General features: G+C 46.1%; 3 protein-coding genes and 1 long non-coding RNA gene across 5 annotated transcripts; 2 read left to right on the forward strand and 2 right to left on the reverse strand.

The window, feature by feature from the left end:
- Positions 1-6,929: 6,929 nt before the first annotated feature.
- SPINT1 (serine peptidase inhibitor, Kunitz type 1) lies at positions 6,930-25,650 on the forward strand. 2 transcript variants are annotated; one of them, XM_063398516.1, is made up of 11 exons: positions 6,930-7,062; positions 7,275-7,747; positions 15,294-15,445; positions 16,842-16,980; positions 18,057-18,227; positions 18,912-18,938; positions 19,860-19,985; positions 20,893-20,943; positions 21,741-21,911; positions 22,580-22,636; positions 23,691-25,650. In XM_063398516.1, the coding sequence occupies exons 2-11, from the start codon at positions 7,318-7,320 to the stop codon at positions 23,885-23,887; spliced, it is 1,521 nt and encodes a 506-aa protein (XP_063254586.1). In that variant the 5' UTR covers positions 6,930-7,062; positions 7,275-7,317; the 3' UTR covers positions 23,888-25,650. The 2 variants fall into 2 exon arrangements, with proteins under 2 accessions (XP_063254586.1, XP_063254587.1); XM_063398517.1 differs by having other exon boundaries at positions 6,935-7,092.
- LOC134551206 (uncharacterized) lies at positions 10,189-32,554 on the reverse strand. The gene is made up of 2 exons (XR_010080540.1): positions 32,267-32,554; positions 10,189-13,650 (listed from the first exon to the last, which is right to left on the reverse strand). It is a non-coding gene; the product is annotated as an uncharacterized LOC134551206 (long non-coding RNA).
- Positions 32,555-43,886: 11,332 nt separating this feature from the next.
- RHOV (ras homolog family member V) lies at positions 43,887-50,796 on the reverse strand. The gene is made up of 3 exons (XM_063398518.1): positions 50,405-50,796; positions 47,027-47,085; positions 43,887-46,704 (listed from the first exon to the last, which is right to left on the reverse strand). The coding sequence occupies exons 1-3, from the start codon at positions 50,598-50,600 to the stop codon at positions 46,264-46,266; spliced, it is 696 nt and encodes a 231-aa protein (XP_063254588.1). The 5' UTR covers positions 50,601-50,796; the 3' UTR covers positions 43,887-46,263.
- An 8,999-nt stretch (positions 50,797-59,795) lies between these two features.
- VPS18 (VPS18 core subunit of CORVET and HOPS complexes) lies at positions 59,796-68,511 on the forward strand. Its single transcript, XM_063398519.1, has 5 exons — positions 59,796-59,953; positions 62,787-62,928; positions 63,116-63,207; positions 63,905-65,775; positions 66,491-68,511. Exons 1-5 carry the CDS (start codon positions 59,863-59,865, stop codon positions 67,217-67,219), a joined length of 2,925 nt encoding a protein of 974 aa, XP_063254589.1. The 5' UTR covers positions 59,796-59,862; the 3' UTR covers positions 67,220-68,511.
- The last annotated feature ends 74,065 nt before the right edge of the window (positions 68,512-142,576 follow it).

The following is a 142,576-nucleotide window of genomic DNA, read 5'->3' on the forward strand; positions in this document are numbered from 1 at the left end:
GGACAAACCAACTGAGACCCTCCATCCTGAAGCAGATCAAACACCTCCAGTCTCATGATTCATGTGGAAAAAGCAAGTAAAGCTCTGCTGTCAGGAGCCAAGGTGTTTCCAGTTCGGAGGCCAAGAGCTAGATAAACCAAAGGAAAAGCAACCCACCCTTCTCCCACTGGAAGGTGCTGCCAGGCAGCATGAGGCAGTCTGCAGAGGGGCCAGTCCCCCTGGCACAGTCCTGTCCCCAGAGGGATGGTGGTACAGCCAGCCAGCAAAATCTTGTACACAGGGTGGTAGAAAAAGGGACAGGGTGATTACAGCCCTTCTTTTCATCCTTAATGTGAGGAAAAAAAACCCAATCCTTTTCAGATGGGAAATTCTGTAATTTGCTTTCACATATATGAAGAATAAAGTATTAAAGTATACCTGAACTGATATTATCTCCTCTGTTTTTCTGACAGGCTAAAACTTCTATTCAGAAGACAACTGTTTGCTATTTAATTTTAGCAGCTTTACCCATTTTTCCTCACTGCTTGGCTGTATCCCCCCTCTAATCCCACTCCTAAAACTTCCTTATTTAGATCAAAGTTACACAGAAAAATCCGTGTTGAGAGGCTCGTAGCATACTTAGTGAGTGCAGATTCTTCAGAGATTATTAATAATGGAAACCTTGTAAAACTGTTGAAGAACTTATAATGCCTTTACAACTATTGATTTTTCAAAGGTTAATATGGCCCAAAATGGGCAGATATTCACAAGGTAAGTCTGGACCAAAGGACACACATTCAGATGATAAATTCCTGTCTCGAAATAAAAGTGCTCTATTTTGATGTTCAAGGACTGACATATTTGAAAGGGGAAAAGAGGGGGAAATCTGTACTTCTTTGGTCCCAAGAATCTCCAGAGAGGCTGGCATTGAGAGCAGAGAAAGAGGACCAAACTTAAGTGAGAAGATACTTGTTATCCCTGAGTCACTCCAAATATCTGCAGCGGCTGAAGGGCTGGCAGGGAAGCTCCTTTCTTCCATGCCCTGTGCTAACTCCGATGCTCTTGAGCAGTTTAGTTAGTCTCTACATGAAAGGTAGGGTTTGCCCTGTTGATATTCTGCCAGAGTGGTTGAATTTATGAAGCAGAGGATCTAGAAGTCACAGGAAAGCTGTGGAAATGAGGAAAAAGGGGACATAAGCTACTCTAGTGGCTCTTCAAATAGCTTGAACCACTGCTGAGTTGTAACCTCACTTGATCTGAGATGCCACATCTGAAAAGGTCCGCAGGCCTGTTGTGTGAATGACAAACTCACCCCACAGCCTGTACTCTGTCAACAAAGTAACAAACAAAGAGCACAAGCCCTCCTGCTGCTCCATCAGTGCCGCCCTACAGCTGAACAAGACCGTCAGAGGATGATGTCAGGGGCTCTCTCAGGAAAGCTGTAATCCAAAATGAGCCAGATTACAGGATGTTCATCATACTGCTTTGGTTTATTTCAGCTTAGTCATGAATTTGTTGTAATAAGAAGGTGGCAATATAGAAACAAATGTTTACTGATAAGGTAGACCTCCTCCAGTAATAAACTGTTTTAATCTATGATTAAAGCAAGAAGAAGATGCCAAACCAGTGCGAGATCAGTCCTTGAGGGTGTGGTAGAAGTTCCTGCAGGCACAGAACTGGGTGCCTCAATTAAGGTGGGGGATACTGTACCCTTGAATGAGGCAGCATCTCCTATGGGTGCACCAGCCCCCTGCCAGTGCTGGTAAATGCCAGCAAAAAAGAAGCAGCTTCAAGACTTCCTTCACACCCCATCCTGTCCTTTGCTTGCATCACAGCAGAATCACATGGCCAAAGGGACAGAAAGACATTCACCTTTTTTTTTTGGGCAGAAACTCAGAGATCTCAGGCATGGCTGGGAGATGGAATCTTATTTTCAATCTCGTTGTCTCTCCCTATAGCCTCGGGCATACAACCTGGACCAAAATTTCTGGAGTGAGCACACATACTTGGGCAACTAAGTAATCTAATCAGAAAACCTGTTTTTTCACAAGAGCTATGCATACGTAAGCTCCCATGGACCTCCTGCTGCAGTTGCTTGTCCTCTGCAAATCTGCATATCATTTATGTCGGTGAGGGCAGGGAGTTTAAACACAGCAAACACATTTGATTTGTTAGACTGAAAGAAACACTATGCCTCAGTTTCTGTGTGTGTCACCTGGGGTTGCTGATCCCCTAGGCCTCCCCTAAAAGTCAGGTGCCTCTGAAAGGAGGGGAGGATTAAGTACTGTGGAGTTGGACTTTTATGACTGTCTATGGTGCCAGAGAGGGCCACCAAACCAAGCTGAGCATAGGCATTGTAGTACCAAACAGCTGTGACATTGATCCAGGCAGCAGAGCATCCAAGGGCATGAGTCAGATCCAGTTACAGACCTCTGTTCCTGAAGCTAGTAATCTCCATCCCACACCTGTGACCTAAGCTAGTGCTTCTCTTTCTTCCGGAGCCGATGACTGTGGTGTGTGCTTAATAATTCAGCAGGGCTGCAGCTCATCTTTCCACAGAACCAGGCTGACCCCTTTCCCTTGAGTCCCAGCCCAGTGAGGAACATTTCCCTTCAAGACAGCAGAAGCCACTCTCCACCTGCTTTAGAAAATAATCACTTTCCCTGTGGTTCCAAATGTGATAGTTAGCACAAATTAAACCAGAGAAGCCAGCAGAGGTGACTGTATCAATACTACAGTGACACCACAAGGTAAAGAGGTTCTACTCCTTCCTGGGAACAGGAATAGGCACAGAAAAAATGTTGTGCAATAAGACAGTGTAGCCAGGACTAGAGATTTAAAAAATCCAGAGCCCTAAGTGAGCAACCCCAGTACACCCAGCATCTTGAAGTCCATCATCCACTTTCTTTATTTTTCAGTGTCTCCACGGGAGCCATGGAAACCAAAAAGGCTGCACCATTGCCCCAGAGTTCTAGTGAGTAGAGGGAGAATGCATCATCTCTCACCCTCATCTTCTGGAGACATAGGGAGGCAGACTGGGATATCCACCTCATAGAGCTCCCAGCTTCACCTGAAAAGTAGTAGCACCTTCCCATCAGCACAGGCTGAGAATCCTCTGCATTCTTCAGCCAGGTGACAGCCTTATTCCTTTCTCCTGACAGGCTCACCTTTCACAAGGCACTGAAAGGGCACTGGGAAGGAATAATGACAAGTGCCAGAGGAAAACATTTCCCACTTTGACTATCAACCCAAAATTGCACTATTTGGCACAGTCTCAGAGAATAGAGAGGTGTCAGCAATAAAGAGGTCTTTATTGAGCTGGTTTGCCCACCTGCCCTTCCTCTGGCCTCTGTTACTGGCAGTCAAGTGAAGCATAAAGCCTAATGTCTCATTAGCAGTTCAGAAGGGTAAATGAGAAATCGTTGTACCTACTCCTTTGGCACACCAGTTTTCCTTGTCTGTGTCCATCCACAGACATCCTGGAGGCAGCAGGCTGAGTAGGCATCTCCACTGAGGAGGAAGACCCCCCTTCCCACTGAATACTTAGGTGAAGCTGACAGCATGAATTAGGTGCCAAAATAATTGTTTGGAGATCTTTGAAAACCTGCCCGTGTTGTTTGTTGCTCTCCCTTTTTGTTTGTTGCTCTCCCTCTTTACTCTGCTGTTTCCCTAGAGGAGGAAATCTGAGGCACTGATAGCATGATCAATGTTTTCATGTAGCACAGAAGTTTCAGCAAGTCTTTGAATGCTGGAGTTGGAGACAAGAAAAGCACTGGCTGAATAGCTGAAAGGGATCTTCCTTGTTTTCCAGCCTGCTTTCAACATTTCAGACTTGCAGAGGCTGTACAGCTCTTGCACCAAGAAGTTTGTTATGACCCAGTCCCCTTGCAAGGGTACTGTTCCATTTTCAGGGACTCTGCTGTTCACACCTGCAGGGAAATTGGCATCTGCAAGCAGAGGGGAGAGCAGGCTTCCACAGGAGGCACCAGGAAAAGATTTCTGGGGATGTGTTTGCTGTAGGAAGTAATGGAAGAGAGTAAATAGGAAACCCTATGGCCAGTCCTGTTCCACTCACAGGTGCTAAGAAGAACAGATCAAGGTGTCCATGGGAAATCTAAGTTTACTCTGGTTCCTGCAAATTGGAGGTTCTTTGCTTCACATTTCCATACCCATCTCCCTGCAGATACCTAGCATAGACAGGACAAAAATGCAAATCCTTTCTTGGTATAACCAGTCTAGACACTGTTTCCATCTCTTCCTTTCCCAGTGCTCCTGCCCTTATGGGTTTACCTTGACCAGCAACATTAAAATAAAAACCACTGCCATGAAACAGCAGACAAGAACATCCCCAAAGAAACAATATACCTTCATTGTAACTCCCTTCCCCAAAGCTACCTCCATGCAATGGGAATGGCTCTCAGGAGGACTCAGCAGCCTGTCATCCTTTCTCCTGCTGTGTTCCACAGGACCAGTGGTTAGTCATAGCCTGACGAGATCCCTTCCTGTCTCCTTCCTTTGCCACATCTTTGTGCCGTCACTTGCATCCGGGTCTCACCCCTAAACTACACCAGGAGGTTTAACCTGAGGCAAATGCAACAAAACAAACAAGGGAACCTGTCTCCCAAGTGTTAATTACACATGGAGCTGTTCCCAGGTAAAACACAGCAGAATGGATTTGCCTGCAGCAGCCGGTGGGACAAGCTGCTGTGAGGAAGTCATTGTGGATGGTGATGCCAAGGAGCTGGGCTGCACAGCAGGGCAAAGGGGAACCTGAATCAAGCCTTCCTTATTCTTCTGCCTGTTAGAGTCACTTCCTCCTGCAGGGTGAGCATCCAGCTGCCAAAGGTGCTGTGGACTCAAGAGCAGTCACACAGAAAGAAGGCAGGTGATGGAGGTTCCTGCACTGCATTTGTTCCAAGGCATGTGTGCCTAAGACCTCTTTTAATCTTAGTCAAATATTAAACTATGGTGTGGTTTGCCCCCTGAGTCATCATTGGAATAGTTATTTCCAGACTGAGAGCAGACACTTCAAAGACAGACAAAAGTTAACAATGACTCACTGTCTCAGGACCCCTTGAAAACACTCCCAAGTTATAAAATCACACATCCTACTTTCTCTTCACGCTAAACATGAATAATACTTGTCTCAGCTGAAGCCACGAGAATTTATTCATTTTACAGAAGATGAGGGCTGTAATGGGATTTTGAGGTTAGCAGAGCAAAAACTGAGTTACTGATTTGGAAGAAGAGCTGCTGCCACAGAGAGGAGTTCCTAGTAAAAGTCCTCAATCTTGGGCTCAATCTGAATTAAAATTATAATTACTGAATTCCTCTGGAATAAACTGGGCATATTTAGAAACTGTGCTACTGTTACTGAATATACTGAATAAAACTAAGTATAAAGTGACTATAAAGACAGTTAGGGTGAGCAGCAGAAAACCTTGCAGCAGAATTTAGCACAGCCTTCTGCTAAAAGTAAAAGCCAATAAAAACACCTATTCTGAAAGCTAGGCTTCAGCCTCTTATAAAGGGCCTCATCCTTTCATAAATATTATTTTTAAAGTGGGGGAAGACACTAGAAATGCCAATCAATGAATCCTCCCAGCTCTGTGTTTGTAGGAATTACATTACTCCTATATTGTTTGGCACGAGCAGAAGAGACATCATGTCCTTCAGGTTTGCAGGAAATCTGTGACAGATTTTATAACACAACACTGCTGCTGAGGTAGATTAAATTACAGATGTCAGTACTATACAAATGTCAACATCAGGCCATAGAAAGTCATGAGAGGTATAAAAAAATAGTATACCCACAATATTATCTTCCAGTGGCGCTTATGACAGCCAGGAGGCAGGAAACATGTCTCTAAGGATTCTCAAGAAATCCTGTGAGGATACACAAGGCTGGATCAGAGGTACAGAAAGAAACAGCAAGAATTGAAATGCTGGACACCAGAATGGTCTCCCAAACCACAAAGCCACCTGCTACTTGATACATAGCTGCTGCCCACCACCTCTTTCCGAAGACCTACCATGAAATAACATGTCAGATTTGCTGTTATTTTAAGTGATGAAATATTTCATTATAAATAATGTCCAAGCAAATTTCCAGCTTTCCTAAGGACAATGACAGAGAGATAAGAGCACGTTGTGCAGAGGTTTTAGGACTGTTTACAGACAGAGGAGGTGGATGATACAGGTGTATGTGTTGAACAGAGGAATTTGATCATGGAAAGTAGCAGCACAAAGGGGGAAAATACATGGACAGGCAGCATTTGCTCTCCTGTGGGCCCAAACAGCACTGTCCTGCAAGGCAAGGGCACTAAAATTGGACCACAGCTAACCTATACAAGATTGAGAACAACGAAATGCTGCTTATGAGGGGAGGGTGATTACTTAAAATTTTCAAGTATTATATATATATACCATACCATATATATATACACCACCTGCTGTGGTAGCAGGGGTCCTGCCACTCAGGCAGCCTCCAAGTATGATCCCAAGGGCTTTCACTGAAAAAAAATATTGTGTTCCAAGAGCAGGGAATTCCTAATTTTGGGATGCCTGCACTGAGCACAAAACCTCTTGCGGCAGCAGCGGCGGAGGGCACTGCAGACAGGCTCAAGGCTGACTCATTTGGGTTAGCGAGACACGGGCTAATGATGCTCCGTGCCGGTGACCACACCGCAGCACAAGGGCGACTGCCACAGGACACAGATCGTCTGCTCCTCGGCTTTCAGTCCCTTTGGAGCATCCTTAGCACGGGATGCAGCTAGCACCCAGCAGGTGGGATGCTCGTCTGGAGTGGCTGCCCTCGCACCCGCGGGAGCGAGAGAATCGCTCCCGGCTCCGCGCCAAGCGGAGTAGAAGATCGTATCAGTTTGTCTCTCCTCCCCTTCCTCTTACGCAATTCAGCATGCAAGGGAGTGACTTGATTTTTTTTCCCCCACTCTCTCAGGGAGTTGGTTTTCACTTCCTGTGCTCGCCGAGCCTTTGTCTGGGCCGGACGCACCTGAGGGTGGAGGCGCAGCGGGCGGCGGGGACCCCCCGCTCCCGGCAGCAGCTCCGGCCGAGAGCGCGCAGGTGGGGCCGAGAGCACCTGCCCGGGAGGAGGTGCGGCTCAGGGGACACCGCGGCTCAGGGGACACCGCGGCTCAGGGGACACCGCGGCTGCCTCGGGGCGAGCCGGGAGCCAGAGCGCAGTCTCGGCCATGCTCCGGCCCCCTCTCGCCCCGGGTTGGCGTGCGCTTCAACACCGTCCCTCTTAGCTTCATATGTCTTCTCCCTTCCTTTAGGAAAGGCTTGAAGTCCCGAGACAGTGAGAATCGGGGCGCCAAGATGTCCAGAAGGAGTCCGGGTCCGTGGTTTGCGCTCTGGGTCTGCCTGGTGCTGGCGCTGGACTTGGGCGAAGGGCAGAAGGAAAAACCCTTCGGTGAAATGTGCCTGGAGGACTTCACGGCAGGGCTGCCGGATTGGGTGCTGGACACGGACGCCTCCGTCCAGAATGGAGCCACCTTCTTGTCGTCCCCCATGGTGCATCGGAGCAGGGACTGCATGAGAGCCTGCTGTAAGGACCCCGCCTGTAACCTGGCTCTCGTGGAGCAGGGCCCGGGCTCGGAGGAAGACCACATCCAGGGCTGCTTCCTCCTCAACTGCCTCTATGAGAAGGCTTTCGTCTGCAGGTTTGCCAGGAAGAGCGGCTTTCTCAATTTCTTGAAGAAGGACGTGTACGACTCCTACCTGGCAATGCAGAATCACAGACCTAGTGGTAAGGTGCCCATAAAGGATCCCTGCAAACCATGTCTGGAACAGCATTACTTGGGGCCAGCTCCTCCGGCCATTATATGAGCAGCAGTGCTGCCAAACACTCCGGGTAGAGTGATGCTAAAGATGGTGTTTCTGTGTTTTCTTCTGCCACAAAGGTTTCCCCAAACCCCAAGACTAATTTTTAAGATCTGTGCCTTAGTTTACCTGTTCCTAAATGAATAGGTGATCTCTCTTTAACCTGTTTGAAGCAGGTAGAATGTGTGATTACCAAAGTCAGAGTTCTTGTTACTTGACAATGTAGAGAAAAAGGTATTGCTTTTCTTCTCCCTTCCCCTGGGCCTTTGAGGCTGAAAAGTGAAATCCTCTAAAAATCTACACATCACCAGGTTTTAAAGGGCTGCATTAATCTCTTAATTGCCCCGGGACTGGAGGCAGGATGCAATCCAGTTACCTTTATTTAACAGCAGCCTGGATGGTTAGGTGTGTCAGTATTGCTCTGCTTGTTGGGGCTGGTCACTGCTGCTGGGGGAGGCTGGTTATAAAATTTCCCCTTTGGAGGTGGGTTTCGCCTCCCCAGTCCCTGTTTCCCTGCTCTAAAAGATTAGATTGCACTCGGACACAGAGAGCCAGGTGGAAAATGAAATAATCTGAAGCTGGCCACCTGCCTTCTCCAAAGAACTGCAGTGTGCTCAGGAACACCAAAAACACAGCAGCTCCTCCTTTTGCCTCCTCCTTCTGTGTTTGGGTTGAAGCCTAAGAAGGTTGGCATGTTTCTAACCTGGCTGAGTCTTTGGCAGCCATAACAACCATAACCAGTTTATCATTTGTTGATCCCTGGGCAGGGCTGTTTGGGGATATCTCTGTGGATAATCCTCCTCATACCCCCTCCCAGCCCACCTGTGGGAAGGAAAGGATCTGTGAAGATGGCAAGGGGAGAGTCCAGGTGGGTGCAAGGGCTTGATGATGTGAGCTGAATAGATCTTGGATCTTCTGCTGGGATGTGCCAACCTGAGGCCTTGTGGGTGCTGGAGGTGGGAAATGGCCCCAGACTCCACAATGACCACTTCTCCATCCTGAGAAGCAGTGTGAGGGTTTTGGAGCAAGACACGTCTTCTCTGCAGCAGCCCTTGGGTATTGCTGGTTTGAACAGGAGTGTGGCAGAAATGGTCCTCCTAGTCCTCTGTCCCTGCTCGTGGCTTCCTACTGGATTTTAGGGCCTTTTGGTAAAAGTGTCTCACTGTTTCAGTAGCATCTCTGTTCCAGGCTCAAAATCCTTTTCATAGGAGCTGCAGTTAGGGAGGAACTGAAGGCCACATCACCAAGACTGGAGGTGGCATGCTGGCAGCTATCTAAACTCCTATATGCTTTATTGTAGGAGGAAAAGGGAATGCATCATCTCCAGTACATCCTCATTTCACAAGATTAGATTAAAATACAATGTACTGTTGAGTAATTCAGCCTCTTTACTTCTATGGAGCAGTGCCTCATACAAGAAGACTGCAAGCCCCTCGTCCCTTGGCTGCTCCCAGGGTCTGGCATTTCATGTGTGCGGATCTTTAGGAAGTGTCCCAGGGTCACCGACCTCTCTGTGTGGCAGCAGTGACATGTTTGCTAAATATAGCACCGAGCTGCAGCACCCCAGCCACCAATACGCAGTTGCTGTCCTGCAGTCCATCCCTAGTGCTCCTTTCACCAGTCCTGGGATGGCTGCGGTAGACCCAGGAGGGCTCTCAGCGAGAAGGGAAATGCACTCCAGAAATGCAGCTCGGGTTATCTGCCCGCAGGCGGCCGCGCCTCTCCTCACTCACGTGGGGCTTGTGCCTCGGGCTGCTGTGGGTGTAGGAAGGGCTCGGTCTCTTCTGCAGCCGTGTTTGGCCTTGGGAGGGTGCTGGGTGCGGGCAGGTCTCCAGCTGCAGTGACAGACACTGAGCTGGGCAGTCACCGCTGTGGATTTGGATCAGGCTGTGATGTTCGTGCTGTGCTTTGATGGGAAATGCCTTCCCCTCCTCTCTGAAATTTTTAGGTGTTGCCTTTGATACCAAAAGCTTTCTGAAACACCTTGAATGACACTGGAGGGCTAGCAGGGGAAAGAGACTGAGGGAGTTATCTTACTGGAGAAGTAGCTGAGTCCTCCGCCCCACAGCAGATGATGAGACACTTAAGAATGCAAATGTCCATTTTGATTCAGGTACAAATCAAAAAAATCCAAAGCAAAACCCCAAGGCCCTCCAGCCATGATGCTGGAATTGGGTCTATGCAGGACATGTCTGGACAGGAAAGTGGATGCCTGGCTGTCACCGAAGGGGAAAAGAGGAAGGGCACAGTGGGACAGGTGTAGGAGGCCAGATGAAGGAGCCTCTGGGCACTGAGCATGTTCACCTGGCAAAATAAGGAAGCTCTACAGCATTTTTTCTTCGGGACCTTTTAGGGATGCCTGAAAAGGCCAGGTGAAACAAGTGTTAAAGGAAGCCATTTTCGGCAAGTCAGGTCTTCCTCCCAAAATCTTGGCCCAGGTTTTGGACTGGAGACAAAACTGTGTAGTTTTCCTGCTGTTCTGCTGTATCACTTCTAAAATGTGAAGTTTTGTGACTGCTCTGAATCCCAGGCTACTGCCAGTCCCCTGATTCTGGCTGAAAGGGTCTGCAGGAAGCTTATCTGCTCCTTTATCATGCATTCCTTTCCTGTGTGTGCTGCTGTCAGGTGTCCTAGGATCCTTTACCTGTATCGCTTTTCCAACACCTTCTGCAATGATAAGAATTAAATGCATGTTTTTTCTAGTGAATAATGAAATATCGAGTTAGTGATCTCAGTGGGTGACATTAAACAAAAATTAACACGTTATAAGAACCACACTACTCCTGCAACTGCAAGGGAGCAGGCCTGTTGAATTAAGAGGTTTATGTATGTTTAGGAGGAGACTAGGTAGCACTTGAAAGAGAACACACATCTAGGGGCTGCTGAATGGGCAAATTTAATCTCGGAGTGTTTCCTGGAGCCTGATGGAGGTAGCTGAAAGCTGGGAGAGCATATTCTTGCAATGCTCTTGCTCTTGTTCAGGCATCCAGAGTGAGACTGCAAGCAGCTGAACACAGGGACAGAGGTACCTACTCTAATCCACTGTGGCCACTCTTACAGTGTTATGACTTCAGAAAAACCTGTGGGTACAGGCAACAATGACTACAGATGAAATCTGGGTTCTGCACATCTTCTGAATATATTTTTGGTATTTTGCAGAACAAGAGCTTCTGAGTTCTTTGTAAGCTGGTGATGACACCTTGGCTGTCTCTTGCCTGTTTCATCTAACATACAGCCTGAAGTCTCTGCTGTTACTGTTAAAAGGCATGATCTTCTTAAATGATTCCTCAGCCTGAACTTTGGTGCGAGTTTTCTGCCTGGCTCATCCGGGAGGGGCAGGCTCACCTTGCACTTTATTGGTTATAATGGAGCCCAGTGTTTAAGTAACTAGCCCAGCTTATTCTGGTCTAGGCAAACCAGTTTTGGGTGTGAAACTGGAAAATAACCTCCCTGAACCTTTGTCCATTTCTTGAACTGAACGTTTTGTGGTTGTTGTGAAATGCTCAGTGACACTCTCCTCCTGCTGTTGAATCTGGGGCTTGTGATTGGGAGATGGGAAGTGCTTGGGTCCTGATCAGATATGTCTGCTCCTAACTCACCATGGAGGGTGATTTGCAGGCTAAAACTTTGGTTATACATTCCAAAAGGAGAGCTCCCCAAGAGTGAAGCTCATCCCTCTCCAAATGTTTGGTCCCATACTGATCTCCATTCTGTGGGCAACTAAAATGAGCAGCACTGGTACCACGGCTGGGGCTGGGAGAGATCCCCCTTTGGCTGATGCTGTTGAGCCCTGAGCCAGCTGCTCATCCTTAAGCTTGGGCTAGGAGATGGAAAATTGCACAGTCAGTACCCACAGCACAGATTCAGAGGATAATTTGTACTGGAAGGGTCCTGCAAGGCCAGCTGGTGCAGCTCCCTGCTCAGAGTGGGTGATGAAGGGCTTCCACTCTGCTTGCTGTGGAAATCAGTGTCATGCGGCATCTCCTGAAGTGGCTACATCATGTCCTGTCTCCGGAGCTCCAGTCTCCTCAAAGAGACTGGAAGTACTAAAATGGCATAAGCACCTGTGGGAGAGTCTTTGCCTGCTAAAGCAAACAGGACTGGTCTCCCACACTCCGAGGAAGGATGGAGGGAACCTAGTGGTAGCAGCATCTTAGATTATTCTGAAAATATAATCCATTCAGTCATACTGTATTGTTTGAGAGAGGTTAAGTTGACCTGCTGTGTGCACCACTTACAAACCACTGCAAAAACCTCTAGAAAATAACGCTGAGAACTGCTTGGCTGTGCACGAATTGTTAGAAAACTGCTTTATCATGACTGTATTTACTGCCCAGACAGGATGAAGCCCTAAAGTAAGAGCCTGTATTTCTCTTTCTCCAGGCACTGCATTGTGTTGCCTTGTTCCCTTCTCTCTGTCCACCTCAGGCAAATTAATACTGTGGCAGCATCCTTCATTACCTCTGCCCATGGAAATGGAGAGTTTTCTAGCGTGGATGGGTGAGGAACCTGTTCACTTTTGAATGACTTCCCTGGAAGCAATGCAGGAGCAGAACTTTGGCATTTGTGGGAGGAGCCACACTGCTGCCCACCTGCTTTTGCAGCAGACAGGTTCCACAGGCTTCTGACTCTTGAAATCTCCAAGGTCCTCTGTCTCATGGATGCTGGAATTTGGGTGGCCTCATTTTTGCTCCTGTCTTTGCTCCTGGCCTGGTCAGTGGCTTTGAGCACTGGCTTTTGTCCCTGGTGAGGTCTTTCCCTTCCTGGTGCCTCAGTGTGCTGAGTGAAAGCCACACTTGTCTTGTTTGCAAGTTGTTTCTGCAAAGGCAGTCAGCAGTGGGCAGTAAGGACCCCTCAGTCACCACAAGAAAGCTTTCCAGCTCTTTCTAGTGACAACCTCAAATCATTCTGAGGTATTTTTAAGCATTGCTTTGTAGTCAAAAAGCTCAGCTTTTTGAGTTCTGAGTACACTCAGCTACTCAGAGTGTATCTGCATGAGCTCTGGAATAGAGGAAATCTGGTTTTCTATAGATCTCAAGGGCAAAAGCTAATATCCGAGTTCCATAAGAGAAAAACCTCCATAAGTTCCATGAGAAAAAAGAGAAAATATGAGCTTTGCAAATACATCCTGCCATGGGATTTCAATGGTGTCTGCAGGTTTGCATACCAAGGTCCCTAGTGGGGTCTCTCCCCCCACTTAGATGCTTACTTTTGAAGCCCTTGTAGAAATTTATTATCTTTTAAATTCCTGTTCCCCCATCAATTTTGGTTCAAGTTAACTCATTAGAGGTAAAGCCAGACAAGTCACTGACTGCATGAGCTTTTAAACAGGAAGAATTTTTTTTTAAAAGTGAAAATCAGGGTCTCAGATGTGAATAGAGTGTGGGTAATAAAACTTTTTTAAGCAATTTGGATTTCCTCTATGAAGTTTTCCTCTGGAATCATAAAGAAAAGATTTCTGATGCGTTCTCTAAATGGGAGTGGAAATTGTCACTCATGATGTGACTCCAGAGGTATGTTTCACAGTAAAGAGCATGCCACAGACAGCATCATAAAGCTTTAACCTCCCTGTTAATTACAGAGTTTTACAGCAGAAACTTTCCATGGTCAAAAGAGCATTATAGCGAAGGTAACTTTCATTTTTCCTACAGACTTTCAGAGCAAAACAGAGTGGAGTCTCCATTGTACAAGCAGTTTGCTGATACTCACTCTGGCTCAGTCAGTCACCTTGGTTCTGAAGCTCAGGTGGAAAACAGGCACGTTGCCAGGGAAGGCTTCACACAGTCAGTGTGGCAGAAATACTCCAAAGTCACTGAAATTTCAGGCATCCTAAGGAGAAAAGGGATAGACTTGAAAAACAAGTCCTTAATTTCTAGTGAGCATTACTCCTTGGCAGTCACCACAAATAAAGAAATACTCCTGACTCTTCTAGATGTGAGGAGAGACAGTAAATTTGGCTTATCAAGATGGGAACTGGAGAAGTTGCTGACCCATTGAGTAGAACTGAGCTTTTACTTGATCATGCAACCCACAACCCAAAGTAACTGGTGTTTGGCCTGTAATTTTTTGTTTAAAGTGTACAAGCTTAAAAATATCAAGGAAAAACATGATTTGGAGTCACGAGTTGGAAGATCAGCCTCTGTGTTGTTGAAAAACTGGTCTTTTCCTTGTGCAATTGCACCCACCTACTGGGCTCACCCCGGCAGGATGGTGGCAGGGAGTAGGCTGCCTTTCCTCCTGCCAGGCTCCTGTTGTTTACCTAGCAGGAATGGCAGGAACGTGTCCCCTTTCCAGAGCTCGAAGTGGTGTGTACAAGGTGCCAAAAGAACTAAGTGGCCTGTTTTAATGTCAGGTTTGTTTGTACATATGCCTTGTATTAAATGTCCCTTCAGTTGGCTGCAAGAGTCAGCAGCTGGGATCTGAATCCAGATACACACGATTCAAACAGGAAATTAGGAGCAAGTCTGCAACAGTGAAAATAATCAGCTAATGGAATAATTTTCTAAGGGGTTTGGGCACTAATCCTCTCCTTCAGTCACAGTCGATGTAACAGTGTAATGGCAGAGTGGTTTCTATCTAGCTTATAACTGATGGTTGGTGCCTTTACAAAAGGCTCAGGCTGAGCTGGAACACTGAGTCTTGGACTTGGTACAGGTGCTGCCAGGTGGAGTTTTATAGGCTGAGCTATGCACAAAGCCTGTGATCAGAGACATTCAGGCCAGGAGTTATGAGTCAGGCTCAGTGGTGTCATTGTATAGGCTGTTCTTGCTGGCATAGGCAGGGATCAGTTTTCATCTCTTGTACTTACAGCCTGGAAAAACAGTTATTGGATTGTGGAAGTTGCTGGTAAGCTAATCTGTGGAACGTTACAAAAACAACAATCTCATGAATGGTGTTTTTGTGCTGTTTTAAAGGCATGTGTGTCAGAGTGTGGGGTGGAAGGTGAGCTGGAAGAGAAATATTTCCCATCCAGATCCCACATTGTGTAGCTGTGGCTAAGTGCACTAACATAGTGCTTAGAGATAGTGGTAGGAGTGATGAGAGTCCATTCCACATTCTCCAACACCCACATCAGGCCGTCTCCCTAAGTGAAGGGCAGACATAGCTCTGTGCTGTTCTGCAAGGATGTGGTCCCACTCTCACACAAGCACAATGGCTGTAGCCACAGGGCCACCTTCTTATGGTGGTTCCTGTGGACAGAAGTGCCCAGGGAGCCAACGGGCTCAAAAAGACTGCCAGCAGTGGATTGTGGACTTACTAAATTAGTGAAGGCAGTAATAATGGTACTGATTTCCTGTTGCTTGCTCAGCCTGCAAGGAGCACATCTGTATAAAAGTGTTTTCCTTTCAGCAGTTGAAGTCTGGATTGATTTATCCTGGAACAATCTCCTTCCCTTGTCCTCCTGTAACAAAAAAACAAGGACTGGACCCTTCAGCCTCTTACCCAAGCCTTGTTCTACATTTTTTCTGTAGATGACCACCCTCCAATAGCCCGTGCTGTCAAGGACATGAGGGTACAGCCGGGGGAGCCAGTGATGTTGAGAGGCGCAGAGAGCACGGATGACCATGGGATAGTCAACTATGAATGGAAACAGATCCTTGGCGACCCCTCTGTGGAGATGAAGGTAGGGAGCTGCAGGAAATAAGCAGCTTGCTCAGTGGCACCTCTGATCTGCACTAGGTTGGTCAGTCAGACCCCTGACTTAAAGGTCAATTTGTCCTTCCCTCTTCAAGCCAGTCCATGCAGGACCTGTTCCCAAAAACTGTGGAGCACTCCTTGTGGTTGCCCTCCCTCTCTCACACACGACTTAGAAGTGTCATTTTTGGCCTCATTAGGTCTCAGGGTCCCTGCACAGGATGCTGTCACAAGCCTTCCTGAGCAACACCTGACCAGCCTGGGTGGGAGCAGCTGAGAGGGCAAGAGCTTCCATGCAAGAGCTGTCTGTGGTCCCATGATCCTATAGTTCAGTGAAGGGCCTTCTCTTTGTTTTACTCTGTCCACTTCAGTGCATTTCCTCTTCTGTCTCTGAACAATCCAGTGTCAGGCCCTGCTTCTGTTCTCTGGGGCTTTTCCTGGTCTTTGCCTTTCTTTAAAGCATTAAGTTCTTCCTCCTATTTTATCTGAGCTGGAGCAGAACTCATGACTCCTGTCTGGATCCAAGATTTCTGTGGTGTGAACACTGCCTATTTGCTAGATGTTAAAAGTGGAATTGTGGCTTTAGAAGGGCAAATTATTTCTTTTAAACTTCTGCAAAATGCTTTGGAAAGCCATGGAGTTGATACAGAGTTCTTGTGGCACCTTTTGAAAGAATTAGCAATTGAGTACATCACGCTCACAACTGATTTTGAATATCAGCAGTGACAGACTCTAGAGTGCCAAAGGGTCTGTGTAATTCAGCAAGTGCCCCTTTCCTTTTCCCTTTGCCCTAGCCCAACCAAAGCAACTTCTGTGGAGGGGGGGAGGTCCCCTTATATTATGCTGTATGAACTACATAAAAATTATATATGGCAAGGCTGTGTTCTTTTGAAACCTAATCAAAACCAGAGACAGCATGGAAATGAAGGTCCATTTCTGTTGTAAATATAGAAGAAAAGTTTGTGTCAATAATATTGTAGCTTTCTCTTCTGACAAAACAATTAAATACAGCTACCTTATTCTCTATGTACTAAGCAAATGATTCATAATGGGTTTTAAGTTTTAAAAAGTAAAGTAAAAACTACAGGTATTTCTGTCCTCTCCAATGCGTTTTATGTTTCCCTTGTGCTTTCACAATGCCCCAAAACATGAAATATCTAATCGTGCCTTTGGTACTTGTTTCCTCTCTATTCTAGCTGGGTACCAGTCCATGGGTTTGGGGGGATTGTCTAGCACTGAGATATTTTTCATGTCAGACATCTGCTTGAAGGTTTCCATCCAAGTTCCTTTCTCCCTAATGCAGGAACATGGACCTTGCATAGCTGCATTCACTCCTTCCTTAGAAGGACTTTTCTCCTACGTAAGCCTCTCTTTTGTGTTCTCAGAAGCACGAAGAAGATCAGGTAGAAATCTCCAACCTCCAGGTGGGGACTTACGTCTTCCAGCTCACTGTCACAGACACTGCACAACAGCAAGACTTCACCAACATCACCATTGTGGTATTGAGCTCTGAGCAGACAGAAGGTGAGCCTGAGCCCACACGTATTTACCTGGAGTCCTCGAGCCTCGGTGCTGTTCTAGCATTATTGGTGCTCTTCTCAGAGGGGTAGATGGGAGAAGAGCACAACCAAGAGCCTGGACTTGCATGTCAGCTTTTCCCAGTAATAGCCTGCACCAGTAGTGCAAGGTCTCTGCATTCACAGTGATCCATTTTGGGGTTTTCACATACCCTTGCAGGAGATGGTGCCTGCAATAACCCCATCTGCTCTGCCTGTCATTGCTCTCTGCTGGGTGATACCAGAGTGGGTGAAGCTTGGGGTTGCAAAACAGGAGAACGTGAAAGGTCTGTGGTTTTGTGGTGAAGGCCCTTAGGTTGCAGGGTAGGTGGAGTCATCTGCAAGACATTCAATGTATAGCTGGATTTTTTTTTCTTTAATGGATTTGTTCAATGATGAAATGTTCAGCATTACAAGTGTATTAGGAGTAAGGAGTTCTTGGACAAATGGTTGACTGGCAGCTAAGCAGGGGATGTCTTCTCCTACCTCAGGTACCATAAACATGTAAGAGTAGCCATGTCAAGTGATGCTAAAGGTCTGACCAAGCTCCAATACACTGCATTCAACAGTGTGCAGAGGTTGATACTTTGGAAAGAGTGCAAGAACGTGACATGCTATCGGTAAATCTCTACTGTGCTTGACTAATTTTGTCAAGGATTTTGCAGCTGGGAGATTTTTTTTTTAGCAGAGGATGGTGTCTTTATGTTTAATAACCATGTATGAATCCCTTTTTGACCTCATGTAATCTTTGAAAAGCAGCAACCTCCTGAAGCAAGGAGTTTCACAGCTTAACTATGTGCTGTGTGGAGATGCAACTCCTTTTGTTTTATGGATGCGGCACCTTCTAATTTGGTTTTGTGACCCTCCCTTTCATATAAAAAAATTCATTCCATGATTCCCTGGTCTCCTTCTCCAAGATCAAGATTTTGTAAACCTTTCAGACATGTCCTTTAGAAGATTTTGTTTGCCTTCACATATACAAAACAGAAAGTGTTCCGAAGGGCTTACCTAACCCAGACACTTTTCTGTTGACTTTCTTGATAGAGCACTGTTTGACTCCAAAGAAGGTGGGTTGGTGTCGGGGATCTTTTCCACGTTGGTTTTACAACCCAAGCCTTCAGCAGTGTGAGGAGTTCATTTTTGGTGGCTGCAAAGCCAACAAGAATAACTACTTACGGGAAGAGGAATGTGAACTCGCCTGCAAGAATGTCAGAGGTGAGTGCTTCAAAAATCCAGCCCCCTCTTTCTCATAGGATTGGGATGACCCTATGGACAAGTACTGCAGGCTCTTGGATGATGCCTGGTCAGAGCCCAGTAAGCTGAGGAGACTGGGCTAATTATGGATGAGCAGTCATTGTCTTAAGCTGCCAGCGTATCTGACCCAGCTCCTAAAGCACTGGACAGTGTCCTTGGTATTTCTCTGGCTGCAGAGGCCCTCACCAAATCTTTGTGTCACATCTGAAACCTAAATTCAGAGGGCAGCATTGTGCAGTTGGGGGCCAGAAGTGCTTCACTCACAAAATGAAATTAATATCCCTCCTTGGCACCCTCAACCCACTGAGAACGATTTAATGCTGCTCAGATAAATGGGCTGAGCCTCTGCCAGGCCCATTGCAGTGCACAACTTAAGAAGGAGATTAAATCCTTGGAAAAGAAAGACAATTTGGAAATGGTCTAGCTTGTGATGGGAAGTTCCCCTGTGCTCCTCCAGGCCTGCCTCATGTGGGTACAATTCATGTGGATCTCTGAGTGGTGGGCATCCACATTTCACCTCTGTAATCCAGGGCCTTCTTCCAGAAAATACGCTCTTATGTGATACATGAAGGCAATATAAAGCTGATCTTAACCTGACAAAATGCTGATGGTAAATTTATTTTATTCTTCCTCTTGTTTCTTCAGGTTCTGTTGGTGGACGACAACAGCCAGGTGAGTCTCCCATAGGACAGTGTAATCTTACTGCAAGCTTGGGCTGAGTGTCTCATGTCCATTCCTGTGGCTTTTGATTAGGACTCAGTGTGGAAAGTGAGGCACTGGAGACTAATTTCTTTACTAAGCCTTTCACTTTCATGTCATAGGATAATTTAGGTTGGGGATGACCTCTAGAGGTCATCTGATCCAACCCACTACTGAAAGCAGGTCCAGCTTTGAGTCACACTAGGTTGCTCAGCTCTGTATCCAGTTCAGTTTTGAGTATCTCTGAAAAAGGAGATTTTACACTTTGTCTGGTCAAACTGTGCCAGTGTTTGATGACCCTCACTGTAAATTTTCCCCTTATATTGAAGTGCTGTCCCTTGTTGCAACTCCTGTCTGTTGCTGCTCATCTGATTACTGTTCTCCAAAATGAATGTCTCTTCTATAATCTCTGTCTTCTCCTCACGCTAGGTCTTGTGCTCCAGGCTCTTGCTGAGATTTACCCTAGTATGCCTATGTTTTTAGTCACTGGGAAGCTCAGAACTGGGCACAGTACTCAGCACTTGGGACCAGCTCTAGAGCAAAGAGGTTTGAAGCTCTTGCAGCCCAGTGTGCAGATTTCAGTTTGGCTTTCCTAATTTAATCCCCCATGCTTGGGCAATGTCTCCATATTCTTCCTGAGTAGCTCATTCTTGTTTCCACCTGCTATGTACTTCTTTCTGAGAGGAAACATAGCAATTTCCAGAGCAATGTTTCCTTTATAGACAGGACTTACGGGGTTTTTTTGAGTCTAGGGTGGCACTGAGGAGAGACCTTTACCAATCTGCCATGTTTCTTGTTTGCCAGCCCTATCAGCAGCTTTTAAGTGCTTTGTAAAGCATCCGGCAGGGAGAAACCATGAATTTTAATGAGCTATCTGAACTGTTTCTGATGCAGTATGCAATGGGAACTGTCAGGCCCCCTTCTTCAGATGCAAGGATGGTTGCTGCATTGATGCCTATCTGGAGTGTGATGAAACTCCCGACTGTGCTGATGAATCGGATGAGATGTACTGTGAACAATGTAAGTACTTTAAATTCTGGCTCAGACACCTTTACCATCTGCCCAGCAATGGGTCCAATGTAACTTACAGGTGCTGATTCAATATGTTTTGGTGTTTTATGTTCTTATCTCCTGACCCTGCTTTATCTCTTTCCACAGTCTTTTGTTTGCAGGTTCTCCCATATCCTGTATCTCTGCTGACTGCAAGAGATGACCTTCTTTCTGTGATGTTTCCTGCCTTTTAAATACGCTTTGACTCTCCTCTCTGCACCTATTTGTAAGAATTCAGGCCTGTCTTTCTGTCCCCTTTCAATATTTTTCTCACTGAATCACCTCACCTTCTCTCTTAGAGTTGGGAAATGGGGAAGGAAACCACTATTTCTCCAAGTCTGTCCAGTGGCACAGTCCCCTTATTATCCTCTTATGCTAATGTAAATGCACCGTGGTGAGATGCCCAAATCCACCCCATCTCCTCCCTTCTTCCATCCCTCCTCACCCCTTCTGAATTCCCATAATCTCTTTCCTATGTGTGGATGTTTTATTGTCTTTTTAGATTTGCAAGCTATGATTCATGTCTCTTGCCCTCTCTTATATTCTGCACTAGTGCTCTTTTATATTTTTTAAAACCTGGAGTAACTTTACTTCTTGATAGAAAACAAAAATAAGAAAGCCCCTTTGTTTTCCTTAGTTTTGTCTCTGTATCTGTGGATTGGAAATTGGGAAGAGTTTCTTGTTACTACATTTTATTTTTCCTATGTTCCTCTCACATCTTTGAGATACATAAGAACATCAAATGACATCTCACTTCCTCTGGTTTCTGATATCAAAGGAATGTGCAGGAAAGCCCTGTCTGCCCATGTCTGCATGGACAGAGGCATTTCTTTTCAACTGGTGAGAGAAGTTTTAACATGAAACATTTCCCTTGCAGATGCTCGTGAGTTCAATCGACTGCAGAAAATCAATGTCACACATAAGCAAGGTATGTACTATCCAGAGCACCTAGGCTGACCTCTGCCAGCTTTTGGCTTTTTCTTCAGTTTGTTGTTCCATGGTAAAACTGCTTCCCTCTATAAATCCAAAACCAGGTGTAGCATCTGGATAGTCCCTGTACTGAAAATGAGCAAGGGCCTGTTCTCTTACCTTGAGCACAGCTGTTGACAGCAGACTTTCACTCTCCTGACTAAACTTTTTCCATCCAGGTAGGTCTCATACATGTTGCTTTCTGGGCACAGTACCTGGCCTGTCCAAAACCCTGCAGCATGGTTTGTTGTTGTTTTTTTTTAAATAGTGCAAACTGAAGCAGTGTGGGGGACACAGCAATGTCTGTGCTTAGTCCCATATCTTTGTTTGTTAAACTGTAGACAGTGGACCTATCTCTGGGCTAAAAGAGTATATTCCAAGTCACTTAAATGCAACTCGGTTGTAGAGGAGACCTGAGCTGATCTGTGGTTTCTGTGTGTCCAGGCTCTTCATGCTCCCTTCTGCCTGCCAGGGAGGACATGTCATTTCCACAGGGGAGTGAATCCAGGGTTTACCATGACTGCACACTCTGGTTTTCCTTTTTCTGCTTGCTAGTTGGATTTATGGCAGGTGCCAGCTCACCTTGGCAGTGCCAAATTGACCAGCTGGCAACTGAGCAGTGGGGACCTGAGGGCCACTGTTCTGGCTATGGATTTCCTCTGCCATGGTGCTTGTGCTCTTTTGTTGCAAGCAGAAAATTTTGCTCTACTTCAAGCCCACTGCTTGAGCTAAAGCACCTGTGCCTTGCTTTGCCAGGCCACTGTGTGGACTTGCCTGATACTGGACAGTGCACCGAGAGCATCCCCCGCTGGTACTACAACCCATTCCTGGAGAAATGTGACCCCTTCACCTATGGTGGCTGTGGTGGCAACAGCAACAACTTTGAACAAGAGGAAGAGTGTATGAAATCATGTTCAGGCATCACAAGTAAGCATACATAGTGAGGGCTGGAGTTTTACTGATCAAACTGGGAAAACCACTTCAGATTCAGTTCTGTGGTCCCAAAGAGGCAGTGCCTTGGGAGCTTTCAGTCAAAGCTGCTAGGCTGTCAAACCCTGGCCATGACCCACAGTATGGCATATAGGGTATGGTGGCTCTACAGCATCTTTCTGCAAAGCAGCCTGTCATTTCACAGAGCTGGAAAGCATTTTGGGTGCTGATGTTGAAAAAAAGACAAAGGAGGATGACAAAACTAATCAGAGATATGTTTGCTTTGAAGAGAATCTAACCCCCTAGCTTGGCTCCAGGTATCCCCAAGTGAGAGAGGAGAAATTGAGAAAATCCTCAAATAAAACATACTAGCCTGAAGTCTTAAACAAAAAAGGGAAAGGGCTACACTGCACACTTGGTATGTATTACTTTGGAGGCCAACAGGAAGAATTCTGCCAGACTGTATCTGTTAAGAGGCATACTACCTCCTCAGCTACACTGAGCCTCACAGCCTGCCCTGAGAGCTCAGTACCACGGCTGTCGAGAAGGGATGCTGTGTGTGTTCAGTCACTTCAGGGCACTGGAAATATGCTCCTCAGAAACTTATCTATTGTTCCCAATCTTCTTTGTAAAACTTTTTTTTCCCCTCTGTGTTCCCAATTCAGAAGCAGATGTCATTGGCCGAAGATGGGAATCATTTGAGTCCCAAACTGCTATGTTAAGTGAGTAACAATTTTCCCAATCAATTTTCTTGTTGCTTTTCCTTGTTCTGAAAATTACGTTGTCTTTCCTTGCAAAGAATAGCCTTCTCTCCCACACTCTTTGAAGCTGAGGGAGTAGTGTGGGATTCCGGGGATGCTAGCAGCAGCAAGAAAGAGGTGCTTCTGTGCACTGTACAGCTGTGGTCCATTTTTTCCTGTGTCTGTGTCTCAGTAGTTCATACAGAGACTCCTGTTTTTCTTTCCACCAACTTGCATGAATGTTCCACTGTTCAACATCAAAAAATGGGAAGTAACACTCTTCCTAAGGGCCAATTTCACGTAAGGACTACTAACTTTTTCAAGAAAGAAAGCTCAAGTGGATATGAATAATATCCAGTACTAGACCGTGAGTACTAGACTAGAAATGTGATGACCCTACGCAGCCTCTCCACAACACTTAGAACGCCCAATGCTATTGAAATACAAATTCTTTAAAAAATGTCACATGAAGGTTATTGTTATTAAATCCTAGAGATAGATTTAATCTTTAAATTCACACCCCCTCTCAAATGCACCATGTTTGACTGTCTCCACTGATGATGCAGGGGTTTGGTTGGTTGGAGAACAAGTGCTCACACCCCTGCCAAGAGTACTTTCCCACAAACTCAGCCTGTCCTCCGTAGCTCACTCCCTCAGTGTTGTCCCAGTCAGGAGGTGCCTTCTGTGACCACCCTTTAGTGGCCTCCCTGCTGAGGTATGACACAAGGCTGCTGTTGCAGAAGGATGTGATATTCCTAGGGTTGGCAAATGGCCAAGCCTGCCCAAGTCACGGAACAGCCTTTAGAGGGCGTGGTGCATCTGGGAAATGATGGGAAATACCATTTGGGAGAGACAGGCTGGGGCTGTGCCATGCATTTGCCATCTTTCTTCTTTGCTGCTTGTGCAGTGACCACCCTGCCGACGTGCCAGCTGTTGCCTCTTCTCTTTGCCAGCACAATGCTTGCTTCGTCCTGGCCACTCCTGCTGCATCAGCGTTTGTGGAGCATCCCTTCTAACATGTCACGTATTCCTGCAGGTGCCTTTGAGGTAGTGATTGCTGTGCTCCTTGGGATCTGCATCATGGTAGTCCTGGTGTTCATTGGCTACTTCTTCCTGAAGAAAAGGAAGAAGAACAGCCGCCGCCGTCAGCCCCCCACTGCTACCAACTCAACCCTCTCCACCACAGAGGACACTGAGCATCTGTTCTACAGCAGTGCCACCAAACCAGTCTGACCTACAGCCTCTCTCTCCAGCTCAGCACTGGGGCACTCCCCAGAATTCTGGAGCTCTGTTTTTAGACACAGGTCTGTGCCTGAAGGACTCGTTCTCTATGAAGACATGGAGCGTCAGGCCAAGATTTAACTGTGATTTGGCAGTACTAGTATTTGTGATTGTCTAGGCTAAATGGCTGCTCTGGAAAGTGTGGAACTGGGAGCATTCTGTTGCTCTCTGCCATCCATCTGTTCCTAATCTCAAACAATCCAGTGAAACTCTGAATTACATCTTTCTTCCTGCTCAAACCTGGAGCACAACTTTGCTCAACTTCCTGAAGGAGCCTGGAACTGGATTTGTGTAGCATTCATGTTGGTCAATGGTGCAAGGTCACCAGAGCCAGCAATTTGTTTTCAGTGTCACTTTCTGCCACTTAACCTTGTATTTTCCTCCCCTTCTCCCTGTCCTCTGCAAGGTGCCCTGCCTTGCAGCAGTCTGCCTCATTGTGGAGCATCCCTTGAGGTCTGTGGGATTCACATAATCATTCAGACCTGATCCAAGACACTCTCCAGCAGATCCTGTTTTCAACATGGATGGAAACAGAAATACCTGCTTAAGTCACTAGGCTTTGGTTTTTAGCAGAAAAGCACACCTTGACTTTTTGCTGGCTGGCTGCTGTGTTTCAGTCTCCTGTGTACAGTACGTGTTCACAATTTTTCTCTCTGAAAGTTGCCCTGTTTGCTTTCCCAGTGTTCAGTCTGAACCCAAACACGTTGAGAAAATATCTATTTATTCTCCCATGAAGTAAACGTCCATACTTTTCCTGCTGATTGTGCAGGAAAGCTGCAGCTTTGATTTTACTGCATGTTCCTCTGAGCACACAGCCTGACCTGAGTCCCTGGCATCTCCCAGGGCACAGGAGTGGGCTGAATACCACCAGCTAATGTCCCCAGTCTTCCTTGCTCCTGCTGGCTCATCCCTCCTGATGCAAGATCAGCCCAGCCCAGCTCCAGGAGGTCCAGAGCTCATCTCTGGCCCCAAGGCATCAAGTGAAATCCCCACTTTGGCAATGTCCTGGTCCTAGTCCTGGTCCTGTATGTTCCCCTGCTGTCCCTGTGCAATGAGATCCTTCTGAGCTCTGTCGTGCAGCGTCTGCTGGTCCAGGCTTGTACCTCAGTGAGCTGAGGATTTCTGTTGAGGCAGAAGAAGCTATTTGTGAAGGGCCTGATGCGCTGCTAGCTGTGGGGCTGGCACCAATCCGTAAATTTCCAGTGTCTGCTGCTCTTGGAAAACTGCTGTGAAGAGAGAGGAAACCACTGCATGCATGAGTATGTGTGTGTGTGTGTGTGTGTGTGTGTGTGTGTATGTGTGTGTAAGAAGCATAAATCTATGTACAGACTTCATTTAAATGCATGGATTCTTTCAAGGCACAGTGGTTCTGGAACACTGGTGAAGCCATTCCCAGCTCAGGACATGGCTCAGGTCCTTTTTCCTTTTGAGTGCAGTGGCAGGAGAGCTGCCTCCTTGGGCTAATGCCTGGGCCGAAAGGAAAGCAACTGCTTCCCCGAGTGCTGGCAGTCTGACTGCTTGCCTATCCCCATCACAGGCATTTGCCTCAGCCAGCGTTCCTGGGTCAGATTCCTCCTTTCCGTGATCTGTCTCATATAATTTCTTCCATCTCTTAGTTTTTCCCACAGTCTATCGTGGCCTATGCAATAAACCTAATGTCTTGATTTATTTTTTTGTGTGCTCACTCTGATAATAAAAAGGAGATGTTTGTCTTATCTGGCTTGGGAGTGGTGTCTGAGGAGCAATGACCCGCAGAGGGGGCAGGTACCGTTCCCATGGCTGCTATCTCACACCCTTTCATCTGCCCGACTGCGGTATCTCGACTGTGCTATCTCGGGAGAGCTGCTGCAGCAGCGGTCCCATGGCGTGGGGAGGGCTGGAAGCAGGGGATGCAACATCTGTGGCTACCTGAAGAGGAAACTACTGCATGAGGTGTTCTGGGAGAAAGATTATTACCCACTAAGTCACCCAGAGAGCAGGGCAGGGTGTAACCTGAAACTGGGTTCCAGCTGGTCAGACTGGTTTGGGTCTGAAACCAAAAGCAGACACTATTCTTCAAACGAGTTGCTCTAACTGTCTCTTCAGGCTGGTGATCACTCAAGAGCTGCGATGTAAAGTCAGCTAAATGTAATTGGCTGATTGGCAGTGGGTTTGTACAGCAACAGGCGGGCCTGAGCTGGCCGCCCTGGCTGGGCCTGCGTGCTGCTCGCAGCAGGAACGCGTTCTCCCCGCATTCTGCTCTGGGCTGTGGCCTTTGCTCTGTCCTGACCGTGCAGCTACAGCAGCTCTGCAGACATTATCCCTCCCATCCCCTGAAGCGCTGCTCCAGGAGCAGCTCTGCTGAGCCCAGCTCAGCTCGGCCGATGGGGTCACTGCTCCCCTCAGGTAACTCCCTGGCCTGGGAGTGCCACCTAAACCCAGGACTGCTTCTCTCGACAGTCTCCAGAGGGAGAAGGGTACGTGCTTTGCAGTCTCTTTCACTTACACCACACCTTTGTGTCCCCTGGTGTTGGACACAGCCCTGCTGGAGGCGGCAGGTCTGGCCTGAGCCCTCCCCTATGTGGACCCACACCCCCCGAGTCCCACCTCACACAGGGCCTCCTGCTTCCCAGGAAACCTCAGCCCTCGGAAATTGTCAGATGGGAACAGGAGCCCAGAGTTTGAAACTTTGCAAAATAAGAATGCCACTCCTCAGGGGCTAGCGGTGAGGGGAGGCTGCCTCACTGCCATACTGCCCAAGCAAGAACAATATTTGATGACGGCTGAGCTGCCCCTTTGCACTGGCTGTGCCGGACAGGGAGCACGTCCTCCATGTTCCCCAGCTGCAGGAGCATGCAGCTGTGTGAAGCTGCTGGCTGGTTCAGGGCAGAGCTGCTCCTCCTGGTGAGGAGCTCCTGACGCGTTCCCCACAGCTGCTCTGCTGCGCAGGACGCTCCGAGGTCTGCACCTGTCCCTTGTCCTTGCAGTGTCCGCAGACAATGCCTTCCCCAGTGAGGTCACTGTTTAACAAAGGGCTGTTTGCAAGCCTTGAGTCGCCAGGCTCCTGCCAGGCCCCAGGAGCTGCTGCCTCGCTGAGGGGAAGCTGCCCCTTCGCGTTGTCCAGTCTGCCTGTTGGTGGTGTCCACCTCTGCAGAAGGAGAACCGCAGAACCTCTTTGCCTTTCCTGCCAGCAAAGCTGTTTAGTCACCTTGCTTCGACTGCCAGGAAGGAGGATTTGCCTGAGCTTTTGGCTGAGATTATCCCAGCAGGCTGGAGGGGACCTCGCAGGGTTTGTGTGGCTTACTGGCCTGGATGCAGGAAGCATTAGCTCACAGTTAAACATCGTGTGTCTCTGGCTTCCTCGGGGCACAATGGCTCTGCAAACAAATGCAGCAGCTGCCCTGATACAACAAGGGATGGCTCCACAGTGGCAGGCCGGAATACTGTTCCACACACAAAAGCCGCAGTGGGGTGAAACTTTCTGATAAGTTACTTTAGCCCTCAGGCCTAATTTATTGCCTAGGGAAGAAAATATTTTGGTTTTGAGACCAAATTGTTCATTCTGGTTAAAAAGAAGAGCTTTAAAGCTGAGGGAAAGAAGCAACAGTTTTGTGTGCAAGCACTGCATAATGTAAAGACAGATCTTGAATCTCATTTCTGCCCACCTTACTTCAAGCATAAGGAATGACCAGACTTGCTCCTCCTGCAGTGTGCTTTGAAATCCTAAATGGCACATGCAGATTTGAAGTCTAGTCCACCACATGGTAAGCAAACCTTGCTCACTAAAATAGTGCCTGTGTGAGAAACAGCCTGTGAAAACTTCCCAGACAGTTGTAGGGGTTTTTTTATATTTTTCTCCTTGGAAAAATGGAGAAATAGGAAATGCTCTCCCTTGGTTATCAAGCACAGAACTGCATGTTATTGTAATAGCTTGTAGTCACAGAGAAATACAGTCACCTCTAGAAATTCTAGCAGCTCTGATCTCTTCTGCAGCACCTAACAGGGCATGGAGGATCCTTTCTGCAAAGCAACCTGGCTGACCAGTAAGCATTTCCTGGGCAAGGTGCCACATGAGGCGTGACAGAGATTGTGTGGCCCTCATTCGGTAGCTGCCTCTCCAAGATGTCCTCATCTCCAGCTGTGTCAGGAGTTTTGAAACTAACCATCAGTTCCTGTGACAGCTTTGGAAGATTTTGCAGAGGCCACCCAACGTTTAATTACCATCTTCAAGTTGCCCAGAGCCAGCCTACATGAGAGGATGTAGGACACAAAATGACAGCAAGCAGCTGACAGGAGATGCAGAGGAGCAGGAGCCTTGCTGGAGCCAGCCAGGCGCTCTGATAGGAAGGGATTTTTTCCACAAGTCTCAGTGCATACAAAGAGCCTGTGTCTTTGTTCTCTGCCCTGACACACCTGACCCACATGACGGCTGCTTCAGGATTGTTAAAAAATATTTGTGAGCAGTTGAAGCAAAACATTAGTCCAGAAATTTGAGCTGCTGCGACTCCCCCAGCCAGAAATTCTTCTTTAAATGAAATGATAGTGCCCCTCTCATGTAGGCATTGTCGGGAGCCCTTCTCTCCTTCAGCTGCATCCCCAGGGGCCCCAAGACTCCTGCCTCCACCATGGGCTCCAGGCTGCAGTGCTGCATTTTTTATTCAGTATGTGGTATTGTTCAGCCAGAGCAGCTGCCCAGGGTGGTTTGCCAGCTCCATTTGAGTTGTCCACAAGAGGGGGCAGCAATATCTTAATAATCCCTCTTGGTGTTCCTTGGACACTGTACTGTCCAAGCAGCAGGGACATGCTGCACTGCTGGAGTTGGTGCTGAGGTGTGAGATGTGAGTATCTGTGAGCTCCATAAGATGCAAGGTCCTGTTTCCTTCCCCCCATCTATATTATGGTCTAATGTTATGGTCTGTATTACCATACTCCCCCAGGTCTCAAAGCATCATATCCACCTGCAAGACAGAGGAGAGGTGGTAAAACCTTCAGAAGAACAGAGGATTGACTTAGGGTCTCCCACACCTCTTGTGGGTGTTCTGTGCCCTGGGTTTACTTCCCTTTCGTTTTGTATGGGTTACACAGAGGAAGTCCCAGATACTGGGGTAGCCAGTCCAGTGCCAAAAACTTGTCAGTGAGACTTTAAAAAAACCCCACATGGGTGTTTCCCTTTCTTTAGCTATTTGGATCAGTTTCCCCAGATTTATTTTGCTGATTTCTACTGCTCTCCCCAGCATACACACTATATTTTGAAAGAAATGGGACTTCTTTTCCCAGTAATCAGAGGACTCCAGGCTGTAGAACCTTTATTAAAACCAAAGCAAGCCAAAACAGTTCTTTTAATAGACTGTCATCAAATTTGGAAGCTGGTAGCTCTGTGTCCCAAGCTTCACCAAAGAACCCTTCTCTGCAAATCTACATTAGAGGATGAAAGGGCATTTGTGACGCACTTGAGGAGGCTCAACAGCTCTGGGGAGCTGTGGGGTCATTGCATGGACCATGCAGCTCTGCAGGTGAGCAGACAGGAGCTGCCGGCAAGGATGCAACGATCTTATTCTAATGTCCTTGCTAGAGCTTTTTGGTGCATGGAGTTTCTGTTAAACCAGTTTGAACTGGTTCTCTCTCATATTTAGAAACTATCCCTGCTTATGCTGTAGAATTACACCCTGTCAACAAATTTTCCTTTCCATCTCCTCCTAGTATTTTGGGATGGGGGACCTCTTCTTCCCTTTATCCCAAAGCCTGGGCTAATCTGTCTTAAATGGAAAGTGGATTTCCCCAGGAATTGCCTCTTGCTTGCCATGTCTTCTGCTAGCTGATCCATCCACCACTCCTCTGCTTCTCAGCCATGCAATTTCCATCCTACTTCCATTTATCTCCCCATTCAGCAATGAAGGGACTGGCCAGAGACAGAATCTGTACAGATAACCCCTCCGATAAAGGGAAGAGCTGGCACAGTGTTTATGTGCCCAATACCATTCTTGCCATCACCCTGTTTATGCACATTCTCAGCCAGGGAGGCTTTATCTACTCTCTTTTCTCTTGCATTCCCATCACATTACCATCTTAAATATTCAAGGCTGTAAAACCCATGCAAATATCCGGCCATCACAAAATGAGTAAGCATCTGGAGGGCTCTGCTTGGAAACAGTCAATGTACCAGACACTGCCATTTGAATATTAAAATGTTGTGTACTGGGGGAACTTCCACTGTTGGCAAACCCTGGGGCAGGTGGGTGAGGTCCAGAAGGAAGTCCAAGTACCAAGAAAATAGCTATTTGTTTTCATCAGTACTTTTCTACCACTAGGCTCCTCTTTCTCCACAAGGCCCTGGATTCAAGGAACTGATCTAAGATCTCACATGCTGTACCTCACAGCTGATGTTTCACAATCCACTGCAGCTTCTTCCAGGACATGTTTGTGCACTGGAGGTGAGCTGTGCTCCACCAGATGGGCATGGTCTTTGTACTGCCAAGTGCCAGGCAGGTCCATTTGGTGGAAGAGATTGGAAGGGACATTCTCTGTCGGGTGAGCTTTCTGCTGGGCTGTCCTGGCCCTCTGTGTGGTGGGAGCCTCTAGCCAAGGGTGCAAGGCAGGGTAGGATCCCTGAGTGAGAAGTGGCCTGCAGAGCTGATAATGAAAATTGGGCCCAAAGGAGCAGCTCAGCATTACAAATCAGTCTGTCCTACAGCTAGTCTCTGCTGAAGGAGTAGTTCTACACTCATTTAGCTTTCCTCACATTTGCACTGCTTCCCATGAAACATCCCAGAAAAAAGCAATTCACTTTTCAGGGATCTGTTTTCTGCAAGTATGGCTCCTTGAACCAACAGCCCAGGGCACCAGCTGAGTACCAGCACTGGCAGAAGAGAACCTGCAGGAGCATGGCTTGGAGAGCATCTCTGAGGGACGCTACCCAGCAACATCAACCCATACCAGTCAGTCCTGACATCTCCCCTAGCCCCATATGCTCTGGCTCTACAGTGCTGGCCTGAGGCTCTAGAAATATGCATCCAGGTTCTGTCTGTTGTCCTGCAAGTCATGTTGCTCTTGGGCCTCCCCGTGGCTCAGGGGGCTTTCCCCTGCACCATTTGTAGCAAGACTGGTGTTTGGGCAGGCAGTTTCCCTGCTGTTCTGCTTTGACCCACAGTGCTGAAGCTAAGGAAGCCCAAGTGCTGCCCTAAACTGCCCTCATCTGCCCTTTCACATGGACCTGAAACCTCATGAAAGACTCCTGCTTCCCCCATGCCTCCAGGCTTTTTGCAAATTGCCTCATCCAGCTGCTGAGAAAAGGGGGCTTTCCCAGCTTTCCTTTTTTCCCCAGTACATTCAGGTTTATGCTAATAGTGTGTGATTAGCCAGCTGTGAGCTGGAAACTCCTCTGACAGTCTTTCAGTCTTTTCCAAGGAAGCCATGAGGAAAGAGCCAGGAAACAGTGGTGGTGGAGCCTGCATATAAAACTGCAAAAGCTTCTCCCTTAAGCCTGGATTTCTGCAGCAGGAGGAGCAGGCTACAAATACCCAGAAGTGCAGTGTCAAGTAGAACCTGTCTTTGGGAGAAAAGCGACCACTTATTTTGCATAAGTCACCTGAGCCAACAGGCCAAATATTTCCTGGCAGGGTTGTGTGTGTGACCATCAGTAGGTCAGGAGAAAAGCCTTTTTGTTTATTTCAACAGTGCTGAAGAGCTCGGCAGGTTTCTAGGCTGGAGGGAACCAAGCCCTTTGTCCCTGCTCTCCTTCCTGTACTCAAGAAAATTCCTGCAGAAGATTTGTGGCTAAGGTGATCACAAGTATCAGAAAACCTGCAGACTGGGAACTTAAGCCCTCCCTTTACTTGCTGTCTATAGCAAAAGCAAAGCAGAAATGCACAGTGGTTGTCTCCAAACCTTGAGAAGAAACTGAGGAAATGAGGATAGCAGAGAGCACAGGATGCTTGTCCTTCCCTGAGAGATAACTGTATTTCCTGACTCTGTCTACCTTATGCCCTTTCTTTCTACTTCATAGCTCCTAATGAGCTTTCCTTCTGAGATGGTCTAATTGATATGTAATTAATGAAATCCAGAACACTTAATCTCAGTTTGTAATTGGCTTTGGAGTATGGTGTTTCTGTTTCAAAATTGAGAAGGGCTTATGTGCCCATCTGTTTGCTGTTTTATTTGAGTGCTGCCTCTTCTTACCAAGCTCAGAGCTTGGTTGGACCATACAAAAATCATCCTTTTTGGACGTCCTTGTATGGTTGGACCATACAAAAATCCCCTGTAGGGCAGGGGAAAGGCAAATGCTCTGGATAGGGAGTGTCATTTCTCTTCTGGAAAGAGAGGATCATGTCAAACTGCAATGACTTGTGAATATACCTGGTCCTGTAGCCAAGGCGTCCTCTGCCATCCCTTTCAGCAAGCAGATGCACCTTGAGGTGCACTGCAGGGATCACAGAATCCTCCTCTGTCACTATCCACTTGTTCCCAACTCCTGCAATGGAGATGTCGCAGGTGGATCAGTGTTTCCTCTCCAGAGCCACTTCTGGTTCCTGCACATGAACCTGCGGCAAGGGCTGCCGGCTGACTGGCACACTCATTGCAACGTGTCTCGGCCACCTCTCCTCCCCAGGAACACCAACAGCAAACAAACCCATGCTCTGTGCTGCTCAGCACCCCAGTTCCCACTGCAGTCACTGGGCAGACTGGGCTGTGGTCAGGCAGCAGACAGGTAGAACCAGTACATGAGGCATGTCTGGGCTTGTTCAAAGTCTTAATTTCCTATTGCTCCTTTGCCCCTCTCCTGTTCACTTTCCCATAAACTCTACCTTTGTTTGACTCTCAGCACACCCTCCTTTCCTGTCTTTCTGTTTTTTCCCCAGAGACTTCTGACATGCATTGCAAGATGTCTGGAACTGCCAGACCATGTGGCACAATCCAAATATCACAGCATCAGGCAGGAGATAGTATCTTTCTCCAGTTGCACCATGTCGCTCTGTATGTTCCTGGACACTGTAAACCTTTTGCACCAAATGTAAGGGTGTCAGGAAAGGAAGTGGTAATAATTTTTCCCAGTTTGAACCACTAAGGAGATTTTTGGCACTGTACAAAACACTCCAATAGTGTCTGGGTGGGACACTTGCAGACTTTGCAGAAAGCTCCACAGAAACTCCAATGACTGAAAATAGACTTATCTGTAAAAAAAAAAAAGAGTGACTCTGATTCAAAGAAAGACAGCTTCAGTTGAGTAAACAGCGAAATTCAAGATAAGGAAATGTTCACCCCAGTATATCCACACTCCAGCTCCTATCTGTGGGTGACGTCCGGCAATTGTGTGAAGGTGAAAACCACCTGGCTGTTCTATCACCCAGCTTAATGGAGCTTTTCAGCAAATATGAACCAAACTGTCCTCTCCAGAATGCCTTTAACTTCTTAGAACAGAAGACAAAACAACTCCTCCTTAAAATGTTCAGAGCTTGACTAGCCACCTCCTTGTGATCAGGCTGCTGCTTATGTGACATGGGTTTGGGGCTGTCTGCTGAGATGTTGTGCTCCTGGGGTCTTGGGTAGATTTTTGTGAGTCCAGACCTGTGGGGGGCAGAGTTCTTGTCCCAGCTGAAGCAGTAAAGAAATCAGCTCTCTGCCCAGTTTTCCCTGGGAAAAAGTGAAGATCAGGAGCCCAGGCTCCTTATTAAGGACACTATTATAAGGGAAAAGATGATGCATGGTGCATCTTAAAAGTGGCCACTGAACGCAATGAGACAAACCATGCTTGGTTCCTAACCAAGTCAATGCTTGTTTGTGCTGCAATTAGAGTGGAGTAATACACGTTGCACATAATACAGTCCAAGTTTCTCATAGAGATGAGTGTTGTGGACCTGCGACAAGCTCAGGAGCCAGCCCCAGTGTGACTGTAATTGTGAGGCATGGCAGTCCTTTGAAATTGTTTTTGAATGCAGGGCTGCAAAGAGCTTCCTGACTCATGTCCACTTACCTTCTATTTTAGATAACTTTGTCATCTAGTAGTTTTCACAAACCAGGCATGCTAAGGGAAGGGATTGTCCTTACAGTGTTCCATCTGCAAACCTCTCCAGAACCTCCAGGCTTTGTGATTTAAAAAATCTGCTTTCTAACCTGTCCTGAATTTTGTCCAGCTCACACCCACTTAATTTTGTTTAAAATATTGCTTTTTTTTTTGTTTAAAAAGCTTCTTTTCTACCCCTAGCAAGAGCAAGCAGAGAATCTCATGAAGAGGCTAGCCAGCGTCTCTGCCTCAGCTTCTCCTTGCAGTTGGTCCCAAACTGCAGTGTGTGATGGTTGGAGCATTGGACCTCCTAGCTCCATAGGACTAGCAGTAAATCTCACAAAATAAGAGAGATTTCAGAAATTCTTGGGGTGTCTGAAGAAGCTAAAACTGATGATCCTCTCAAGGATAAATTAGAGGAACTACCCTGCTGTCCCAGCACCCCCGTTCCTCTCAGGCAAGGGTAAATACCAAAGAGGATTCTGCCATGGCCAGTGACTCTTTCTAAGTCACTTGTTTGCCAGCCATACTTGGCCAAAGTTTTGATGGGGCGAAAGGAAAGCAAACCTCCGTGTTTTCATGACAAAATATATTTTAACATAACAAGATCTGTTTTCTCATTTAGTTTAAATGCCTCCCCAAACTCTCAGAAAGCATCCTTCCCCTTTACAATGCCTCTCTAGTCCCCAAGCATTAAAGCCCTGGAGTTGTCATTGCTGAACTGAGGCAGCCATTTAAATCAGGGATGGGGACTCCACTGATGCTCTTTGCTTCACAGATACAAAAGAAGGAGATCAACCCAGCTCTGAGGAGTTTATTAGCTGATGCAAGCATGACCCCATGCCATCTAAACCTCCAGGAAGCAAGTCAGATTGATGCTCCACTGATAAACATATCAGCAGCTGAGGAGCTGTGCACAGTGCAGCTCCCATAATTACTAACTCTGGTTCAGAGGCTTCTATGCAAAGGAACAATGGGCACCAAAACAGTTTTGTAGCCTGTTATGCACCACAGTGTTTTGCTGTGAAGGAAAGGCTTGCCCTGACAGAGAAGCCTGCTTTTCATGTCCCTGTCCTCTTCACAGTACTGAGGTAATTCCTGCTGGTAAGGAGGCTATTGTCCACCTTTTAAGAACAGAAGCCAGGGATGTACATGCTAGCTAAGGAGATGAAAAAAAGGGTTTAGTAAAAAGGGAAGTGCCAAGCAAAAAAAATGTTCCTCTCGTTGCAAATCTGTCCCTATTATCAAAGGATTTCCCTGTCACCAGCAGTGCCTGAGATGGAAGTGACAGCTCATTTGTTTTGCCTTCGCTGCCAGCAGTGAAGCACATCTGTGCATGTCATTAAGTAGCGTGCAGAAGACATCTACATTTTTTCCTCATCTGTTTTTCTTCTTTGCCCACCAAGTTGAGGTTCTGCCTTTGAAAATAAGTTTGTGCTCAGCAGCATTTGGAAAACTGTGGGATGTGAGCTGCTGCCCAGCCAGACCCTGCCATCTCAGGGTGCTCACTGAGCTGCTCTCACCTACGTCAGAACCAGCTTCTTCTTGTGCAACTCTGCAATCAGCCATGGATATTATGACTGGGCAGCTTCCTTACACCCAGAGCAGTATTTACTTTGCAGGGGAATGCTTTGTGTAAAGCACTCATGCCCTGCTCACTCAGCAGTGCTGAGGCAGGACTCTCTGGGCAGCACCTCACATATGCAGTGAGTCCCTCCAAGGTGATTTCCAGCCCTTATGAAAGGCAGGCCTTTTTCCAGTTCCCTGGGTTTCTTAGAACTCTGACCCTTCCACACAAAATTAGATTATTCCTTAGTCTCTCATCTCTTTACTGGGATGTGGTTTATTTTCAATCAGTTTCTTTCCTTCCTGCTCATTTTTCCTTCTTGACCTAGAACAGCAAAGCAGTGTATTTGCACAGCAGCCAGAGCTACAGAAAGTACATCCATGTTATTGCAGAAGAGCAGAATTCTGTCCTAGATGATGGACTGCTTGGAGGGCAAGGGGAGAGGTAAAAGGGCAGTGATCCTCATGGAGTTATCCCAGCAGGCTCCTAACACTCGCACTTTTCCAACCTCATTTCATAGCATGGCAGGTGTGATATGAAATGCTCTGCTTCCTGACCAGCCAGAGAGGTTGTGCTGGAAGTTGTCATGGAAGTGCAATTTTAAACCATCAGACTTCTTTTGCTCTCCTCCAAATGTTTGCTTGGATGTCTGGAGGTACAGGCAGGCTGGTAGGCCAGGGTCACCTGAGTGTTTATTCACAGTCAGGATCTCTGACACGGGCTTCAACAGTAAGGATGCCTACAGACAACATTCAAGAGTGTGTGTTGGCAGGCTGAGCTGAATAACAAAACCATGAATTAGTTAGTGACAGTAACATAGTATCTAGTTCATATTGTGCATAATACTAATTTTCGTTTTTCTTCCAGGTGCTGCAGCTTGCTGGAACTCCATTTCTTTTCTAGGGCATATATTTATACTGCTTTGGAATATTTCTGGCAAATATTCCAATGTAGATTTTTAGTTATGACCTACACTGAACCCCAGGATTTCTGTAGGACAGAAAACTTTCCCTCTAGGAAACCGTTAATTCTTTCTCTCATAAATGAAAGATGCAGCATGGTGTCTTCACCTCTGAGAGATCTCTTTTCCCACAGACACAAGGGATTTTGAAAGGGATATCCTTCCAGCCAGGGCTCTTATGGTATCAGAGCTGCAAAGGCTGAAGGTGCAACTTGTTTCTTTTCAGCAGGAAGGCAGGAATCCTGAAGATGACTAAATCAGGCACGGTCAGTGTGGTTGGGTTTCCCCAGGGTTCATAAAGACTCATTGCTGAGAAAAAGCCTGTGGTCCTGGTGGCATTGCAGTGGGTTATCAACAAAATGGGGTTGTTCTATTGAAAAAAAATCTATCAAAATCCAAAGTGTTGGCTAGATAATTTCTGGCCAGCACCAGCCTGTAACCCTTTTATCAGTTACACTGTGTAAGATGAAAAGACAGGTAGGCAGAGTACATGAGGCTGTGTAGTAGTTGAGGCTTGCTCCCTGCCAGGAGAGTTTCCCAGGAGTAGAATGACCAAAGGCAACAGCTGAGATCTCCAGTCAAAGGAGATGTCTGGAAGAACCTTGTAGGGGGAAGCGATCTTGCAATGAGTCACCCTAGGTCTGATAGCCCTGCCTAAAGAGGCAAAGGTAATTGCCTTTGATTAATGCTGGCAAACTTCTGTGAACTCCAGTGAGGATATGAAAGGACTGACATGCCTCTTTGAGATGGGGGTAAGATAGAGTACAGCCAAGTGTGGGAAGAAAATTAAGCTGAGATGTAGTTTTTAATTACCAATAGAGCCATGCTCTAGAATAGAGGGTTGAGAGCACAACTTGGTCTCTTCCTAATCTTTTGTGATCCTTGATGTATAGAAAGGAGTTTAGGGAAGAGCAGCCCAGGATTGCTGTATAGTCCCATTTGTAGCATTTTAATGCTTATGCTGCCCCCTCACCCTTCCTTGCTCACTGGCTGTAATTACCTAGACCACAGATGTAGCCAGAGATTTCCATGGATGCCAATAAAACATGGAAGGGCAGCATCAGTGAAGTTAGCACTGATACTTAGCAGAAGAAAAACTCCATCTTCACTGGCTATTTATGCGGATGAGGCAGGAAGAAGGCTGTACCCCAGAGTGTGCTGTTTCCTCTCGATGAACATCCCAGGAGCTCAGCAGCCCCGCTCTGGTCTCACCTCTGGAAAAGGGGGAAGGGAATGGTCCAAGCCATGCCTGACAGCAAGTGGCAACAGGAGGCCTTCATGCTGCTTGGATGCATCTGTTTGCATGTCTGGAGGCCTGGTGAGCTCGCTTTGTCCAGCCACGTCAAGTATTGTGACAGCAGCACAAGCTTCAGCCTGGGTTTGGACATGACTGCCTGGGCCACCAGCTTACCCAGAAACCCTGGCCTTCTTGGGAGCCTGTGCTACTCATCAGCTGCTCTTGTGTACTAAAGTCTGCAGAGGTGTCTCAGTATGCAGACTGCCTCATCCTCCTCTGCCTATCCCAAAAATGATAGACTCAGACTGGGGTGCTGTTTCTCCACCCATAATTAAAGCTAGTTCAGACTTTTGTTCTGGAAGAGTTCCTGCTGCTGCTGCTGCTAGGCTCCGGACTTCCTATATGGTATCCTCTCATCCCCGTGGGCTGTGGCTATGCTCACATAGTTCTGCCTGTGCTACAGGCATCACGTGGAAGCAGCAGAACAGACATGAATGTCCCACATTCTGCTCTTGGGTCCATCTCTTTATTTTATCTGGGGACTTGATAGCTGTGTGAAGACACCACGTTTCAGTCTTTCTCCTCTCCCACTACACCACCAAGGTGGCATATGCACTATTTAAGTAGCAATAGGCATAGAGCTTCCTTTTAATCATCTCCTAACTTTGCAGACTGTAGGATTCATGTTTCCTTCAACAGCACTAAAGTTTGCTCTTAATGCGTACTGTTTCTCCCTTAATTACCTGAACCCCAGAGCTGTAGGTATAACCAAGAGAGTTTGATTATTCCGTTCTCTCTGGAAACTCACAGAAGACAATAATGGGGACTGGTATCTGTACACACTTCAGACTTTTATCCCATTTTGAGGACCATAAGAAGAAGCATTGTGATGTTGCTGGCAATAATCCTTACCCTGCTATGGCACCCTGTGAGTACCAGTTAATAAATGTTTATCATACCCTATGGAGAGGAAGGAATTCCATTTTGCAAATGGAAAGGGGAAGTAATTCACCCAAAACTGCACAAGGAAATTATGTTAAAGCCTGGGATAGCATTTCCAGGTTTCTGATGACCTAAATTATATTTAGACTTGCCTTCTCTCTCAACACCTAACGCAGTATCTTTATTATCCAAAAAGAGATGTTTGGAGATAGTGAATAAGTGCAGTGCATGTAAAGCTAGGATACTGCTGCTACTGGTACTCACAAGGCAGGCAGGCACTGCAGGAAGTATTCTTCCTCCCAAAGTATGGTTGTATTTTGTTATTTAGCACATAGTCCCTGTACTTCATGTTTAGCATCTTTTGACAGGAGTTTTGTACATGTAAGACTTTACTGTTAGATACTAATAACTTACTATTCTGCAAATCTATTTGGCTTACAAGAAAGAAATCAAATCATCCTGCAGAAGATATCACAACATTAGATATCCTCTCCTACCCTCCCTTCAAATTATACACTGCTGCCCTGGTCATATTCTAGGGTGGCTGACATCTTTCATCTGCTGTACATTATTAAAACCCCTTAGCAAGCGGAATGAAAATTCTCCTGTGCTATGTATAGCACCATGTGTACAACTATCCCCGCCTGGGAGTACAGCCTGGGTACCCACACTTGGATCTTTCTGGTTGGGGTTTTGCAAGCCTTTTTTTCCTCCGTGCCCGCCAAGCCTCTGGCTGGCCGATGGCATTGGCACTCTGCAAGAAGCCTGCTGCTCTCCTTCCCTGGCAGAGGTTTCACAGGGTTTCAAAGTCTCCCTCCACTGCGGTTATTAAAGGCTTTTGTTTATCTTGTGAAATCTGCCCCGTGAATGCTGACACTGACTGAAGTGCTGGGAGAGTTTCCCTGACTCTTCCTCTCTCTGTCTCTCACGGGTCTATTCCCATGAAAATGATCTCAGGTGTGCTGTGCGTCATCAGTCTGCCCCGGGCGCTCCCTGCCTCGCTGGCAGGGAAGATGAATGCGCTGTTTCTGAAGCTCTGCCCGTAGCTGGGCGCTCCTCCGGCTCTGCGCTGTCAGGAGCCACCCCAGCGGCTCCGGCCACGGCGGGCTCCGCTGTCCCCAGGCACACGCCGCTCCCCAGCCGCTCGGCCCAGCAAAGGGCTCGCTGCGGGAGAGCAGCTGGGGCTCTGCAACACCACCCGAAACCCATGTGCGCTGTTTGGGCTGCATTTTCCCAGCCTCTCTCCCATTCAGCCCTGCAGGGATGCAGCCTCTGACGGGAAAACTGAATCCTCCCACGATGAGCTCTCCTTCAGCACGTGATGCTGACTTTCCCTTTTGGATGAGAAAGGATCTCAAGTCTGTAGGGCTGAGGTGTTGACGCACCTTCCAAGGGAGATCCCAGCTAGATCCCTGTGTCCCTGCTGCCACTTTAGCAATGTAACCAGGTGTTTAACCCTCTGGACAAGCAGAGGGTTAAGCTCGGTGGCAGGGTAAGATGCTTAAGAGGACGGTGGAGGAAGGGGCAAGTCCACAGCTTCAGTGCCCTGAGCTCACTGCAAAGTTTAACATTTGTGGTGGCACCACCAGCACAAGTGTTCACATGCAGGTAATTGCTTAGGAATCACCAGTGCTGACCCCACCAGGAAATTCCACCATGCCACCAACACAATGATCGGCAGCGCAGCCACAAGAAGGGAGCTTTGCTGTCTGTGATTGATTCGCTAAACTGTCCTCTCTTCCACAGGAGGTCAAGCTCTCCCACCCTCACCACCAGCAGAGCCAGGTCCCATGGGTGGGCTCCCGTTGCCAGCTGGGGGAGCAGCAGGCACCAGGCCTGGCTCTGAGGCTGCCACTGTAGTGCTTCCTTCTGCGCTGAAAGCCTGGGGAAGGTTTCAGCAGGGCCTGGCTCGCTTTCTGAGAAAACAAGGAAAGAGAGCTTTACCCTAGACCCTGGGAAGCCCGTGTATTTTCATTGTATTTTAATTTTAAGAGATTGTCTGCCCCGCCCAAGATTATCTCATGGGAAAGAAAAGCCTGGCTCAGTGACTCGTGGTGAAACTTGTCCCCGAGCCAAATTTCTTTGCACCTGATGTTCCTCCATAGGAGCAGAAACCAGAGTATTTCAGTTCACAACAGTGCCCCAGGGGTAGTGCTGGGGATAAGGGGTTGGAGGGGGAGGATGGGACCCACATCTCCTCCTGCTTCTCCAGAACAAGTCCTGCAAGTTTGGATGCCGGGCAGCTCAGTCTGGGAGCTGGAAAGGGCATGGTGTCACCCTGGGAACGAGGATCACGTGGGCCTGCAGCAGAGGGAACCTGTCTCAGGGATAAGTTGAGACATACCCTGCCCTCTTGTGCAATAGGTCTTTGCAAGTACAATGCTGTATTTATATGGTGGGAACTGGAGCCCAGGGCTGGACTCTGCAGAGGCATGAGTAAGCAGCTTCCAGGAGGCCCAGGTGCCAGCTGGGCCAGCTCTTTGATTCCTTTTCTGGGAGCAGATGCAGACTAAGTGCTGGGTCTCAATCAGCATTCTCCAGTACAGGAAGGACAGTCTTAGAGCCATATTGTAAAGTTCAAGTGGTTTATTTGGATAAATGCTTTATCTCCCAGGCTCACTACAGAGTGATTTAGCATGGTTGAAGAGAGGCAATGATGTAAAGCAGAGCCAAGATGTACAAGCAGACCATCTGACCGAGGACAGCATCCTGGGCAAAAAGGACTCTCAGCAGAATGGAAGAGCAGCAGTTCAATTAGCACACAGGCTGTGGGAGGGCAAACATTTCTTGTGGTGACAGCATCTGTTTGAGCAGTGCCTCTGCTCCCTTATGCTCTTCTGGTGTTCTCATGCTGGTCTCTTTGAGCATGTTCCCATCCTCTCTTTGAGAGACTGCAGAAAGGACCAGGGGAAAGGACCAATCTAGACAAAATTAGGGGTAGAAAGGCATTAAGAGCAAAGTTGAAGCAGATTACTTAGCTGCCACTACAGCTGAGAAAAGTCAAACCAGACTCTGATTCCAAGCTGGGCCTAATTGATAAATAATGTTAAACTTGGAGCAATCTGAAGGAAAAAGCCATTTAGCACCTGAGGATTAAATTGGGGGAGTGTTAAGAAAGTGATAAGGTTGTTAATGCAATCCCACCCCTCTCAGGAAATGGGGGGAGGATGCCATTCCGAGGTAATTGCATTTCAGCAGGGTTCCTCCTGCTTGGCTCCTGTTAGGTCCTGACCTGGTAATAGTTCAGCCTGTCCCTTCAAAGTAAAAAGGATGTAACCTATAGGGCATAATGATCTCCAGAAGGACTTTCAGTCTTGCCCTTTTGGTGCTGGAAGGAGGATGTACTGAGTCAGATGAAACCTGGTATTACTTTGAGGTTTAACTCCCAGTCAGGGTTCAGCAGAAGCTGAGGAAAGTGTTGCTAGCTGGAAACCTTTTTGGCACAGTTAAGCCCATTTAGGGTGCGATAACTACAAAAAATGAAAACTAGAGGGTCCTTTCCATACTGTGTCCCTAATGTTGCTGACATCCAAGCTCAGGTCTTTTGGAGATGGTGGCAGCTCCAAGTGGCAGTAAACACACTGGCTTCATGTGGATTTACAAAACATGGTGTGTACCTGTACTGAAGTACATGTACTGTTACGTATGCTGGGTCACAACCAGCATGCTCCAGTACAGGAAGGACAGTCTTCCTTATCAGTTACTCTGCTGGATGCAAGGATTTGCAGGAGTCTGCTACCCAGGATCCAAGTCAGAGCCCTGAGCAAGAAAGAAGGTACTAGAGAGTTTCTACCCTGTAGGAATGTTGGCACTTTTAGCATTTGATGCTGAGCTTTGTGCCATGGAGCAAGTCAGATCAACTAATCATAAGGATCCTTTTTTGCAGGAAAGTAAGCAATGCTTGTGAGGAATTGTGCTGGCCTAGCAATGGACTGGGCTAGCTTCACCCAGCCTGGTGGGGTGGTTTGTGTTAGCAACAGTCTCCCAGGAACTCCTCTGTGCTCTCAGCAGCATCTGAAAATACAGGTTGGTCAAGCAGCACTGCAAGGCAGAAACAAGCCCAGACTCTACCAAAGCCAAGTAGTAGCACAGATTCAGTACTGCACCATGAGAGGATGAGAGCAAGGCTTTAAAGACACCTTAGGTGGCTTTGGTAGGAAATTCCACATAATGAGATAGATTCACACCCCCACGCCCAGGAGTTCAGCTTTGTTCACGGATTTCAGGGAGTTTTAGAGTGCTTATTGTGCATATGACAGGATATGGCTCAATGGAATGACTCACTCTCTGTAAGGTTAATTCACACTTTGCTGCTATTTCCATTCACAGGTGCTTCTGTAAGATTTAGTGCCAGGAAGCTACAAAGTTGGGAGCCAACTTCAAATAATCCCACAGGTTACTTCACATCTAGTAAACAGCGGTCTGCAGAAGGACAGTGTGATGTTGGTAAATAACCATGCCTCCTCCCCCCCAAAAAAGTCCTAAAAACCTCAACAACCTTCTCACCCAAAACACAAGCTCTCAAGTAATGTTTTATTTGCAATAATTTCCTATTCCCGTCTGATTTCTGAATTTGCTCATTACCTCTGCTACACTGGGTTTTTGTCCATTTTCTTTCCTAGCTCTCTGCTGAACCACTACACTCCTCCCTCAGTAAACTCACTTTCCAGCCCTCTCACTCTGGAGCAGCTGTGGGGCCCCACATCTGGACAGGCAGGAGCCCTGACCGATCTGTAATACTGGAGATAGAGCTAAAAAGGTTAGTCCTGTGAGCTGTCTTGGATAGAGCCTTTGCATCCTATGTGGCACAGGCAAAATTTTTCAGTACTTGAGCACTGTTGAACTACCAAAGTTAAGTGAAGCTGGTTGCTAAATTACCCATCAGTCAAATGACAGAGCAGCATGCTGTCATTAAATGCAAGTCCTACATGGGCTTGGCTTAGTGAGTGCTGGGAGGGCCTCCTGAGTGGTCCCTGCATGGCAGCTCCTGGGGAGAGGCATTGAAAGCCTTGAATGTTTGCTACTCCATTCCCCTCAGCAGCCTCCATGCTGAGTGGCTGCTGAGGTAGAAAAAGATTAACTGAGGTGACAGAAGGAACCTGGAATGTTTCAGCTTTGAGGGGATTTTTACCATTGCTAATGGGAGTTAGGACACGGCGTGAGAAGTGGGGCTATTTCCCTGTTATGCTTATTGTCAGTAAAATGGAGTAACTCCTTCTCCATATTAAAACCCAACTTATTTTGCACTGAAAAAATTACAAACACAAATTGTGGATATTAAAAAAATTTATTTGAACAAATTTTAGACACAATCACATAGGGAGAAAGTAGCTCTTAGTACAGTTTCTTTTTCAGAATGAAATAAACCTGCTTCATACCAAGCTACAGCAGGACAACCCTTGCCCTCCTCAGCAGGAAGGAGGCTGGTGTTCTTTCCACCTGGGAATTGCTCCACAGGGATATGGCATGCTCTTTGGCAGGTCACACCACAGCCCTTGGTCTCACAGGCTAAAGAAATGTGTAAAGACCCAACAGACAAACTGAACTAGTGATACAGCAAAGGTGCCTGGACAGGTAGAATATACATACAAGGATGCATTGCTGAGTGAGAGCTTTGTCAGGAAGTGGTGTCCTACTAGACCAGTCAGACATGTCACTTCTAGCTACTGTCTCTGTGCTCACCATCTCTTAGGACTCCTCACTGGACTCAAATGGCATTTCAGTTGGAGGAGTCCTTTCAACATTCAGCTCATTTTGCTGCACCATCCTTTTCAGGTCTCTGAGCCTTACCCTAGACGCAGCTTCAAGGCCACTTCCCTTCACAGAAAGATTTCTCCACCTCTTTCATCCTGCAATACTGCCCAGGCAGACAGCAGTCTTGTTTCACATCCTGGGAACCACATAAGCTGCACTACAAAACCAGTCGGCTGTGAGAGATGTTCGCAGGCATTTGTTTGGAGCCAGACTGCATTACTCACATTTGCCTTGCTACAGGCTCATTAGCTCACCTATGCTTGCTTTTGGTCCAGGGAAAACCATCCACAGCTATTTCTCTTTCTGTCACATTACTCCGGAGTGTCCCCAAAGTGATGGGCCGTGGCCAGAAGCAGAGAACCCCCTGAGTATCAAAAGCATTTCTTGACAGACTTGTCACGCTCTCTGCTACATAAACCAAAATGAAATGTCTCTGCAAAGGATTTGGAAATTGATGCAAGTTCTGTAATAAAATATAAAAAATGTGAATAGACTGTTTGGGATATTAATCCCCTGAGAAACAGGTGAGAGGGGAAGGGAATGCAACATAAGGAATGATTTTCTCCAACATAAACTTCATGGATTTCCTTTGCTTTTGACTTCAACAGATCAAGCAATGACTTTAAAGAAAGGGAAGCAAAACAGAAAGAAGCCCTGAGTCCTCTGTTCCTGTTCTGCAGCCTCAGGAAGAACAGTACAAGGTGAATTCCATTCTTCTGTTTAGAACTGAAATGGAGGATTTTACTAATGAAGTGGAACTCTCTCTCGCTACAACCCACTCCTTTTGATTCAGAACTGAATGTATGGACAATATTACTTTGAAATTCATATCACTAGCAAAATTTTCAGGTCCCTAAAAGTTTCCCTGCATATTAGCATCTCAACTAAGTAGAATCACAACTTTCATTTAACGACATTCATTCTTCTTTCCTTCTGCATCTACCTTTCTTCATTCCATCTTTCTCCTTTCTGCTTGCTTTCTTCCTTCTCTCTCCATCCACATTTAACCCCTTGGTAGTGTTATAAACACTTTGCTGATGTTTTTTTTCTCTGCTAGACAGAGCCACTCCTCACTGTTCCTCACCTCTTTTTTCTTTCGAAACACCACACACACAAAAAGCCTTTTAAACCTGGTGCCCAAGTCCACAACTATCTCTTAGGATAGGACTGTCACACTGGCACCCAGTGGACTAGAAAATCCTCTCAGAGAAGGTTTTGCTCAAAGTATTATTGTAGGTCCCAGTGCATTTTCTCCTCAGCTTGCTAACGGCCTTTATTTAGGAAATACCTTCTCAAGCGTACTCCTAGTACAGGGCCTTTAAGAAAGACAGCTGCTTTTTCACAGCCAAGTGAATTCTACCTATTTTGGCAAATGGAATCAGAGGGGGAACCCAAGTCTCATGTTACAAGCTCTGCACCCCATGCCTGACCACATTGCAGCTGCATGTAACTGCCCCTGCCCTACTCTCTGCCACGCCTGTAAATCAGCCAAAACACAGGCTGATTTCAGAAGTCCCTCATGTTTATTACGTTGCATCAGAGCTCTGAAAGTGTGTGAGCTTCAACCAGAAAACTGGTCATTCTGAACAATTTAAGGAACCTGCCTGTTCTGGGATACGGAGTCTTGATGTACTAAAGGCTCACATTCGTCTGGGACACTACAGACATGTCCAGCAGGTATTATAGCTGCCTGGACCATTCCACATCTCAGCACAATGGGAATCTAGTTCATGTCTCCTAGGCATCTGATACTGTACCCAGCAAGAGACAGGTTTCCAAGCCCAGCAGCTTATCATACCCTCCTTGCTCGGGCAATAGGAGCAGTCACTCCAAGAAAGTGCAGAGCCAATACTGGCATTGGGTGTTTCCTTTCCCCTCCCTCAAAGCAGCTTCAGACAAAGCAGAAGAACTTTTTCCAGCGGCACTTAGAGAGAGTCTTGATGCCTTTGGCAGTCATCTTCTTTTCCTGACGTGCCTTGTGCTCAACACCGCTGACAATGGCCATGTCAAAAACTTCTTTAAGGTTCTTCTGGGTCAGTGCCGAGCATTCCAGGTAGGCTTCAGCCCGGATTTTGTCAGCTAGACCTTCTGCCTGAGGCCGGGGCACCGGCTTCACGTGGTAGCGATCCAGGCTGATGAGGACATTGACATCATCCCGCAAGTCTGCCTGCGTCCCCACTAGCAGCACTGGTGCCCGGGGGTTGTGAGTTCGTATCTCAGGGATCCATTTCTCTGTAATGTTTTGGAAGGAGCTTGGGTTTACCACACTGAAGCAGACAAGGAAGACGTCGGTGTCAGGGTAACAAAGAGAGCGCAAACAGTCAAAGTCCTCCTGTAGAAAAGGGAGGGGAAAAAAATCTTCACTGGACTGCTCTTCTAACAGCATGATGCTGCAGTAACTTTTCTAAAAGTTAACTAGGATAGAAACAGAGACAGGGCATTGTACTGACTTTGTGGCCATGCCACATTTCAGGCAAAAGTTTCAGAGGTGAGGGCATCTGTCATTCTCTTATCTGCGACTGCCATACCAGCAAACAGCTGGTGCTGGACCAGTGCATTTCCTTTCTTCCCAGTTAAACACTGCCTTTCTCAAAGCCTGAAAACAATCCCTGTCCCACAGGACCAGAGTTGACAGGTGCTTTGATAGAGCTTACCTGTCCAGCAGTGTCCCACAGCTGAATCCGGACTGGGGCTCCATCCACGAGGACCTGCACTGTAGCAGAAGGAGAATAAGGATGAGTCTAAAGCAGCTGGCCATCACACACACATATGCTCATACAGGCCTTGCCTGCACTCTGGTTCATACCCTGCTGAACAGACTCACTGAAGTCCCTCACATCTCCTAGCTGAGGATCCTCACAAACCTCAGTAAGACTACTGAAGCTTGCCCTGGAAACATTAAGAGAACTGCAGCAGACCTGATTTTGTTAGCTCTCAGGCATTTTGTGTTCTCCAGAATTTTGAGAGAATAGCTCCACATTTATGGACAACTGCTCCTCTAGACAAGAATACCACTTAGTGAAACAGTTCCCTGAGAACCACTTGTTCTTTTTCCACAACCCAAGAAAAAAGATAAAGATAAAACCAGAGAACTTCAGCAACTTGCTCCTATCTTCCTGGCCAAGCAAATTCAAATCAGTCTCCATCAAACAAGCTATGGGAGATTTTTCCCACCCAGACCAGAAATTTAGCCTTTAAAAAAATGTTACATGAGTGTCCTAGCTAAGGAAAACCCCACCTTTGTAATGAAGAAGCTATTAAGGAAACAGTGATGAGTAAAATCCCTTTCAGAGACTATCCACATGCTGAAAAACTGCTGAGTTACACATGTAAGGTTTGCTCCCATTTCACTCCCTAATCACAGTAAGCCTTCATGTGGTATCAGCTGACTCAGACTGAGGGCTGGCAGGACCTCTGATGGCAATCAGGAATGAAACTGTTAGATGTTTAAGTGCATAGACACCACAGGGATTGGCTAGGAATTGAGGAGAGAGAAGGGGTTGTGGGGCTGGAAATCACTTGAAAGTCCCGACAAGGTGGATGGGGCTCTGCTTGGGTGAATAGAGGCAGCCACCATGGCTAGGGTGGCAATGGCTGGCATTTGCCATGAACTACCAAAACTCCACTGCTGGATGCAGGGAGGAGGCTGTATTATCCTTTTTGTTTAAAAAGAAAAAAACAAAACCAAACCAAAAAGCCTCCCAAAACCCATAAATAAACAAAAATATCCCAACCAGAATCAGGATCAATCTTTTGTGATTCTTGAAGTCATTAGTCAGGAGAGAAGTGATAAAAACAAGAGAGTTTAACACAAGTTTTGAAAGGGAGCACTCTTCCCTGAAAGCAGTCTCGGGAAAATAAAAGGGACACACAGACAAAAAGATGACTGAAGTTTGGTGGGAGACCAAGACTGGAAGAAAAATGAAGGGGTGGGTGCGTCCACCACAGTGCCACTCCTCGCGGCGTAGCTCAAAGTCATTGCTTCCGTGTGACTGGGAAACACTTGGGTAGTTACCATATCTGCCCCAGAGGAGGAAGAGAAACCTGTTCCTGATCAAAGAACCTGCGAGATCCTGACTTGATCTTCAAGGCAGCAGGCATTTGACTTTCTAGTATCTGGTTTTCTCTGTCTCACAAATGCATTGAGAGAAGGAATTAGCATCTCTGAAACGTCTTGCCATCTTCAGAAGAAACTCACCACATATATTACCTACTGCTCCAGCATTTGCACGAAGTTTCATCCCATCTGCTGCTAGCTTGAGCTATGCTAGCAGCTCTGCAATAACCCTCCAAATCCCGCCCTCACAACGGTCCACACCCTCAGGATGAGGATGGATCATGGTACAGTAGCGAAGGGGCTGGCTGAACAGGATAGCCTGGTGCAGAAAGGTCATCAGGTACACATTTCACTCAAGGCTGCTCTACCTGGCAGCGACACCCAGCAGGAGGTAGCAGCCAGACAGATACATGTGGCTGGGTCACTGTCCCAGAGAAGTTCCCCTGATAATGCAATACCTTCTCCTATCTTGTTATTAGCATCACAGTCCCATGACCAGGATTAAGGTTAGAATTTAAACTACTCAGTTCTGCCTGCAATTTCAATGGCAGGTATTCCCCTAAAGTGGAAGGAATTGGGTTGAAATTTCTGAGCTGGATCCTGAACCATAATGTGTGACTCCAGGAAGGGACTTTCTTCAGGTTTATCCAGGGTAAGAGTAGAGGTGGGAAGGGAAATTTGTCTGTTTTTCCATTTCTTTCCAATAAGCAGAAAGTGAACTTCACACGACATGTTTTTAATGTTTTTGATTTCTATCAGTTACAAATTCTATGAACCTCGGAAGTCAGACTTAGTACTGGGACATCCAGACTGGGACTAAACCCATGTGCAGCTATCTTCAAATTACCTGCTGTTAATCAGGGAGTCTCTGCACTCATCTTGCCTTCACTTTTCTGGACAATTATATTATGGATTTGCCCTTCCAAAAATGTGCAGTCTAATAACTACAGTAATTTTAAGCCTCTCTTAGTCCAATCCATACACATGACTAAAGAGAGCAGAGGGAGAAGTAACCTTTCCCTTGGAGGACTCATGATTCCTTACATATGTCGACAAAGGGCTTGTGGACCATGAACAGCAGCATGTTCCCAGTTCAGTTCTTCCAAGTGACAGTGAAATAGCTTGGAGAAGGTCAAGGTAAATCAACAGCTCAGAGTGAGCAACTGAGGGGGGACATTGAGACAAACAAAACACTCCCTCTAAACACCCCTAAGACTATGACACATAAGCTGTCTCATTCCTGGTCTGACTTGAGCACATCTCTAATCTACCAATCTACGTTGTCAAGTAGTGCTGTGTTTCTTCCTATCAAATGAAGATAAGAAATCTTTCAAAGGGCTTTGTATTCTCCTGGGGTTTATATTAGAAGTTGGAGCCCAAAGGAAGAGGCGTGTAGAACAAGAACAAAGATAGCATTGACAAAAGTGGAAACTAATGAGAGCTCATCACCTTGCAATTCTAGCCGACTTATAAAGCTTGTCAACTTTTTGACAACCTCTGTTCAATGCTAACTTCACCAGAAATGGAGGGAAAAGGATGGTTTCCTGAGTACCAGCTGAAGCTAAAACCACAGTGTTACACTGTAGGTTATTTCTGAAGCTAAGACCACCACAAACAATAAAAATACCCAAGCCCCCTTCTATTTAGTCATAACAACACTACAAAACCTGGAAGGTGACCAAGTTCATAGAACTTGCAAATCAACTCGACACGGTTGCAGAACGGGGGATCTCCACCTGCTAAACCTCGCAAAACGTCGGAGGGACTCGGTCCGAGTCGCAGAGATCCCCTGGAGCTGTGTGCCCGCAGAGCCCCCGGTCCGCAGCCCCGCACGGGCCAGCCCGTGGCCCGGGAGCGCTCGCCTCCCTCCGCCCCGGGACCCCGCTCCTCCCGACGCCGCGTCCCGAGGTTTCTGTGCTCCGGACTGGATCCTCCCGGCCGCCCCATGCCCCGCGCAGCCCGGGTGGGCACCTACCGGAGAAGGTGTCGAGGGCGGTGGGCTGGTACTCGTCGGGGTACCCGTTGGTGGTGTAGCTGACCACCAGGCTGGTCTTGCCCACGGCGCCATCGCCCACCAGCACGCACTTGATTCCCAGCTCCGGGCCGCTGCCCCGGGGCGGGCTGTGTCTCCGCAGGGCGGGCGCGTAATCCAGGAGCTCCTGGGGAGGCATGGCAATGGCACTGACGGTGGCACCGCGGACTCGACAGGGCTCAGCGTGGGGAGCGGCGCGGCGGGGCCGCTGCCATGCTAATGAGAGCGGGCTGCTGTCGGGGCTGCCGTGCGGGGCCACCCTCTCCAGCCCGCCGAGCTTCGCTACTCGTCATTACACCTGCCACCTTGCGCACAAAAGCAGCCCCTATTTCCCTAGTCCCGCCCTGTCCCGCCCCGCCGGGAGGTGGCCGAGCCCAGCCCAGCCCTGTCCTGCCCGGCCCGGCCCGGCCCGGCCGCCTCCTCCCGCCGCCGCCCCGCGGACGAGGGTCCCGCTGCTGCTCCCCCGTGCCCCGCGGTGCCCCGAGCGGCGCCTGCCCTCGGAATCTCGGCAGGGGCCACGCCGTGCTCTGGGTCGCGCACACGCGGGAAAGCCGCGCTCCATCCAAGTCGACCCCGCTTCCTTTTTGAAAGAAGCAGCTCCACTGTCCCATTTGGGGCATCTGTGATTTCTGCCGTGAAATCAGGACAGAAACAAAACCAACAGTGCTGGTCAATGTTGTGAAGGACAATATAAAACAAATGGCCAAAAGTCATCACATCTGTTAACTATGTGATTGCCATTACTGGCCTCCTGGTCCAGCCAAGCTGTTGCTACCCTCTGGCAAAAGCTACAAAGTGTATTTTCCCAGCTGCAAGGACAAGGGCAGGAGTTCCCAGTCTGCTGTCTGTTTTTCATATTCACCTCTGGTAGCTCACACACCACATTGTGCCCTTAGCAGCTAAGCAGACGGCTCCATCCCTGCCCTCAGGAGCTCACTTCTAAAGAAGTTTGACTAAACAAACAGAGGAGTGGGAACTCCTCTGCACTTAAAAGGAGAGATACAACCACACTATCAGCCATCACTGCACACCAGTGTAGCACCTCCAAGTGATTGGAAATACTGGAGGGAAAGTATTAATGCATGCAATACCCAATATGGCAACATTAGCTTTGAATGTGGAGCTGCTTCCTAAGGGAGGAGCTAAACTCAGGCTGTCAATGATCAACATTCAGTTACCGTGATGTCCTTCATGGTCCTCTCAGCAAGGCAGACCTGTTTGCACCAGGCAGGTTTGTGCTGCAAGCAGCTGCTGATTAGCAGTTCATGAGTTTGTCTTGCTGTAGTTCGCATCCATGCCGAGAAGATACAAAAGTGTTTCACTACACTAATGTTGAACTTGAGAAGAAATCTTTAAGTCAGGCACAGTCTAGAGTGCTTTTCCCTGTGGTTGGCAGAAAGTCAGAAGCACTGCAACTCTTCAGGTTCAGTGGACAAAGCATGTCCACTCTTCGGAGACAGCCAAGAAGTTTCCTGGGAACTGCAAGAAAGCTTTTCCTCTGCAGTTTTCTCTAGCAGTTTGCTTTAATCAACCCCTTATGTGTTTTTACGCATAGCACAGCCTCAAATTTCTACAGCTACAAAAAAAAAAAGAGGATAGTATTAGAAACTAGGCTGCTGCTAAAACATGTGCCAGATAGTTTAGCTACAGCGAGTGGCTGCTATCTCAAGGGACTGGCTTGCATTAGACTGGCTTTTTCCAGTGCCATGCTCTTCAGTGCTAGTTCAGAGCCAGGTGACAGCTGAACTGCTCCAGAAAAGGCAGCAAGCGCTGGGGCGGGCGATACTCTGCAGTGTGTGAGGTGTGGCAGTGCCTCCAATGGGATCAGCAAGGACATGCTACACTGCAGCTGGTACAGGCAGAACAGCAAGTGAGGATCATGCAAAGCTTTCCCAGTGCGTTTCAGACACTGGCTTACTTTCTGTGAACGATGACATGTCCCTTTAATCAGAAGAAATGAATGTAAATGAGGGATTATTCACTAAATTGTTCACTGTTAGCAGGGTCAAGAGATGAAGAGTTGACAGTTCAAGCTCCCTATTTGCTGTTTATTTGGGAATGGATCTCCATTAAGAAGATACACTGTTGTCCCACTCCAAGGATTCGGCCCTTTTTCTGACTCCTTTCTAAAATCTCTTCCTTCTGGGACTATGCTCCTTTTTCCTTGCAGTTTCTGACAACCGTTGGTTGACACACACTCAACTTGTCAATGAGCTTAAGTGATTTTTAATCTGTATTTAAACTAAGTGATTAAGGAAAACAAACAGGACCTCTCCCACGGATTTTTCTCAGGTCTTGCCTTGGTCCTGACAGTTAACAGAGGATGCAGGTTTAGTTTCACAATGCAGAGAGCAGACAGATATTTTGGGTTTGCTAGATTTTTTTTTTCTAGTGGAAGTGTGTCCCATTTCCTGAGCTGCTGAACCAGCAGCTCTGGGGACTGGCTGTGCCTGTGTAGGTAGCAGGTACATTAGGAGAGCCCTATTGCGTGCTGCTTGCCTGGCATGCTCCTCTGCCAAAATCAGCTGTGCCTGAGTGGGAAATACACAGTCTGCAAGGCTGTATTTGGCCTCACTCCCAGGAGTTATAATTAGTACAAATTATGATGGTATTTCTCATGATGTGAATTCCTATCCACCAAGAATTAAGTGCAGAAGATCAAACTCTTTCCAGGCAGATCAAATACAGATTTCAGGTACTGTTAGTGTTTAGTCATTACTCAGCTGGGCTGCAGTATCTGAGCTGCACAGAAGAGCTTCTCCATTAAAGTGATTCATAGTGGAAATAGATTTCTATATTTAGGCAGTGTGTGATTGTCGCCACCAAACAAACCTTGGACATCTGTCCAAAGTCCTGTTATTTAAACACCTTTTTATTTAGAGGAAGACACTTCCTTTCCCCCCATTTCTATTAATTATAATAATTCATCTCACCACTGCTGTGGCAGGAGAAGTCCACCTATGGACAGTACATAAGACAATTTGGATGAAGAGGACACATAGGCTTGTCCCTTGTGGGGATGAAACTACAAATCAGCTCAAACTATTCCATATAATTTCCCTTCTGAAATGCAGTGTTGTAATACTGAGAAATGGTGAGGCTGGGCTTTTTTGCAGATAGTGGTCCTGACTTTCAATGGCTCCTAAGCAATGCTTGCCCTCCAAAAACCTTGTATTCTATTCCTCTGACAACATTGTATATTCTGCCTCCCTGGCTAGGATTCTGCTTCCTAGTCTTGTCTGAAAGTCACAGAGTGCAAGTCATTATCATTTTTGCAAAGCCTAGCAAACTACTCATGTTGCCTCAGAAAAAGCATGGTATGTTACGGGAGGTGGCAGTTTTAAAAACAGCATGGCTCCCTTCTCACCAAGGGAAAGGAAAAAACAATTATCAGCCCCTCCTGACATTGTAGTGAGCAAGCACATTCTTCAACATTACCTGCATTTGTACAAGTGGGCTGCGTATGTAGATATGGTTCCTTTGCCAATGGTGCACTGGGATCACATTTCTGAGTCTGTTCACAGTGCTGCACGAGAGAAACTCTAAACAACGAGAAATGGGGGCACATGAGAACAGGCGACAATGCCATCACACACACGGCAGCTGGGTGGGGATCTAGACTGAGAGAGGGGCTGAACTGGGGTGCAGGTGCCAGAGCAAACTGGATGCCGTCATGTCAAGAGACGCTGAAGAAATCGAGTACAGCCGCTGCCCAGCTGGTCAAATTCGTAATTGCAAGCAATGACACAACCAGTTCTGAGTAATCCAGGGTTTGTCATGCACCTGAGTGTGCATCCTCCCTGGGAAAAAAATCAAGCCTAACTATAATTACCATTTAAAAGGAGTGACAGACAAAAGGATGAAGACAAGAGCCCGAGTCTGGTTTTCCCTGGTGGTGTGCCTTGTGTGTAACCTTCAGGAAGTGATGTCAAACGCTTCTTTGTATCATTTTCTATCAACATCGCAGAGGCAGAAACAGACACAACACAAAGTCAGCGAAACACCAGTCTGTAACCATTCACAGAAAAAAATTATGACAGGAGAAATCCAAGGAAGAAATATTCTAGTACTTGCTTTCCAATATAGAGATTCTGATTGATAGGAACGCCATAGTTTCTGAGTCTACAGCAATAAAAATGCTTTACAATTCTATAGCAGCTAATGGATACTTCTGGTGTGAACTGGAGATGTGTGCTTTTGAAATGCCTTTGGGGTGAAAAAGAAAAAAAGGAGAGAGAAACTCCCTAGAGAGAGAGATAGCTCCTACTATCCTGGCCTCTGAACTAGTTCATTGCTCTTTGGAAATAAAAGCAATGCCTGGCAGATGCACAGAGATGTTCTGGTTCATCTGTTCACTGCCACTCTTGTTAAATGTGGAGGCAAACAGCCACAACAACAATATTATACTACATCTTCAAATTAGAGAATAATAAGCTTAAATGAAATAACAATGCCACTAGCTTCAGAAATATTTTCTTAAACCTTCCAAAGAAAGACAAGCACTGTATTATACTAGGCCCCTTTCTCAAACTCAACTTCATCTCCTTTCTGACTGGCTTAGGAAACAGTCCTATTTCTCAGACATGGTATGAATAATTTAGAAGTGTGTTGCCATCTGCTGGAGAAAGTACATCTTTTAATACATCAACTGATGAATATGAAACAACAGGCAAGGTTTAAGGCATTCAAAGACTTTCTTTAAGTCTGAAAGAGAAAAGGCAAATTTCATACTAAAGACAGGTTGGAAGACAATGGTCTGAGCTTAATTTAATTATGTCACTCAATCGGACACTACATAAAAAAGAGGCGCTAACGTTTAACAGGGATGGGTGAGGGAATTAGCAAGAGAAAGGTGATAAAGTTCATATCCCCCCTGTGAAACAAGGAAAGGCAGGCAGTTAACACTCAACAGTGAAGGGCTGGGTTAAAGAGGGATCGGAAACCATAAAATGCTGTAAGATCACTGTCTCTGCCAAGTTATCAGTTTCAGTTCTCAAGCTTATCATTTATGGATCTTCCTTGAAGATCAAAACTGATGGATTAGCCACAGGGTGCTGGTGATGGGAAAAAGGTTTTCTCACTGTAAAACTATGTTCCTGTCCTGCTTTTTGCGCATCCCAGGACAGATGGGCTACGCCCTAGGGTTTCCATGGGGGCACTCGGTGGATTTACAAAGGGCAGCCTGCTCTGGAATGCACATGTAGCATCAACAGTCATTGGTAGTTCACTTGTGGGAAAACGAAGTGTCAGGGGAACCGTGGTCTGCAGGTCTGCAATTGCTGCTCCGGCATGATACAGTTCCACCCAGTGCTAACTGATCTGCAGGAGTCTGCTTCTGACAATGCATTTGAAGAGCTTGGGAGGTTGGTTAATGGTTAGGAGGCGGGCTCTGGCAAGATTTTGAGCTTTGATCTCTTCCAGGGTAAGTTATAATTGTTGTATGGCTCCCCGTGTAGGTTCCAGTTCAGGTTCTCATGGGTAATTTTGATACCCAAGGTACATAGCCACTGTAATTCTGTTTTACTGCATTAAATTTGTACACAGCATTCAAAAGGCCATTCAGAAAAGCTCTCCCTTCTCTCAGGACAAGGTCTCTTGATTGAGTGGGAGACACAGGTAACTGCAGCACTCTCCTCAAAGCAGGTACAGGAGTGTCTCATAGCCTGTAAGTATATTACACCTTTGTTGGTATCTTATGGAGGCTGGTGCATTTAGGGAGTTACACCTATTTGCCTATGGCTTTTAAGAATATAGGGTATTTTTTTATGCTGATCACTGTGAAGGAATATTCTATACACAGTGAGGTGGAGTGATGATCAGTACTGTCTGTAGTGGAAATCTGTGAGGAAGTCCAGGGTTTAATTCAAATTTTAATTATATCACTAGATTGTGCCCTTACTTCTTTCCACAGCCACATCTCCCTCTCCTCTGCACCGGCACTGATGTTTAGATCATGGATCACAGAGTCATCTGCTGCAGGGCAATGAACTGCCTCACTCTGCAATCATACATGCACGATGTGCACCATGTCGGGGTTGGACAGGGCAGCCAGGATGACACAGACAGCACTGAGGAAGCCCAGATTTAGACAGGGTTAATCTGCTGGGAGTTTGGACCTTGGACACATTATATGTTTGTCAATGTCGTTATCTAGAATTACCTGTTCCTCTAGGCATCTGAAGAGAATAACATGCCATGCAACACCTAGATGTTGATAGCTGTGTCCACACACAGAGGAAATGTTAAGTATTTAAGTAAAAATTACTGCAAATTGCTGCAAATGTGACCACAGCCATACCAAAGCAAGACAAGGATTTAGGTTTCCAATCCAAACATAACACCAAAATCTCCTAAATTCTCTCACACAAGTCCCTCTTACAGAATTACAGCGCTGCTACACACAAAATGTAACCTGATTCTCCACGCATTCCTGGTGAATCAAAGAGCTGATAAATCTTTCGTCTGAAACCCTTGTTCTTCCCCTCTTTTAAGAATATTAAATCTGTGAATGTAGTACTGGGATATAATTATTGCACACGTTTGTAAATTAGATAATCACAGCAGATGATACTGCAGATGGATGGAGCAAGCTTGTGGGCATGGGTTAGCTTTAGGCTGATGTTTTATTTCCAAATAAGGTGAAAATCTGGCTTCCAATTTAACCACATTAAAATCAGACACAGGTTTCTCATGAGCCCTAACAGGTAATAATATCTGCCAGAATGAGAACAGAAATCCGTTTCATTTCTAGATCTGACCAAGAAAAAAAAGAAAAACAAACCAACTTTTAAGACATGGCCTTACTTTGAGTGGAAACAGCCCACAGAGCTGCACACTGAGAAATTTGTGCACAAATGTCAATTTAGCCTAATACCCAGATACATTTCAAGATGATTTAGTTCCCTCTTACCAAATAACCCTTCAGTGTTCTACTACTAAAATATGACTAAAAAGAGAAAAATTAGAAGCATCATTGTTGAAGACAACAGAGGGAAACCTTATCTCAAATGAGAAGTCAAACTACGTTCACCTCTCTGATATAAACATGAGCTGAAGCTGCAACCAATGTAGAGAATTACAGGATGCTCTAATGAACTAATCATCTCCTCTTTTTAAGAGCAGTCAAGAACTTCTTGGTTTGATAAATCCTGACTTTGGTACATCTGAATGAAGGCTGTGATTGGTGATGGTTTTTTGCAGAGGAAATGAAAGCTCTAAAATGTCCTGTACACTAAAGGTCAGTGTTTGAACAAGAACAAAAAGATTCAAACTAGCCACAGCTTATATTAGACTGGAAATCAGAGCTCAGAATCATGGGAGTGTTTGGAACACTAGGTATGAGCTAGGGCAGTCAGGAGAACAAATACCCACAGTATCAGACAGAGCTTGACAGGAATAGAGTAAGGACTATATGATGTGGTATCTACAAGAGTGGGAGAATGGATCTGATAGTCCAAGAAGTCTCTTCCTACCTCATTACCCTAAACCTAATGTAATTTGTTTGCACCTTTCGAGATGCTGAAAGAGAACAGTTGCTGCTTATGAAGATCAGGATGATTAGACAGCAAAAGAATGTGGTTTTGCTATTTTGGCTTAGAGCTGACACACAAAGAGGGTAAACAGCAGAGGCTGGGACTGCTGCTTGCAGGCAGGCTAAGTCAGCAAAAGCCATGTTCTGTTTTTAGCAAAGCAGGCAGAGGTGACCCTGTGGAGGCGTGCCATGGGAGCCTCCAGGAACCCAGCTAGCGTGGGACCTGCATGTCTGGCTCAGCACTGGGGAGAGAGCCTGGGGCTGAGTGATACACACCACAGCCCTAGTTTATGAGGGTGCGGTGTCCAGTAAAAGAGCAGAGAAAAAGGAGGTGTAACTTTGTTTGTGAGAAGCCAACCACATGCAACTGCTGCTTGTGGTGCCTCACTGCCACCTGATGTGCAAACTAAGTTTGGGAAGACCTCTTGTGTCTTGTAATGGATCCCTCCGTGTTGCAAGCTGTCCTGTACCCTGAGAGACATTTCTCCATTGCTTCCAGAAGGTACTATGCAGTACATAGTATACTCACAGTATAGTATCTAGCACACATACAGTGTACACATATATATCTCTATTCATTTTATATGGGATGAAACCCAAAGGGTTGTGTCAGGGACTAGTCTTTTTGTTAATGCTGTTTTATAAATTCTGCTAGTTTAAACTAGAGGGTAAAATTGCAAATTGCAATTGTTGGCACACCAGAACAAAAGAAAACTCCAGTTTATAAATACTGTTTAGCGACACAGGAGCTGGGTCCAACACAGAAACCTGGGATAAACTTGCAGAGCAAGTCTAGTACAATTAAAGGACAGCCTTGTGCTGGATCCCCTTACGCTGTGCCTCAACGATCCTTCTAGTGATAAAGCCAAGGTGCTGCCACCCAATGCTACACCAGAGCCACAACACAGGAGTTTTTGCAGAGTGCTTTAAACCAGACTATTCCTAGCTGCAGTCAGTAGAACTGCTGTGGCAATCAGGACTGATTCTAGTAAGGCACACTGCTGCGTTAATGAGGTGATTTCTCGAGCATGTAGCTGCGCACAACAGGACAGTGTCACTGAAAACCGGGAAAGAAACCCTTCAAACCAGAGTCACAGTCAGAAAGCCGACTGTACTCTGTTACAGTGCCAGGTAAATGGGGGGTGTCTCTCTGCCCATCATGCACACCAAGAGTCACACTCCTATTACTTACATACAATTTATTATATGAATATGTATTTACATTCCAGGAAGTTTACACGTATTTCCAAGCAGGCTAATAATGTCTATACATATGCTAATTAATTAACATGCTCATGTATTAGGGAAGGGGTGTCTAGGGGTCGTGTGGGATGATTCCCCAACTCTTTTTAGCTCTCTTTGGTGGCAAATCAGAGTTTTGGTGTTTGCCATGGTTCTATCTTTTTATAATCGGCAACACAACCAGAGTGTAGAACCCACCTACACGAACTTCTGGTTATTACTGGCATACAAAAAATGCTGACTCTGTTTATTCGAGTGGGCCCTTTCTTATTTCAACATAAGCCTTTCGGTACCGGCGGCAGTGAGCCGAAGCGGCGGGCACCAGCGCGGACCCCAAAGCCTGGCAAGAAGGGCACAGGGGGGCTGGCCACGTCCGGGGTAGCAGCGGGCACAGGGGCCCAGGGCGGGGCGGACCCAGGGGTGGACAGGCTCGGTGTGAGACGGGCCCGGGACGGAACGGACCCGGGGCAGAACTGACCCCAATCCTCCCCGGCCACTCCAGCGCCAGCGCCATTGCTGGCACGGAGCGGCCCCGCCCCGGCCCCGCCCCGCCCCGGGCCGGGCGCGCATGCGCAGACGCACGTGAGGCGGGTCAGCTGAGCGCGCCGCGCTCGGGCCGCGCCGGGCCATGGCGTCCATCCTGGATGAGTACGAGGACTCCCTGCACCGCTCCGTGTCCGTGCAGCAGAGCCGCGCCAGCGTGGGCATCCCGCACTCCGGTACGTGTGCGCCACGGCCTCCCGCGGGCCGCGTCCCTGCGGAGAGGGGGAGGCCAGGCGGCAGCTCCGGGTGCCGTGCTGCCTGGAAGAGGTGTGTCACCGTGTGTGGGACACGGCTGCGGCTGGTTTTTGCCACGGCTTGCTGTGGGAAGTGTTTCGAGACAGGGAGCGCTCGATTCCTGGCTCAGCAGGGTGGTGATGCGGGTCAGCCCAGCGAAACTGCGATGCTGTTCGCGTGTGGGAGGCTGTGGCCTGAGGTGCTGCGTGAAGTCGCATGTGCCTGTGTGGTCACGAGTTATAAGCAGCCACGCCTCAGCCCTCAGCTGTGGAGCGGGCTGGGAACGCCTCGTCACTTCGCTTCTTTTTTCTGTTCCTCTCTGAGGAACCCATGCTCTACCGTGTTGTGGATGCGTGCACAGCTGTTCCTGCACGGAGTTCCTTTCCTAACCCAGGCACAGTTTACCAAAGACTTCCTTTCTCTAGAGTGGTTCCTTTACGCTGACTACACGATGGCAAGGTGACCAACAAAGCAGTCTGTATCACAACTACACTCTTCTGTCAAGGGATGCATCCTGCACTGCTCAGGGAGGTGTTCCATCAGTGAAAAGCAGTGCTGTTATGACTAGTCCGTTTTTTCTTTCGTGTCAGAGAAATTTATTCCATTATTATTCCATGATAAATTCAAGCTTTATTAGGCTCAATAACCATTTCCTACTAGATGTTGCCTCTCAATATTTTTGAGTGTGGCAGGGAAATGTAGGTTATGAGAGAATTCTATTCTACCTGGTATTGTCATGGTAGTACCAGCTGCTGTGCAGAGGTGGCGTTTTTGATTTACAAATTTGGAAATACATTCTTCTGAGTTTTTTTCCTTGTATAGTGTTGCCCACTGGTAACCTTTGGGGAAATCAGGTTATGAGGTTCATATGCGTGCTAAGAATTGATAAATTCTGTCATGCTATGTATATTGTGGAGTATAAATACACTGATGGAGTTACTCTGAGTCTAGGTACTGAAGTGGGTATGTTCCTCTTGTTTGTTTTGACATGCATGGTTTTTCGTTGTGTGATGCTAAACAATAAGTGGCCTGAATAGGTGTAGTGCAGAACAGTGTTGGGACAAGCTGTGTCACTGAAAAGAAATTTTCCAGGACTCAGCTTTTCTTCTTGACTGCTCAACACTGTCCTCAGTCCTGGCTTTCTTAGTGTTGAGAAATCTGCCTGTTTGCTGACAGTTGATATTGGCAGAGGAAGTTTGGGAAACTGCTTAATTGCACAGGCACAGCCTAATCAGGATTTCAGTTATTCTTAAATCAGGCCACACAGGCGATTTTTCATAAAATAAAGTTGTGGGCAATCTGAAGTTTAAGTAAATTTATTTTGTAAAAAGATACAATAGCTAACTTCCTGAAAGCAGTCCTTAGGGTTAGCTTTGCAATTTTGGAAAGCACTGAAACTTATTTCTCAGTTTCAGGGAGTTGTTTCCTATGCTTGTTAAACCGCAGGTACGGTTTCTCAAAGTTGTAGGTAAGCAAGCAGTGGCTCTGTGTCCAACCTAAGGTCCTGCTGCATTGTGAACTTCAAGTACTGTAGCTCCAGCTTTGAAAAGCCTACTTTGGTCCACTGGACTTGACCATACTGATGATCTTAGATCTTTGGACAGATTAAAAGGTCTGAGGAGATATGTAGCTTTGCCCAGAAATCAGGGAGGGAAATGCTGCAGTAGCATCTTGCCTAAACAGAAGAGGGACACTGGGGACAAGATGAGGGAGGAGGCTATTTGAAAGGAATGAATGTTATAAAACAGACATCTCCTTTGTATAGAGAACTGTATATTAAGCTCATCCTTCTCCTATTAAGGACAATAGCTAAAATCCTCATGTTAATGGTGATGATCCTATAGGTATTATAAATGTAATCGATACAGGCCTAAAAAGTCCAGAATGCTGAAATCCAATACCTTGGCTTGAACTATGACTGAATTAAACCATAAATAGCTTCTCCTTAACACCAAACCCTTACCTCTGTATAGCTGCTATTTGTTCCCCTCCTGCATTTAAGTTTCCTTGCTGAGTCAGCCTTGCTTTGCCAGGTGACAGTCTGAAAAAAATTTGAGATTACCTGGATGAATGTGACTTGATGATCTGATAACATGTAGGTTTTTCAGAGCAATCCTTCCCTTTCATATATAAAAAAATATATGTATTTATTGGTTAGCTGTGATATCATGTGACTCTGCACCTTGGGAGCTTTTTGTACATGTTTTGAACTGCAGTTCCATTCCAGAGCGGTTCTGAAGCGGTTCCGGAGCGGTTCCAGAGCAGAAGAACATCAGTTCTACTTAACTGGAAATAAAGGAATATTGTATAAATGGGTAGTGTTTAAGGTAGGGATCATTGTGTAAGAAAAAAGCATGTGATGAGCAGAAGGCTGCCTACTCAGGTTGTGGTTGCTTTGTCTCTTCCTGCATGTGCATCTTTCTTCTGGAAAAAGTGTGTTTTAAGGATCCTGCAGCTGGTCTAGAAGTGAGGCAGAGGCAAGGAGAAAGCATTGGTGAAATAGGCAATTAAAAGGCAATTTGTGTACTAGTAGCAGGCTACTACATTTCCACTTTCCACTACTACACACTTTCCACTACTACATTGTCTTTTTCAACACCACTAGGGCTGGAATTAGATTTTTTTTTCCTTTGTTCCTGCTCCAAGGAGCACACTTCCTTCTCGGTAAAACTTGGAGCAGAACACAATCCTTTTAGTCTTTTAGGATGTAGTTTGGGGTTGTTGTTGTGGGGTTTTGTCTTGTTGAGTTTCTAAGTGTTGATGTTCTTTCTCCAGGATATGTCAATGCACGACTGGAGAAGGAAACGCCAATATTTAACAAGCAGAGGATTGATTTTGCTCCTCCAGAGAAAATTAACAGCTTGGTGGTCTCCTCTAACCAGCTCTGTATGAGCCTTGGCAAGGACACCCTTCTCAGGTAATGCTGCCAGAATCCTGAGGTTGTTGTTTGTTTTTCCCCTGCCTTCTTTTTTTTCCTTAAATTGTTAGAGCACTTACATTTGCAAACTGGATAAAAAGCCATGAGCCCAATATGGAAAGCAAGTGAGGAGTTAGATAGAGAAGAACTTTTGTTGGCAGCATGTTTTCATGGTTTCTCTTTGCAGGATTGATCTTGGGAAGCCAGATGAACCTAATCAGGTAGAGCTGGGACGTAAAGATGAAGCCAAAGTCTACAAGATGTTTTTGGACCACACAGGTGAGGTAGTGGGTTGTGGGTATTTACAGACAGTGGACAGAGCAGAACAAGTGCTGGTGAAGGAGTTCTCTTTCTGTTTTGTGCATAAGGAGAACATCTTCCATGAGCCAGACACTGTTTCCCAGGGCTCCTGCCCACTGGTTTGCCCTTTTGCTATTAGTAAAGCATGGGCTTGTTGTACCTCTGTTGTGTTTTGGAACTCTGTGAGATGAACACATGCAATTAGACTGTTCTGAGCAGGGCTGCTAAAACCAATCAAAGGAAATGTTTGCAGTCACTCTCTGCTGTATGGTTTACAAGAAATTTTAAAATGGACCGTAAAACATCTGCAGTTCACTGTAGCCTTGACTGATTTTAAACAACAGAAGTTTGGAGAGAGATGTTCGTGTCTCACCAAGTGCCGGGGTAGGAGGGAACTCTGGGAAGTGTTTATCCTTAGAACATTTATTGAAACAGAATACCTTCTTGCTAAAGCATCTGGTACCAGTTATTTAACGTTGCAACATATGGACTACTGTTCTGATCCGGCATGGAAATCCCCCACATTCCCATGAATGCCTGGGAAAGTCTTGGATTAAGTATGTTGATATTGGAACTTATCAAATGTTAGGATTAGAAGCTTCAGGAATTTGGCTTGCTTAGGCACAGTCGTGATTTGTTCTCTCCTTCTCCCTCCCAACCTCTCTGCTGTTGGCAGGCTCTCATCTCCTGATTGCTCTGAACACCAGCGAATGCCTTTACCTGAACAGAAGTGTTCAGAAAGTGCGAGCACTCTCCCGCTGGAAGGGACACTTGATCGAAAGCGTGGGCTGGAACAAATTTCTTGGTTCAGAAACCAACACAGGGCCTATCCTGGTGGGGACATCCCAGGGGCAGATCTACGAGGCTGAAATTTCTGTCAGCGAAGGAAGCCTCTTCAGCACTAACCCTGACCAGTACTTCCGACAGGTCTACACTCTGGAGGAGGAATCTGGACCTGCCCCAGTCTGCTGCTTGGAAATAGAACGAGGGATAGAAGGGAAATTTTTTATTATAGCCACCACTAGGAAGAGACTCTTTCAGTTTGTTGGCAAAGTGCCTGAAGGGACAGAGCAGCAGGGCTTCAGCTCCATATTTGCAGTGCATGCTGACCATCTGCCCAGCTTTCGGGAGTTTCCAGCCAACTTGGGTTTCAGCGAGATAGCCTTTTACACTCCAAAACTGCGTTCCAACCCACGCTCCTTTGCCTGGATGATGGGAAATGGTGTTTTATATGGTACTCTGGATTACAGTCGTCCTGATTCAATTCTCAGTGATGAACGGGTCTGGGTTTATCCTCCTGATATTGACGTAACTGTGAACAAGCCAATATCCATTGTGCTTACCCAGTTCCACTTCCTGTTGCTGCTGCCTGACCGGGTGAAGGCGGTCTGCACTCTGAATGGACAGGTTGTTTTTCAGGATCTGTTCCTGGAGAAGTTTGGCTCGCTGACACGCATGATTAAAGATCCCACAGTCCAGCAGATATGGATCCACACTGAGAAAGTAGTGTTCCGCTACCACGTGCAGCGGGAATCTAGAGATGTGTGGAAGATGTATATGAATATGAACAAATTTGATTTAGCAAAAGAGTATTGTAAGGACCGTCCAGAGTGTCTTGACATTGTGTTGGCCAAAGAGGCAGAGCACTGCTTCCAAAACAAGAGGTATCTGGACAGTGCCAAATGTTATGCACTGACCCAGAACTACTTTGAGGAAATTGCTCTGAAGTTCATTGAAGCCAAGCAAGAAGAGGCCCTGATGGAGTTTCTGATTAAGAAGCTAAGTAACCTAAAGCCTTCGGAGAAGACACAGACCACTCTGCTGACCACGTGGTTGACAGAGCTGTACCTGAACTGGCTGGGTGTATTGCAAGGAGATCCCTCACAGCGAAATCTCTATTTGGATACACGGGAGAAGTTCCGCACTTTCCTGAGCAGTCCTAAAAACAAAGATTGTCTTTTTAATAACCGGGCATCTATTTATGAGCTGTTGGCAAGCCATGGCGACACAGAGCACATGGTCTACTTTGCAGTCATCATGCAGGATTACGAGCGTGTAGTAGCTCACCACTGCCAGCATGATGAGTATGACGAGGCTCTAAATGTGCTGTCCAGGCACAGAGATGAGAAACTCTTCTACAAGTTCTCTCCCGTTCTCATCCAGCATATTCCCAAGAAGGTAGTTGACGCTTGGATTTCTATGGGCTCTAGACTGGATGCCAGGAACCTCATTCCAGCCCTTGTTAACTACAGCCAGAGTGCCAGCACCCAGCAGATCAATGAAGCCATTAGATATATGGAGTTCTGTGTCTACCAGTTGGAGGAAACCCAGCAAGCCATTCACAACTACCTGCTGTCTCTCTACGCTTTGTGTCGGCCGGATTCGCTGCTGTCATACCTGGAGCAAGCGGGAACCAACCCGAACAGGATCCACTACGACCTGAAGTATGCGCTGCGCCTGTGTGCAGAGCACGGGCACCACCGTGCGTGTGTCCACGTGTACAAAGTGATGGAGTTATACGAGGAGGCTGTGGATCTCGCCTTACAGGTGTGTGTGTGTCTGTGCGTGTTGTGATACGCAGGAACGCAGCTTGTTCAAGTTACCTTGGGCAGCAGAGCGTTGGGAGGAACTGGACAGGCTCACTGGTATCAAGCTGAGGCTTGGAAGAAAGACCTGGCTCTGTTAACATTTTTCTGTGCTTTCACAACTATTTCAAGTAGGCAGCTGACTGACAAGCCATACCTGAGGGTGGAGGCATGCAAAGTCTAAGGAGGAGTACTGTCTGTCTCAAGCTCAGTCTCTGACATAAAATACCTTTAACATATCTGCATTTCTGCAAGATTTGTATAGCTGTTGTTAAGGATTCTAATTGCTTCCTATTCTTAGCTTTGGTAATTGCCACAGAAACCTTTGTCAGCTTAGTCTGACCTTCAGGGAGATGCTGGATTTTTTTCCTGTTGGAATTGCTGTGTCTTTGCTGAAATGTATGGCCAGCAAAGATACTGTAACATGAATTTGCCCTTTCTGTGCTGGCCTTTGTTCTCTGTTGGATACCAAGCTAATCTTCAGTGAGGGGTACTGGTGGAGAGGAGAAGTGTTTGACTTGGAAACAAGGAGCAGGTCAGTAGTGCAGCCCTAGTCAGTGAGATAGCTATGGAAGATTTCTAAATGCCTCTTAAAATGGACAGCAGGCTTTGAACCTGAATGGTGGATAAACAAAGAGGGCAGCTTAACTCTGTTTCCTTGTCTGTCCAACTTCTAGGTGGATGTTGACCTTGCCAAGTCCTGTGCAGATCTTCCTGAAGATGATGAGGAACTCCGGAAGAAGCTGTGGTTGAAGATCGCTCGCCATGTTGTTCAGGAAGAGAAGGATGTCAAGAAGGCAATGGCCTGCCTCTCCAGCTGTGCTCTGCTGAAGATTGAGGATGTGCTGCCATTCTTTCCAGACTTTGTCACTATTGACCATTTCAAGGAGGCAATCTGTAACTCCCTGGAGGATTACAACAAGCACATTGAGGAACTGAAAAGGGAGATGGAGGAAGCCACACAGAGTGCCAAGAGGATCCGAGAGGACATCCAGGAGATGAGAAATAAGTATGGCTCTGTGGAGCCTCAGGAAAAATGTGCTGCTTGTGACTTTCCACTTCTAAACCGCCCTTTCTACCTTTTTCTGTGTGGTCACATGTTTCACTATGACTGTCTCCTCCAAGCAGTTTTCCCTAACCTTCCTGCCTATAAGCAGGCAAAACTTGAAGATCTTCAGAAGAAGCTGGCAGCTACCAGCCAGCCGTCCAAGAGCCACCATCGTCCCAAGGATGCAGACACCATCAGCCTGGGGAAGGGGCAGCAGAGCCGGGAGCAGATCAAAGCTGACATTGATGATATTGTGGCAGCTGAGTGTGTGTACTGTGGTGAGCTCATGATCCGGTCCATTGACAAGCCTTTCATTGATCCCCAGAAGTATGAGGAGGAGATGCAAAGCTGGCTGTAGTTTTCCAAATCTTCAACTGGCAAACAAACTGTGAAGCTTCTGTGGTGGGAATATAACCTCCAGGAGCAGGAATACAGTGATTTCTGTGCAACTCTAAATGAAGGGTAGTGCAGTGTTTTTACCAGGGTTAGGGAGATCTAGTCTGGAGAAAGGGGGAGATATAGCTATGGCTGTCTAAGAACTTTAACAATACTTAGAGCTAACCTACTGGAATATATTTGGCAGATGTTTCTGCTTGCAGTTCTTCTGAGGTTCTCAGTGTGAAGCTAAATGGAGTGCCTTGTTGTCCAGAGGGAATTGGGAACAGCCTATGATTTATCTGCCCTGTTGTGTGGTACTTGTTTTGTTGAAGACAAGCTGAAAGAGAAAGGTAATAAAGGCCACTAAGCAGTGTAGTCTTTATTCATCATTTTCAAAGCTGGAATTGCCCTGTATTTCCTTTTTGTTAAGAGTCTAAAACCACGTACATAGAAAGAATGTGAAAGGACAGAAGCTCTTACATATTTATATTTTGTAAACATCATGCTACACAAATACATGTTTCTACTCAGTGTGAAACAAGAATGTGTATCATTTTCAAGCAGGACTGTCTCATAATACACTAAAGTAATTTGCCTGCAATTCAAGATGTATAATTCTCTTTCTCACAAGCTTTATGCACAAGGCCACACACGTTTGGATTTTCTGTAGGTACTGTTTCTTGAAATGCCTGTTCACCCCTTCCTTCCTCTTTCCATCCTGTTTCTACTATGGCTACCTTTGTATAGTGGGTCTTGGTTTTGTCTTCACCCCAAACCAAAACTGATAGATGCAGTAGTAAGGTTTCAGCTGATACTGTGCAAGTAGGAGCACAATCTGTCTGTATGTCTTGCTGTGGTTTTCTTCAAGCTGCACTTGAGCATCAGACTCAAGATCTAGTTAGAGGTTTGCTCAAGGGTAGTCTACAGAAAAGTTCTGTTGGTGTGAAATTTGCTTTGCCCTTTGAAGCTAGTACCTTGTGCCTAAACAGTCTTTTGCCTTCCACTTTCTGGAGATGGCTGCAAGTCAATGTTTTATCTATTGCTCCAACTTCGAAATTTTTTCCCAGAAGGTGGCAATCACTGTGTTGTGAGTGAGAGAAGAAAAAAAAAATTGTCAGCAGTTTAGCAAGGGTTCCTTGTTTTGTTTTAAGAAAATAAAATTTTAATTAGGTTTTGCTGTTTGGGACTGAATCACAAAGGTAGTAATTGACAGAAGAATTGAATGTTCTAAAAGAAAAAATAGAATTCTTGTAATAAAGGCAATAGAAAATACTGTCTTCTGAAAAACCACCTCAGTTCTTTCACATGAATATGTGTGCTTGTCTTGAATACCTCTCTCAATCTCCTAACCACTTACCCTGTTTGGAGGGTTGTAGAAATGGGTCTTCATGTTATTGTAGGAGAATGTGTATTGGTTTCCTCAAGGATCTGACCTAAGAGTTCTGAGTTCAGGACTTCAGAAGAACATCTGTGCTTTTGTTGGGAGCATCAGCCTGGAATCAATTTTTTTTTCCTGTGTAAAATGACATGACTAATAAAAAACAGATATGAAAGTAGGAAGACCTGAGGTTTCAAGATCACCTTCTCATTGCTGAAGCCATGGGATGGGCAGTCCCATTTACCACCTGGTGGTGTGTGTTTGCTGGCTTGTCTGAAAGCACAGTTTCAGGGGTTCCATTAAGTGGTGGTTCAGAAAATCCACATGCTGTAGTTTTCTTTGGCTCTGCATAGCCTCTTGCTTTGAACAAGTCAGTGGGTCAGGCAGCAGAATTTGTGATGAAAGCTAAATGTGATGTCTTTTGAAGTTTGCCATTAAACCCATTATAAGTGGCCACTCCTGTGAATCATCATCTTTTCCTATAAGCAGTGTGATAAGGTTGTACATGTCATTATAAAGCAACAGTAGCCTCCCACCCAGACCAGTTTCTGGTCAAAGGTGAGTGGCTGTTTGTCTGCCCTTTAGCAGAACGTGGGTATCAGCTCTTTCTGATGCAGGGCTAATTTCAAATTATTTTGAGATGTTAATACTTGTTCCATCTCTTTTGGGCTTTTACAGAATGCTCTCCTGGTATACTAGAATGACTGCAGTACTCCATTCTTTTCCTGTTTGTGCTATAGAAGTCACATCACTAAATAGACCATTGCAGAGTGATCTGCTTGTCCATAGTATTGGAAGAAGCTGTGGGAAGTGAGTCATAGCAAGTAAACAGAAACCCTCTGGTCTTTGCCTGAGATGGGGTGGTGGAGAAAAGCACCTCTGATTCCAGTCATGGGTATTAATTAATCAGCAAATCTAGAACTAGGTTTTTTTTTGATTACTAGTATGCCATATTCTCTGATGGCTGTAGGCATATGCACCAGATACATGTACCACAAGTCTCATTCTTTCTCACCATTACTAACTGAAAAATCCTTTAAGTGATTTGTTGTCAAGGTTATAGAGGGTGTCACTGCTGTCAAAGACTGCAGCAGTGATTAAATGACTAGTGCCAGTAATACAAAAAGGTACATAAAGGTATCTTCTGAACTTCCTTACATTGCCACATGCTTCAAAAATTTCAGTAACCACTTACCTGCGCTTCTTGGCAATTTTGTAACATCACTCAGTGAAAAGGTAAGAGGGTTTATTTTTTCTTGGGGGTGGGGTGGGTTTGTGGTGGTGGAGAGAAGCAAGCTGCATACTGTTCTCCCATAAATCTAATCTGCACGATCTCTTCCTCCTTGCATTCAGAACAGCATTTTTATCTTTTCTCCTTGTAATTTCAGCACAGTTACGTCTTAGAACTTGCAGTCCTTTGTATGTATTTTAAGCTATGAATGAACTGTATCAGCTGTTAAAAATTATGTGGCCTTGGGTCTTGTCCTTGTCTGTGTGAATAACTCCTACCACTCAACCTAATGCACACAAACATAACCAAAGGGGTGCTTGGGAGTTCTGTGTACCCAGAACAAGGATCTGTAGCTACATCTACACTGAAGGAATTCAGTTGTGCAGGCAAGGCCTAAAGCAAACTTGTGTCTACTACATGATCTCCCCTAGGCTTTGAGCAAGGGATGGGGGGAAATGCTCTGAGCTGGGGGAGACAGTGGTGAGTGTGTGCTTTGAAAGAGTTTGTAGAGAATTTTGGGTGCACTTCCTGTAGTTGGCAGCAACTAAGTGAAACGCTGAAAGCCGTGGATTCTGTCTCCTTTCTAAAAATGAATGCTCAGGCTGGGAATTTAGCAAGGGCAAATTCTTGACAAGCCACTAGATGTCATTGCTGTCCATTTAAATACTGAGGTTTGCTGCAGACTGCTGAATGTTCTGTAGCAGAAGGAAGAATGGCACAAGAGTGAGGAACTGAAGCAGGATCCCAGTGCCTTTGGAGGGGTGTGCTGGGTGTTTGGAGACACAACCTTTGGTGTAAGATAGCTTGGATTTGGTGTAAGGGTTGGAGGTAAAGATGCTAAAAAATTGTCTTTGGCTAAATGGCAATTCCAGCTCACAGACCACTGATTTTCATGTTTTGAACATCAAAAGCTGGATTTACTTTGTTAATAGATGAGTATCATGGAATTGTAGAATCATTTACGTTGGAAAAGACCTTTAGGATCATCGAGTCCAACCACTAACCCAGCATAACCAAACCCACCATTAATCCATGTCTCCAAGTGCCACATCCACATGCCTTTTAAATGCCTTCTGTGGTGGTGATTCCACCGTTTCCCTGGCCAGCCTGTTCCAATGCCTGACCACTTTTCAAGTGAAGAAATGTTTCATAAATCTGATCTGAATCTCCCCTGGCACAGCCTAAAGGCCATTTCTTCTCATCCTGTTGATTGTTGCCTGGGAGAGAGACCAGCTGGACCCTTGCTACAATCTTCTTTCAGGTAGTCGTAAAGAACAATAAGATTGCCCTGAGCCTCCTTTTTTCCAGTTTAAACAACCCCAGTTCCCTCAGCCACTCATCCTAAGACTTCTGCTCCAGACCCCTGTTGCTCTTTGGACACCTCTTGGTGCTCCAGCATCTCAGTATCTGTCTTGTAGTGAGAGGCCTGAGAGTGAACATGGTGTTTGAGGTGTGGCCTTTTCTGTTTAATTGTATTCTAGGGTAAGTTCCCTACATACGTGGCTGATTTAGTAAACTGTAGAGAGATCATCCCTAGGCTTGGAGTTACAATATGTGGGCCTTGGGTCTGGTCATTTTTGCTTGCTTCCTCTTCATGCTCTCATGAGAGCAGATGGTGTAAGCCAGCTCCTTACCTGCCTGAGTTCACATTTAGGGTATCTTGTTAGAAGCATCAGTAAAGCTGGTTTGTAATGTTACATTGGACACTGACTTGCTTAAACAGATAAGCTGGTATGTTTGCTTTTTCCTTCTGAGTTGTGGCTTCATAATCCCCGTAAAACAGCAAGTGGGAGTAGGTACATCTTGTACCCTATCAAAATAAGGTAGTTTGACTCAGACTGTAGTCATGTGTTAGCATGTATTTCGTGAAATGGATAGTTCCAGTTCACCCCTGCTGTGTCAATGCCAACATGTGGATTGTCTATGTTTACAAGTGCAAATTCTTAGTTTCTGGTGGGATTTCATGGGAAGTCTTGTTCCTAGCCTCACTTCATCCAACAACCCTGTACCCAACAGACTAAAACTAGACTTCTTCCTCGCAGTAAGTGTGCTGAGCTGAAATTTGAGTACAAGACTTAATGGTATTTTTGAATTTTAAGTTGTTACTATTGAGATGGATTAAGTATTTTTCTCCAGAATAGATGGAGTAAGATATGATTCACTGTGGTATGTGCAGTGTTTATGAGAGAATCTTATGGCATCTGCAAAGCAGAGAGGGGCTGTCCAGGGTCTTCTGCTGGTTTTGTACATGAAGGAAGTGATGCACTAGAAGGGAAAGGGGATGGTGGTTTCTGTAAAATAATTTGGCCAGACTTCATGTATCTGACTTCAGGGAAGCTTCTTCAGTGAATCTGGGAATACTGATGGATCTGTGTTTCTCACGCTGCAGGGCTAAAGAAAAAAAAAGATCAATTTCCTTTGAAATAAGGACTGAGTTAAAATTGAAGAACTTAGGGCTTAAAAGAGGAACATTACAAGCATTCCTTAAATTGTGAATTATGTATGGATTCAGCTCCTAAACTGTCTGCCATTTCTGATTATGCCCTGACTTTACACCTTCGGAACCCTTTGGGATTTGCATTTCATGGTTATACTGTGATTTTGGAGACTTGTGATATTTCTCCCTCAACTCACTCTTTGGGTTTTTCACTCCCAGATCTCAAGGAAAGGTGTTAGGCTCCTTATTTAGGGTATAAATTTCAAAGCAACCCGGCCTGCAGCTGCTTTCAGGTGAAAGGAGGGGCAAAAGGATTAGACAAACTTGTTAGACCTACTCGTTGAAACTTGTTGGGATGGAGAGAAAAAGGGGCTCAGGCATCTCCTCTCTGTCATGGCCAGAGTTACTGGAGGCAGCTTGTTTGAGTAGCACTGGTTGCTTAGAAACAGGGAAGCTACAAGAGCACTCTAAGGTTACAAGTACATCTATAACTAATCCTATGCACTGTCTTTGCTGTGCTGGGGCAGATCAGTAGAGGAGTTTCCAGCTTGCAGCATGTCTCTATTGGGTTCAGCCTTGCTACAGTGCTTCTAGGCCCCTGTGGTGATGGGAGAGCTGTTTTAATTCAACATTTGAGCTGCAGAACTTGGTTGATGTGGGGATAAGTACAACTGATGTGTCTATATGATACCAGGCTGTCTCACTGCACAGAGATTTCCATCATATGTTTCCTAACACCACATAAATACCTTTGCTTTATAAAGGGGCATACGGGCTGTACCTGATACATGACAGGTAGTAATTCTGGCATTTCCCTACTTTGCAGGAGTTCATGTATTCCTGCTGTGCTGCTGTATTGGCTGTGGGCTGTGTTGTCATCAGAAAAGGATTAGGTTCAGCCTTTTGTTTGTTTAACACATGGTTTGTTTGCTTCATCTGAACTGAGAATATTAGGTTTGGTAGAGTTTTATTACAGTGGAAGTGTTCCGGAGAAGCTGAGCAAAGCCTACCCTCATTTCATGATCCATCCTGAATGGTTCATTGGAGGTGATGGCTAATAGGAAAAGGATTGAACAACTGGTTTGGTATCTAAAACCAGATATTCCCCACTTCATGCAGTTTAAATCCATGTGCTGGTTACTTGGCATGGGGCAAGATCTTCAGAACACAGCCTGAACTTGGAGGCTACTGGACTCTGCTTAAGCAGACATCTGTGTTTTTCAATTAGTTAGTTATTCAACAGTCTTTTTTCATCTCTTTGTGTGTGAATGCTGAATAGATTTTCTAGTAAACAAATTATTACTGTGAAACTGGGTTCATAAGAAAGTTGTTCCTATCTACAGGTTCTCTTTTATTTTTGCATATTTGTTAAAAGTGAAGTACACAGTGTGTGACATTTTGAGTAATGTCACAGGCAAAGAGGAGCACAAAGGCTGATGGATTAGTTTTTGAGGACTCTTTTCTACAGACTCTACATGACAATTATTAGCAGCTGCCCTGGCTGTGTTTGATGGCTGCTGCATGTTTTTCACCATGTGAACAAGACGTTTATTCTCTGGTAAGAGCCTAGGAAGGGATGGGTAGTAAAAAATTGTTGGTCTTTGACTAATTACCATGGTTTCAGCAAAATACTTGTTGACCAATTTTTGTCATAATAGCTATCAAGATAACAGTATAACTGATCTAAATAAAATATTCCATATGAAGGTGAATAATATGTTGCTGTCCTTGATAACAGGATTGTAGACTTGGATCAGCTCATGCTGTTTGAGAGAATTGAACAGTGGTTGGGTGAGGAGGAAAGAGAGACTAGAGCTTATGCTCCTAGATGCCCCAGTTCTTTGTTGAATACTTGCCTGTGTGTCACAGCATGACTGTCTCAGAGTGACACCTGCATTTGTGTTGCAGTGGTACATTCTGCTGAGCAGCCTTTTTGGGAGAAAAACACTTCCTTATGTTCTGCAGTCTATTTCAAACACTTGCCTGCTTGCCCAGTTAATGAGATTGGACCAACTTAGGACCATGTCATCTTTCAATGTTCTTCTGATAAGTTGCTTATGGTAATCCTCAATATATGCTTCAAGGACTTGCAGTGGCAGGATTTCCAAAGCAAAAAAAATATTTTAGTAGAGGAAACATCTAATGGAGGCGAACAGGAATGCTATCTTCTGTGAACTTGAGTGGGTGCAAATTAATTAATGTGGACTTTTCTGGTTTTAAGTAGCGTCTTCTTAAATTTGTTGTTGGTTGTTGATTGAGAAATGTCTTGTGATTCTGGATGCACCTAGTACTGGTACCTACAGCTGTCCTAGGAGATGGTGAAGTTGAACAATGTATAGCAGTGTTCAAAAGGCAGCAAGACTAGACTCTGGCAGTACTTTCTTTGCTGGTGTAGAATCAAAGTTTTCTCCCTGAAAGCTGTTTTTCTCTGAAGCATGGTTACAAAATCAGAAGGGAGTTTTCAGAAGAATCTTGAACAGCCCTTGTGCCCCTATGGATAGATTACCTGGAAAGTGGTAACTTCATGGAATTGAGTGGTTCAGTATAGTGTTTTAGCAGCTTTGAGCTGCTTGCTTGATGCTGTGGCAGCTGAACCAAAGGTAAAGGGGTGGATTATTTGCCTGCCAGGCATCTTATCCTGCCCTGGGTTACTCTGAATGAAATCAACGATTTGAGAGTTCATGTTAAAATGAGGAAAGAGGAAGAATTTCTGCACACAACATAGATATTGCAGTGAGTCCTTCAGCACATCTGTGTTGTTTAGGTCAGACCAAGGCTAAACGCTCTCTGTGGGTCATCAAAAATCTGTAGGTAGGGCCTTGGGCAGAAGTTCAAAGTGCTTTCTTCTTATTCTCTTCTTCAGAAATTAGGATACTTGTGGAGCTGACTACCTTCATTTGAGACCCTGAATCAAGAGTGATGCCTAAAAAATAATTTTTATTGATTTTTCTATCACTGGGACAGGCACTATCTTAGCAGCCACCTTTGTCTCTCTCTTAATTCTTTCACCTCCTTTGCTCACTGATTTAGTAAAGAACTGTTTGATTCTGACATAAACAGAGGAAGGGTTAATACATGGGGAGTAGTGAAGCTCCCTGCCACTAAGTTTGAAAACTAGGGAAGAAAGGAAGAGAACCATATGATGAAGGTAACAGGAGGCCCACTGGTTTTCAGATTTCAGAAGGATGAAACATGGGGTACAGACCAAAGCTGTGCCAGGGTAGTGTGATGAATGTATTGCAGTCTTTATTTCAACACAGGCTGTGAAAAATTGTACAGAATTAGTATAGGCTGTGAAAATTCTTGCTTCTGGCAAGTCTATCTTTCCTGAAGAGTGTACTGCTTTTCTCTGAGTCATCAACAGGAGCATCACAAGTTTGTGAAGGAGAAGGTGTTTCAGGTTTTGTAATTTGCAACAGACACAGAAGATGATCTACAGGCCTCCTATATTATAGGAGGAGTGAAATGAGGAGTTAGAGGGTAGGACAGAGCATACTTTGGATTCAGGAGGGTTACTGGTATATAAACAGCTCTCCTAGAGGCTGCGGAGTATCACACCTGGCTTTTAGGTGGTTTTATTTCACAAACAACACTGTGTATATACGAAAAATCCTCAGGATCTTTAAAATGCTCTTAGATGCTTGCACAGCTGAGTCACTCCTGAGGTGTGAGCAGGACAATTCAGTGTCATGTCTGAACTAATGCCACCTCTCGCATGCCCAGCTTAGCTGTGCTGAGATGGCTCAGTAGCAAAGCAATAGGATTGCGGTTTTAGCAAAGCTTGAGATTTAAATCTACCGGGATTGCCCACAATGGCATAATCATGTTAAAGAAATGAGTCTGGATGTTTTTGTATCTTTTTCACTGCTTTTTCAGTGCCACAAATGACACGTGAAGAGGATTTAGCTTTTCACTTACCTCCATCTTTCTAACTTATACTATTAGTGAGTATGGGAGGCTCAAGATGGCTGGAGAAACTATTCCTCCCATTGACAAACAGGTATCTGATCTTGCAGAGAAGTGACTGAGTTCTTCCCCATTTCAAGGTGGGTCACATGATATCTCTATCTCAAATCAAAAACAACCTCCCAAAAAAGCAGTGTGGTAAATCTCTCTCAACCAGCTTTGCTTCTGTTCCCTCTCTGAAAGTTTTAAGTTAGCTAATTTGGGTTACAAGCTGTACAAAACCCTTGGGTGTTGGTAGCAGTCCAAGTTGGTAGCCTATGAGAAGTTATTGTGTTCAGATGCCTTCTGAGTGGGGACGTAAATGCAGTATGTTGCAGGCTGCAGCTGTTAGCTGGAGATTACAGTAATGTCCCTGAAACACTGAATTAAAAAACAAAAAGCAAAGTTGTTGGATTTGAATAAATGGGGGTGTTGCTCTGTGCCCTTATGTAGTCCAGTACATATCAAAGTCCCCCTTCCTTTAATAGCAGGAAGGAAATAAGATCTGTATCTCTTGGGAACATGCTTCTAAAACCGACTTTCACTTGCATTCCTGTGTCTCCTTTTAGTCCCTCTGGATAGTAAAAATTCACATTCTCACATTTTAGTCACCCAGCCTGGATATTAGATCACTCTAGGGTGTGGGGTTTTGGTCACAGTCTTACTAAAATGTGTAGTTGGAGTGTTGGTGTTCCTCTCCCATGTTCAGGTGCCTAATATGGATTCTTATCACCCTGAAACAGTTCCTTTGGATCCCAGCCCAGCATGCGTGGGCATTGGCAGCACTTGGATATTTATAGGGATTTCTACTTCCTTCTTTTCTTTGGGCCACTCTCTTACTACAAGAATTCCTGATTTTTTCCGTGCATCAATGAATGCAACCCTTCCAGGGTGGTGTCTGGGCAGGGGATGTTATGTATGTACCTTCCCAGCTGCCAGGGCCAGTGCAAACAGGCACAGCACAGCACTGGCCTGCAAGGCACTGAGGGGAAAAAATATGTACTACCTTTTTCACACCCTTAGGTCTAGTTTTGGGAGATTACTCAGCCTTGTTGATTTATTGTGCCATTAAACTCAGATATCTTGACATCTCAAGTGCCAGTACCATGTGGTTAGAGAGGGAGGGAGAGTCAAATGGCCTGAACATTTTCTGGGTTGATAATTGCCTCGGATCTAGAGAGTGGCAGAAGTGTAGAACTTTCAAACAGTACAGTAGTGGCTTTGTTTTGATCCATTCTTTGAAATGTGAATCAATAAAATCGGATTCTTACAGAAATCTTTACAGTTGCCACCTAAAGTTTCATCTTACTTCCTAGATGCTCATGGTAGAGAAAGACAGCAGCAGAGGTAGTTGCTTGACAGGTCCACATGTGCAGAGTAGCTCAAAGCATTTGCTGACAGAGCAGCCAGCTGACAACGGGAATGCAGAGCAGCAAATTCCCTTTTTCTTTCTCTTGCTGGTGATTCTGGCTGGGTTTCTCTGTTCCACTCAGGTGCCATTTTCCTCAAAAAATTGTAGGAATCCGGTAACTCTGGCTCATTCTGAAATTTTAGTTTAGAAATCTGTCAGTATGTCTCTGTTGGGAGTTCAGCACCAGAAATATGATTTTAGAAGCTTTGTTTCCTTTGGAAGCCAGAGGAATAATGCGAACGAACATTAGATCCGAGATGCAGTAATCAAGACTTGGGACTACAGGGAATGGAGCTGAACCCTGAATGCATGTTTGGAGAAGGAAAACCTGCAGTGGACACATTTTGAGCATTTCTTATCAGAAGACACTAAGAGATTAGGAGCCATTACTTGAATGAGTCCATAGCATGCTCTGTGTCTCATTAACAGATGGTTCTAAAAGGCAACTGTGGAAATGCAAACTCATGCATGTTTGTGCTTGCTCTGCTTGTGCCTCTCCTGGCAGCACTTGCTGGCATAATCTGTCAGAAATTAACCTTTTGCTTGAGGTATTGTTACAGAGGCTGGTATAATTCATCCCATTGCCGGTGACAAATCTGTCTAACCCCTCCACACACTTCCCCCCCTAGAAGGAATTATGTCAGAATGGTAGAGAAATGCTGGGTGTAGGATCTCACCCTTGTGATGGGCAAACTTTCTTCTCCCACTCTAAGTTTTTCTGTGCTTTCATTGCCAGGATTGTCCACACAATCCTCTACCCCAATTACCCATTGATTAGGGCTCCTCTGGTAATCTGCCAGATGCAGGTTTGTTACCAACAGATGGCAGAAAGCATTTGAGGTAATGAGAGAAAGGATAACGATTGCTGATCTGCATAATAATCAGCTTGTGAACAGGTTTCATGGTTTTTTTTCTGTTTCCACTGGCTCAAAGATTGCACTGTCGGACAACCAGGCATCTTCTCTGGAGTTAAAGAAATAGTAAGGGAGGAACCAATTTCATCCAGCTACTGTTAAGATTGCTGGAGATACACACACTCTTCACCACACAGATTAAGATTTTAGTCAGAGTCAGAGACTGCACCGGGGGTGCTAGCAATGAACATTCAGTCATCTTGTGATCAAGACCTCTAACTGACCAATGTGGTCAGAAATACTTTCCTTTGTCTGTTTTCTGAGACAATTTCCCCCACTTCTACCACAAGGCAGGAAGATCCTCATCTCCCTTGGACCAGCATCACCTTTGCACTAATACCTAGTCTGAAAAATTACTTCGTGCTTCCATGTGTTTTGGAGTTCTTCAACCAAATTCTGCTGCTTTGCACATTGACAGAGCCACAAAAAAGTCTACATCTAAGCTGTTCCAGAGTCCTTGCAGGAAGAAGTCTTCTCTGGAATATTCTAGAGCAGTGTTACTGGAGTTATATATCTTATAACACTGGTTTCCTATCCTGCACAAGACCTGTAGTACAGATTTTCGCTGTTTGAAATCTATAGGGTACTTAGACTCTAACTGTCCCTATCTGAAACGAGCCATGTAACACTCACTCAAAAATCATTTTGATGCCATTTACTGTGACTTTTGGCAACAGATTTGGATTGAAGAACTTTTCTCAAAAACTAGCCTTACACATGTGGGTGCTAATGCTGGGCTGTTCTCTATTCCCCAGGTGGACTGGAAGACACAGCAGACAAGTTTCCATCAAACCCCTTTACTTTGTGAAATCCTTTCCTTCATTTAAGATCTCAATGGAGATTTTTGAAATTCAGACTCGATAGAATAGTAAATGCAGATGTTTTCCCTGATAAACCTTTCTGTTTACTCTAGGTGCTGATAATGCAGCAGCCTCCTGCCTGTTCTCTGCAAGGATGGTATTTATCACATTCTCAGCTGTATCACTTGTCACTAATAATTTTAGCATCTGAATTTTACAAGCCCATCACTATCTACTTCTGTCCATATGTTGCAGGTGTATCCTTCCTCTCCTGAAAGAGAGGGAGGAATTTTGGTTTTAAGATTGTATTCCAAAGGACAGGACTTTGCTATTAAGTCTTGAGGCCCTGCCACAAACATTGCTGTTGGTTACAGGATTTTCCTGTCCTTAGCCTGGTTTCTAAGGAAACAATGCCTGGGCATCTGAGCTTGTGCACATTTGTTATGTCCTTTTTTTCTGTCTGTGTTTTTTCCTCTGTGATTTCTGAATTTATTTGCCAAGTGCAATTTTATTTGACACACACATTTAAAGTTACTGACTTACTGTAAGTTTCCTGGAAACAGATGATGAGGAGTTACTCTAAAGACAACACCCATGGGTGTATGCTCAAAATTTGAGATACTAGAGAATTTGCATGAAAGAAAAATAGGGGAGGCTGTGGCCAGAGGAAAAACTTCTTCTGATGCAGGAACTTAATAGACACATGAGAGTTCAAATGCTCATTCATATAACAGCCATCTTCTTTAATTTGACTTCTGCAATTTTTAGTGAAAACTAGTCACAGTAGTCACTGTGAGGGAAAAACCCCCAAGTTCCTTGTAGTTTTCAGAGACTATCTATGACTGTCCTAATTTAGCACCACTGCAACACTACAGGCTATCCTTGTAGATGCCTGGAGGACACTCATTAACATGTTTCCAAATTTATTTTCTGGAAAGAGAATGACTGAACCATGTCCTGTGTTAGAGAGAGAGTGATGTTTGTGAAGAAAGATGGAGCTTATAGCCATTCTGCTGAACAGGTGACCCCTGATTAAGTTGGGTCTTACCCAGCAGCCCTGCAGGGAGAGAGAAAAGCCCGAGGCAGAGATTTCACGTGCATCTGAGCTGGCATTTGATTCTTCTGGCTTGTTGATGACACCAGTGGGCAATAAGATCTGACAAGGTATGTGTAGGGAGGGAAGAGGTGAGAAAAGAGAAAATGACTTTCATCTCTTGGTAATAGTGAGCTCTTTAATTTCCTGGGTCTCAGGCTGCCGAGAGTTTGGATAAGTAAAGATAATGTGTATTCCTAAGGCAGGATCTCTCTTGGTGGGAACAATAATCATGACAAATGGGAGTCAACTGCGAGACTGTGTGTATCCTGACAGCAGCATGCTGGGTGAAAAACAGACTTCTTGGAACTGATCAGAGTGTAAGTAAAAACAAGTGTGTGGGGGGTGGAGGGGAGTTGGGTTTGGGTTTTATGTTTCTCCCAAAGAGCACTGTGTGTTAATGCCTCTTGCTTTACTTCTTTCTTTACCCAGGGATGTGCCTGGTGTTAACTGGCTGCAGGGTAGTGGGCAGCCTTTAAGGTGCAGTACTGTTGCAGGGTTAGGGATTCTCTGCCGTGGGAAACAGAGGCACACTGCAGCAGGACTTGGGTCTGCCCAGGCCACTTGGGAGACAGTGACAGCACAGGCTGCAGGTAATGGGCAGAGCTCCTCAGGCAGCAGAGACTGGGAGGTGTCCCTAGTTCTTAAAGGGGACTTCTGTAGCTGGGTTATGGGTATCTGCATGTGGGGAAGGGGGGTTTTCCAGGAGAAGAGATAGAGTCTGGACTGTGTCCATCTCCCCTCATCCCGTTAATCTTTGCAAAAGACAGCTGCATTTGTTAGCTGGTAGAGCAGAGTTACTTGACTGCTGGCAGAGCGTAATGCTGCTGAGCTTGCTTCCTTCTGAGAGAGGTTGAGCAGGACTGATTCTGAATTCCTGGGGACCATGTGTAGATTGAGGCTGTCACATAGTTACAATGACTCACAGAGGTACTGGAACTTCCACACCAACCTTTTAAGTCAAAGAATGGAGAGAGGGAGGGTATATTTAGGGGACCAATAGAAGTGAATCTGGAATACAGAAATAAAAGCAGAGGGGCCTTAATGTTTTTAAGACCATCCCTCTCCACAAGTTTCCTTGAAGGTGTTCTCAAGGCTGTCACTTCAAGCCTATACAAGATGAAAACCACTTCCCTTTAGCAGGTGAAACAGATGCTCAAATAAATGAGGCCATATTGTTTAAGGCAGTTATGTTCAATGAAGTAGTATCCAGGACCTTTCCTGCCAGCAAAAGTGAGGCTAAGCTTAGAAGCCGCTGAACTGCTGTTAACAGCTTATCACAGTTATTTTCTCTCTGCTGTTATCCTGGCTTTGACTCCTGGCTTTGGTCCACATAATAATAATGTACATCTCCTGTGGAAGATGTCCCAGGCATTATTTTTTCAGACAGCAGAGAGGTGCAGTTTCTTGTTCAACAGTAGTTTATTTGTTAGTGATTACAGATACCTAACTGCTTTCTCTGGCCTTAGTCTTTTTTCAAATGAACATAACCAAAAGGAGTAAGAGGGATTGGGGAACAGGGAAGTCACATTTCTACATGTCTCTGTCTCATCCTTATTTGCATGTGCTTGTCCAGAGTGCCACTGAACACCTGTGTTTGCTGCTGCTGAAACTGCGCCTTGGGATTTTTTGGAAATAAATTGCAGAGTTTTTCTTATTTATCCAGTACAGCTGCTTTCACTTTCTTCCTTCCCTCCTTCTATGGGAAGCCTCATCAAAGCCACTTTTAAGGCTTCAGAGACAAACTACTACAAAAATATTGCCAGTGGCTTCATAGAAAAGAGTGGCTGGCACAAGGCATTTCTAATTCCTTGTAGTGCTTAACTAACTAGTCTGAGAATGCTGAGCTATTCATTAGCACACATAACCACACTACTGTGTGCTACTTCAAAGAGGGAATTTAAGCTCTGCCACAGTCCTACTGAGATATTTTATTGCCTTTGACTTGAGAGCCTTTCTTCCTAGTGAAGATGTCTGGCTTCACAAGTGCAGGTTGCTTTATTTACAGATGGCACTCTTTTAATTCATCTTTCAAGGGGCTCGTTCATAGCAGCCCCAACTCTGGAGTGAAGCTCATTGTGTTTTGTGTGTTGTGTGGCGGGTGATTCTGAGACAGGACTGGATACTTGTGGGGGCTAACCTTTAATAAGAGCTGAAAGAAAGATTTGCAGCCACAGAGTGGTGTAAGTTTTGGGGTCCTGCACAAATCATTCCACTCTATACATCCTGAGTCTTGGTCAGGCCATCATAAGGCAGGACACTTCATAAGTCTGTCAGTGTTCCCAAGCTCCAGAGAAGTGCTAAGAGCTGCAGAATAGGGATAATGCAGGTGGTGCACAGGCAACAGATTAAGCTGAGATGTCTGAACTGATTAGGATCCTCGGCTGTTCTGTCCCTTCCCAAAATGGTCGCTTTGCAGTGGTATTTGCTGGGGAAGATCTGAGTAAAAGAGAAAAAGCCGTGCTCACACTCCTAGAGAACAACTTTTGTTCTTGAACCAGCCTGAACAGCTTTGCTAAGTAGGAAAGAGGATCTGGCGGTGAGGAGCATCTTACCTCTTGATAATTGCAGGAGATAGCAAAAAAACCACATAGTGAACTTGATTTTGATACATGAGGGTGGTACAGGAGCTGCTCTGCCACTTTACCTGATCCTGCAATGAGGGTGCTGCTTCCCACTTGAGGCAGACATGGTAGATGGCGGCAGGAAGAGATGGGGGGATTGTTTCATAACTATCACAGTTTAATCTGCCACCACACACAGAAGTGCCGCAGTTCTAGGTTTTGTTCAGCAGGGCTCTGTTTTCTGCTCTCACTTACTGGGTTCACCAAAGCAAAGTGTATTTTTTGGGGGGAATTTATTTTCAACTGAGTATTGGATTTTTTCACTTCCTCTCTTTTTATAGCATATCACAAAGGACTCTTCATGCAGTCAACACCTTTTTCTTAAAACTGATGCAAACCAGAACCAAGTAAAGTAGTTCATGCTAAGTTACCATCTGCTTAATGCCATTGTTCTTTGAAGGTGTAAAAAACTTAGCACATCTTCCTGGTTCTGATACTTGCCTACTCTGGGTTTTTTTGAGTCACGTAATGGTATGATAAAATGAGAAGAATGGTACCCTTGGCAGATGGCTGTGTGGCTATCTCAGGTTCTCAAAGCCAACAGGAATACAAGACAGGCTTATTTCTGAGTCAGAAAAAGCTCTGTCACCATGTCTGTGAAGTGGATAGGGAAAAGAAGGCTTCCAAAGAAAGTCTGTTGGAGGTTTTCTGTCCTCTGCCTGGATTGCTGCCAGAGCTGGTGATGGAATGAATGCTGCAACAGATTAAAGTTACACTAATCCAGATCATCCAGAAATGTGAGACCTCCAATCATGCATGAGGAAGCCAGAAAATTACAGTGTTGTCATTCTAAAAAAGAAAATACTCTTTCCTAATGTTCCAATGGGACTATCATATTGCAATCCAATCCAGTGACCTTACAGTGAGCACCTAAGTCCTTGGAAGTCCTAAATCACTTGGAAGTCCTTGGTGATTTCTTGCTGCTCTTGCTTCATGTCTTTATTCCTCAGGAACTGAGGAATGCTTTGAGGGCTGCCATGTGGGGGCAACATTCAGTATTGCACCTTGATTAATACATATTTCAGTTTTGAAAATTGTTATTTATAAAAGCAGTACCTGCAGGGCTTCAGGGTGCAGATACATTGCTTGAGCATTAACAAACAATTGCCAGCACAAAATCTCAGCAGGGCCTGGACTTGCAGAGCACCTTTGAGGCAGGCAATGCTTGTATGGACAGCTTTATTTGAATCACAACACATTTTAAACTGTGAAACAAAGTTGGTCTGTACTGGAATGACATCAGCTGAGCTCCATTTCCCTGCTTAAAATACAAGCTTGTGGTTAGCTTTCCAGCTTTTTTTTTTTCTTTCTTTCTTTCTTTTTCTTTTCTTTTCTTTTCTTTTTTTTTCCCCACTTACCCTCTTCTTGGAGTGTTTTCTGTATTACATCAGGTCATCACCTTGCATAATCTGAGATAGCTCATGACCGTCTTTTTTAATCTGCCCAGGAGAACTATTCTCTCTGGCATGCAGAACAGTTTGGGCTTCAATTTGGGCTGATGCTACAGAAGAAATGCAATTGTAGTGAGTCAAAGTAGAGTAAAGGGGAGATCCTTCTCTGAGGACTGGGCATGCTGGGACTGAAAAACTTTATGTGTATACAAGAAATAGCACTGAGTGATTCAGTCACAGTCAGTCATGTGAGTTTCTTTGGCAGTCTGCTTCTGGTTTTCCTTGTTACAAAAAGTAGCAAATGCACTTCCACCAAAAATCTGTGCTGGAGTGGTTAACTTTTATTAGACTCCTAGGTACAAACAAGAGCAACAACACCATGGAAACTTAGATTTTTCCCCTGGGAAAAAGCTCTCATGGAGAGTTAGACTATTCATCTTTCTTGTAAGCTTTCACATGAATATATGAATAATTATAGGAGCAAAAATTGTAGGAAAGCAATGAAGGGATGTGTTCCTGCATGTTTGTTTAGATGTTGCAGGTCAGGCAGGCTCCTGAGGAAGAAGTCCCTAGGGCTTTCAAACACCCTTGCCAGCTGGAGAGCATGAGACCAAGAAATTTTGACACTTACAAAATGAAGTTCTGCTGCTTCTGTTTTGGGCCTCCAGCATTTTTTAGAGTTTCTTTTATAGCATAGAAGGACAGAAACTATCTTTGAAGTTACAAGTATTTCGTCATTGTCTTCTTTCAGAGTCTGGGCTTTCAAACAACATCTGAAAAGAAAGATGTGAGCTGTGACAGTGACTATTCCATCTTGCTTTTTCAAGCTCTTCTGTACAACTGTCATGTAAAGAGACACAGCTCTGACCTAAAAGTGAAGTCATACTACATAGCCAGAGCTTTGTCATGCAGCAGGGCTGCACATGCCGTGTGCAGTGATGCCATGGGGCTCTCCAAGTCGCTCAGGCTTGTCTATTGGGCCCCCATTCTCAGAACTCCATGTCTGTTTTCTGTGTAACTGATATCCTTTGCCTTTTGCAAGGAGAAAAGTTAATGCCACTCCTTGTCTAAAGCAGTGCCATTTTTCCCTCTAATGAGCCCCTGCCAAATGCAGTATCTGAAAAGAATCTTTATTGTGTGCAAATATTCATCTGTAGCTCACAAGCTGATTGATCCCCTGTGGGTCAAGGGGAGAGTGCCAGAAAAGGGAAGAATTCGATTCTGCCTTTTCAAGACTAATCCTGAAACACAAGTTTTTGCATGCTGGAAAGTGGTTCTGTACATTTCTGAGAATGATGAATATAATCCAATACAGCTGTTGTGCTAGCATGTCCCTTCCTCTCCTCTGGCACCAGATGTAGGCCCTTGTATTTTGAAGACCTGCACAGGAAACCTCCACACCTGGTTGTTGAAAGTGTTTCTGCTGGCAATGAAACTCGGAAGGACTCAACACTCTGTGATAGTGTTATTGCCTTTTGTGCTACAGAAAGTCCTGTTAAACTTTGGCCAAGCATAGGGCACTCCGTTTGGCTTCCTCTGAACTGTCACAAAGTAGAAGGAGGTGCTTAGTAAAAAATCCCTCACCTTTGTCTTGTTGGGGGCACTGTAGCTCCTCAGTCTTTATCTGGTGTTGAGATAGTGCTAGAATTGAGTGTTGTTCTGTCTGCTATAGACTTTGTCCTGAGTGAGATTGATTTGCAAAAAGCAATGACATTGGGGGAAGAGCGGAAGATAAATAATCTGTGTGTGCTATTTTACCAGGTTGTATTTGCTACAGTTCTATGGGAATTTCTCCTCACTTTTCTCGGAGAGAGGAAAGGGTGGAGAATGAGGGGCTGGGGGAGGTGAGGTTGTGGAAGGGAATATTCACCATTTTACTTTAGTTTAGCCATTTTTTTAAGCTCAATGAGAGATTTGGAAAACCTATCTGCTCTTGCAATCCCCACTGTATAATAATTCAAGCTGCTCACAAAGCTTACAGGCTCCTCTACCTCTCCAGTGCTGTTTTTTAGTCATGGAGAAATCTATAGTTCTGGCCCTGTGGCATTTTTTAGAGGCATGGGGATGTTAATGCCAGAATCTTGGCAACTTTCCAACCAGAGTAATTACATTCTGCCGACCTGAAATTCTTCCTGCTTCTACACAAGGTCAATTTAGGCACCAGCAGAGCCAGTTGGTTACAGCCGGGTGCCCTGCTTTGCCCTCCCCTCCATCCCTTTGGTCTATCCTTCAGTCACCTTCTCCTCAAAGGCACACAGGGCACCATGCTCACTCTAAGGTACCCAGAGCCCCGTAAAAATTGGGCAAAGGAAATGGGTCTGATCAAATCCCCTGAACTGCTGTCATTAGTTTTGAAGTATGACCTGATATCCCATTTCCTTTGATAAGTCAGGGGCTGGTATTTTAACAGACAGTGGCTCTTTTCTTGTTTTCCCTTCGACCCCTTTGGAGCCAGTGTGGCACAGCTAATTCGTGGAGGAAATTACATTTATTACTTCTCCTAGCAAATGCGCCCTCTCTGCAATGCTGTTCCATGCAGTGTGGGGCAGATGCAAGTCAGCCAGCCCATTTTCCTAATTTCATTTGGAAGGATCAAGAGACACCATGCTGGTCTCGCAGGCTGGGGGCTCAGTGTAGAAAGAAAAGGCGCAGCAGGCTCCTGCATTGATGGAATCTGTGGCATCGCCCCAAATGTTGGTTGTCCAACAAGAAAAAATCTCAAGGACAAAGCATACCCTTCCAAAACCAAAACAAACTGCCCCAACAAAACCAAACCTGCCTTGTGACAGCCCTGCCTGGGAGGAAGGGATCTTGAGTTGAGGCAGTACCTCAGCTGTTGTTTCAGTGCAGATCTGCTTGTGCTGACTTTGCCTTCCCATCCTGCCAGGCAGAGCTGAAAAAACCCTTGACCAGGAAACTCTTTTCTCATGCCCTGCCTGAAGTCTCCACTGTGGCTGTGAACAGGCCTAAATCTCCAGGCACTAATCCCACAGGTCTTTGTGTATTAATTCTTTACAGTGCCTCCATGCTTACTTTCCTCTTATGCCTGAACTTTCTTTGATGTCCCAGCTTGCAGGTTTTTAAAATGACACTCGGAAGGAAGGATCTGGGGAAAGGATAAAACATGTGAGAGAGAAATACTGGCCAGCTTTGGAGCTGTTTTTGTTGTAAGAAAAAAATACACACTATGTTTTCTTTTTACCCTCCTTTGCCTCTGATTGTTTATCTTAAGGAGATGGTTCTAGAAAGAGATGTGGTAATCATGTCTGATAAAATTATACAAAGATGGTTTGAAGAGATATCAGGATGGTCCTTCAAGCTTTTTTAATTCAGCAGTGCTGTCAAAACAAATATTACAGGACTTTTTCTCAAATTTGTCATTCTTATTTGAAAGTGGTAAAAAGTGAACAATCATTCAGAATAAACATCCTCATCAGTCTGAGCTTCACCTCAGACTGAATTTAACACTTTTATGGGTTTAAAAATCTTCTGTACAGAGTCAGGAAAAGAAAGTATAATTACGTTTCTACTTTAATCAAACCTAAGGCAGTTCTCTGTGAAGGTTCAATCTTTTCAGTGGATGTGGCTAGATTCGAAGCTGTCTCTTGAAAACATAAGATAGAAGTGCTGGGACAAAGTCTGGTTTTCAAATAACTGAAATCTCATGAATAGCATGCAGCTAAATAGCATAGCTAAAGATTAAAGAGACTGATCTAATAGGAAAAGCAGATGACCACTTAATATTAAAGCTGTTTTTAAAAATGTATTAACCCAATTCCTAACCTTGCAGTCAGCTGCCTCAAAATTCCACTGTCTTTGGCTTCGAGCCAAAGCATCACTGTGCTACACAGAATTACAATAACCTATAGACAAATTTAGAAAACAAAAGAAAAACAGAAATCAGCATATTTGAAACTCTGCTTGTGATCTCTTGCTATTGTGTTTTTATCCTCAGTATGCAATACCACTCACCATAAGCCAAGGCAGGGACAAGTGGTATGTCATTGCTCTGGTTCGGGGGTTCTCAGGTGTGCCCAGCTGTGCCTCTGGAGTGCCAGTCAGAGGCGGGGTGTGGGCAGGCTTCGGCACATCATGCTGTCTCAATCCCTGCAGCATTTGGCCCCTGCAGCTCTTCCCCTGATGACACCTTGCTTCAACAGAGAATTTGCTAAATTACCAGTTTAGGAAGTGCTGGGGAGACTGCAAGACTGACTAGGTAAAGAGAGGGCATGTCTGCTGGCAGGCAAGAAAGCAAGGCAAGGAAAAGGGTGAAGCCTGCAGATGGGAGAATTAGTGCCTGCTGTTTGTGGGGCAAGGGCAGAAGGAGCTGCTGCCAGAAATCTGGTGCTGGCAGAGGGATAAGTACACACATGCACACACACGGAAGGAAGCGTGTGTGTATTCACGGGTGCATATGGCTGAGTCCATGTGCTTAGACATGTGGCATGTTTATGCAGATTCCCTATATGTATAAACACACCAGGAAGAGGTCTGCCTTTTCAGAAGTGATTCACAGTTTGGGGTAAGCTCACACGTTGCTTCCACGCAGCTTGCTTTGTCGGGAAGAGTCTGGTTCCTTCTGCCCCGCAATTGCAGCCCTCTGAGGAGCAGGCAGCGGTTACCTGGGGAAAATGCAATGTCTGCTGTGGTGGGAGCCTTTTACCTGGGGAAAATGCAATGTCTGCTGCGGTGGGAGCCTTTTACCTGGGGAAAATGCAATGTCTGCTGTGGTGGGAGCCTTTTACCTGGGGAAAATGCAATGTCTGCTGTGGTGGGAGTGAGCTCAGCACATGTGCAGGAGCTGGGTTCTTGGGCCCTGCAATGCCAAGGTTGACACTGGCGCTGCATCCACGCTGAATTTTAAGAGCAGCCTCAAGGCTGGGCCTGAGGCCAAATTTGCCGACTGTCCACACGCGGGACTGGGCTGAGGGTGAACCAGTGAGCGTATTCAGGGAAAGAGGCCTGAATGAGCTCTGTGTATTTTCTTGTCGCACAGGCAGGTCCCTGCGTGTCGTGCCTGCCCCATCTGCTCCTGTGGCGATGGCACATGACTGACAGGCACACAAAATACCCCAGTCTCTGCCTCAGTCGTCACCTGCCACAGGGGCAGCTGGCACTAGAGCTCCACTGCAGCTCAAGGCTGGTCAGGCTTCCACCCCCTCCCTGCTGTGGCCTGCTCAGGTGCACGTTTTTGCAGCTGGGTGATGTCAGGGAATGCTTTTACCCCTTTTGTAGCTCCTTCACCCCTCCAGAGCCAGGTTCCTACAATCTGCCTCTGCTGGGACCTTTGAGGTTGCCAGGTGGAGGGCCTGGGTGGGACACAGCTTTGTGTCTCGTGCCATGGTACCAAGCTGTATTCACACACACGTGCAAATACACACACTCGAATGGCAGGAAGCACTGTGCATCAGACAATCACTGCTCAGACACGCTATAAAGTTTTCTAGTGACCCAGTAGAAAAGTTTCTAGTATTGAACTAATCATAGAAGCATAAATATGATAATTTACCCATAAGATGCATGAACTGGAAAATTTGCATGTCAGCCAAATCTTGTCTGGCATCAGCTTGAGGTACTGCATCAGCAAATTGCGAAATGAGGATTTTTTTCCCCTAAAATTCAGTTTACTTTGAAAAAATGAGCACCATACATCTGGCCACAATTATGCTATTAAGAGAACAACAAAACAGAGATTTGGATTTTTTGTTTCAGTTGTTTAGGCTCAGAAATGATCACTGGTTTAGGTGCCCCACTTTTTTTTTCTTTTTAATCTTTGAAGCTCTTAATGCCACGTATCAGTATGCATATCAAAATGGCATTGCAGTGTTACACTGGACAGGGATCAGTCTAGAAGCAGTTTACAATACTGTGATTTATAGCCTCACTTCAATGCAAGCACTTTAAGTATTTTGATTTGCTGGGGCTGAGTTCAGTTTCAAGTCCTCATCCTACAGATGTCTCCAAACTTTTCTTATTGATGGATTTGCCATGAGAAAGGGGACACCTTGGAGCTAAACAAATAGCACAAGTTAAAAAACACTCTCAGGGTTAAGATTCCATGAGATTCTCCTTGGGGTTGCTGTTCCCCAAGGTAATAAGGGTTCCCCCAGGGTTGCTGTTCCCTGGGAGTTTCCTCGGGGTTGCTGTTCCCCGAGGTAATAAGGTTTTCAGTCTTCTCTTTGCCCTGGGTGTTTCACACTGAAGCCAGAGATGACAAATTGAGCCCAGCAGTTCGTGTTATCAAGGCTGTTTATTCTTAATTATCTATCAGTTCTTGTCGAGCTTTGCAAGGCGTCCCCAGCAGAGCAGGACACGTGGCTGGACTGGGTGGATCAGAGAGCCCCGCACCTTATGTACAGTACCCCTGACCCAACCACTGTCCGAGACGTATTTTTTATTTACAAAATTTTACCAATACCTACTACCTATGCTAACATGTCAGTTCTACTCTAAACCAATCTCTAAAACCCAACTCAGCAAAAGATGGGGGACAAGAGCAAGAACTAGGAGGACAGGGGCCACTCCCCAATTCCTCCATCTTGTCTCTTCAGCCCCATATACTAAGAATCCTAATTTTTATATTTATATTCTATAATAAACCAGTTACAACTTATTTTAAATCCTTAGGATTTGTGATTCTTCCTGCATGTGAGTGTTCACTCCCATGGACAGGAATCAGAGTCAGTGTCCTCCTGGGATCTGTGTGGGTCTAACTGACCCCCCTGTACAGATCCCAGACCCCCCTGTCCAGTCTCCAAACCCTCCTGTACAGTCTCCAAACCCTGCAGGGCGGCCAGAGGGATATCCTGGACTCCAACAAAACACAGACCTGAGCAACACAGAGCTTGTAAGAACTACATGAGCAGTTAAACACCTGTAAGGCAGATAAAAATAGGGATGGCAGGGATGGCACAAGAGTACCTGAAATATCCCTTTCCAGCCCTGCAATGCAGCCTCATCTTTTTCTCATGCCTAAACGGAAGCTTTGTCACTTGTCAAGAATCCAAAGCATTCTTGTGTGCTGCAGACAGTTACACTGAACCACGATGAGCAGAGTTTCAAGCTGCTTTCAGGATTGCAGCAAAACTGTAGGCTGCAAACTCTGCTTGCTTGTCCACATGGAAAATGCAGCAGCAGCAGCTCCCTGGGTCTGAAGGGGTGCAGGTGACACGAGCAGCCCTGAGCTGCCTGAACGTGTGTTGGGTGGTTGCTGGCTTGAGATAGTCCATGGCCCAACAGCCGACGGGTGATTGTGAAAGAGCTGTCCCCTCATGAATGTAGGATTCAGTAGTGCCTGACACATGGAGTGCAGAAGGTGCATCCTCCAGCTTCCCTTCTAATTTATGCACATTGTAAAGCCTGTCCTCCTCAGCATCTGAGAAGGCATTGGCCCCATATTCCACTGAGGACAAAAGCACCAGCCTGTTCCTGTGACAGTGGAAAGGCTCAAGGAATTCTGTATGTCCATTTTTTGGGGTAGAACTGGATTTTTTGTATGAGTCTTGGTTAGAAATTTATGCTGCTGGTTTTGGTTTGTTATAGGTTCAACCATAGTGTGGATTTGGCCATATTTGTTGTTCTGGGCACAGATTTTCTGGAGGACTCTAAATGAGGGGGTGCAAGAGAAAGAATTACAGATGTTACTATACATCTTTTACTGTGTGAAGTCCCAAGGGTCATTCAAAAATCTTGAGTAAGGTTTTTGTGTTTTCTGTGCCAAGCCTCAGTTAAATTTGCCAGCACAACCCTCTACTCTCTGGATCACTCTAGCACTAAAGATGTTAAACCAATGTCAGAGTGATTTGCAGCAGCATCTGTGTTATACAGCAGACTTGGAGGGAATTCCACAAAATTGGAAATTGGAATTGCTGTAGAAATTGTGAAGAATATTGCCATCCACCAGGCAGTGGGTAGAGTCCAGTTGCTGTTTGTGGCACCTGGCAAAACAGGACAGACGCCCTTTGGCCTGTGGGTTGGGCAGGTTCTTGCTTTGAGTATTTGGGCATCAGAACCCAATTTGTGGTAAAAAGGAAAAAATGAAAAAAAACCCAACCAAACAGGAAATATCTTAAGAAATCATTACAAAACAATTACCAGAAAAACATCTTGCTTGTATTTAAACAGGGAGAGGAGGCCAGACACTAGCCTGGCACAGGAAGATATCAGACATGCCAGAAGCAGGGAGACACTTAGCAAACTTCAATGGCCAGTGGGCTGGAGACAAGGCTGGGCTGAGGGAATGCCTCCAGCCCACCTGGGAAAAGGGGCTTCCAGAGAGCAGCACAGGCTTCCCTGTACAGGGCACCATGGGCTGGATTTCAGGAGGAAGGACAGAATGGAGAGTTGCTTGTATGGCTTGTTCCTGCCTTTGAACACACCAGAGGAAAGCCCTCTGAATCAGTCCCCTCCTCACAGATTGCCCTCAAGTTGGGGCTGCCACAAGATATTTTGCTACCCAAGATACGTGTCACGTATTTCCCATCAGTTTTTCCTCCTCTTTTGCTAGGCTCCTGCCAGCTGCATCCACTTACTGGGATCAGCCAGTATGCCAAGAGCAGGTGTGTATTTGCTGAGAAAAAACACAGGATGTTGGGGAACAGTTTTGATGGCTCCTATTAAAAATTTTCACTGTGTGGGAAAGAACCCAACACCCATCAAGCCAGAAGAAGAGTGCAAGAGGGATCCTCACTCCTCATCCCCTTGGGAGCCCAAACCCTCTTCTCTGCTGAGCTGCCTTTCTGTGTGGGAAGTGCACACTTCCTCTTTAGCCAGTCTGGGGGATCTCATTTACACCTGCAAGGTGGAGCAGGCTTCTGAGGAGACTCTGAGTGCCTCCCCAGCCTGTGGATCTGGACTTCTTCCTGATGCTAGGCATCAGAGAAGTAGATGTGGCTACACCAAGTCCCTTAGCTTCCTTCAGATGGGGTTAAAATTCTCAGCACTTCAGCTGTGTTTTTAGTAGTATAGAGGTAAAAATAAAATCTAAATGTTCACTTGACCATCTTTTCCTAAATCTGATATGTAGGACCCTACACCTGTTTGTTGGCATTGTCAATTCCCCTCCTCTCTCTCCCTATTAAAACCCTTCTCCCCTTTGTGGTGGTCTGTGATGAGTGTTTGAAGGGGCTTTCTCATTTTGGAATGTATCTTGCTGGATAGGCCCTTCTCCTATCCCAAAGTAGTCTTAAGTCAGGCATCCAACTCCATCAGGTGAATTTGTACATGGCAAGTGTCATGGAGCCAAGCTCAGACACTGGCCAGGTCTGGAGCAGACTGAAGCTGTCCGAGCACTGTGGTGCAAGGGGAGCCCAGGTACAGCTCTGCCCACCTTCTCCTTTGATCAGCTCCTTGCTCTATGCCCATCTGGTCTATAATGAGCTTGTGTGTCACAGCAGCAGCGCTGTGTGCACACCTGATGGGTTTGAGAGTGCAGAGCAGCATTTTAAAGCAATGAGGGATCATCTGGAACACTCTGGCTAAAGTCATGCAAACTCCCAGAGCACAGACTGGGGTTACTGAATTTCATGTGATCCACTGTGTTTAAATCCAGAAAAAAAAAAAAACAGGAGAAAAATGTATCTAATGATACTAAGGCCAGAAGGATGTAGCTCAGTCCAAGGTGAAACCTGGAGGAAAGAAATACAGTAGTAGTGGAATATGAAAGAGATTTTAAATTCTTGCAAACAAAGATACCTTTTGTGACCATGGCCCTTCCTTCTGCTATATCAGCACTTTGTCGGTAACAGCTTGGGAGTCTGAAATCAGTTTCTAAACCCTTGACCTCTTAGTGTGAAAAAGCAGCAGCAGGCGGAGGTGGATTTGCTGTGGATAAAGCTCCTTTCCACAAACTGTTTATCATTTAATATAAATCTAGGGACAAAGGTAGCCATAAATCTGTGTGAAGCATCTATATACTGTGTCCATTCTAATACTGAATGGGATGTGTGCCAGGCAAGTGGACTGTGGCTTGGCTGGGCTCTTACTCTGTGAAGAGTTCTGCCAGAAAATTGGGAACATTGCATTTAGGCAAAAGCCGGATTATTCAAATAGGTACTATTATGTTTGTGTTTATCATTAAGGCTCCTACTTAAATGTAATATATGTCATTAGCTTTTTCGATTTAGGTTATCTTTTAAAAACTGATACAAAAAAAGGCAAAGAAAACATGAAACGTTTTGATAGATGTGATTTCTCCTGCCTTTATTCCTACTTTTCCCCCTCTTTGTCTAAGATGTCCTATTTGCAGATACAGTTAGGATAGACTTTCTTTTTTTATTTGGAAGGACAGAGACAGGATTGGGGACTGGGAAGTTCAACATCATCAAGAGATCATTTTTTGTTTCTTTGCAGTGCTGCATTACTGCTTGTTTAAGAGTGCTTGCCCTGGTCCATGCGGTGTTCTAAAATATAAATCCCAAGGCAGATCTACGGCTCATTATTCGTTATGGGCTGCCCACAGAAATTGTTCTGTGGATGCAAACCCCCAGATGATCAGGTCTGATCCCCTTCTAGAAAATGCCAGTCCCCTATTTCTTGGAGATCAATAGCTACCTGCACAGTGTCCAGCTCTGGCCTTCAAAGGTGTTCCCTCTCGTAGGATACCTGTCTATCTCTGTTTCTGGTAGTTTTTCTAACAATTTCAACTACTCCACGGTTCTGAGCCCTGTACCAAGGAGGCCTGGATGACTGCTCTGTTTTGTGGCTGTATGCCTGTGCTGGATGGAAAGTTACGTGCCAGAGGGCAGGAAATTTGCAGTTCTGGTTAGGCAATGTTGTGCTCATGGTGTTGTAGCATGAATGTATTGCTGCTCTGAGGCTCTGCTTTCCTGAAGGGAATTAGAGCCTCAGAAGAATGGGAATGAACATTTTTGAATGTCAGCAGCTGACAGCTGACCATAGCAAGGGCTCCAGGAGCCACCTTCTTCAATACACAGAAACATAAAATTCAGCAGCAGCCTCCAGCCTCCGAAAGCTCTATGACAGTGACCATTCAGGGTTTAGTGGGAGGTAATCTGAGCCTCCGGTGTTTCTTGAAGCTTGGTCTTGCCTTCCCCAGTAATTTTTGGGGGGGTTTTTGTTTGTTTTGTTTGTTTGATTTTTTTCCTTTTTTTTTTTTTCCCTAGTGTATTGCATTGCATTACAGGGGAAATCTAAGCAAAGTGGGTCTCAGTGATCTTCCATGGGCAGGCAGGGTCATTACAGCCTCTGATAACTTTGGTGCTGGGCAGAGTGGTGCCTTGGCAGCATGGCTGTCTGCTCTGACCTGTTGTCTCTTGACACTTGTACCAGAGCATTTATCCAAAGGAGTATGCTGAGGCAAAGACTTGCTCTTACATTACCCTGTCCCTGAAATGCTGCCCTAAATTGTGGAGAAGCACAAGTTGGTCATCTGAGGAGAGTTCATGGCTTGCTGCTGATTCCCACCTCACGTGACAAAAATCCTTCAACTCTTCCATGACACTGCAGCAGCATTCACCTGCCAACTTGTCTGTGACCAGTGCTGCATTCTTGTAGTGACATTTCACCAGCCCACCCTTTTATAACAAATAGGCACCTTTGCCAAATAAGCCATGAGACTTTTGATCTGCCTAGGGCTACGTATGCCTTGCTGTCCAGGGAGCCTGCAGGATTTTGTCTCACTATTTCTCCAAGAAGCAGCAGACGTCCTTCAATCTTATATTGCCCCAGCTGCTGTTCTTTTTTATCCCAGACTCACCTCTTCCCTCCAGTGCTTCAGATGACCCCGAACATCTGGAGCATCTGGCAAACCCATGTTAGCAAGAGGGGACAGTCTTGGGCTCTCCAGGGTGAGTGTGTTCCTGACTTCTTGCTGCTTAGGAAGCGTGGGGCCGGGCTGCTGAATGGCTTCTTGTCTGTTGTATGCAATGCAAGCAGCATCTCCCCCTCCCCACACCCAGACAGACCCAGATGCCAGGGTCGGCAAGCAGCTCTGCCACTGCAGCTGCTCCCTCTGTTGCTGGCAGCTGGGCTTGAATATTCATGGCAACAAAAGATTAGCACTGTGTATGCTTGGCACTGGAGACAGATAAACTTTCTTGAGGTGCCGGTGGCTCTGTTCTCATCCCATTCAAAGAGCTTGCTCCCTCTCCCCTGCTCCACTTGTCTGCTTCATCGACCAGCTGATTCTCTTGCTGTATAAATGGCCTCTGTTGGGAAAGGGAGGCGAGCAGCTTGATTAAGTATTCAGCAAAGTGGTTCAGACTCCAGACAAACTAGCGCGGATCTTGCCAACACTTGCACCCAACTGGCACTGAGGAAAGCCAGGGAAAAAGCTCATTTATAAATAGGCAAAATTTTGCAAGGTATCAGAGGGTACTTATCAGCTGCTATCCCCTGATCAAGTAGTTTAGACTTTTAAGACTATCATTACCTCTGACTTCCTCTGGGGTTTAGAGGTTTGAGGATCTAAAGAACATTCAAGGGAACTTAGACTTTGCAGTGACTTAGAGACTTTTCAGTTTCATCTCACACCATGACTGATAGATTCAAAGTACTGTCTGCCACTTCTTCCTCCCTTATTTGAAATGGTCTGAAAATTTAAAAAAAAAAAAAATTATTATATTATGGATTTTGGTCAGAAGTGGAAGAGGAGAACTTTGTTAGGCTCCCCCTTTTGTCTCCAGGTTATTGTTTCTGAAAGGAGCCTGGAGTAGTGAAGTTGAGAACACAGGACAGTTGGCAGCTTTGAAGATTGTCTCATATGAAGGGATGGGAAAATGGGAGCTGGGAGTTTGATGTGAGTGCTCTTGTGATCATCTAAGAGATGCCCTTACTGTCCCTATATTTGAACCACCCTTTCTTCCTTTCCTGGTATATTCTTTGGCAGTTTTCAGCCCTCCATGGGATGGCATGTTTAGCCTAGAGCAGATTAGTTGTTGATGTTTGGAAGAGAAACCTGAAAAGGTTACAGACCAACAGTGTCTGGAAGCTGAAGAAGAATTGGTTACAGATGACCAAGCAAAGCCATCAGTGTGATAGTGGTAGCTCTCCAAAAGCATTCACAAGTTACAGAATCACAGAATATGAGTTGGAAGGGACCCAGAAGGATCAAGTCCAGTCCTTAAGTGAATGACCCATACAGGGATCAAACCCACCTATGCAGAAGTGGTTTGGTCATTGGGCTACCTTGCTCTTTCACCCAACACATCTTCCTCCTCCCACCCATTAAGGGTGGTGGCAGCTGGTGGCAGCTGAGCTGCTGTGGTCCTTCAGTGGTTCTGCTGGGGCTGTGGTGTTGCAGCTCTCCCTCGAGAAGCATGTTGCTCCCATCACATTTCGTGCTGAGAGTCAGAGTGCCCAACTCAGGCCGATCTGCCACCCACCAGGACTTTATATTCAGTGTCACATTTTAATATAAAATCATGCTGCAAAAATTATTCTAACCCCCAGATGAGTGCTTTGTCAGAGTCAGCTTTTGGTAAATAGCGCAAAGCTATCCCTCCAAATTTAAGAGACAATATCTTTTCTTTCAGTGCAGAGAGAGCAAATCATCTGAGCTCTTCCAGCCCTCTGCTTTTGGCTGCGGTGAACCATATGTCAGAAGTGCCCGATCTTTTCAGGTGTTAGAAGGGAGCCTAGTCAATGAGAAGAGATATGGACTTCTGTGCTCTAGATGGGTACAGTGGCTAAACTGATACCCCCTCAGCCAGGGCCAGGAACACCCCAAGGCTCACCAGCATCTCCAGAACTGTCTGGGGCCAGAGGGGTGAACCATGTCCATGCTCTGAAGAACTGTGGATGTAATGGCTCAGCACCACATAATATGGTGGTGTGCTGCAGAGGAGAGAGAGGAGTTTTCTTCCTCTTCCCCAGGGCACCATATAATGAGGCTTTGGGGACCCAGCAGTAAATGAATGTCACAAAAGGCTACCTGATGGCGTCTGCTCAAAGTAGCCAAATAATTATCTCGCTTTGGCAAACCACATAGGTCTTCAGCTCAGGATAATATTAATAGTTTATCATTTGCTGCTGTGTGGGAAACAGGAATAACTTTGAATTTTCAATAACTTGCTAGGAAATTAACTTCTGATGCCAAAAGCAAGGCTGCTGCATTGATAACCACTCTCCAAGGGTGACAGTGGGGGAAGAAAAGAGCTTAGGGGCATGGCCACCTGCTCCTTCTTCATCTGACACTGCCATAGTCACAGTCTGTCCAGATTTGGCTTGACAGGTCTCTGGTGAGGACAATTGGAACAATCTCATTGGAAAAGAAGAGTAAACTGTTCAGAAATGAAAGGTAAAATTTATGTCTGCCAGTTTCATGGGGCTATTTGGAAACAGGACCCTTGAAGAGCATGAAGTCATGCTGTAAGGTCAGTGCTGTAGAGAAGTCCACAAATGTTTCTTCTATGAGGCAAAATAGTCAACATTCTCAGGTGGACAGGTCTGTTCAAAGCTAATGTTTTCCTCTCATGCCCTCATGAATGAATTCCTGGTAGTGATGATCACCCCTTGGCTTGTTAAATGGGAGGCCAGACCACAATTGTCAGCTGCATATTGCACTCTTGTTTTGAGAATTCACTTGAGGATATACCATATGACATTGTGCTGGTTTGTTCCCAAGCACCAGAAAGACTTTTCACAGCTCTTCTATATTATCTTTTTTTTCTCTCAAGCCCTCAGTTAGGATCTCATGAGTTTCCTTCAGTGGATTATTTCCTTCTCCTTCACTGATTTTAACAGAGTTCTGCATTCTCTGTTTGCACACACAAAGCATTTGCCACCCTACGTATTATCTGGAGCCTCTCCTGGTTCCATATTGTCACACAGTGCAGCATTTGTCACTGTTACATTCTGAGTCCTGGAAATAATGCTCACCTTCTCATCCATGCTATGCGTTATAAGCTGCTCTGAGTCCTTTATTCCCCTCCCAAAGGGAAAGGAAAGCTACCACTAAGCACACCAATTTTTATTGAATCCAGATACTTGAACAAGATGGAGTTTATACTTTTTCATGCCAACACAGAGCAAACTGCCACTTTTTTGCTTCCAGCCTCTCTTGAACTGTCCATCTCTGGAGTCACTGTATTGGTGTCTGTAGATGACACTGCCTCTGCAGATACCAAAGCCATGAGCATGTCCAAGCTGTTCACTGCAGGTGATAAACTGTCATCTGCCTGTGCACCACAATATTTTCTCTGCCAGTTTCATGAGAAGAACAGAAATAAGAAAGCACAATCTCCATGGCAGCACTGGGACCCTGTAGCTCTTCCCCAGAGAGCAGCCTCAGGGCAGCCTTACCTCATTCCTAGACAGAGTCACAACAAGTGTGTGATTCATGTGGAGAGCAAAGCCAGATCAGCCTGGTTCCTCTTGCATGAAGAACTGATCTAGAATATTAGGCCTTCCCCTGCTGTTCTCATTTCAAGTAACAGCAGAGAAATCCTTTCCTAATATAGACTGAGTGTCTGGGAAGGTCCATAACTATTCATTAGCATGAGAGGTGTCTAAGTAGCTGGTACAACCCCTCCTCCTACTGTGTGAAATATATCTGATGGCCTCAGAGAAATGGGCACAGGGCAGACATGAGATGCACAACTCCCTGCTCTGAATTCTGCTCTGGCAGGGACCTTCCTGAGAGCCAGCCCTGCTGTTGGTCACTCTGGTGCCACTAACAAACCTGATACTCCAAGATATCAATGTTCAATAGCTATTACAATAAGTGGAACATTCTGGAGACCCCAGTTCTAGGTATCCTTAGAGATGCTACCTACCTCTCAATAAATTTAGCACCTGGAGTTTGACCCAGGGAGCACGTGTTGTTGACTTGTTGTGAGCAAGCTCAAGTTGACTTCCTGGATAAAAGTTGTTCTGGCAGCTACAGCCAATGCTCTTATCCCATTGCTGGCAGCTGATTGGATGCCACTGGAGCTGTACCACTATCATCATTGCCTTGCAACAGAAGGATACTTGTACCTCCCAACAGACATGAACAGCCATCTTCATCCAGTGCCAGAGTAGAACTTGGTAAGAAAGGATTATTGATACAATCATATTTTTAAGGCTTCATTTTCATACAGCTTCTATGCAGAGATGCACAAGTGCAGAGATAAGGAGACATTTAAAATTAAGCAGGATCTCAAAAATGAAGCCTTTTTTTACATTAACTTTGAATGCTGACAGACTTTCAGTGGACCTGAGAAATGCAGTGATGCCTTTGCTGCTGAGAAGAATGACAAGAAAATGAAGCTTTTATTTTCTGAGCACAGGTATGATGTAGAGGCCCGGAGACTATAGCTGTGCTAGAAAAGCAAAAGACAAAACAGACCAAAGAAAGGCAGACAGGCCCACTTGCCAGATCCCTAGGCATCTCTCTGGGGCATTTTTAGAACTTTTTAAAAGACTTTTAAATAAGGCAGCCTGGCAGTGTTAATTTGTCAGAAACTATGGAGGCAGAGAATTATTTGGAACATGCAAACTAAACAAATCTACTTAATGACTTTTCTGACAAAGTGCCCCACCACAGTCAGCACCAAGAGACTGCTTAGTCCATAAAAATGGCCTGGTCTGTAAAAACACAAATACAAAATCTCCCTGCAGTCTGCATGAAGATTGCAGAGATAAGGCTCTCTCAGAGTACAACAGGAAGCTCTGAGCTGGCAGCAGACCTCCTATAAGGAATCTTGGAAGAGCTTTAAAGAGGCAGAGTGTTGGGACACAGGAGGGGAAATGAGTAACAAACAGGAACCCTGCACAAAAACAACTGCCTTCTGTGGGCTGTGACGCTGGTTTTTCTCATGCAGCATGGGGAGGCAAGGACGCTTCATTCTTAAACTTTCACCTTTGACAACAGCAGGCTAAGCATCAGTGTTAAGTAGCAAACCATTGCGTTTTGCAGCAGTTCTCTCCTTACACGGCCTCTTTCTTTTCCATGAACCAATTATTATCTGTGAATTGATCTTACTGGGAAAGAGATGATGGTTTTCCTACCAGATGTGCATACACACATGTTTGCAGACTATGGGGCTGTGTTTTCTTTGGTGTAAGCACAGAACTTACCTGTTGACACTGGCAGGCCCAAGTGCTTATGACACATTAGGACAGAGATCCCAAGACACGTGTATTAAATGTGCAGCCCAGCATTATGATGTAAATTGTGATGTTGTCTCTATAACTGGAATATGATTGGTTGCAATGAAAAAAATATACCAGCATACCTGGTGAGAGTAGTAAACTGTATGTGTGAGTAGAGATGGGGAGAAAACCTGGGTGCACCATCTAGATAAGATTGTATTAGATTACACCATGTAATCAACTCATGTTAGCCACTGGTTTCTCATTTAATAATGGAATGCCTTGATTAAAAATGTGAGCTTCTGTTGGAATGAGGTGTAGTAAAGGACTAGGGCTGCACACTTGGAGTATTGGTCTGCACTGCTCTTTGTAGACAGTGTTGTTTCAATTGCAAAGCATGCCCTTCCGTGTGAGCCAGCTGCCCAGCACTGGGTAAGCTGCTGTAGCACCATCTCACTGCCATGACTTGGATTTCAGCTGGAGGACACAAGGCCAAAATGGTCCAAAAAACGAGTCTGTGTCTCTCACTAGGGATAAAGGGAAAATATCTTTCAGGCTGTCACCTTGATTACACAGCTAGTTACTCATGTTCTGAGAAGAGGAGGGAAATACAGCCAACAGTGGGTAAGATACAGATATGGAACAAAAAATGGCCAGCTTCATCTGCCTTGCATTCTCTCATGAAGAATTGCTACAGGCATTTCTCATGCTTCTAGCAGAGAGGATAAATGACACCATTCTGCACAGCCACCAACTCTTATTCAAAGGTTTGACAAGCAGAATTATGACTTCCTGCTGCCCACCCTGCTCCTGTGCCAGAAGTTACCATCCCCACCATGACATGTACCTGCTTCCACACTGGGAAACACCGTGTCTTAGCTCAACACACCCACCAACAGCCTCGGGACTTGGAGAGGAGCTATGGCACCATGTTGAGCACGGGGCTGCACAGAGGAACCAGAGAGTGAGGAGAGCTAAAGCTTCTCTGGGCTGTAACTCTATGCCATGCACCAGGACTGATCACACAATCTTTGCTTACTTCTGAAGCTGAAGCTTTAGGAGAGGAAGGTCCTGCTATAGCTAATCTTTTCGGTCTTTCTAATGGCAGCACTAGTAATTAACCCTGAAAGAAGGTCTGAAAATACATAGAAGTAATGAACTTACATGGTGCAATTTAGTGCTGTGGATGCTTCTGTCTGAAAATTGGACAAAACCCACAGGTGTCATTGTCTGTCTCATCCAATATCAGTTTAAGCAGTTTGACATGAAGGCTCTGAGGAATGAAGCTGCAGAACGGAGGCAGCAGACCTTGCATAGGAAAACACAGGGATTCAATGTACAGGAACTCCATGTTTTTTCCAGGCTAACGCTTTTAAAAAATATGTACCCAGACTACCTGCCTCTTACCAATGAAAGAAAACAACAATTTCACCTTGCAGTTTTTCTCATGGCCAGTGTAAATCATCACCTTTCCCTGGATGCACTTAGGGACAATATTTTACACCAGCTTGTCATTTGAGTTCCAGAGTGGCTGGTGTGGGGTCATGAATTGTCATCTTCTTAGCACTGATGAATATTTTGTAGCCACAGGAGCATTTCCGGTTAACTAAGTGACTAAAGACTGAATGAATGGAAGCAGTTTGGGTCAAATGGATTATTTATTAGTGTCCCAGAGGAGACCCTGTCATTTTCGGACCTCAGAGGGGCAGAATCTGGGGCATTTGCATGTACTGCTCAGCAAACTGTCAGCACAGCACACTAACATATTCCTAAGAGCTGCCCTTATGTGAACTAATAGGAGGCCAAGTGATTAATAGGTTGATCTGTCGAAACTGTTAGTTTCCTAAAAGCATGAGTGAGTGGACTCATTGCTTACGATAGAAGAAGCTGTTATTAACATTCCAAGCTCTGGTTTTCGTTAAAGACATCTGGGACCTAGAACTGCGAAAGCCTATTTGGTTTTGCATTTGTGTCATAAATAAATGAAACACTGCATTTGTATACCCAGCACATATTTCCTGTAAGGAGCTTGCTTTCAAAGCAGTCAAAGCAAAATACATTGCCTGGTGGCAATGGCAGCTGATGGGGTACCACTTTGCAGCTCATGGGCTTTCATCTCTGGTAAGGATCATGTGACATGGGGAGATTTTGAGTTTCTTCATGCAGTCTTCCTTTTCCATGCCAAGATGGTACTCTGCTTTTATGCACCATGTGCACCCCAGGCACTTGGGAACTTGCTTTTTGGCAGCCATATTTCTAATCTACAAATACTGCAGAAGAATTTCTCCCTCCCCACCCACAATGTGCTTTGTGCTTGTACCTCCTTTTCTAGCTGTTGGGGAAAGCAAACCGGAACTGTAATTGCCACTAAATATTGCATTAACAAAAGAAGTGATTTTTTGAAACTGTCAGCAGCCTATGAAAGATTATAAAATAACAAATGGCAGAAAGACACAGGATGGCACCCTGGTTAAAGACTTGTATACCCTAGACAACCTGATTTTGACAGTGATGAGTCACCTAGGCTTAGGTCTAGAAAACAGCTTGGGTCTGGGGAAGGACTTGAGCCCTCAAGGCTGAACCACATGCTGCAGAAATTCCACTCAGCTAATGTTGCAGCCATGCCACTGATGGCACTGAGGTTCTGAGGGCACTGTGCATTCTGATGTATTTGTAAAATATGCAATTATCATACAAAGAGCACAAACTGCTCAGTTATCACAGTCTAAACCCATCCACTCCTCTTTCTATCTAGGAGCACTAACCACTGGACTGCTGTCTGTGTTACCTGCTCTCTAGTCCTTAGTGGTTTGGCCCACAGGATCAGCTGGAGGAGGCTCTCTCTATCCTGGACCTGCATGTCTCAGGCAAATGCTCCACATCTTGAGTGCCAGAGTTGGGAGGGAATGGGCACTCTTAAACTGTTAGGCTGAAGCTGTTTCCCTCGTGGGACTAGCCAGAGACTGTGATGTATAGCAGCTTCACACAGTAATTTAGGTCCTTCAGAGGAATTTGGCTTGGAAGGGTTTGGCTGCTGAATCCCTCCTCTCCCAGTACTCTGCAATCTTAGAATGGAATTATATGTGATAAAGCAAGAAACAACACAGAAAAATAAATAAACCAGAAATAAACCCAGAACCAGGCCTCAGGACTCCACACTATGATTACAGGAGCTGGGAGATCCTCACAGGGATCTTTGGATAGGAAGCTGCCTCCTGCTCGGGCTGAAGGAGTGAAACCCTCTCATTGTGCCCACAGAGGAATAGTCACAGCCTGGCTCTGCATGGGGAAAGTAGGAAAGCTTTGGGGGGACTATCTGTGATTGTGAAAGGACTGGCATTTTTCAAGAAATTGTCACCCTCCTCTGTGTTCAGGGAATCTCTTATTTACGAAAGGAGGTTGGAACCCTCCAGGCTCTGTTATACCAGAGCCTCTATCTACACACTTCAAGCGTATACAAACTGCACGGAAGAATGTTGATCCATCACTTGGGTCAAAAGGGGAAGAGGGGTAGAGCAACAGCAGACAGAAGAAATTTCTTGCAACACTGGGCACAACATGGATGGGAAACTGTTGTCCTGGTACAGGAATATGTTTTTACTGAAATAGATGAGACTGCCTTGAATTTTCAATTACCAGAAAACTGGTACTTGAACTGGTACATTACCGGGAAACTGGTTTCTTCAGCAGATGGGATGTCTCACTTCACATTCACTTTTGTTACATCAGTATTCAGATCCCACTTAGTCTTCTTTTTGTGAATCATGTTTGTAAACTGTTCAGTTCGGCTATTCAGACACTGGGCAAGGCCCTGCCAGTTTCTGTATGCTGGAAGCCTGGAAGCTATCAAAACAATCCCAAATGCCCAAAAAGAAACTATTTTATAACCTGCAAATCCTACTGATATCTTCCAGGTTCATCTACCATAATTCCTGCTTCCTTGTGGGCAGTTTTAGATCATGTACTGAAATGTTTCAATTGACCAGCACAGACTGGAGGTACCATGTGAAATAGCTAAAAGGTGCTGCAGCATGTTTTCATTACTGTTATTATGAGTTAGGAAATGTCTGTGCAGATCTCTCCAAACACATGTGGGCTGTCTCCTTCCGTGCTTTCAGTTGATTGAAAATTGTAAATGTGATGAACACAACATCAGGGCTTCCAAGGAGGAGCAGAGCCTCAATTCAGGTTTGTCAATCCTATTCCAGAGTCATGAGGCAGATTCCTGCTCTTAACAACCACATCAGGGAGTGAATATAGTCTGTGGCTGCTTACAAAGGACCACCTCATGATGCTCTCATCTGACATCCTCCCCATGGATCAGCTCTGGCCCATGGGAAACATGGTGATGAAGCAACCACTCCACAAACTAAACAGCCACTGTTTAAATTGCAAGGACGTGATTCTTGCTCTTATTCACAGCAGATGGAGGAGCAAACACAGTAGTCAAGGACTCAGTGTAAATGGAGCTGGCAGTGCTTTCCTGAGACAGCAGACAGCTTGAAACAATGGCTCTGAGAAGTGCGTCCTGCCTTCATTCATCGCACTAGGAGACTTGCCACTGAGTCCCATGGAAACAATGTGAACAGCCATATTCAGGGTTTCACTGCTGATTATTTTAGCAGACAGGATGGGGACAGGGTAGGAATGAAACCCATATGGGAAGTGGGAATTGCATGGTAGGAAGTAGGGAGACAACACAGAAAAAAATCAGGGAAGGGGGAAAGAAACAAAGACAGGAGGGGGTGAAAGAATAAACCCTCAAGGGCAGACATGGTGGTGATAATAAGGGACTTGCTCTTTATCTCCAAGTGACACTGGACCCAGTGTGGCAGGAACAGAGCTAACAGGATGAAGATAACTGGGCCATTTCTTCCTCAGTGAACATTTCACTTGTCTGCTGTGTACATTTCATATGGGGAGAATTGTTCTCTGGCTGGAGGACACAAACCACCCTTTTGGCATATCCCATAAGCTGTGAGAATACATCTCCTTTCAGCCAGACTCAGATTAGGCACCTAGCATTGGCCAAGGTGGGAGGAACCATCTCCTGGAAGTGTCTGTCCTCCTTCACCCTTCTGCAGGGAGACAGAGCTGTTCTCAGGGGAGGTGAATCCCATCCCAAGGATGGGTAGAAAGGAGTGTGTTTGCTGGATGTGTCTGTGCTGCTCAGTGGTGTGTCAGTCCCTGCTCTGCTAAACTGAATGGTGAACCACCTTCCTTCCAGGAACCAGGTGCTCAGGATAGGTAAGAGGTTTGTGTTCCTTGCTTCAAAGAGGCAGCAAATTACAGCTCTGGAGCCATATGGCACATCTGTACTAATTATTAAATGAACCTAGGACATTTTCTGGCACTGAGGCCATGTAGCATTGAACCACTTGTGTCAATACCAGTTGTGCTAATTCCTGTACCACGCCTGGAGCAGCTGCACAGGACAAAACTGTGCAAGAGACACTTCTATATGACAGAGTAAGCAATATACTGGCAACAACAATTTTACTAGTATAGAGGAACCTAGATCCAGATTACCCCAGCCACATCACAGTTTTACAGGTATCTCATAAATAGTACCCTGCCTATCATTCCCAAAGCACCTCTGGCTGCTGTCCCAGCTACTGACCCTGGAGCAAAGCAAGGAGGCTGTTAAGGAAACTTCCCTGTGTGACCACCCAGGAGCCACTCTGGCAGTCACACTTGCACCACCTGAGCTGGGACCAAGGCCCCTTCATGGTTACACGCCTCTCTCCACTCCCTGCCCCAGTCCGACCAAGTTTCCTTACCAGCTCAGCTCTAGGTTTCCCATAGCAGACTCTCAGACATCAGGATACTTAAAATAATTTAATCATGATGCAACAACAAAATAACAACCTGAGCTGTGTGCCTCCAAGGAGGGACCCCAAACAAAGGAAACCCTTGGCTTTTATACCCTCAGAGTCTAAGCCTGCCAAAGCCTGGCACCATTGCTCCTGCTGTGTCTCTGCGTGTCCAGTCATTTGCCCTTCAGCTGCACATCGAGCTGACAATACCAAATGTATTCCTAAACAAGTGGAAATGTCCAGACACAATCCAAAGGGATTCAGCAGCATTTCTTCAAAGAGCCCTCGCTTATATCTCATGAACTTTGAAAGACAAGAGACTGCTCAGCTCTGCAGGGGGAGTGATTCTACTTGTTCCTGTCAAGAGAAAGGAGAATGTCAGCTTTGTATCAGAAGTGGCTGGGATTGACAGCTGCCTGCTACCACACAATGAGGAAGCAACCTTAGCACTGTAAGCAGGATGTTTACTACCAGACATTCACAGAAACTATCAGAAAGGGTTGTGATAAGTGGATCTGATTCATTTTAGAACCCTTGAGGGCCTTTTCCTAATTTGCCACGTGATTTATCAACCTGTTATTGTCCTCTAGTGCTTTCCACGTATTGATGGCACTGACCTTGAAAAGCCCATGGCCTAATATGTGAATGATATTACTGTGTGTGGAATGATGACAGAATTCTAGGCCAGAGACTGGAGGTGGCCATGTGAATGTGGAGACCGAACAAGCTGGAGACTATTTCCAAATGCCAGTTTGTGCAGGCCAAGGTCCCAGAAGGATTCACAAAGCAATATCCACATGCTGGCCCTGCTGTCATTGCAGGCTAAAAGAAGTGACAGACTTGCCTTCCCTGCTGAGCCATCCACAGCTGAGCTGCTGAGGAATCCCCACAGAATAAGGCAAGCTCTGTCCAGTTAAGTCACACTTAAGTCTTGCAAAACATGGTGCTATTGTCTCTGCTTTACAGAGAGGAAAGTGGGAAGTGTAAGATTGTAGAGTACAGCAATGGCAAAAGGAAACAGCAATCCCTCAAGCCCTGCTTTTGCCATTTCAGGTGGGGTTCTCCCACGTGGGAGATTTGAGAGAAGTTCTCATCCTACCAGACACATTGTCCTGGGATCATGCCCCTCCTTATGGAGTCACTCATTGGTTTCTTATAACTATTGCAATAAACAGTGACCCAAGAGGTCACTTCCCCTCCTGCTCACAGCCAGGACAACTCAGGATATTTCTTTATACAGGAGAATATGACTTGAAAGTGTTTAATGCACCAATCAGGCTGCAGCTGCTGGGTGAAATGCAAGCACGGGTCAGGTCAGCAGGCAGTTTTCCATGCATTTCCAACAGGACATCCAGTCTACACATCCTTCAAATTAAGGCTAAATATAGACTGGGTTAATGAAATTCAAAAGCTGCTAGGTAGAGAAGAATGCACTCTGGACTTCTACAACTAAAAAAATCCCCTTTAAATCTGAGGGAGATCTTATAGATTATTTATGTTGCCTAAGCATGAGCAGGAATGTGAAGCTCAGATGCCTAACAGGTCAGGAATTAAAATAAGACTCAGCTCTGCTCTTTGCTCTAAACAAAATGCAAAGTAAAGCCTGCCCCAATCCCAGTTTCAGACAAGTCCTGTTCCACCATAGCTGCACAAACCTACTTTCTCTTTGTCATTCAGAGGGGCTCTCTGACTGCATTTCTGAGCTGTTTTCAACTACAGTAAAAGAAGCAGGGAACAAGATCTGTTTTTCTCACTCATCAGTTGAAGGTTTGCTGAAAAAGCAAACACTAATGAGAGTACCACCAAGGGGTGGTAAATGAGTGTTAGAGTGCAGTCTGACCTGGGAGCCAGCCTTGCACAGGAAGATGCATTCTGTCTTGCAGAAAACAGAGCAGTAGCTCCAGCAGCATGGTTTTTGCAATCCACAAAATGACCAACAAGAAGGGGACAGATGAAACTTCCCTGTGTGAAGATGTCAGGGTCTGGCCCATTTGGGAGAACAAAAACCAGGGACACAGACCAGGTTATAACAGTCACTGGTCTCTTCTCGCCATCTGAGAGGTGCAGCTGTTTGTTTCTGCTTGGGAAGCAGGTAGGATGCTGTGACATCTGAGGAGATCATTGGGGTTGAGGTGGGAAATGTCTGTGTTGTCGCAGAGCTGGGGTTGGCAGTGGGTGTGTGGCTGTTATCACTCACTGCAGGGAAAGCCAGGATCCTGCCATAGTCCTGGTGCAATCCGGAAAGGACCCTGAGAGCTAAACACAGCCTTTAACCCAAGCTATGGCTCTTGGTGGAACTTCAGATCTCCTCAGCCACAGCAAGGCAGCAGCTCGGGGTGTGGCAGCGCCTGCAGCGGATTTAAGGACTCTCGGGGTGACAGCCTAGCCAGGCGCGGGGCACCGTGCCGGGCCCATTGCCCCTCTCTCAGTGAGGGGATTGTTGCCCTGAGCTCCTGCAGGCACAGGGGGGCTCTGCCTGTTGCTTCTCCCGCGGGGTTTATCGTGTTTCCAGCGGCCGGCACATCGCAGGGTGGGTGGGCCGGGGGCAGCCGCGGCCGCTAGGGGGGTACCGAGGGCCGGGCCGGGGGCGGGCGCGGTCCCAGCGCCGGGTGCGGGCCTCAGGTGCGCGGCGCCCCCGCAGCTGCGCCGGGCCGGGCCCGCGGCCGCACCGCTCCAGGTGTCCCGGGCCTGCGGAAGGACGGGACCGAGCACGGCGGAGCGGTGCCACCGGCCTCCGCTTCCTCAGGAAACGGCTGGGACCCGTGAGCAGCCCGCAGCCAAAACCTGCTTCAGATTTAAACCTTGCCCTAGGAAACGGAGCCCGGGATTCCCTGGCACTTGCGCTGGGAGCTGGGAACTCACGTAGGCAGCCGCTGGCGGAGAGGCCACGGGCGCGGGCTGGGCTCTGCGGCCCCATGTGCTCTCTGCATAAGCTCCGTTTGCCTGGAAGTCCCCAGCATCCAGAGGGGAAATGGCCCTGTTTGTTCGCTCCTGAACTCCTGGGACACTCCTGACTGACGTTTGGAGAGCACAGAAAAGAATCCTCCCAAAATGAAAATGCAGGGGACGTCATCAGAAACCAGTGTAGTCAGGGCTTTCTTGCAAAACGTTAAGCGCTGAAACGCTCGTCTGCCAAAGAGATCAAAGCTGATAAATCAGGAAGTTTTCAGTTTGGCAAAGGCAACTTTGCTGAAGCCATGAACTGCATGATATTGCAGATCTGCTCTGTAGACAGCACTCGTCCCATACAGCATCCAGACGTACACACTTTGTGGGGGATCACTTAGGGTAAGTGAACCTGAACCCAGACAGAACTTCCAAACATGCCTTTCCCCAAGGTTTACTGCCAGGACATGATCCCTGAACTTCTTTTACACTGAGAATAATTAATCCCATCTCTGTCAGGAGGCCACAAGCTTCTAGAAATCAATCTGAAGTAGCGATTCCCAAAGAGAAGTGTCTATTTTTACAGTGGTCATGTGGAGATGGTGATCCTGCTTTTTCTGGCAACCCTGGAGAAATTCCTCTCACCAGCATTGTCCACCTGCGTGTGACAATAATAGCTGGTGACTCAGGATGATGGGGTATGCAACACTTCCATGTCTCTCACAGTTGAGTCACTGGCCGGGATGGGGTGGGCCCAGCTGGGAAAGCAGTGTGCAGGATGTGTCTCAAATGTGCGGCCAAAGCAGACAGGTCCTTTTCCAAAGCCTGCCTGCGGGACCGAAGGTAAATAGGGATAGTTGATGTAAGCCAGAGTAAGTGCATGGCCTCAGAAGGGTGTTTCCTCTCTCTGTCCCTTATACCCAACCCTATCTGTGAGGAAGTGCAGCAGCATCTTCTGCCTCCTGGGGGAGAAGGACGAGCAGGGAGTATCAGCCAAGGCATGAAGCACAGCTGCAAGGCGCCGTATCGCCCTGTCCTCCTCCAGCTCTGTGCTTTGCCCCGTGGAGGGTAGAGGCACAGCACCTGCTGCACGGGGCAGTGAATGGATACACTCAGGAACTCGTGTTTACCAACACCTTCATCAGCCCACAGCTCTCCACCTGCTCCAGGAATAGTTGTAGAGAGATATTTGCATTGGAGTGTTTGCAATTCATACTTAACTGATATCTGTTTTTCAGGAAAAGTCCTAAAGTAAGTTTTTATTTGTTCACTTCTTTCACAACTCTTCCCTGTTCAGGTTTTATTTTGAGCCAGCATTAAGAGTGTATACTTTTCCTAATATTTGTTATTTTGCATTTGGATTTCTTTCATTGTGTTTTTAGCTTCAAAGTTTTTGCATTTCTGATATGTTATGAGGCTATTTTCTGCAGATATTTCATACATTTTCTCTTTGGTCCTTTATTACATAACTTCACTCTAACTTTGCTTTTTCATCTAGAAATTATACAGTGAAAAAAATGCACTTCAGCATAATGTTATGCAAGTGTAACAATCAATTCAAACATTTCTTCCATGAAGGAAAACAGAAATTCTTCTAAGCATGCAGAAACTGAAGTCTCAAGTCTGCTTTTATTTATTCTGACATCAGTCAGGAATGACACCAGCAAGTTTCATCTGGGTGGAGTTAGCAGTGGAGAACTGGATTTTCACATGTGTAGATGTGCACTTTTCAAAGTATTGATCCTTCAGAATATGTCCTGAGATAACCCTGGCTCTAGAATAGCACCCATGAAGTCAGCAGTGGGGGCAATAAAGACGTGGGAGAGGGAGGGCTATGGGATGAACCCCCAGGTACTAAAGCCCCATGAGCATCTCAGAGTAGTTGCACACTGGAGCAACCCAGCAGCACCACCACACGATGCAGACCTGCCAGCAGCAGTGGTGGGCTGGCTTGGCCAGCGGTAGCAGGTGAGCTGGAGCAACGTGGAGTTCAGCATGAGCTAAGCTCCCATGGGCTTTTCCAGCTTTTGAGCCAGCTTTTTCAGCCCATGCCGAGCTCCACGTTGCTCCAGCTTGCTTGTTCTGGATACCACACTCCTCCAGCTAACCCAAGCGGAGCTGTTGGCCTCACAGCTGCAGCCTTGTTGCAGCTGTACCTGCACAGAGCCTCATGCAAGCCGCAACAGCCCCCAGCCCATACTGCGTTACACTGACATGAGCCTGGCTGGGTTTCAGTCAGGTAAAGATACTCTGACTCTTGTCTTAGCTCTTGCACTGTGGGACTTGGGGTTCAAATTTTGGGACTGCTGCCTTGCTCGTTCAGGCTCTTGGAAAAGGCTCCAGTCATTAAGGCCAGCAAAGGAAGAGATGGGACAGCTGAGCTGAGAGCAGCATGAGCTGAGCCAACACAGAGCCCCTCTTTACCTCGCTTTGCAGAGAGTAAAACCCTCAATTTTTTGGGTGCAGGAAGTGATAGGGAACCTCATAAGATTCCTCAAGCAAATACCATGATTTTTCTGCCTTTTTTTTTTTTTTGTCCTTTCTTTATATGATTATTCTTTTAAACAACTGGTTTCTATTCTGGGTTAATTTGCATTTTAGGCTGTATTTTGAGATTGATTTTTATTTTATTTGGATCTGACACAAATGTTTGATTCCAAGTGCCTCTGAGGTTAACAACTTGAGGCAGCTCTCATTTTATCTGAATGGTTTGGGCTAAGCTGAAATGTAAACTTTGGACAGGACAGTTTACTTCCCAGATGTTTCTCTCTGTGATTTTTCATATTGTCCCAATTCCCAAAAGTAACTGGGGGATGGTCTCAGTGTGGCAATGTGGCCAGGAATTTTGATGTAATCCCTTGCTGGAGGTGCTCCTCCAGCATTCTTTATCAATTAAAACCCAGACTCTGTGCAATATCTATCCTAATTGCTAATAACTAGCATAGCACAAGCAAGGATCAACTCTTTGCTTATAGGATCAAGGTGTTTATATTATATTTTTTTGTGGCTGTGGCAGGAGAGGTTGTCTGCCTACCCTACAACATCTTCTGTCTCCATTCTGCCAAATAGCTGCCTCAGGATAATCCAAGAAAAAAAGCCCTTTTTCTGTTTCTCACAGAATACTCCTTGGAGTTAAAAGTGACATATATTGGGTTGTTCTCATGACAGGGCTATGCTTCAGCAATGTGGGACCCTGATAAACACTTTGAGATAAGCTTTAAAATGTATTTTCTAAAGCAAATTTCTTGTTTCTTTCCTCATGCCCAGGCCCCAGTTGTGGAAAGTTTTGCAGGTTCTTGTGCCCAGGGCCAGCTTAACCCCTCATGCTCTTCCCAAGAGCAAACTACAGCCCAGATCTCTGCAAGTGGAGAGGGATTCACCAGCTGTTCCACAATTATGAGCAGAAGAAAGGTGGATTTGGGGGCAGAAGTTACCCTGGACATTTGAACAAACATCAGGCAAACTTGGTGCCTTTCCTTTGCCAAGCTGCAGTTTGTCAGGTGTCCGGAAGGACTGAGCAGAAGTCTAGGCAGGATTAGAAAGGTTCAGGCATCACAAGCAGAATAAAGGTCACAAATCCAGAGCAAAGGCTGGGATGGGAGTGCAGCTTTGAAACCCCAGCATAATATCAGCTGATTTCATGATGATGAGCACAAAGGTCACCAAGAAACGTGCCACCTTTTGGAGGACACCACAGTTCTGCCCTTTCACATGGGCAGTCATACCCGAGGCTAAAATACACCAGTATACAGGCAGCAGAGGTACAGTCTCCAGTGGCTGAACCTCCTTACAGGAAATGTGTTTTCCCTTCAAATGATTAGGCCGTTTTTTCCTTCCTTTTTTACAGGAATGGTGTTAAAGTGCAGTTGTCCTATGCAAAGTGCTTTTTGCATAAATAGGACTCGCCCAGCCTGATCCTTGTGTGCATGCAGTCAGATCTGCTGATTTCAGTGGCCAAAAACAGACAAACTGCTTTTTTATTCCTCTGGTCTTACCACAAATAACCAAGTGAAGCTTGGGTTCTCTTTTTTCTCCCCTGGACATTTTCAACAGACTCAGGCGTGACATGAACTTTGAACAGATGGCATCTAACATGAGGACAGGCTAGTCCCTGATTCTCTCAAGCCAACTTGCTCCATTTCTTTAGGCGTGGTTTGGTAAGGAGTTGGACTTCGTCTGTGTCCCAGCTCTGCTGCTGAGCCCAGTGAACACAGTAATGTTGCTTGGCAAACTGAGGGCAAGCACCCTTCAAATCAGCAGCTACTTGGACTGGGGAGACAATTATTCAAAACTGGGGAATAGGAAGAGGAGACGAAAGGGGATGCTTGTACTGCTGGCCCCAAGCGAAAACACAGGTGCCAAATTTAGGAGCACGGTGTCCTACGCCTCTCCCTGGCTCAGCAGAGGGGCGTGTACACAGAGCGTGGGAGCCAGGGGCGCTCCCCGTGCAGATGGACATGTTTGTGTTTGTCACCTCCGTGTCAGGATGAGCCGGAGGCACGCTCCGCTCCCCTCCCCCTGCGCTTGTATCCTGTTTTCCCCGTGAAGGAAATCTGGGCAAGCAGTGCGGAAGAGCGCCGGGGGGTCCCGGCCGCCGCGGCGGGACGCGGGCAGCAGGGCAGGGTTTGCCGCAGCACACCTGCCCCGGCAGGCAGGTGCGGCCCTGGGGCTGTGCCCTGCCCCCCGCAGCAGGAGCCCCCAGGCAGGGAATACCCACCCTTAGGCAGCTTCATCCCCAGGGCGGCAGTGTTTGAGGAGCCTGGGCACACCAGTGAGGTCTGTGGGAAGTGACGCAGGCAGGAAAAGACCCAAAGAGCAGGCACTGCCCCAGCCAGGTGAACTTTCCTCGACCCAGTACCTTGCCTTCCAACCAGCACTCCTCAACACTGTGTGGCCATAAAGTCATAAATGCTGGTGCAGTGAGGTCACCAGCTCCCTGAATGGCAACAAGAATTTGCAGAAATGAGCATTTTTGTGATGAGGGAAAAGATAACAGATGAACCATCTGAGTGCTGCTCAGGCCTGGGATGAGGTCCCAGAACATGTTGGCTAGGTGGTGGCAGCAAACACTGACTTCCAACAGAGAATGGTGCAAGGATGACCCATACAAGAGGGAAAGGAAAACAGCACAGGTGAGCCTGTGAGAAGCTGTTTCAGACACAGCGCTGCACAGGCACCAAAGGACTTGGAAAGATACAAAGTGGAGGAAGTCTTTAAAGGGGTAGAGGGAGATGATGAAGCCAGGGGGAAAGGTGAAATGGTGGCCGGGACCTTTCACAAACTTGTAACTGAAGACGTCTGTCTGTTGACCCCTGGAGATTGGCAGGGTCTCAGGCTGCTGTTGGGAGTCATGGCAGATGGAGGAATGCAGTCCTTTCACCATTAATCTCTTGATGTGTGAGAGGAGAGGCCACCTGAGGAGAGAGTGGATTAATACATCCAGCCTGATGAAGATCTCAACAAAGTCCTTTCAGAATTTACAGGAAAACTCATAGTGAAGGATATTGATAGAAACATACAGCTCACCACCTTTTGAGATTTGATTTTATTTTTAATTTATCAGTTCATGCACACAGCTCAAATCCTCTGAGCTGCTGTGAACGTGTGAGCCATGAGCCACGACCAAATCACAAGAGGCGGATACACTGTGTATGAGTTGGCTAAATAAGTTCATGGCAGCGAGACACCGGTTCCGGAAGTCCTCACAGATAGATTTAACTGTACGCCAGAGATAAAGCCCTTCATTCCAAAAGGATGGCATCTTGAGCACATACTGGGGTTGCTTGGGGTTGTGTTTGGTTTCCAGAAGTGGTACAACCAGTACGTTCATTTTTTTGGTGCTTCAGGCTGATGGAGTATGTGTAATAGCTGTCCTCCCCACCCCCAGCGGCTCTGCCTGTGTCCACACAGAACCAGGTCCGGGATGCTGTACACAGATGCGTGTTTGCAGGAAGAGGGCTCTTCCACACAGGAAGGATATTTTTATAAACGGGAAGTGTATTCTGCTACCAGATTTACTTCAGTGTCCAGTCCTGGTTTAGGTGGAACTGTCTCATCAAGGAGAAGAAAACAAGAAGTTCATTCACAGGATGGCAGAACAAGTTAGCACATGATAGAAAAATACACACCAGCCTGATTCTATTCTCAAGAATGATTTCAGAGGGGAATTATTCCACCAAGTTTAGTGAATTGACTTGAGCTACATCTGATAATAAAAAATCAGAAGAGACTGACTGACTTCATCACTGTTTCCAAGCTTTGAGGTGCATGAAAAGGGAAGATAGTTGCAATCACACCCTCCTCAGCACATCTGTAGCCCTGTAAACAATAGGAGCTGATGCAAATGCCACCCCTGTGGGGACATCAACTGTCATATCTCCTAACCTTTGATGACACTGCATGCAAGCAGAGGAACTTGAGTTGAACTATCACTGTGTATTGCAAACAGGCCTTAGAAGGAATCCCTGCAGCAATTTTGCAATGTCCCTGATGTTATTCACCCTCCCACTGTACAGTACAGGTATAAAAGACCAAATTATTAATCCAAGGGACAGTTTGTTCAGGTGAAAAACTCAGAAGACACTACAGCTGTAAATAGCTGGCCACTGGTCAAGGATTAGTGTCAGGATATGTGCACCCATCAGGTATTGCTTTAAACTAACTTTTCTGGGTGCTGCCAGCAGTGCAGCAGGAACTCAATCCAAATGTCCTCTACTATGAAGGAACATCAGCTTGGACCCTGATTTAAAATCACTCATTTTCTGTAAACTAGGCCAAATCAGATCAGCAGGTCTAAATATTCCTTTACTCTTTGGCTTCAAAGAGCACCAGGGTGAATCTAGATTATACTTTGTCATTCTGTCCCCATCTTTCAGCCTAACAAACCTGATCTCTATGATATGTAGGAATGTGCAAACATGGAACACAATGTCTGTTGGTACACATTTCTCTGCATTTACACAGGAATCATATAGACAGCTTTACTGCTTGGCAATGTCAGAAGTGCACCCTCAATAACTTTTATAAATAGAGATCCCTGAGAAAAGTTGGTCATTCACTGCTGGAACATGCCTTCCCAGCGAAATGGCAAGTGAAATCCAGATGTGACTGGAATGTGAAACAACTCTAACCTGTGCGGTGATGGTGGTATCTTCCTCGAGCCATTTCTCAGGACTGCTGGTGTCCTCTTCCTTACTCACTCTTCCTAGCCACCTCCAGGCCTACAAGAGGAACATATGGTTTCCAGGCCATGAACTTTGCCAAGGATGTCTTGTTTTCTCTTCCAAAGCAGTTGGAAATTTCAGCCTGTCAGACTATTTTTTTTATCTGTTTATGTCTAGACCAGTTTATGACTAGAAAACTTTGGTGGGAAGCACGACACATTTCTTACATAATTTTCCTGATTTCTCAGAATTTGAAGCCATTTTCCAGAATGATGATATCATTAGAAATCAAAGCATATCTGCTACATTCAGACGGAAAAAGCAAATTATTTTCTTCAGTTTAGGTCTCCTGAGTAAATCCTGTCTAGTTTGTCAGTGTACTTCCAAGACACAGGAAGGCCCAAAAAGCTTGTGGAAGGACAGCCTGATGCCATAGTCTGCCCCAAACAAGTTGGTTTTTCCCAAAACTAGATCTCACAGAAAATACAAATCTGTTGCCTTCAGAACTTGGACTTCCCTCTCCCTGTTTCACCCCTGCCCAGGGCAGAAGCTACCTGGGGCAGTGGTACCAACCGTCTCTCTCCTCTTTCACTTCCCTATTGCTAGCCATGCCCAATCCTCTCCTCATCATACCAGGGCCAATCTGGATGGAGCATGGTATCCCAATATTGCACAGTGGGACTGGGAAGAGATAACTGGAGGTGCCTATGCATACTAGGATATACTTCAGGTACCATCTGTTTCAATAGAGAGGGATTAGGTTTAAAAGGTACGATGCCCTCTCATGTGCATAATGCACAGTCCAGACTGCATCAGCCATTACTAGGAGGTGTTACCAGGCATTTGCAGCCCTGCTTCTGCCCTGAAATGCTCTTTTCCTAGGGGGTGTTTTCCACATCCAAGACTTTTTTCTCTGCAGTCCTCAAAACATAGTGCACTGTGTGTCTGGATGCTGGAATCTTATCTGTAAAAGTTGGTGGTCACTGATAATTCAACCTCCTCTTCTTTAGCTGGCATTTGTCCTTAAATAAACAGTGTGCTTCCTCTTTCTCTCAATTAAACAGTGCAAATCAAGAGCAATTCCGGTTCAGTGTGGGCTTAAAACAGAAACCAAAGGCCAGAAATAATTTTTATTTGTAAGGAGGAGTTCATGGAGGAGCAAGGTGCCAGATCAGCAGCCCAAGAGACTGCAGGATTTACTGAAAAATAGCCTAATTCCCAGCAAAGTCCCTGTGCCTTGTGTTTCCTATTGCATGGCCCTGCACCTCCCAGAGGCTCCCTGCCAATAGGCAACACTAATCTCCTGCACGTAGGTAGGATTTCAGGCACGAGTGGTGCTGCAAAGCTTTCCAGAACAGGTGCACAGGGAGCTTAGTTCATGGCCTCAACTGGGGGAGAGGTCAGTCCACCCGAGCCCACCAGGTATCCATGCTCTACACCACCATTATGGCATCCAGTCTCTCCAGCAGAGACTGGACCAAAGTCATCAAGTCCCTTCCTCTGCTCTCCCCAAAAAGGGAAATGAAAAGAGAAAATAACAACAACAAAGGATGTAGCTGATGCTTTGCACTTATTATTAGTGGAGGAAGGGCTGGGATTAATCACCCCCCCAGAAGCAGCTGTAAAGGATGGAAGTAGTTGATCAAAGTGGACTTTGTTATTCCTGATGCATCATTCTGCTGAGCAATGAGAACTGGTGTGAGGCACTGGAGCTTCAAAAAGACTTTAATGACTCCAAGGCTCGAACCAAGGACACCGCTGGAACGAATCGAGAAGGAAATCCAGGGCAAGGTGGAAATGGTGGAAATGAGTGCTTTGGTCCGAGGAATTTTTCCACATCTTTCATTTCCTAATTCCATACCTTTGAGGTAATAAAATCTGTAATGGCAGAAAAAAAATAGTGGGACAATGGGAAACGTTCCTCTGTGGGATCGGGCTACGTGTGGCTTGGCTACACCTGATTGCTGCAGTGCTGCGTGAGGGGAACAGAGGGCACAAGGATCCACATCATTTGACACTCCTGAGCTGTGACAAAACTCTGGTTGCTCTGCCTCCTCCCATCCCAGAATAACCCCTTGTATTGCTGGGCAATCAGTGCGTCCCTCTGAGGCCTGAGCAGGCTCCCTCTCCTCCTCGCTGGACAAACAGATGCACAGCAAGCACCTTCTCCATCCTTGGAGTATGTAGCCTTGGCATCGTCCCTCGTTAGCTGTAGAGGCAACAAGCCACCCTGTGCTAGAAACTGTAGTAGAAAGTCCTGATTGAGTCTGAAGAACCTCTGCATTCCCCATGGGACTGAGCCTCGGGGAGTCTGTCCACTTTTAAATTGCACTGACATCATGAAGCTCTACCAAACATAAGATTGCCCTCTATTTGCAAGGCAGCTCTCACCATACATTGGAAAAGAAATATATGCTCTAAGGGGTTTCTTTGCTTTTGACACATCCACCATGTCCTTCTCTCCTCTCTTTCCTTCCTTCCTTGCTTCTGTTTATAGAGCAAATGGATCCAAAAGAGCACTTCCTACTGAGTAGTGCTACCTTGTCTGAGGCAGTCAAGGACGTGCTGTCCAGAAGTAGCCTTTTCTCCTGCTAACAAGGTATTGCTCCTCTTTTGAAAGGAAGTCCACAAGCATGTTCATATCCATATGGACACAGAGTTTATCAGAGCTCATTATCATCCTCACTGGGTGAATGGCTTGGTGTTTTCCATAGGTCTTGACTGCCGTGGAGACAGGAAGGCATCTCTGGGGAGTTCAGATGCAAAGCTTCATCTATAGACACAAACTGCTCTCAAAGCCCTGTGCCAAGTCAGCAGCCCTGCAGAGCTCCATCCCTGCTCATACAATGTGTGGTTCCTCTGCCCTCAGTTGGCACACAATTCCGTGAGTGAGGAAAGAGTAAAGTGTGTCAGACTCAGTAAGCAGAATGGTGGGTGTAAGTGGGTCCTGAATTAATAATCTGGTGGGGGGGTGTTGTTCTGGCAAAGACCACAGCACAAGGCTATGTGCTAGGCAGTTGCCTCTCCTGCCAGGGTATTTGGATGTAATACTGGGTATGCTGGATAGCACTGGAGTTGTTAAGGGAGTGCCCTTCATGAGCAGTAATGGGGTTTGGAAACATTAGGCTTGATGCTGAGCTCTCTACTGTTGGCTTTCCACTAACCTGGTCAAACCTGAGCAGAAAGCTCAGATCTTCCAAGGCATGGTAGGGACACTTGGAACAACAGTCAAGAAGATGGATGAAAGCAGGAGGCCTAAGGATGCAGCAGATTTCAGTCTGCTTTCAAGTCTACTGCTCAGCTCACTGTATGTACTTAGTTGTAGCCCCCTTCTGCTCATCTGTGGGGAGGACAGCAGTACCTTCTCGTGCCTGATCCATTGCCTCCTCTTATTACTGTTACCAGAAAACACCAGAGAAACACAAGCATCAGGGAATATATGCTCTGTTACTTTCTCCCTCTGTTTCCAGCAAAGACCTATGGCTCTGTTTCTTGTCACTTTTGGCAGGAAGAATCCATTATGCATTTTGTGGTTAAAAGTAAAAACTGAAAGCGTATCCCTCCCTTCCCCTTCCCCAAATCCAGCAGCTGTTGAGTCAGCTGTTTTGCTTTCTCAGCTTAAATGTGCAGCAGCATATCCTGGTGAGGGACAAAACAAATTAGCCTGTGGAGTAGAATGATGAGATGAGAAATGGAGAATCAGAACCACATGTCTCAAGAGGGAATATGACACCCCGGCATGATGGCCAAGGAACTTGCATCTTGACTGTCACAACATGCTCAATGCCACATGGACTTGGGGACTCCAGGAGCTTTTTGAAATCACTTTGTGCTGGGTATGTTATGTGCAGGGCAGGATCTGCTTGGCAGAAGAGAAGTATGTGCATTTTTGATGGAGTGATGCCTTAAGAAGGCTGACCTGAAACAGAGACTGGACAGAGCTAGAGAATAAAGTACATATTTATTGAAAGAAATACTGCAGGGAAATACTCTGCTGTACTTGATGCAGATGGGACTCCACGATCTACCTCCTCCAGAGAAGTTGTACTTGCTTTCAGCTTTCGTGAAGGGATGGAGCCTTGTCTTGCTTATAAAAGAGTCTCCTGTAGTAGCTGTGCACTGTGACTCAGTCAGTGTGTGTGGAGTCCTGCTTCCTCCCTTCCAGCTTGCTTTTGTACTCTACAGTGGGCAAGGTGGACCTGGCCTGAGCACAGCTGTCTCTGTCCCTGGGGATGTGACATTAGCTGGGGTAGGGAAGTGCTCTGGCTGCATCCCCTTCCTCTTGCTGTGGAAATATTCCCTGGGGGAGCACCTGATTGGTGTTGTAAGAGCATCAGGACAGGCTGAGCTTCTCCTCTTCTGTATTCTGCAAAGGATTGAGGAAGGCAGGAGTCTCCAGCCTCAGTGAGCAAAGAAACTTGATATCTGCTGCTCCCCTACTGCATCTGGGGAGAGTTGGGACTCCAGGGATGGGTTGGAGGAAGCAGAGCCACACAGCCTCAGCAAGTGCAGCTGAGTGGGTGGAATGTGGCATGCTGAGAGGGAATTGCCTTTGTCATTTCAACACAAGTGAATTCAGAAATTCCATTTCTGATGATGTCCTGAACTCTGCCCACAGTGTCATCAACACCCCAGCTCTGACAAAACAAACACAGAACCCTGGCCTAAGAAAAAACCCAAAGCCCTCCCTAGCAGCAGCCACAGGCTTGCGCCCAGCTTCATAGCAGCACCCTCCTTCAGCCCCTGGTATCCAGGTATCTGCTCTGTTTAGACAAGCAACTTGGCTAAGCTATTCCACTGCAGATCCACTAGGCTAACATCATCACACAGGGAACACAGGCAGCCTGTCAGACAGGCAAAAGTGAAGGCAAAGCACATGGGCATTAAGTTAGATTGGCACTGGTTTCCAAGCAAACACCTGGATATTTAAAATATTCATCCTGGTTGGAAGCTGCATCAAGGAAAGGAGGAGAATTTCTGTCTCCCTGAGCAGGGGCTTGAGGGGCACCCTGGGCAGCAGCTTTCATACATGATGAAGAATGCTCTGTCTGGCATCCATCCACCTGGATTCCTACACATTTGGAAGATATGTAGAGCTGATAGGGCTGATTTCTTCCCAAAATAACTACAAGCAGTGGAGCTGCATGAAAAAAAGATATTTCTATTTTGAAAACATCTTCCTGGGAGGTCTTCTTTTTTTTTCTTTATTTCCTTTTTTTTTTTTTTTTTTTTTGCTTTTTGTTCTTTACCTTCACGGTGGTGAGGACAAAGCATGAACCACATGAAAAAGACAACGGATCTGAGGCAGAAGCTGATGGGAAGGGGGAGTATGGGCAGTGAAGTGCTTTTCTCTCCCATTCTATTTTATAGAGTGGGAGAGAAAAGCAAATAGGGCCAAGAAGGCTAATGGAAGTGACAAATAAAGGCAAGTCCACATGGATCAGCTTTGCTATGTGTTCTAGGCTGAGAGTATGTGGGAAATATTTTTTGGGGGTCAGTTTGGCAAAGGCCAGGCCATGTGCAAGTCCCTCAGTACAAAAGAGATTGTAGCTCTTTCCCATGCCTTGACCAGTGTGTAATCCCAAGCTACAATCTTTAAAACTGTAGCTATTTCACAGTCTGCTGGCTGCCCACCCAGCAGGCAGCTTCCCCAGTACAAAGGGACCTTTCCCGGCAGAGTTCCTGGTCACAGAGAGGCACAAACACCCAGGATCCAGAAAGCAAAACTCTGCTGGTTTCAGCTGGCCTGATGAAAACTCCCTGCTGCTGCTTGGGAAGTCCCGGTGAATGCAGCTTGGGGAGCAGGTCCTGCAGCAGTGTGGGGCAGCAGCGCGATGAGTCTGGGTGTCTGGTGATCTTTGTCAAGAGGCAGACTGAGGAGTGGGCATGTATATGGTCACTGAGAAGAAATCAGGGCTCTGGAGGCAGCATGCCTGCAGGAGCTGGTGTTTCTGTCTCTCCACAGAGAGGAATATTCAGGGTTTGGGACTCAGAGGGAGTAAAGTTTTTTTGCACATAGGTGCAGATCAAGCAAGCAGGGCTGGCATACCACTGCTGCCTTTTGTATCTTACTGCTGTTCTGGATTGCTGTGACAGCAGCAAGAGGGATGGAGGTATTCCCTTGATGCCAGCAGTAATACGAACACTCAGAGTGAGCTGTGGCATTGCATGCTCTCTCCTCTGGGCTGGCAGAAGTCTTGGCCTTCACTGGGGCCACCAACATAGCCCACTTCTCCCTAACTCAACCTTCACTGTGGCCTACCCTGAGCAACCTTGCGGGGCTGTTGCAGTGACCCTGCAGCCTTTCCAGCCATGCTTAGTGAGGTTAATATTCATCTCCCATGGGGCAGTTGCTAAGTGACTCCCACAACATGACATGTGATGAAAGCCCAGGTCAGGGCAGCTCTGACCTGGCCACCCAGAGCTCAGCCAGCAGAGAAAGACAAAGCCTCCCATGACTGTGCTGCTGACAGACTCTGAGCCTCCAGCACTGGGGACTGAGGAGCTACTGCACTGTATGGGCATCTCCAAGAACTGTAAGGCTGTGTCTGTGCTGTTCCTTGAGCAGTGTCTTCTCTGCCCAAAGAGAACAAGACCAATGCTGCGCTCACCTAAATATCATCTGAGCAAAGGGGACTAGAGCTGACTGTCCCCAGCATGAGGATTGCCCAACTCAGAGACCAAGGGCACACAGCACCCCCGGCCATCAGGCTGCTGCTGAAAGAGGTATTCCAGAGCTGCTTGGGTACAGCACACTATGTTCAGAGTAACATTGCTTGGCTGACTGCTCAGCTGGCTGCCCATGCAGGAGGCAAAGAGGAAGCCTGCTGCTGTAGCAGACAAGGTTTATCCAAGGCAGGATCCTCCTGGAGAGACAGAGAGGAAGAGGGTCACCTGCCGGGTTGTATTTCAGCACTGCACACTGCTTTAGTCCCCTATCCCTTCTGCGGCACACCCCCAGCACAAAGGCTTTGACACCAGGTGATTATCTGAAACTAGAGACACACGATGTTGGTGCATCTCTGGTTACAGATATTATATCCAAGCCTTTGCTCTTACTGATCATGAGTGTGTTGCCTTGTGGTTTGTTTTTTTGTTTGTTTGTTTTCTTACATAATTAATACAGTGAAATGAAAATACTGTCCACATAACTGTGAGGCTGACTGATCCCCAAACATAACTATTATTCCATTTTAAGGTGACAGTTGTGTGAGGTAGTCTTCACCTTTAATTATTCATCTCTTGAATGTGGCATAGCTGAACACATCTGCTTGGGGCTTCTCCGATTATCAGCTATTGTCTGTTTCTGGACCTGAGGCTTCCCCAAGGTTGGAGTAGAAATATTCACCAACTGCCTGAACCACACAGATGTTGCACATCTGTTTGACAGTGTTTACTATTTGCAAGACTCTTTTAAATAAATAATGCTTTCAATCTGAATGTTTGTCATCTTGATCAAGATAGCTTCCCCTGCTAATCTCTGCTCCTAGGACAGGAGGAGAAGCAAAAAAGAAGAAAGAAGGAGAGAACAAGCAAACAAGAAAGGAAGAAAGACGGAGATGAGAGCCAGACTGAGCTGCACGCCATCTCATGGTTTATTAACATTTCATTAACATAATGAATATTCAGCTCTATTATTATCTTATTGGTCCTCTTTGCATAGTACATTAAGTATGAAAAGTTTCTTCTGTGGGTTTTTTCATTGCAAACTTTGCCCCTGGAGAAACTATTTTCAGAAGAGTCTAAGACTAGGGATTAGGTTGAAAAAATAAAAAAAAAAAAAGGAAAAAGGAAAATATGTTGTAAGACTGTTCACTGTTCTTTGCATGTGTCATAAACTCCAAAGCCAAACAATTTCTGTCATACATCTAAAACTTACAAGGGATCGTTGACCAGGGTACAATTTTAAAATATGTATGTGCTCTGAGTCTCTTCTTATCTTTTCATGACAGAAGTGCTACATTTCAACATGTCAATATCTAACCCACTGGTTAAATTTATTTTGAAGATTATTTAAGAGGTGGATGTCAAACTGAAAACAGCACCATCTTGGAGTCCAGCCAATTTCTGTGGCTGAAATGCAGATCAGCACAAATGCCCACGCCCCTCTCAGCCTTGTGATTTGCCCCTGGGGCAGAGCTGGAAAGAGATGCGGGGAATTGCTCCTGAAAGCTCCTGGCTCCAGGGATGGCGGCGGGATGCCATGCGGCACGTCGGTGTGGCCAGGTGGGCTCTCCCCTGGTGCTGCCTGGGGGAGGCCCCCGGCACGGCCGCCTTGCAGCCAGGACCAGCCGTCATTCAGTAAATCATCCACACCGGGGGAGGGATGGAGGGGGGAAGGAAGAGGAACCACAAGCGTTGAATTAATTTTTTAAAGCCCTGACACTCTGGCTCAAAGGAGCCATGGCCCCACGTGGTGATCTTTGTTCTGCGGAAGGTTGTGTCCCTCTCCTGTTGCCCACAAGGGATCCAACAGCCACCCACCACTCATGACCCCTGCACAGGGGTCCTCATCCTCTGCTTTTTTTCATGGGAGAGAGGAATTGGCATTACGTGATGGTGGCCAAGCACATTGAGAGCTTTAGTGTGGGGTTGAAGGTGTTCATCTCATGCCACTCATCCCTGCTCCCCCCTGTTGCCCCAAGCAGGGAAAATGGCAGCCAGAGGTGTACATTGGGAATGTCACTGGGCATTTTTCCCTTCAGATCAATGGGCGATTTTTTTTCAGGAGGTCAAAAAAAGAAAGGAGCGGAGGAGCGGCTCGCCAGTGGCAGCTGGAGGGTGCCGTGGGGGCCTGCTGCCAAGGCAAACAAGGAAGCCACCTGATGTGACTGGGGTCAGATAAGAGAGCCGTCACTTGGGGAGCAGGTGCTTCCTGCGCTGTACGCCCTGCCCGGCCCGCTGCCCGCTGCCTGCCTCAGGCAGGAGCCCGGATCTGCTGGGCTCGGCCCTGCATCTCCCCTGGGAGCGTGGGATCCCGCAGGGAGGGAATGACCACGTGCCAGAGACACCAGCGGTCATGGGGAGCGCGTGATGGAGCGAGGGAGCGGCAGGGAGCAGCGGGAATAGCTGGCTGGGGGTGCCGGTCGGCCTGGCCTCACCCGAGGATGAAGATTGTGAGAGGTTTCTGGAGGCCTCCCAGAGAAGGAAACTGGGTATGTGAAGAACATCTGAGGTGTCTCTCCACCTTAAATGTGAAGTGAACTTTGTAAGATGGTAAGCCTGGGCTGGGGGGAGCCTGGGGATAGTTTTGTACCTGCAGGGTCCAGATAAAATCAGCCAAGGGTTTCAGGAGCTGGTTTCCCTCTTCTCAATACAGCTGAAGAGAGCCTGGAGCCCGGTGCAGGGCAGAGCCTTGCCTGACGTGCCCCAGAGAGGCCCAGGTATGTGAGGGAGCACCTCGGGCACGCGGAGCCAGCCCCCAGCCTGGGACAGCCCGTGTCGTTCCTTGCCCAAGGGCAAGGCAAGGGTCTAGCTGCCAGGGGCCCTGCAGCCTGCAGGAGGATCTGCAGCAGGGTTAGGTGCAGCATGGTTAGCTCCATTTCCTGACAGTAACCTTCTCTGTGTGAGCAGTATAGATCATTTTCTTTAGAAAAGGTGAGGTCAGCACTTCTTTTGAGGCCCATATGTCAACTGTGCTTCAGCAATTGTGTACTTTGTTTGCTGCCATCTCTCTTTTTTCACTTCTGATAAAGCTACATTTACTGAAGAACATGGCTCCCCCTCCTTTTAAATGTACTGAAGTGTTTCCAAACCTTTATGAAGATAAAACGAGGGATGAAATAGGAAACCCATAAGGTGTTTTTCTCTTCCCTGTGCACAGCCAAGATGGGAACACCAGCATTCAGGTGAGAAGGGAGGTTGTGCATCTATGGCCCATCCCATGCCATGGTCTGTAGCACATGACACCAGCCAGTGACAGAACGGGGGCTGCATGCCCCAGCAACCATGTCTTCCTCACTCCTCCAAGAAATCCACTGCCAACAGAAAATGTATGGAAGGAGGGTTTGGGAGCGTATGCAGTGCAGCTCGCTCATGATGTAGATACGTGATGTTGTCCTCCAAGATATGGAAGAGAAGCAGGCCACAAAGACCAGTGGGTGGCATCTATTGATGAGTTGTTCTTAACTGGGCATAAACTGACTGATGACACTTTTTTGTTCAGCACGTTACCATGCCACTTTCTAGTAAAAAAAGATCTGTAGTGTCCTAGAAATAGGCAGAAGGGGCCTCAAGATGTAAATCTGGTCCTACCCATGACTAAAGGTGGGCTCCCGACTGCTGAGATTATGCTCGGGCTAGCATGAAGTAATGAGGAAGCATTTTCATGAAGAATTTTTGCTAGTGGCTACAGGAGAACTCAAGGTTTGAACTACCGTGTATATTCCCCATCTCTGTCACTGCTTTGCATTGTGAATTTGGATGTCAGCTTTGCTAAAGTGTGGTGATAAAATAATTGCATACCATAATGTGATGGCTTCAGGCTTTACTGGTTACTTATTCCTTAGCAGATAAATATGCAACTGGTTGTGAATGGGAAAGGAAGGTTTTTCAGATGTGAATGGGTTAACGCTATAAAGCTCGGAGCCCTCAGTGATTAATTAGCACAAGATGAAGCAGTGGAACAGGGCAGAGCGAAGAAGAGATTTGTACCTGAGGGCTCTCTACTGGCTGATGAGCAATCAGATCAGAAAGGCCAGATGTAACCATTACAAATACAATTGTACTTAGAATGTCAGAAATTTCCAAAACAGGCAGAAAGGCCATTGTATTCCAAATAGTGCTCAAATGCCACAGCACTCGGGAAGCCCTGCATGTATTCCTCTGATCACGCAGGCACATCAATGGCATCTCTGCTGGATCATGTTTCCTAAGGGGTCTACTTCAGCTCTAGAGCATGCTATTTGCCTTGGAGAGCCTTGGGGTAGGGGGGGGCACAGTTTGCTCTATCAACCCATCAGCCGTATCTGCTGTGTGCATCTCTTGCTTGGGGTGGGCTAGTGCTGTGGCTGAATGTAGTTTTTGGTATCAAGTTCTGGTTGAAAACTTTCCTTCTTAAGGCATCAAGTTCTGTGTCCTGTCTGCAACCAGCCTTAGGAGCCTAAAAGCACGCACTTGGCAGAAGAGAACTTCCAGAGGGCATGTTGTATAAAACAACACAGAGCAGAGGCACCTAAGCAAGATTCAAATGTAGAAATCTTTGTCAAAATGCAGCATAAGGGAAAGAGCTTGGAGTTGACTGTGGGCAAATGGACTCGCCTAAGATGAAAGCCTCAGCATTTTCACCCTAGGTCTGAGGAAGCCTCAGCCTTCTCCAACCTAGCTTTCCATGTGTGTCCCTTGCTCTAAACCTCTGATACATTGGTACCTGATACCCCCAGCTGTGCTATCTTCCCCTCACAGTCTCTCCTTTAAAGAGTTGCTCCTGTGTATTATCTGTGGTCGCTTCCTTCTTGCTCCGTTCCCAAACACCAGGTCTATTCTTGGAACGTCCGGCTAGAGTGCTTGTATTGACGTCAAAATTACTCAACAGTTATTGTCAGGAAGGACTTGATTTGCATTTGAATAGGGTGGCTTTTTAATGTCTCAGAAATAAGATGCTGTTGGGGACAATGTCTGGAAAGATTCCCCAAGGTAAATGTAAGGAGGCAAATTTTATGCACGTCTCTTCTTCTGAAGTGGAATAAGAATAGGGAATAAACCAACCTGTGTGCAGAGAAAAAATATGGCTGCTTTCTCCCAAAACCCCTTTCCCATACTCTGTCCTCAAGGCCTAGCAGAGAGACCACAGTGCTGCTCTGGCTTCCTGCTGGGAAGGAACTGCAGAGCTCACAGGCCCCTCTTAGAAATACTGTGGCAAATGTGAGCCAGTCACTCATGGATGTTCCTAAGGAGGGGGGAAATGGAAGTTTAATGGGGGTTTTCCCATAAAATAAGTGACCAGCATGATTCTCTTTTTTGACACCAAGAACCTAGGTTTGGATGCACCTTGGTCAGTCTGTCTCCCAGAATGGTTCCCCAGGTAAAGGGGGTGTGGGAATTGGAAGGTCACAGCAAGAGGATCACTGTATCAACACTCAAATTTGGGATTCTGAAGCCTCCTCAGCCTTTCACAGGCTTGAGGAGTCAGTGTTATGTCCCTTGCTGTTTGCTGCATGGCTGATGCCTCAGATGAAACCTTAATACCATGGTCTTGTCTGTGCATGAGTGTTAAGAGAGCCAATTATCAGCATTTGGCAAATCTAATGAATGCAAGTTATAACTTAAAGCTTGCTAACTAAAAGAAATTGCTGCAGGGTAAACACTAAACCCATGGGACAGGATTTCAAGCTTTATCATATCAGGGTTTTTTTATTACACTCATGCCTATGTTTTACTCTGTTCATATAGCTGGATGTCCAGCATTTTTGTCTGTCTCTGTGACAGTAAGTAGAAGTTTCTCACCAGTTAGAAACTGAAATGTCCCTTCTCTATCAGCAGTAGGGGACTCAGTGCTGTTGTGCTCCTACGAGTTGCTTGTGGAGCAGACAGTTCTTTAACGCAGATATGCTCACATTTGGTGAAAAGGAGCAGGGGGTCACACAGGGTTACAGGAATTAATAGCACCTAACTAATAGACTGGGCTTTTGTCTCCCTAGTATGAGAACTCAAATGGATGCTGCACTTCTGCTGGGGCAGATACATCCTGCGACTCACACAGATGGATCTGTACTAAGCAGCTCTGCCCGTGGAGGTTTAGCCTTTGGCTCTTCCATGATCATTTGATCCTGCTGTGCCCCATGTCCCCACTTGTCAGATGGGGATGACACTTCTGCCTGACTTCTAAAGAGAAGAGGAGAGTCTCTCAAACCAGGACAGGGACTTATGAGGGTTCTTGTACACAAGAGTAATAGATGCCTTGTAAGTACCTACAGTCAACACAAAGCACCTTCAAGTGTGCAGCCTGAGATGTTACAGAAAGCTTTTCCCAGAAAGCAAGCAGGGTGCTGAGCAGCTCTTCAGAGCTGTCCTAGGATTCTGCATCCTCCCCAGACATCCAGATCCAAGGGTCTCCCTTGCTGGGACTACCCAAATTACATTTTTGAGATAACCAGAGTTGAAAATCAAAGCTCAACTTTTCCAGCTCTTCCTTGCTCCTCACCCAGCCATTTCAGCAATGTACTCAGGGCAACAAGCCAAGGTCTTATTTTCTATTACGCTGTTACCAAGAAGGATGTGAAGCTTCCCAAGCTCAGGCTGATTGCATGTTTGTGCTGAACATTGCCCTGTTTACAGATAAACAAACCACGGTCCCATCCGTGTGCTGTGCACAGAGTGGTGTGGGCTGGACTGACCTCCTACTGCACCTCCCAGATCTTCCGCTCACCCGCCTTCCCACTGCTGGAGGTATTGCTGTGTCTGTTTTCCCTTCTGAGTGTCTCTGGGGAGGTGAACTTTAAGTCCTGCCTAAATTGTGCAGGACATGCTGGCAGAGACACTGCCTTGGCTCATTGTCCAGTCAGACCCTCCAGGCAGTGTTGCCGGTCAGCGCTGCCCATGACAGTGTTGGGAGCTGCCCCTGGCAGAGGGAGGGCCAGTGCACTCAAGGGGTCACAGGACTTTCAACTGCAGATGTCAAATCCATGAAGGACACCAAAATCAATGCCACCATTCAATCAGCAGGCAAGAGTCAGCCAGCCTGACTCAGAGCAGCTGCTCCTTTGAAAGCCCTCTGGCCTGGACAGAAGGGACACCTGCCAAGAATCACGTGGCAGACAGCATCTGTATCACCTGCTCCAAAGGAGTGCTCTAAGAAGATGCCCTTCCTGTGGTGCCAGGAGGCCTCTAATAGCTTGTATGTGACTGAGGGCACTGCTGTGCTATGGGAGTGGGGTATTTCTAAAACACCCATCACCCAGGTGAGCTTGCTATCCTTCCCTGACATCTCTAGGTTAACTACTACTTGACTAGATGCCTCAAAGGCTGCTTGGTGAGGAAAATCCATGTGGCAGGGGAAGAAGAGCACATTCCCTGTTAAAACATCCGTGTTCAGCCCAGCTTGCAGGAGAAGGATCCCAAAATGCACATGGTGGGCACATTTGGCTGGACTCAGTTCCCACTTGCAGTATCCCTACCACCCTTTGCAAAATGCACCCGGCTCCCTGACCCGTCCCGTCCTCAATCCACACTGCGTCAGCTACAGACTTTGGGGGATGAGACGTTTCATAGACTAGTATGTGCTGTGTAGCCGAGAAACATTTACTGCTTGTTAAACCAGAGCCTCTTGTTTTATTGCAGGCCACAGGGATTCTCATCCCTAACCTCTTCCTGTACTTTTCCCTGGAAGCTGTGTGTCATGTACACAGAGTGCAGCGCTGTCAGACTGACCACATGCAATATGTCAGGGGGAGGTTTTGTTTCGATTTACCCTCTTTCTCAGAACAATGTAGCTCTGGCTCAGTTTTAGCTGTAGGAAGCAGATGCACCCCATCCCAAGGGCAGAACACGGCATGCTTCACCCCTCCACTGGGATCAGTCGGCAGCAGGCGGATGGCGTGAGCACCGTGACTCATGGTTTGGAGATGGGGATGAGAAGTGAGTCTAAATTCAGTTTGGTCCACCCAGCTGGCCCTGGTGGGGCTGACATGATGCTGCTGCAGGGAAGCTGATGTGACACTGCTGTGGGGAAGCTGATGTGACACTGCTGTGGGGAAGCTGGCACGACTGGGCTCTGCGCTGGCCTGGATGCAGTGGGCTTTGGGGGAAGGCCACATGTCTGGGCCCCAGTGAGGTGTGATGAGGCACCTTCTGAGGGGGAAGGCTTGCTGCAGCCTGCACTGACACTGGCACTGGCAGCAGGGAAGGCTGGGCAGCCAGAGTTCCTGCTGCCATGGGTGGTGCCTTGCATGTGGGACAGCTGAGAAGCCTGACCGGGTGAGAGCCAGAAGGATAGCACTGGAGCAGGGGAAGGCAACAGAAGAAAGCATCTAAGGAAGACCATGAGCAGATAAGGGATTGCTGGAGGTATTGCTGTGTCTGTTCTCCCTTCTGAGTGTCTCTGGGGAGGTGAACTTTAGTTCCTTCCTAAATTGTTCACTGACACTTCCCACGTCTACGGAGAAACCAAGAGATGCCCCAATTCCGCAGCAGCTGGCAATCCCCTGTGCCTTTCCCAAAACTTCCCAACTAATATTGTAAATATGAGTTTGGGAGTTGAGGGGTTTAATGTAATGTGCCAAAGCAAGCAAATTCAGTAAATACCAGAAAATAATGTTTCATCATTTTGGTTAGGAATATGAAATTAGCACCCAAGGGAGACTTCAAAATGCTGCAAGAATTTTTTGCCTGTGGTTTGATAGCTCAGTGTTGGTCAGATCACTTGCTTATCAAAACCTTGAGGCTACTGGTTTGAAAGACAGTGAAATGGTGAATTAATCCACCTGAACATCTTGCTCAATGAAAGTCAGGATCTCAAAGCCAAGTTACTTGTGTATTGACTGCTAGTGTAAACCAGTTTGTTTGGGCTCATTTAAATGACTAGAATAATGTTTACTTGAAAGAGGAGAATTAGACAGGAAGGAAAAGAAGTCATCTTCTGATTGTGCAGTTTTATACCAGTTGAACGTGTAACTCATAACTTTGGAAGTGTAGGAATAAGTGCTCTGTGGAGTAATTAATTTATATAACAATGGAGAGTAGTTTGTAGATCTTCAAATACCTTCTGGGAACATTGCCAAAAGCATGCACTGAACAATGATGTCTTCAAAGGCTGCCTGATGTCTGAACCTGACTCTAGGTGTCAGCCCTGAAGGCCCTTCACAAGGGGTCTGTACTGTCAAGCCCTGGGGCATTCATTGCTTTTCCTTCTCCAGTACAACTACAGTAGGAATTCCCTTAGCTGGTCTTTCTGGCTAACCAATGTCTTGGATGATTAGTGTTTTAACTTTTCAAATTTGCAAGCAAGGCTAGAAAATTATTTCTTATGAGCAACAACAATGAGCAATTTCCTCCATCCTGTGCTTTCTTTGATGAATGTTTTTAAAAATGTAGTCAGCATCTGATCCTTCAGGTCAATGTTCAGGCCTCTTTTCCTTTAGTTTTGCCCAAATCACTCCTTTGGTGCCCAGAAAAACAAACTGCAAAAAACTCCAAAAAGCAGCTGGATGTGTGTTCATTCAGCCTTTCTCAGTAATGCTGACTATAGCAGCATTCTCCCAGTGTTCATGAGCTTTTCTCCAGTGGTACTGAAAGGTACAATGGATTGGCTGGTGAATCCACTATCACAAACCTTTCAAACAGGCACACAGTTGGTGTATTTAATTATTTTCTTGCATCTCCCATATCCTTTCTTACAGTGCAAGGTGTTTCACAAGCTCTAATCCTTTTGTGTTTATGTGCTTGGTGTCTCCTGGGCATGCTCTCCCTATATCTTTTTTTTTTTTTTTTTTTTTTTTTTTTTTTGGATTGATGGTATTTTTAGTGTCTCTCCTTGTTCATTATTAGTGATTCACTATAAACATTTCTGCCAGAAAAAAAAATGGATGAAAATATTCTGAAAATATTGCAAATTTTATGTGTGCAAATGATGATTCATTAAAAATAAAAATTTGCTGAGCAATTTGAGTTCCAAGATGCTCTGTGGGGTAGATTTCCCAAGTCTCTGGTGAAAACTAGCTAAAAAACCTACATGTGTTTTAGCTAAGTGGAAGGTGCTTTTAAAGTTCCTGAGTCCCTGTAGCTCAGGTGCTCTGAACTGTTCTGACCTGCTTCCCTCTGCCATGGTTTGCTTTTGTCAGGACTCAGGACAGACAAGCTGGGTGGTGTCCAGCTCTGCTCCTTCTTGCTCCACAAAGCTGAGAGATGAGGAGCCCAGAGCACACTTTGACCTACTTTAACCCTCCAGTTGCATCTAGACTTTCAGATTAGTAAATGGGTTAGCTGGGGGGTCAGTGTGTTCACCTCATTCTAGGACATGACCCCAAATCTCAGTCCCACATGTGTACCTGTTCTCATTTTTTTGTTGAGACAACAGAAAAGAAAGAACAAATTAGGTTATTTCTTGTGATCTTTTTCCAAAGGTGTGGGCTTTTTCTGACATAAATAAGAATAATAATATTTTTGAAATCTCAAATATTTTCACGAGAATGTGAAAAACCCTGCCTCCACTTTACACCTTGCTACTGTGAAAAGATATTGCCCTCAACTTCCTCAGCAGAGCATTGCATTTCTGAGGCATTATCTGAGGGTCTCTTGTCACCTTTACACTGGTATTATTTTATTCTTTTTTGAACAGGCATTTTTCTATCTGTTTTTCCTGAGCACTCCTCCTAGGGATTGTTGTTTCATTTCTTTCCTTACTTTCACCAAGTCCCCTGTCTTTTATTAATCTCTGCTTTACCTTTGCTTCTTGGGAAACCAGATAGACTTACCAAGCTCTCACTGATGCCATCATGCAGGAGGAAGTGTGACACATGATGATGAGTTCTTGCTGACTTCTTGAAATGGCTTTATGTCCTGCAGCACCTAAAAATTGTTATTCAGTCTGATTCGATTTCATTGTCTCAATGGCCTGTCTATTCTTTTTTTCTTAGCAATTTTCCTGAAGGTTTGAAGTGTTTTGTTCTACTTAAATTTCATCTCCAGTTTTACAGTTCATCAATTGCAGATCCTCCTGGACCCAGCTGGCTGTGACCTCTGATAACCTGGAGAGCTGATGTAAATCTATTTCAGTACATGAATGACCAGTCTGGATCCTGCCCCCTCCATCTGGAGAACTCCTGACTAATCCTGCTCTAGGGGTACATTTGGGGAAAGCTTGACATGATGTCCTTCCAGACATATCTGTCCCGTCTCTCCAAGTCTGTTGTGCCAGGTTCCTCTTAACATCTTCGTCTTTGTAACTTGTGTTCCTATTACTGAGCAGGTGTCCTTAGGAATATACCATTCAGGTTAAGCATCAGGCTTAGGGTTAGTTTCTGAGCTTATTCTCAGAGCAGGCTCCCACTGTGCCCCATTCAAAAGGTCCATTTTCTTGAAACCTTTAGGAAATCTAGCTCAGAATAACGAGGGACAAGTTTGCGCCCCATCCATGGTCAGCTTATTATCTTGGAAGCAAACATGAATGCTGAGCCTTAGGCATGGTGACTGTCTTACCTCCCAACAAATTATGACTTTTTTCACTTTTGAAATCTCATTAGCATTAATTTACTTGTGTGATATCAGATCTGATGCTTTCACTTTGGACTTTGCTGAATGAGCAAGGTTTGAATGGGAATGGAAACACCCCTGACCCCCCCAAAGCCCTCTCCAGCTCTAGAGGAGATTGTTGCAGTAGGGGCTGAGCTCATTCTGGATGCTCATTCTTCAGGAGCCAACACCACCAGAGGCCTTGTGAGAGCACACTGTGCCCAGAAACACAGGTAGGAAAAGAGGCAGCTCCTCTGGCTGCAAACACAGTGCTTTGGAGGATTCAGCACCTCGACAGTTAACACTGCATGTACAGTTCACAACCCCCGGTACCTTCCAAGTGTGGCTAATCACTCACAGCCCTCCTCAGCCCTCCTGCCATTGACATGGCCTTTCTCTTTATAGCTCTGCTAGAGCGTGTTCAAGTTTCTGTCAGAACCAGAAACATGCCACACGCTGCTTTAATCCCTTTAGCAGTGCACAGACACAAGCAGCTCTGCAATAAAAGGGTGAGTGCCACCCCTGAACTTCACTAATTTGTCACAGTCAACAGGATTTTTTTGCCTCTCTTTCACAGCACAGCAGTAACTTAACAAGCCTTTGATGAGCAGGCTGGTCCCCGACGCTTCTACAGACTGATGAAAGTGCTGAGGGCGGCAGTGGACAAGGGATGCTCAGCTATAGAGTGAAAACAAGCTTCCATCTTAACTGTCCCCATCATCCCCCCAGCAGAGGAAGAAAAGGAAGGGTGGGGAGGAGCTCTTTCCTAAACCACCCTTAAAGCTCCCCCTAAATGCAGTTCGGGTGCTTCTGTTTGGGTGCTTCACTTTGGGTATTTCCTACAAGGCAAGAGGCCACCCACTTCCCTCCAACCCCATCCTCTGGCAGGGAATAAGGCATCCTGGGTCTAGTTGTGCATCCTGGCAAAGCAGCAGGGCCTGGGACTGCCCAGCTCACCCCTGTTAGGTGTACAATTTGTAAATGCTTAGACAGATGGGGCTGGCTAGTTCCACAGAAATGCTGTACAGGATACAGCAGGGGCCCTGCTGAGCAACATATTTTTTCCTCTGCATCTTGCAAATTGCAGCCAGCAGTGAGTATGAGCAGGTTTTTTTCCCCTCCTCTGTTTAGGAAGTCTCTCTGCTGTTGCTGGTGGAAAAGGAGGAGCTGGGTGTGCTTTGGGTGTCAGCATGAAGGTGCATGCTTTGCTTGGAGCTGCTTCTCAGGCACACAAAATAATGTGACACAAACTGAGACAGCAAGTGCCTCGTGTTCAGTGATCTCAGACAGCTTCCTGAAAGTAAAAGGGGGTTGTGGGCTTGTTCTGCCTGAAGCCCTGCAATAGGTCCCACCATTTGTGTGTGTTTGTGGGAGCACTGAGTAATGGGTGAGATATTTGGGAGGCCAAGACCAGCTTTTAAGAGGCCATGCCTGAAACCCTCTCTGTGCTACTCACCGCAGTCTTGCTGACCCTCATCAGCTGCCAGTATCTGCCATCTCCTTTCTGCTTGACTTATATAACCCCTCTCACTTGCCCATGAGCTTTGGTGACGTTAGGCAAAAGAGAGAAATTGAAGCTCAAGAGTGAATTTCTGTATGGATTAGGGGGAAAGAACACAAAAAGTGAGAACAGAAACCTACCTGGATAAAATTGCTACTCCCTCACCAGTTTGCCAGGGTGCCCTTGCAGGGATATTTGGTGCTTTTCACAAATAATCATGGTAATGAGTGCTGGTAAATGCAAATACCACAGCCCTGCTGCGTATGTGTACAGTGGTGTGCCACAGGAGTGGCTGTGAGCCTGCTGAGGTGTGCTGAGAGTCTGCCTAGTGCCCAGGAACCAGCAGCAAGGCTGGCTTGGAGCACACACACTGGTTTCTCAAAAACAGAAATGCAAGTTCCACTTTCAAGCACTGTCAAGTCCATTTTAAGGGCCTAGAAAGAATTGTGCACACACACGCTATGTTTATTAAATACACATACAGTTAAACACAAGTCAGGATGGCTCTTTTCCTTTCAGGATGGTGACCCTGTTCTAGGGAAACTGATGAAACCCTACAGGAGGGAGATCTGAGTCATGAGAGCTTCTCATGGAAACTTACTTCCTGACCTCCTTTTTGCTGTGTACGGAGAACAGGAGATGAACTAAGGCATGGTGGAGGGAAGCTGCAATTGCATGAGCTCTCTGAGGCACGATAAGCAGTTTTCATTCCTATAAAACATGTGGTCTTCCAGTATCTACAGCCTTTCCTGCTTCTTCTTTATCCCCTTTGCCCTCCTCACTCTCAGTCCTGCTCAGGGAGCAGCCTGTGGTCTTTGGTCACACATCCATTCAGTAACTTGCAAGGTCCCATCATTTATAATTCTTAGACACACAAGCTGCCACTTTCACATACGGAAATTCCCAAAGGTCAGAGAAGGGAAATGGTTAATTCCTTTTATTCAATGCCTAACCTCCCCCCTCATCCCCCACTTCCCACCCCCACCCTGTGTGAACAGGAAGCTTGAAAAGGAAAAGCTTTCTGAATCCAGCAGCTGGGAATGGAGGAATCCTGGAACTTTATGCTGCAGAAGCTCAGAGACAACAATAAAGGTTTCCCCACCATCCAAAGAGCAAGTACATATATATATATGAAGAGTTATCTCTTCAAACAAACACATGGGGATGGGAGAGGTCAAAATCTCAGCATTGGCTAAAGCTCTAGCAAGCACTGGGAGACCTGACTGCATCAGCAGCTCAGTAAATTGGAGAAGCTGGGGAGAAGCCTAGCTAGGTGATGCTCATAGAGGTGTCATTTACGTCTTTCTCATACCTTGTTTGCACTGCTGAGGGACTTGACTCCAAAAAATCCTCTTTCAAATGCTATGTTACATGGGCAGTGGTCCTGAAGATAGGGTGCAGGGGTGTTCCCCTCTGTAAGGCCCAGACACCAACATCTTACATGCCTTTCAGATGGGGAATTTGGGGTGGTTGAAATCTGTGCTATCTTTGGATTTTTGCCAACCTGAGTAGGAAGATGAGAATGAGGATGATTTGCTTAGAAAGTACCAGAGTGCCTGCCAGGACTGACGGGAAGCCAGACTCGTGCCCCAAGGAGTTTACTTGCTAATTGAAAGCAGAAGCCTGTTAAAACAACTTTCCAAGAGTCTGGCACAGCAAAGCACATGCCTATGCTTTTGACACTGTGGTAGAGATTCTTCGAGATCCTTATGGAGGGTGTTAGGATGCCACAAAGTTGCAATGAGTAATGTGAACAAATAATCATCTGAGAGGAAAAGATAACAAGCTCAGTCACGTATGCTACAGTGATGGTAAGAGGAGAGTGAATTTGGCATGAATAATTTGGAAAATATCCTCCCACTTTCAGAGCACGTAGACCTGAATCAAAGATCTTTAAAGCCTGATGGTCAGAAAGCACCTCTAAAGTAACTCTTGTGCCCTGTGAATGTCCACACTTGTCAATATGTGAGCAGGAGCGACCTCCAAGAGAGGTATGAGACCAACCTACAGCTTCACAGGAATGAAGATGCTTTTGGTGGAATTTCATTCAGCAAAGATGGAGTCTGCTGCTGTGACTCGTACCTGCTGCAGTGTGTTGCAAACCTTGGCACCACGACCCTTAAACCAACTCAAGGAGGAGGCAATGGAAAATAAAAGAATTATGAGTGGCCCAGCTATACCATCCCTCTACATTTATAACCCTAAATCTCCTTCTCAGAAACACAAAGTCATGTTTGTACTTGGCTCACACTGAAATTCATCACAGTCTTCAGGTATTTCCACTTTTGAACCTTTGGATATTCTCTCCTGTTTACAAACCTGTGCTACTCGAATGCTGCTGCTGCTGGGATGCAATATAATGACCAGACTCTCAGGCCTGTTGTGTCTCAGGGGAGCCCACCCTGGACTCCTCTGGGCCATGCCAGACAGCCTTGATGCCATCCCTCCCCACCACTGGCAGAGTGGGAGGGGGCATTGGCAGTGCCTGCTCCCCTCCAGCATGCCCCGGTTGTGGTGGCCCTGGGGACCGTGGCCAGATGGCATAGCTTAAAGCAATCCCACCCCAGCCCCAAGGCACTGCTGGCACCACACCAGCCCAGATCAGACCACAGCAAGTCCCCTGCTCTGCAAGACCTGCCAGGCTGGTGACCAGGAGCATGTTTTACCTGGCTGCAGAGCCCCTCAGTGCAGAAATGTCTCAAGGCTTTCTGCCCACCACAGCCATCACATCATTTACCTGTTTCCCTCACACCAAACACCGACGCAGAGCTGTGGTTGCTGGTCTGCATGCTCTCCCATCCCTTTGCCTGGTGCATTGTTTCCCCTTCCATTCACCAGCCCTGGTTCCATCCATCCATCTGCAGGGTTAGGATCCACAAATCTCTGAGGGCAGGCTGTGTCCTGCTGTGTTTAAAGGGGAAATAGTAAATGCTGCCTGAGTCACTGTTGATGTAAATAACACATCATATTTGACAACTGCTCTAAGGCAAGTTTTCATTAGTAGTATTTTGTGATCTGACTTCGGGGACTGCTTTCTGAAGTTCTCCTTTTTTTTTTTTTTTCTTTTTTTCCCCCCACTGTCTTGTTTGTAACATCCCCTTTGAACTCGTGACAATAAAATTTCCTTCCCCACTGATTTAGTCCTTTTCCACTTGGCACGCATGGACATTTTCCCTGCTGTTTCTATGGAACCAAAGTCCCCATGAGTCCCTTTTGTTTACTTCCTTGCAAGTAGCCGAGCATCGTCGGTGAGGTCAGAAGGAAGGTGCATGGCTCTGGGAATAACAAGAGCGATGCTGCCAACGCCAATAGGCTGTTAAATTAACCTGCCTTGACACCCCTCCCATTTTCAGGCTCTCACTTTGAAGAGACCGAGGTTTTATATATTTCTACCCACTTCCCAATTTCAGCTGGCATCCAAAATGAAAGTACCAAAATACTGTAGGAAAGTCGTAACATTTGTGCAGTGGCTGAGCCAGGAAGAAAATGATGATGAAATGCCTCACTTCAGGAACAGGTCTGATTAGCTTTGGGATACAGGACTCCTGCTGTGCCCTCTGTGGCACAGCATTGTGGCACTGCTGAATCAGCTCCCACCTGTCCCACCAAAGCCACCACTCTGCAGAGGCTCATCAAGCCCAGGGACAAGGAGAACGGCTCAGACAGCCTTCACATACAGACAGTTACTTGGTTTGTGGGAAGGGGGGATATTAAATGGAGATGTTTTTCTGAAGCACCACTGGCCATTGCTGGAAAGGGTGTGTCAGACTTTTGGGATAAGTGATCTGATCCATTACATGTCTTTTGCTTCAGAAGGATCTTCCCTCTGCAGATGGAAGGTGCTGCACAGCCAGATGGCACCTGGGACAGGAGCCTCAGGACTCAGATCGATGCTGCTGGCTGAGCCATGCTAGCCACTGTTGTCCTGGGTTATGCTTGAGCAATTTTATTGTCAGATTCCTCCAGGAGATATTCCCAACTAGAAATAGTCCAAACAGGATGAATGGGAGGAAACACATAATCTCAAATTACTTCTGCCACCTGAAATTGTCTGTAATGCCATCTCAAACTGGACACAGAAAGTGTTGAAGACTCAAGTGGGTCTCAGTAAAACAAGTGACAGGAAATCTGCTGGTAGCAGCCACGGTGGTTTCTCCCCCGCTATACCAGGTGTCTGCACAATAGCCCCGATGAGCACCCACTGCCCCTGCCCGACCTGCTGCCTGCAGGGACACATGACTGGCTAGCAGGGAACCCTCACATCAGCTAGGCTCTTCTAGGGACAGCAAGGTCCTTACTAAACTTTTGAGGGAGGTTGTGTATGTTGTTTCATTGTCTCCCTGTTTGCAGTGCTGAAGAATGGAGGGTGCCTTATTTGCGAATCTGCAAGCAGAGGCAGCTGTTGTACCTGGCTAGTTTTAACTACTGCTATAATTTTTATTATGTCCTTTTTGCTTTTAGACCAATTTTCCTCATTCTCTTCTTCACACATGCCTCAGACCTTGTCCCTGCTTGCCTTGAATGCAACTGAAATGAGCCTACTCCCATGGCCGGTCCTGTATATTTAGGACATCCTCCTCCTTTCAGATCATCATAAATGAGAAGCGGCTTGGCTGAAATTATTGGCCCAGATATGGAGATGCTTTATGGAAGATGGTGATCAGTGCAAACATCCCTGTGCTACCTTTCCTCTGCAGATCAAACCAGGCTGGGATGTGCTGTCTCCCAGAACAGAGGTGGGTGTAGGAGCAGATGTGCTGCCGCTGCCAGTCTGGGTCCCTTACCATGGGGGCAGTCTGGCACTGAGCCAGTGTGTCTCCACTGAGGACATTGCCTGGCCATTTCAGTTTGTGTTTCCATTTGAAATATGCAAATGTTTTTCAAAATGTGATGAAGAAAGCTAAATAGAAATTTTCCCTTTGAAAACATTTTTGTTTATGGTCTTCCTCACCTTCAGGTCCAGTTCTTGTGTGCTTCATTCCATCCTCATTTTTTAAAGTGAAAGGAAAGAGAAATAACGTGAGAGAAAGCAGAACATCCTCCACCCTTCTGACTGCAGTGGTTTATTAACATATAAACCCTTGTCATTAAAAATCACCTTAGAAATAGACAGTTGTTTTGACAATAAAGAAACCCCTTATTGTAACGTGTTGTACTGTTGGCACTGAACCCCTGCTCTTCAGGGAAGAAATAGGTAAGTATGGAAACTTTGGTGGTTGCTCTTCAGCTCTGCTCCAGGGACTTTTTGCCTGCAGCCACCCATCTCAGGCAAACTCTCAAATCACAAGTGTCTGGGCAGTGTCCTCCACAGGGGCACGAGGAGACACAAGGTACAGAAGCCTTTACCTCTAGAATCTGTGGACATGAGAAGGAATGAAGAAAGAAATTCTCCATTTGTCAGAAGAGAAAGTGAGTTGGGCCAACCCTTGCTACACACACCAAAATGATCCTAGAAGTGGAATTTACTCATTAATAACAGTCCAGTACTTTGGCCTTAATTTTGTCAGCCTGGTCAAAAGCTGGGATGCTCAGATGTAACACATCAATA

Source organism: Prinia subflava, chromosome 5, assembly GCF_021018805.1.
Source record: "Prinia subflava isolate CZ2003 ecotype Zambia chromosome 5, Cam_Psub_1.2, whole genome shotgun sequence".
NCBI classification, from domain to species: Eukaryota; Metazoa; Chordata; class Aves; order Passeriformes; family Cisticolidae; genus Prinia; species Prinia subflava.

Bases quoted from the DNA above. Each gene is read 5' to 3' on its own strand.
- RHOV (XM_063398518.1), bottom strand. From the start codon at position 50,600: ATGCCTCCCCAGGAGCTCCTGGATTACGCGCCCGCCCTGCGGAGACAC. The intron at 47,086-50,404 runs GTAGGTGCCCAC...CTTCTGCTACAG, and splicing joins CGCCCTCGACACCTTCTCCG to TGCAGGTCCTCGTGGATGGA. The intron at 46,705-47,026 runs GTAAGCTCTATC...CCTTTTCTACAG, and splicing joins TGTGGGACACTGCTGGACAG to GAGGACTTTGACTGTTTGCG.
- SPINT1 (XM_063398516.1), top strand. From the start codon at position 7,318: ATGTCCAGAAGGAGTCCGGGTCCGTGGTTTGCGCTCTGGGTCTGCCTG. The intron at 15,446-16,841 runs GTAGGGAGCTGC...TTGTGTTCTCAG, and splicing joins ACCCCTCTGTGGAGATGAAG to AAGCACGAAGAAGATCAGGT. The intron at 18,228-18,911 runs GTGAGTGCTTCA...TTGTTTCTTCAG, and splicing joins CGCCTGCAAGAATGTCAGAG to GTTCTGTTGGTGGACGACAA.
- VPS18 (XM_063398519.1), top strand. From the start codon at position 59,863: ATGGCGTCCATCCTGGATGAGTACGAGGACTCCCTGCACCGCTCCGTG. The intron at 59,954-62,786 runs GTACGTGTGCGC...TTCTTTCTCCAG, and splicing joins CGTGGGCATCCCGCACTCCG to GATATGTCAATGCACGACTG. The intron at 63,208-63,904 runs GTGAGGTAGTGG...TGCTGTTGGCAG, and splicing joins GATGTTTTTGGACCACACAG to GCTCTCATCTCCTGATTGCT.